Below are 142,723 nucleotides of genomic sequence, written 5' to 3'. Positions count from 1 at the left end.
ATTAAATAGTTACTACTACACGTTTTCGTCACACTTTCAGAACTCTTAATTATTTTCTCATTGAATAAAGACAAAATATTGACACTTTTTATTTTTTTACTAATTTTTATTTATATTTCTTGCTAGAGCAATGCATTATTTGGAAGAAATACAATTTTAAATAAGTATTTTAGTAAAAATATAAGTTTCACGTACAACGCATTACAGAAATAATAAAAAAATGCTAAGTAGAACAAACAACAAGATAAACCAAAAAAAAAACTAGAATATTTGAATAAAAGTTAAATAACCATTGTAAAGCTTCATAGTCCATGATGGAATTAACTTTGAAGGCTGAAAATTGTTGCGTTTACAGAAAATGCTGCTCAATTTTCATATCGCCAGAACTTAACTTTCGAGAGATCTTACAGCGCATAGACACAAGTTTGTATTATTTATCAAAAATGCTCTAATTTTAAAACGTGGTTGTTCTTGGGTGTTTAACTAATATGTAGTCTATTTTAGTATTTCTCATTAAATTTTCAGATCAAAATGATGTAGTTGGAGATTCAATTGAAATATTTCACATTGAAAGAAAATTATATAAAATAACTTATTTTTAAAGTGGATAAATATGCGGTATAAAAAAAAAACTTTGAAGTATTTCACGTCTTTTTACGTTTTATATTTATGTCACTAAAGAATGTTGAAACATAAAATTCAAAAATTCAAAAATTCAAAAAAAATATTTATTTCAAAAAAATACAGAGTACAAAGGGTATGGCTTATAGGTTACATCCTATTTCTTCCAGCTTACCCAAAAAATACACATTATATTACATAACCCAACAATTGCATGTTAACAAATGTATATAAATAAAAAATAAAAATCAGAAATTAAAAACAGAAGTATCTAATTTATGTAAGGTATTCACTTAAGGTGTAGTGACATTTGTTCAAAATAAATGTTTTTTGTAATGATTTAAATTTGAGTATGTCGGTTATTTGTTTGATTCTGAGGTTGTTATATACTTTAATGGGTATGTAGTGTGGTCCTCTTTGAAATATAGTTTTGTTTGCTTTTGGGAAAATAAGTTTTCCGTGAACCTTGTAGCGTGTTTATGTGTTGAGTTTTTTGTGTGAACTTTTCTGAAGATGATCGAACTAACAGGCATAAATCCATTATATATATATGTCCGTCACTATCAGAAGTATAATAAAACCAGCTGACGTATACACCATCGCAAACTTTTCTGTAGGTCTTTTAAAATATACAATTCCGAAGTTTATTATTTTGATGTATCTCATGAGGTTTAGCCAGCGTTGGTAATGTAGTACCCGAAAATATATTTTTACAACTTGATTATAAAACATGGACTTTATTTATATTAAATTTACTATTAAATTTTCAATAAGAGATTCGTAGGTAAATCACCATATTAAAATATAACTGAAAATACTTGATTTACGTATCTGGGCAGATATTAGTTTTTTTTTGCATACTTAAAACAGGTGCTTGAAAATATCTTCAAAGATAAAGAAAAACGGTAATTTAATATGAGAAAATTTCCATAGGTGGACAAATCACACTTATCAATATAATATATTATTATTAATATCGATTATAAATATTTTAATTTGAAGTAGGAACGAGTAGGTATTGTGATACAGATAAGGATTAAATTAAATCACATTATTTTAAAATCAATTGAAGTATTTACAGAAGTCACAAAACTGATTCATAAAGGAACATAATCTTTCGTGAAAGATTTGAAAAAATAAAACAAACATCTCAATGTTAAAAAAAAACTTTGGTGCCACCAGAACTTGGATTTTTTTTTAAATGTGACTGTTGCACGAGAGTTCCAGCGGTAATATACTAAATAAATATAAATGGTTATGAGGAACGTGCTTGACTTTCTTTAACAAGTGATTTACGACATAATTTGAAGTAAAACAGTTTAAATGGTATTTTGGTCTCCGGTGACATTTTTGTTGTTGTTTTTTTTCAAATACAAACAAAATATATATTTTTTTAAATTTTTTCATGTCGTCACTGGTCACTCTGCCAGAAACACACTGCAAAAACTCTACCCCAACCCTATTTGTTCAATACCTAACTATTTTTTTTGTTTTTAGTTGAAAAAAAAAGTCACCGGTCACCGGAGACCAAAGTGTCATCACACATTTTTTGCTTCAAATAACCTGAGGGGATATCAGGACGTGTTTTCTAGCGATCTTAGGTTAATTTGAAGAAAAACATACATTGAAATTTTAGTTTCCAGTGACATCAATTTTTAAAAATATTTAAACAAATGAAAAAAAATACTATAAACAATTATTACGATCCCGAAAGACCCATACAAATTGAAAAAATCTCCAGAGAAAAAATAAATGCCGCCGACGGGTCTTGAACCCGCGGCCTTCTGATTACCGGTCAGCTACTCTACCAATTAAGCTACGTCGGATTACTACAAACCCTTTTTTTCATATTTTCGATTTGTATGGATGTTTCAGGGTAATAATTATTGCTTATAATAATGTGTTATACTTTGTGCTATGCATATAAACCCTTTCTTACTAAATTAGTTTATAATTTAAAAATAATAATATTTTGAAAGACAAAAATAATTCATCAATATGGATGCGGGTTCAATTCCAATCGGCGACAATTTTTTTTAAATTTTTTGATTTTGTATGGGTGTTTCAAGCTAATAATTAGTGCTTAAATAATTTGTTATAATTTGTGCTAAACACATTGTCTTGTTTCATTTTTATTAAGATTTATTTAAATCACCTGAGAGCAAAATGCCGTCGACAATTTTCATTCTAAATAAACCCAGGAATCGCTGCCCGTCAGGTACATTCTGTATATGTACGTATGTATATTTCAAATTGTATTATAAATTGTTTTGTAAATAAATAAAGTATTTGTAGGCAAAACCCACGCCACATAAATAAACTCTATTTGATGGCAACATATCAACTATTAATAATATTAATTGATGACGACAAATAATTGCTTTTCTAATAACACTGGCATAAATTAATATTATATTGCGAAATGGTCTGGTAAAAATCTATTGGGAGAGTTTTGCAAATGTTTATAGTAATAGATAATTGTATATCAATATAATGAATGCGTTTATGTAAATAAAACGAAAGTTACGAGTTTTAAGAAAATAATGTGAATTTCTTCGGCTGGTATTCAAAACATTTTTTTTTTTTTTTTTAAAGAAAGACAAACATTCCCGGGTTACGAATAACGTGAAAATATTTGAAAATCTCCTACTACCACCACAGTAAGCTGAAAATGTTGCTTGTGTTGTGATGGAGGACTTAGCCAGCCGAGGAATTGAACACACTACGCCTGGGTGGGACCCAAACGCGATGTCAACTCGTCCACCGACCGGTCAAAATAATATTACTAATTATAAATTAAATATATTACCGATTTTTTTTAAATTTCGATCGAACTCTCTAAAACAAATCTTTGAACACTTCTGGGAAATATATTTGTATTTTTTAAACGTTCTCAAATACGCCAATTGTTATTTTAAGATCGATAAAGCAAAGTTGCATGTTAATAAATGTGATATTTTTGATAAAATCGTTGATTTGAGGATGCTTTGTTTTTTTTGAGATCTCGTTGATATTGACCCTTTAGGAGGGATCATTGTTTTTTTGTAGTTTCATAAGAAGTGCCAATACATGGAAAAATAAAGTTATAATATTTGACAAATTTGCATTTTTAATTATTTTTTTACTAGCTAAATACCAAATTTAAAAAAAAAAACATTTTCAACGTCGAACGAGCATGTATTACCAATTTTATGACCAAGTTTGCGAGACATGTTCTTTGGCCAGGACTATAAATACCGGAATGTAGCACTTAAGAGGCATAAAGTGTCATGCCGATTTATCGGCATACCGCACCTAAATGGTTAAATCAATTCCACAAAAAATACTAATTAGAAATACTAATATGAGCATGTTATTAATAACTTTTCCCTATGTACAGTTTTAACAGTCACTAATATTTGACTGACTTATTGTGAAGAACGACATCAAATGAACAAACGCCTATTGTCAGGCAATTTGCATAACCGTCAAACGAATAATAATCTTAAAGTCTATGAAAATATAAGTATGCAATTCATTTATATAAAATAAGGTTTGTATTATGGAACATTGATTTCAAGGTATTGTTGCCGCTTTTAAGGTATTTTTCTTTCCTTTTCAATAGCTAAAATTAACTGGGTAATATAATTTATGCGCAAACAATAGTGTCAGTGTGAAATAATTTGTGGAAATATGCTCTAATTTCAACAAGTCAGAATATTATACAACCCAAAATAAGTATAGTAACAATTCCATTAATATATACATGTTGATCTTGGAATTGTAATATATATTATATTAGTATTAGAATAAACAGTTAACAATACGGAAACAATGGTAAAACAAGTTTTAAAAAGACGCTAACTCTGAGCTCCGGCGTTTTGAAAATAAGACAGCTTTTTCTGAATGATAGTTTAAGTAAAATACAACTATTTGTAGTAAAAAAATAACTTACTTGATCTGTTTTTTGAAAAATTGAAAACATGAAATAAATTGAGTTTGTATTGAAAATGATTAACATTTTGATTCTTTTACTAAGGCTTTTTTTAAAAGAGTAAAACGCTTTAAAACATTTTACCGTAAGATAGGTTAGGCAGGTAATATAACAAAACAAAAAATCTGACGTCAGTTAAAATAAATTACTAACCAAACCAAAAGTTGGTTTTAACAAATACCAACGATTTCAAATCCACCGATTTAAATTTTCACTGTGTAAATTGTAACCAAATGTTAATTTATTTTTAGTTATTTTAATAATTATTCAACAATACCAGCTTCACTCTAAATTTAAGCTATTCAATGAACCATCAACAATATAATAAACAGTTTATTCTATGAATTAAAATACTCACGTTTTAAAAGCTTGAAAACTGAAGTAATTAATTAATTATAAATATTTAAACAAATGTGTTTCAACCGGTGAACTTTCTCACACTGATTTACGACTGCAATTAAAATACTCCAAATCAATGTCGGAGTTATAAAACGTTTGAGTTGCATTGTAATTATATGCGGATAGGTTTATCTTATCACATAACCTCAGATGGGCACTCGTACAAGTGATATAGCATCATTATTATTCATGTTAATATTATATTATATTTCTAACCCTGCTGAGATCGGAAATCAGTATTATTTATTCAACAAATTATATACACGCGTAATCAATGTCGTTCGTTATTGTAATAATAAACAGGATAAAATATGGGTGTGCTTTCGTATTTACATCGCTTCCAAGTGAAGGGTCAATTAACTTTAAAATATGAATGATTTTAATGTATCTGTTTCGCTTCGCTTGCAAGCAAATTTTGAAATTGGAATGATTGTAACGTATTTGTTTCGCTTTGCTAGTAAGCAAATTTCGAAATAAGAATAATTTCAACGTATTTGTTTTGCTTTGATTTTTAGCAAATTTCGAAAAAGGAATGATTTAATTATTTCTTTTGCTTTGCTAGTAAGCAAATTTGAATTGTGAATTATTTTAATTATATTATGCAAGTTAGGCTTTAATTGTTAGCAAATTTTAAACATGAATGCATTTAATTAATCTGTTCCGTTTTCTTTGTAAGCAAACTTGAACATGAATTATTTGCACTGCATTTGAGTGAGGTGCAATTATATATGAAATAAAAATTAGCTTAATGCATTTTTATGTGAAAAAAAATGTAAAAGAATTCTGATAAGTTAAATTAAAGTAGGATTAAAAAATATATTTTATCATACCTATACGTATTTTCGCCAGTTTTGATATTATTTTAGGAAATATTATGAGCATATTGTTACAGAGCAAATCTAGCTTTTTTGCTGGAAAATTTGTACAAATCTCTTGGATTACTTTAAAAAATGAATAAATTTAATTGATATTTTACGCTTCCTTTGTAAGCAATCCTGACAAGGGAAACTAATACGTTGGTGTGATGTGTAAGTTTCCCTTGAAATATGAATTTTTGACAAGTCTAAGGACGGGTTGTTTCGGAGAATCTGAACAATTCATCAAATTTCAACTTTCATTTTCAAGTTCTGTGAAAGATTTTTTCAAGTTCTGTTTTTATTTCAATTTTGTCAAGTAACTAGCCTACAATGATATAAAAACATAACTTGAATAAGTCTTTCAGAGAACCCGAAAATGAACGTTGAAATTTGATGAATTGTTCAGATTCTCCGAAACAACCCGTCCTTATAAATCCTTTACATTACGTGTTTTTCCTAGCTATGCTATTCTTTGCCGGCAGATTAAAATTTTTGGTTCCTTTTTGCTATTCGTTATTTTTTACATTTCGTCTATAATTATTATTAAAAGTTATTTTAAATTTTTATCACATCACATATTTGATATTCTTTTTATTTGATATTGATTGCTAATATTTATCAAATAGATTCAATCATTTTCAATGTAATGTATTATCAATTTAATTATTGAAATGCGCATTTTAAAAACAGAAGCGTAAATAATATATAAAAAAATTGAACTCCGACGGAAATTAATATTGAATATCTGTTCCAGAAAGAATTTCGATATTTGAAAAAGTTTGAACAATTTCACCTGAAGTAAGGTAAAGTTGACCTTAATTCACTTCTATCGATTGATCTGTTCGATGTGTTCTGTTTGAATTGCTGTGTTTTTCTTATAGTATAAAACAATGATTGTGTAATTTTATGAAGTACTCACTTGAAATATTAGATCTATCTTTAGAGGACCTCGAACCGGAGAATGGACAGTTACATCTTGGGGTAAGAACAACCTAGTCGAATTTAATGTTTCAAAGACCCAATCATGTCTGATTACGTATAAAATGGAACGAAATAAAAATCAGGTCTCCTTCAATGGAAGCAATCTTCCCAAGAGACCTTCCAGTGATATGCTTGGTGTAACCCTAAGGACCGGTTGTTTCAGAGAATTTGAAAAATTCTTCGAATTTCAAAGCTAATTTTCAAGTTCTGTTATTATTTCAGTTCTCTCAAGTAACTAGCCTATAAAGATATAATAACAGAACTTGAATGGGACTTTTAAGAGCCCGAAAATTAACGTTGAAATATGATCAATTGAAATGTTAAAATTTTACGAAACAATCCATTCAAAGTCACCAGCTCAAGTACGGCGGCTCCATTGAAGCAGAGAGCTAAGTGAGCCTCATTGTTGAATATGGCAGCCAGCTCTGTTCTGGAGTCCCAAAATACCTGAAAAAACCCTCGACTCTGTGCAGAAACGGGTCCATTTGATAGATTTTCCTGTCTTAACAAACGGATTTCAATTTTTAGAGCACAGGCGTCGGGTGGGAATGCTATCATTGTTTTATGGAAGATGCTCCGTGAAACTAGCGTCATTAATTCCTGTCCTTGTGTCGGGAAAAACGCCGAACAACTCAAGAACAGATCATTTGTACGACTCGTTCTTTGGTTCAACAGCTCGGCTGCAGAACGATTTGCCAGCCTCTGTGTTTTCTTCCCTCCTACAACATGGACCTCTTCAATATCCAGGTTCACTCCTTCCTTTCCATAAAAAAAACCTCCACACGGCGTCCTCGAAGATGACTTAGGCCCTGAGGAAAATTATTTACCTCAGAGCCTCCTGTAAAAAAAACCCGCAGCGATGTGAAAAAACATTATTTAAAGTGAGTGTCAACACGAATCATTATTTTTTTGGTAAACTAATGTTTAAGTCAAGATTTTTTATGCATAGCACAAAGGGTAACAATTATTTTACAAGCAATAATTATTAGCCTGAAACACTCATCCACATTGAAAAATCTCCTGATAAAAGATACATGACGCCAACGGGACATGAACCCGTGTCCTTTCGATTTCCGGTCGACAGCTCTGACCACTGAGCTATGGCGGCTTATCTCTTATCCGCGAAATAATTCAATAAATCCTAGTGTTTCATTCAACAATTACTGCTTGTTACATTTTTTCACCTGAAAACAAACAATTTTATTTTATATGAGAAAGGCATTGTAAGTGCTAACTCTCTCACTAGATGGCGTCGAGACAAATTGTCTACATTTTTTGGTGAAGATACTAGAACTTGTCAAATATTAATTATTATTTTTTGGTAAACTAATGTTTAAGACAAGATTTTTTATGCATAGCACAAAGGGTAACAATTATTTTACAAGCAATAATTATTAGCCTGAAACACTCATCCACATTGAAAAATCATGTCCCGTTGGCGTTATGTATCTTTTATCAGGAGATTTTTCAATGTGGATGAGTGTTTCAGGCTAATAATTATTGCTTGTAAAATAATTGTCAACACGAATCTTTGACATTCAGAGGTCACAGGTAATTAATAAATTAATATAAATTGTCAGCATGATATAGTTCTGACGTCACTTTGTCGTCACAATACATTTTTTAGATTAGGTACTTATTAGGTACAATATTTGGAGGGGGGACGGTGGTTTAAAATTTACCAACACGTGTTGAATTGAGTTAGATAAGATTAAGTATTAGATTCTCGCAGTAGATTCTTGAATCTCACAAAAGATGATATTATTACATACAATATCATTGATCGTTGATTGAATGATATGAAAAATAGTGTAAATTTTACAACAAAGGAATTCCCAATTGTGTGACAAATCAGGTGTAAAAACCAGAGATTTTTATTTTTAAATATCGTTTAATGTTTTCGAACACACTGGTTTTACTTCCTCAATACAAAGAATCTAAACTATTCTGTCTCTGTAAACTATTTATTTTGAAAACTATGAAATAAATCTTTAAAAAAATAAAAAAATGAAAACAGAATCAACATTAGAAATAATAATGTATTTTATACTCCCCAAACAAACACAAAACAAATGCAAACACACTGCAGTTTCATTGGACCTCGTACTTTCAATCTTTTACCGAAAAATATTCATTGATCACTAAACTTCCTCAATATTTACAGGGGTTAAAATTATGGCTTTTCGATACAGCAGTTGAAACTTTTTTTGTTTAATTTGTATCAATTTATGTGTCTCATAAAATATTAACCATTTATTACACCAAACACTTATAACTTCACTATACACTTTTGTAAACACTTTTTATACAAACTGCTTAGACAAAATGTTATCTTGTTTTTGTTTTATATGCCCACAAAAAGAATGCTATACACATAAATGTAATAAATCACCATTTTATAATAATTCAATTTATTTTATATAATAATAACTAATTAATCACCTAACATTATTTTTTTTTTCTATGTGTACTTATATGTCTATACTTGTTTATTTTTAAATTCTTCATTTTAACATGATGATTATTATTGATTAAAAGTGGTGTATTCACAAATTAATTTCATAAATCATTGGTTTTATGTTTTTAATTTATTAAATGATAAATAAATTTTATGTTACCCCCTGAAGTCATTTCACGGTTAACTGGTATTTTGTTATCTATCTAGAAGACAAGTTACTCTGCCCAGTAGTACGTAGTATACTCGGAAAAACTTACATGAAAATTAAAATTTATTATTATTTCATAATAATGGAGGTGACAGAATACGATAAACGCATCAAAGCGATTTATACAACTCCATATCGCTCTCAGATATACCTGACAGATTGTGTGTTATAAGTGTGGGCGTGGCGACAATGATGCACCAGACGACTATATTTGAAAACTATGCGAGGAGGAGGAGGGGATCAGATCATTTTACGCAGCCCCGTGATCACGCGGCTGACATCTGTCAAGGTGACAGATCCCATACAAAGAAATGATATTTCGCGGCAGTTCCCCAGTTGATTTGATCCCCTCTCCTGGGGATTATTGTAGCTTAGTGTGACACTGCAGGCCGGCCAAATTATGCTTTATGCGTATGCGTAAAGTGTCTTAGGTTTAAAGCTTTCGAAGCCGCGACATAAAAATACAGGGATTTTGTATTTGTGTAGTGAAAAATTAAAGATGTCCACTATCTCGATATAATTGTTTCCCTCAATTATTATTCTAGGCAAAGATGAATATAAATGGTAGTTAGTCCCAGAATTTCTGCACTGAAATAAATCCCGACTCCTAGTATTACGTGGTGGAATCCAAAAGCTTATCAATGCAAGCAATTCTGGAATATCAAATCAATCATTTAGAATTTGATATAAAAATACCAAGTAAGTGAAAATACGTTATTTTGTTTTTATTTAAGAAAAATTCAAATCATAAAAGATCGTTCGTTATACAGGGTTTTCTAATAAGAGGTGTTATTTTGAATAGCCCGCTATTTTGGTAGATTTTACTTTTGAAACTGTCATTTTTTAACATTTAACAAGTAGAAACTACGTTATTAATAAAAATGGAACAATACACGCTTCAACAACGCATTAAAATTATTAAAATTCACTTGAGTGAATCAAATGCAAATCATCTTGAGTGATGAGGCCCATTTCCACCTCGGTGGCTTCGTCAAAAACAAAATTGTCTCATCTGGGGCTCGGAAAACCCAAGAATTATTGTTGAAAAGCCTCTCTATCCTCAACGTGTGACTGTTTGGTGCGGTTTATGGTTATTGGACCTTACTTTTTTGAAAATGAGGCTGGATCAACAGTTACGGTGAATGAATTGCTATCGAGAGATAATTAATGTTTTTTATGGCCGGAATTGGATGGTATTGATCTAGACAACGTTTACTTTCAACAAGACGGCGCTACGTGCTACACAAGCAACGAAACCATTGATCTTTTACTATTGAATATCAAAATAACACCTCTTATTGGAAAACCATGTTGTTCAACAAAATTGCTGGGATACCCATTTTAAAACTTAGAAATCGTAAGAATTTATGTTGTATTCTTTCAATAGCTTATACATGTATATTGTAGTGTGGTTCCATAAGGGAGAATTTTACTCAAGTGGACTTCTAACGAAGGCAAACTGTAGCAGTTTAACATACTTAATATTGTTGAAATTCCCAGTTAACCTAATAAATTCCAACATGTTAGAGAATTCCGTCATTTGGTTAATAAATGAAAGATTTGATTAAAAAGTAATGCCTAATTCTTTAATTTGTGTCAATTTCAAAATTGGTCTAAAAGGGATCGAAATGACAATCTTGTCTTCTTTAACGGAAACAATCTTCCCAACATGCATTCCATTGACATGCTTGGTGTAATTCTAAGTGACCAGCTCAGGCACGGGGACTCCATCGAAGCCAGAGTCAAGTTAGCCTCTCGCTTAATTATTATCATTTTTTTAATATTACCGCGCTCCCTCTAACATTCGTATTCATATATCTCCCTTTCAAACCATCTTTGAACGTTTATTACGGGGCCTTAATGCTTGATGCTCGCTCGCACTTTTGACGACACTTTCGAAGACTCTTCGACGAATCTCCGAGGATTCTTCGACGAATCTCCGACGAATCTTCGACAAATCTCCGACGATTCTTCGATGAATCTCCGACTAATCTTCAACGAATCTCCGACGATTCTTCGACGGTTATTCGACAAATTTTCAACAAACTGTTCACGACCGAATCAAATTCACCGAATTCCCAAGAATCAAACATTCTCAGATCAATAATTTTCATCCGTCTCGTTTTTGAAAATTAACAGTTTTTATTTATTTTCGGCTAATATTTATCATTTACAAACAGTAATAATTTATATTTCGGAAACACGATCGGTTCAATGTAAAGGATTTACGCATAAATAAACAATACGTTTCCTCCATGAAAAGTAAGGATATCCACAAGGTGGCGCAAAAGTCCTCACTCGATTTCCTAAGGCAGTAACTGTGTTTGTAAATAAAAATTAATTAGTATTCCACATCCAAAGGAAGGAGAGGAATAAATATTAATATGCAGGTGTACCCAAAAGGAGAAAATGAGTATTACTTGTATATTAAGAATCTCTTCAAATTTGTAATCCGGTTAAAACAACAAATGGAAGTTTAGCTTGATAATAATTCATGACGAAATGCGAAAATATTCGGATTCTCAAAACGTGTTCCAACGTCGTGATAGCAAAATATATTCGTAATTTACTAAAAGTTTATAAGGAAACATGTCAATTCGTTCGTTAGGCCTGCAATCCCGTTTTTAACCAGATTACCAATAATTTAAAGAGATTTTTAATGCATTGGCAATATTCATTTTTCTCCGTGCACAAGTCATATATAAAAATTACGAATAACCTGAGAATATTTGATTTTCCCTACTCCCATTATAAATAAACTGAAATTGTTGTTTGTGACATGATGGAGGAATTAGCTTTCATAGGATTGGCGTAGTATAGTGCGATCTCGACGCTTTGGACCACTCGGCTACAAACTACAAGTTGATCATATCTTCTGGAATTTATATCTATTTTATTATGATTCTGATAGCCAACTAAATTAATCATGAAAATGATACGCAGTTTTATAATTTTAAGTTTGAAAATATGTTATCTGAGAATAAAATTCTGAGAACAGTAGGTAGAGGTTGACGTATATTATGATGTGTAGTATTTAGGCACTGCGCTGATATTACCGAAGTTAAAAAAAATATTAAGTTCATATCACAATTTTTATAAGGCAGAATAATAAAATAGGCCTGAGTTAATTTAACAAATTATTATAAGCAATAATTAGACGCCTGAAATATCTATACAAATTGAAAATATCTCCCGAGTAAAAATAAATGCCGCCTACAGGAATTGGACCCACACCTTCTGATGTCCGGTCAGGTGCTCTGGACCATTGAGCTACGTCGGCTTATTTCCAACACGCCAAATAATTCAATATGTACTAGTACATACTTCAATCAATAATTACTGCTTATTATATTTTTTCAGCTGTAAACAACCAACTTAATTTTTGTAGGAAAGGCTTTGTTAGTGCTAAATTTCCCACTAGATGGCGTCGAGACATATTATATCTACATTTGTTGGTGAAATATTTTGACTTGTCAAATATTATTATATTTTTTTAATGATAAACTAATGTTTATAAGATAAGGTTTTTTCAATTTGTTATCCTTTGTGCTATGCGAAAGCATCTAATTAATTTTTGAAAAATAAGACAGCGCGCAATATTTGTAAATTCTGTTTAGTAAAAAATTAAATTAAAATAACTCAATTATTTTTTTTTATGATAAACTAATGTTTATTTACTAACGGACATCGTCCAAATTACAAAATAATAACACGAATAAAGTAAAATGAAAAATACAGGAGTAGACAAAGGTACATGAAAGCAAAGACATATGGTAGAATATAAGAAAATAAAGTGACAAGTCGAATCAAGTCAAGAATACGCCGTGGGTCAGGACCACAGGACACTTATAATATTCCGTCACTTGTTAAGCGACTGGCAAAAATCATTCAGACTTATCCCAAAAAATTAAGGTTTTGACTTGAGTTGACCAGTCTACACATTCTGGACAGTGGTGAATAATATCCATAATTTGTCGAATGATGGTTGAGGAAGAGCAGTTCATTATTTCTGAGTCTTTGCGAGGGGATATTGAAGGGAATGAGTTGCAGTAGAGTAGGTGAATCAATAATACCATTTATAATTTTGAAGAAGCAAATGAGGTCATTTATTTCCCGACGGACTTCCAAAGGAGGTTTAGAGTTAGTTCAATTTCATCATATGAGTATTTGCCTTTTTCTAAACCTAGCCTCCTAGCAATCCCTCTTAAGAACCGATGTTGAACAGATTCAATGCGTCGAATGTGGACAGCATAAAAAGGAAACCAGATAACACAAGCATATTCAAGATGGGGGCGAACCAAGGGGCAGTAAAGAGTTCTAAGGGTATTTATGTTTTTGAAGTCCGAAGTGATTCTAGTGATGAAACTTATTAACAATTGCAGTTATGTGATCCCGAAAAGAAAGCTTGCTATCAAGAGAGACATCAAGGTCTTTAATAGATGTAACAGTTGTCAAGCAAATATTATTAAGTTTGTATTCGAAGACAATCGGGTTTTTTGATCTATAGAAGGACATAATTTTGCATTTATCGACATTTAGTTTCAAACAATTAATTTTACACCAATCATTGAAAGAATCGATATCCGATTGGAAAAGAAGGCAGTCATCATGATTTTTTATTATTTTTAGAATCTTATTGTCGTCCGCAAAAAGGCAAAAGCGAGTATGAGAAAAAATACTAATAATGTCGTTTATAAACAAGTAAAAAAAGCGGTGTTAGATGGGCTCCTTGAGGTACGCCGGACGTTACTTCAATAATAGTAGACACAAAGTTGTTTAATTTAACTCTTTGTTTTAATAAGACAAAGTTTTTTCAACTGTTATTCTTTGTGCTATGCATATAGCGTTATCATTCATTCGATATCGGCTTCATCTGGGGTGTAAATTAACCAATATTTCAATAAATATTTGGGGTTTCCATAAAATATTTTGGATTTACATCAACGTAATCATTATTTTGTTTCTAATAATTTTTTTTCTGACTCACTGAATAATATATTTCAACATCCAAAGCATAATTTATCTTCTTCTATATATATATTAAAATGAATGTTTCTTTGTTGTTACACTATTGACTCTGGATTAATTTCGCCTAAATTTCAAAGTTTGATCTTATTAGTGCCAGAAGTGTTAAGAGAGTGGTATAAATGAGGAACACTCATTATCTCCGCACCGTAATGAAATACGGAGTCGATTTAAAGACTATATAATATTTAATAGTATCTAACAAGGTAGAGGATGGCAGAAAAAATCGGGGACCACCGAGGAAGACTAAACGCATTATATCTGCACTGGAACGAGATACGGAGTCGAATTGAAGTCAATATAATGTGGTTTTTTTTACAACAACGTGGATTTCATAATACTACGTGAAGTGAATAGTAGAAAAAGTCCGGGACGCCGGAGAAAGACATGAATCAAATAATTAATTAACTAAATAACCATCACGCCGTTTCTCCGCAGGGGTAGGCAGAGAGGACGGATTGCCAAACAACTCGGTCTTGGCACACACTCCTTGCCTCATTCACATTCATACACCATCTCATACATACTCTTTTATCATTCTGACTCTTGACACGGCCCGACTCGAGTATCTGATTCACTTGATCGTGCCATGTCTTCCTCGGGCGTCCCCGACTTCTGCTCCTTATACTCCTTTTTTCGCTCGTTTGCTATACATGCCCAAACCATCTAATCGTCCCTTTCTTGATCATACTCATTTAGCTTACATCAGCCTTGCACTCTTTGCGGATCTCAACATTTCTCACACGATCATACATGGTTTTACCACACATACCCCTCAGGGATCTCATTTCTACATTTTCTCTGCTAGTTCCATGCCTCACTCCATTGTAGACTGCTAGCTTCGCTTCTTTGGACATTTTTTTGTTAGCGCCAACTGCGTTCAGTCCTCTATTAATGGAGCTACCTGCATTTACCCTTCGTTCAATATAAATAATCATGTAAGGAGAATGTACGACTTAGAAGTAAATGGTTGAACAATTCGAGGACGCCCGAGGAAGAAGTGATACGATCAACTGAAACAAATACTAAAATGTACAATAATATTATCTCCATCTTAAAAATGCAACCAGTGTTGTCATCAGGTATAACTAGAATTCATCATCTCAAAACCATTCATAATTCCCCGGGCAACGATGGGTACACGTCAGCTATTATAAAATAAAGGTGTGTAAAATGTCGTGATTTATGTAGAAGAACTAAATGGATGTTTCATTAGTCAATATTGAAGAATCAGCGTTTTGCTTTTCCTTGAACTTTATCAAAGGAAAACTATTCGAGAGCTCTACGCAGAATAGATAAATATGCATCCTCTATTTTGTGTAAATAACCTAACATGTTCAGTAATGTAGATAAACCTAGAAAAGGTACTTATTTTAAAAATCATGGGCTTAGTTTTCGTTCTTAAGGCGATGCACTACGTCGTGTAATATTTTAAATCGAGCCGCTATCAATAACACCCCTTACGTAGATGGCGATAAGGTTTAATTAACACCATCCGCCTGTTTTGATTTACGCAAGAAAAAAACATGGCCAAAAAATGCCTTTTATTTTATTTTGTAGATTTTCAGGCATAAATATTTAAATGTTTTCCGATCATTTTATAAATAACTTAATTTGCCACATTATACGTACAATGAAATAATAACCGAAAATGGGTTCGTAAGTAGGAGATTTTTAACATTAAAACAGTTTTCATAGGACTCATACATTATTTTTTCTGGGCTTATAAAAAGACTTATCTAAAAAATACTCGATTATTTCAAAGGCCAAGATGTATTCTACTAGCAGTATTTAATTAAAGCATCATCTGAAAAATTTCTAGGCGACCAAATTTTCAAACCAAAAACACATGATTTTGCATAACTACTTAGTGCATCGCCTTAATGCCCCGTAGTAAGCGTTCAAAGATGGTTTGAAAGGGAGATATATAAAAACGATAATAATTAGGCGAAAATGGTGAAAATATTTAATAAAACACTACTCGTTTAAAATAGAGCAAAAATCTTTCGACAAATGCTTTAGTTGCATTTAGAGATATAATGCGATTTTTTTCATTCCTATAACATAATAACAGAACAAAACGTGTTTTAAATAATTTTCGGAGTTTAGGTACTTTGCGATTCTTTTATATCGAGGGAGTTTCATATAATTAACGTTTCAGCATAAAAAATGTATAGATATTATCTTCAAAAATAGAAATATATTTTTTTATTGAATTTTTAAGATTTAACGAGAAACTTGTTATGAATCGGTAGAAATTGGGTAGGCGGTAGCTTGATTTTCGTTTGATAATTTAATCGCCTTATGTTTTATCTGGCTTTTTTTGACCGAGTCCAGTGAAGTTCTGTTTTAACGCGACTATTTGTCTGTAAATTTGTTTGTACCTTCCGTTTGCGTTTTTGAAAATTCTGCCGAATCCACTTTATTGTTCAAACTTTGACTAGGTGGCTAACTTTGACTTGAAAATTTGCGTTTTCGAAAATCTGCTGCATCCATTTTATTATTCAAGCAAGCCCTTACTTTGACTAGATTGCTAACTTTGACTGAGCTTGACGATACTATGACACCTGCCTGACAAAAGTAAACATTTTACATGTCTGTTAATTTGTTTGTACGTTCCTTTCGCATTTTTCAAATTCTACTGCATCCACTTTATTATTCAAGCAAGCCTTACTTTGACTAGGTGGCTATTTTGACTTGATATTTGATTGATTTGCGTTCTCTAAAAATATGCTGCAAGCATTTTATATTTTTAAATTTCAGCAAGTAAACGGATGTTGTAAGAACAATAAATATATTATTTTCTAGTGGCGGTTCTTCACGGGGACAATTGGGATAATCCCCACCAGATATTCCTGAAGTTTACAAAAAGAAAAAAATAGTCGATGCTTTGTCATCACCAAAATAAATAAATTATTTAAAGAGTATTCAATTAGAATTTGCAGAAATATAATAATAAAAATCATGCTGCACTTTTGGTGAAATACCAGGACGACAGGAGACCACTGCTTTCTTTCAAAGTAATGTTTTTTAATTTTTTTAATAATAATAAAGCACGCGGAAAAGAGATGTTCTCCAATATACTATCTTGGAATGTAGTAATGATGGCCTTGAAAAAGAAGAGTACATAACGTCTATCTTATTGCGTCAACAGATAATACCTTTGAGATTATCTCGAGATAAAGCAAACACTTGTCATTTAAATATTTCCTTTATAAATGCACTCACAAATACCTAGTAAAGTAAGTAATATTTCTATATTGCACTCGTCTACAAGTACCTGAACCTACTGCATATTATAATATTTACGTAATGATATTAACATTATTATAGAAATTATTAAATAATCTATATAGGTATACTCTGTAATATAGGGTTTTCCAACAAGAGGTGTTATTTTGATATTCAAAGAAAAATGCCATTTTTTAATATAAATGATCGAATGTTTATTTCATTATAAAGAAGAAGGTATGCCGTTAATAGTGAATAATAACAACAGTCAAATGGCCACCACGACCACGCCTACAGGACCATATCCTTTTCATGAAATTTTCCATAACCAAATCGCAAAGTGGCTGCCTTATGTCCTCGATAGCCTCACGAATTCCATCTTTGAGGTCTTGAATTGACGCTGGGCTGTTGGCGTAGACCTTCTCTTTCACGTGCCCTCAAAGGAAGAAGTCGCAAGGTGTTAAATCACAAGATCTCGGTGGCCAATTGTGATCACTTCTTCGAGAGATAACACGGTCCGGAAACTTTTCCCGTAAAAGATCAATGGTGTCGTTGCTTGTGTGGCACGTAGCGCCATCTTGTTGAAAGTAAACGTTGTTCAGATCAATACCATGCAATTCCGGCCATAAAAAATCATTAATTCCTTAATTAATATTCAAAATAACACCTCTTATTGGAAAACCCTGTACAAGGTCGAAGATATGAGATGACGGAATCAATATGTTTAACCCATATAGAATATATACATGGTTTAACTCTTATACCCTTTAAAAACCTTTAAAAATTACTGACATACCTTATTTCAAATCCAATACAGATTTTAGCATAAACTCGTTGAAAAGCATGTCAGTTGCGGTCTTTAGCATGCCAGTGGCATCTGCATTACTGGTAACTTTCGTGCTAGTATCTCGTTTGCATTCAATCGCACGGGCGTATGCTTTTTCAACGCAGTGTGAGGTTGGGAGTGGTAGAAGATGCGCAGTAAGTCTGAACGCACTATACCAGTAGTTAGCAGAGATGAGTTGTGAAGTTTCTGAACTTCATTATGCACTTATGTAATAGTTTTGTTTCTTTACAAAAATAAAACTTGCAGTTCGTTTCTTATTTCATTTGAGTCAAATACGAGATATGAGTAATTAGCAAGCCTGAATCTATCGTGTGTATTCTGACCTACAAGCATGCCCGATAATCATGCTTTAAACATGCTTTTTTACTGGCATGTGTATCCGCGACATAATGCTTTCTTTAAAGGAAATTTTGAAAATCGAATCAGATAAACTATACTAAAGTGAAGTGTCAATTTCTGAAATAATTTTCCTAGTGATTCACATTTCATTTCTAACTTATCTTGAAACTTGCATTTCGATGGGCACTTGATATTTTTTAAACGGCGCCGTGGTTATTATGGAATATAGGTGAAGTTTTCAGATTTGAAAGTATATCTTGAATAATATGACGTTATAAAATAACGACTAAGGTATGTAGTTTCACAGATTTATTTTATTTAAATGCTTATAAAGCACAATGAAGTTCTGATACCAACCCTGAATTATAGTTTTGATGAATAAAAAAATATTTAAGGTTCATTCCTTATTCTACTATCGTATATTTTCATAGAAGAATATCACTTTTTTAAAATTTTGTTTTGTATGATATAGGTGTACCTATATCAGATGTACCTATATAGAATAATGTATTATTCGTTTTCGAGTAAATCGAATCCGAAGTTGAAATTTTTCAGGCCAAATTTTCAGACAAAATCAGTAGCGTATGGGTTGATATCAGCTGTTTAATGCTGGCTGTGGGGTTAATCAGCTGTTTAAAGGGTTACAATCAGATGTTTAATGTGGACTGTGGGTTTAATCAGCTGTTTAGTGGGTTAATATCAGCTGTTTCATGTGGGGTGTGGGTTTAATCAGTTATTTAGTGGTTTAATATTAGCTTTATAATGTGGGCTGTTGGTTGAATCAGCTGTTTAGTGGGTTAATATCAGCTGTTTAATGATGGTTGTAGGGTTAATCAGCTATTTAGTGGGTTAATATCAGCTGTTTCATTGTGGGTTTTACAGGAAAAACTTAACCCTTCCACACACTTTTCCACAAATGATCATCTAGTCAATCCACATTATGCAAGTGCATTATATAAGTAAAATAAATACAAAACAATATAAGAACAACATGTCAAATCACTAGAGTTCAAATGGGAAAATAATTCACCGACTCCAGATATTTTCATATCAGAGGGTTCGGCTGGGTAGAACTTCTAATTGGGCCTATAAATCCTACTGATCCCTCAATATAAATATTTAAAAAATCTTTCGTAATCCTACATGTATTTAAAATGACTGATTTTTTTTATTTTTAAAAGTTTAATTTACTATATTTACATCTTCATTTATAAAGATAGATTCGCAGTATTTTTATACCATCTTAACCAACGGCTTTTAGTATGAGCTTTATGCCGCATTGTACATAATAGTATTATTTCAGAGACGACCTTTTATTGAAAGTAATAAATGAATACAAGCATTTCTGTAAAGATAATATCAGTAACAATAAATTGAGAATATAGTATATCGTGTAATCTGTTATTCTGGCACAAGTGGTAAGTGTCTTAACCGGGATAATACGAGTGGACCTTATCGTAGTTCTGATACCCCTGACATTCATGTCTTGTAACTGATTGCAGTTACATAAGTACTTAAGAAAATACGATCTAGCCCTTAGACACTATGCGTCTCTGGTAGATAACAATGTAAAAGTGACGTTGATACAATCAGATATTAATATGTGACAATAAAGCACGAGCTCACTTGTAATATATACAAGGACTAATCGTACCAAAACGTTTAAAATAAATTTGGACAAATAATGCTGGACTACATGATACCCATATACTTGCTGAAATTTTAAAATGTACAAATGTAAAACCGAATATGTTAAACACTTCACTTACAGAAAGAAATGGTTTTTTAGATAATTATAAATTAACAAATAATTATAAGCAATAATTGGTCGCCTGAAATATCAATACAAATAGAAAATATCTTCTGAGTAAAAATAAATGCCGCCAACGGGAATTGAACCGTATCTTCTGATGTCCGGTCAGGTGCTCTGAACCACTGAGTTATGTCGACTTATTTCCAACCCGCCAAATAATTTAATATGTACTAGTACCTCAATCAACAATTACTGCTTATTTTATATTTTTTCACCTGTAAACCACCAATTTTATTTTTGTAGGAAAAGCTTTGTTAGTGCTAAATTTCCCACTAGATGGCGTCGAGACCATAATATATCTAGGTACATTTGTTGGTGAAATATTTTGAATTGTCAAATATTATTATTTTTTAATGATAAAATAATGTTTGTAAGATAAGGTTTTATTCATAGCAAAAAGGATAACAAATAATTTGAAGCAATAATTAGTCTTTAGAATTATTTGGCGGGTTGGAAATAAGCCGACATAGCTCAGTGGTTCAGAGCACCTGACCGGACATCAGAAGGTACGTGTTCAATTCCCGTTGGCGGCATTTATTTTTTCACGTAAGATTTTTTAAATTTATATTTGAGATTCAGGCGTTAATTATTGCTCATAACAATTTGTTAATTTTTTTATATAGAACGTAGCCAAACTATTAATATTGGTGAAAATTTTCCAAACAATTCACAAACCGGCAAACCAAATTCCAGTATTTTAACGTATCCAAACAAAATATACAAACGCTTGTTTGTACTTTCAGGAATCCAGCTGAAATGTTTGTTGTAATTTGTCAACGGATGTTTACAATACATCTCACGAAATAATGTTTCTGCCCTACTATACTAATCTAATTTATTAGTTTAGTTATATAATAATATTTATACTATAAAGTAGGCCAAAGAGATACATGAAAGACCTATAAATTAACAACACAATGTATTGCTGCTAAAGATATATCTAGCTATATACGAGTATGTAGCTTTTTATGGTTGATTTCTGGTTTTAAGAAATTTACGTAGAATTTTCTGTCTGGAATTTCTAGATTATATCAACTATTCTTGCATTGCTACATCATTAGAATCGGGAGTTATGAAGCTTTAAAGTAAAACAAAGGATAATATATTATTATAAGCAATAATTAGTCACCTGTAATATCAATACAAATTGAAAATATCTTCTGAGTAAAAATAAATGCCGTCGACAGGAAGATACTCCGGAGATAATGTCAATTTGTATTGATATTACAGGCGACCAATTATTGCTTATAATAATTTGTTATCTGCCCAGTCAATGAAGGGAAAAAAAGACCCAATGTCGGAACTAATTCCCCGGAAGCTGAATTTTTCATAGATGTTAGAAGACCTTTAGACATGTATTTTTACAAAAGTCCCCGACTTTCCCCCTTGTGCTTCCTTCCCCACCCCCTCTTGAATATATTTTTCAAAGCCTTTCGGAATACGCTAATATCTCCTTAATGGTTTTATTAAATCAGATTATTTATTTTTTGTTTAGTTTCTAATTAGTTACTATAAAAAATTGTATTCTCTAATTTTTGCGAGAAAAGCTATACAATCTCTACAATTTATTAGTAAAAGAAAAATATCAGTTTTTAAAATAGTATTTCAGAATATATTTGCACATAACTTTTTTCTGAGCCTGTTAACGAAAAAAAATAAATCAATAAAACTTGTAGAAAATATTTTTAGCTATAAAATAATGTATATAATAATGGGTTTTGATTTATAATAAGGCACGTAGCGGCGCGGCTCGAACGCGCAGCGGTTCGCGGCGCAGCGAGAAGTTACAAAAACTTAAGGAAAGTAATGATTAATTCATGTGTTTGCTTTATTTTTATAACAAATTCATCTAACGTTGAAGAGTTTTATTGTTATTTACCAGTTATAGTTCGGAGGGGTGGGGGGGAATATAAATATTTTCCCCTGCCCAATGAAGCGCTTTCATTATCCACCAACCGCCGTGCCCCGGTCTGGCTAAACAGTCATATTATGTTGTATGATTGTTTGTAACTTATTATTTAAATAAAGGTATGTGGGAAATTTATGGGAATCAGTTTACGCGTCCTCAACAGTAACCCACATGCTCCATGGACATGAATATTCTCGGGCAAACAGAGCCTACACTTTAACAGCAGCGTCTCTTGTCCACGTAATGAGAGAAGAATACTGAGATATTGATGGGAAATTAAGACAAATAGAAAATATGTATCAAGATTTAGTTACGTGGAAAAAAGATATGGAGGAGGTTAATAATGATGACAATCTAAAAGAGACGATTCCATATACTGAAGCAAGTGAAGACAGGATTAAGGAATCTTTGAGTAGGACTGCCAAGTTGTGGCTTTACCTTCTACATTGCATCGACCTCATGCTTAGATTTATATTTGCAGAGAAGTCCGGGAATCGGAAAATGCACTTAAATACTATTGTTGATATGCTTTCATTTTTCCACCCGGCAGGACATTTACCATACGAAAAATCAGCACATATGTATGTTCAAAGTATCTTGCAACTCGAATCAAGAATAACTAAAGAAGAATATAAACTATTCACTGAAAATGGGTACTTTACCATAAGAAGAAGCGACAGATATTGGTCCGGTACGTGGACGGACATGATCATCAAGCAGTGTCTCATGCGACCAATGAAGTCAGTAGGAGGTTTGACACATGGGCGCGGAATCACTGAAAGCGCTTTGTCAAAGTGGAAACTTGGAACCATTTACTGGGTGAAAGTGCAAGAGAGCATTGAAGAATTTCATTTTACTGAACAGCATGTTGAGCTGCGCGAATCACAGAAGAAAAGGGATGAGCTAGATATAGGAAAATATACATCATGGCTAAGACACCTCAGCCCGTTCACCAAGCTCTCAGGGGAGCTGATGTCCTTTATCTTCAGGGTTTGTTTCAGATAATAATGTCAATTGTGATAACGCTTATGAGGTGGGCCTGGCAGCTATGCAAAAAATGAAAGGATGTAATTTTGGAGATATACGACTGAAAAGGAAATACATGGTGACTACCCAGCAAGATTCAAATCCGCAACTGTTAGGACGAGACAAGTTGCAGTAAACCACCAGCAGCTATTTAACAGAATACTGTGCATTAGTGATAGTCCTAGCATGCTTTAGACTTACTTAGGATATGAATTGGCTTCAAGACCCCTCCTATTTTTGATGAAGTCTCCCTTCGTAAAGGAACAAAATCATGAATGGCGAAAGTATTTAGCGAAAGTATTCTTGATGAAGTTGATTTGGAAAGTGCTGCAATAGTCATCGATGGGGGATACCTCCTATACTCTGTTGTTTGGCAAACTGAAACTACTTACGGAGACATCATTAACACCTCGACTCCGGTGATGGGTCTGATTTGACCCAGTGTTTTTTAAATAAAAGATTTTGCCGCAAATATCTCGTTTAGGCTTATTTCCTTTTGTCTATTCTTTCATCAAATATTTACCCACATTTCAACTCAAAAATGATTAAAATCGGACACGTTTTAAAAAAGTTATTAGAATAATTGAGTATAAAAACACGCAAAAATTCCATTTCTTCTCAGTTGAATTCGAGCAGCCGACGAAACAGCATATCTCTTGCTCTGTCCTTCCGTCTTTGTCTCTCACAGTCCCGCGCAGATGTTGTCAACCATTCGGGCACATTTCTAGTATTGTGATTTTTGTTTGTGACTTTGTTTAAAAAGCCTTTTAATTTCATCATTTCAGCCGGGTCAATCTGGACCCACCATCGCCGCATGTGTTTTATTTTGAACCTCCGGGTATTACGTGTTAAATCATACTCACGTTTCGTCCATACTAAATTTGGCAAACATTCTATTGTCGTTTTCGATGGATACCTTGAAGAACCAACTATAAAATATGAAGAGTAAATACGTATGTCGGCTAAAAACTCATCGTGTAATATTGAATTAAACTTCACTACACGTTGTTTGACTAAGAAGGAAGCTTTCTTATCTAATAAGAATAACAACAAAAATAATGATGGAAGCACTGTGACATGAATTTAGTGAATCTGGTTTGAAAACTGTCACGGCCGCAGGTGACGCCGATATTGACATTGTACTAACCGGCATCGAACAACTCAACATCTTCTCACAAGTGATTGTTGTTGGCAAGGATAGTGATCTTTTGGTATTACTTGTAAGTCTTTCTCCTGAAGGAAAATCTATTTTTTTCTGTAAAGATGTTGGTGGAAAGGCCCCTTCAAGAACTTTTTACATCATAGAGAAACCTATAATGTTACATAAAGATATTCTAAAACACATGCTATTTACCCATGCCATTACGGGCTGTGATACGACCTCATCTTTATATGGTGTACGGGACGTGTTTGCCTGCACAAGAAAAAACTGTAAAATTATAAGCACCGGCACACATTTACCTTTGTCCTGTGTAACGATTCAAATAAAGCACTTGAGGTATTTCATTTGAACCATTACAGAGTTATTTAAAATATCATAAAAATGCAGGGAATATCGACTCTTGTAATATGTTTGCCTCAATGAATGCGTCTTGAGAAAGACGATATATTCGACATTTGTAATTTGCATATTGAAAAGAACGCTTTTATAAAAGCGGTTGGTTTTTATTGCGGATAAAACTCCTTGTATTCGTCCAAGGTCAGTCAGTAACGGCTCTGTGACATCGGGGCCAGTGAGCAGGACCGCACGCTGGAGGAAAGGCTCTCCGGGACTGGCTGGCAGGCGGGCTGGCAGGCGGGCTGGCAGGCGGGCTGGCAGGCGGGCTGGCAGGCGGGCTGGCAGGCGGGCTGGCTCAGTCGGCAACGTTCAGTCCCCTCGATCCAGGGAATATCGACTCTTGTATGTTTGCATAAATGAATGCGTCTTGAGAAAGACGATATATTCGACATTTGTAATTTGCATATTGAAAAGAACGCTTTTATAAAAGCGGTTGGTTTTTATTGCGGGCGCAACTTCTTGTATCCCTCCAGGCTCAGTCGGTAACGGCTCTGCGGGGCGCTGGCTGGTTCAGTAGGCAATGGCAGATCCTCTCTCCGAGGCTGGCTGTTGGGAAGGCTCAGTGAAGCCCGAGGCAGAGGCGCCGCGACGTCGGGGCGTCGTTGGCTTGTCGGTGAGCAGCGAGCTCAGCAGCAGGCAGTTGCAGTAGACAGCGGAAGTGGAGCGGGGGGGGGAACCGGGTTGAAATCAAACACAGCGTGTTGCTCTCAGGTAGCGAAGCGGGTCAGGCAGAGCGGACAGCGGTAGGTGTTGCTCGGTCCAGGGCTTATGGCGGAATGGAGAAGGGACCGGTTTTTGCGGCGCCTTTATAAGATTCTATAGGACCGCGCCTCCGACCCTTGATTGTATTATGAAATTCCCGTAACGAGCTTGCTTTTTTCCTGCTATGAAGCTCGCCACGTTTGTAGGATTAAATCTGTTTATCTCAGAAATATAGGAATATTTTATAATATTAGACCTTATCTGCCTCTGTCGCCCTGCCAAAACCACATCGTCGCAATATTGTTTATTTAGTTATAATAAGACATATTCTACAAGATAAGTGGTCAAATCTCTGTAACATTTTCAGAGTTTCGCTGATTACATAATTATCTTACGTGTAACATATTTTATTTCTATTCGAGCTTATTTAATTAACATATAAGTATCTTTGTATATAATTATTTAGTTAACATTGTTTCCTATTATTACAGGAAGGGCTTGCAAATTTGTATTTTTTTACAAATCTCTTGGATACACGTGAGTCGCTCAAGCAGGTTTTGTGCTTAGCCAATCAGCGGCTGCCTAGCCAGAGTAAGATGGTTGCTTGAGTTGAAGCGAGACAACTGCCTTTTAGGTCCGAGCGATAAAATTTACCGTTAAACGGCAGGGCAGGTTTTTAAACATGAGTTACCTATATGTAAGGCAGGTTTATCAACATTAGTTTTATGGAAGGTTTTACATAGTTTTCGACAGTGGTAAATATGATGGCATTTTGTTGTGTTTTTTTATAATTGATGTACATTTTATATTGATGATGCTGATGACGTTCGATACATATGGGTTAGGAAAAAAAAGCTGTTGATATGATGAAAAACAATCCCGAAGCAAAACGCGCAGCTGGGCATTTCTGGAAAAAGATGCAAACGAAGAAAACCTGTTGCAAAATGGAGAAAAATTCGCTCTCGCCATGTATGGTCTTGGTAGCTACTCTAATTGAAACGAAGCTCGATACTATAAGTTTACCAGACTAACGACAAAATCAGCTTTTAAATCTAAATTTGACTTGGCAAAACTACCACCGACTTCAGAATCGTGTCATCAACATTTGTTGAAAGTTTATTTGCAAGTACAGTTTTGGTTAGGAAGCAAACTAAACCCTATAAACTGGGGATGGAAGTATGAAAATGTAAATGAAAATGGTGGAAAGAAGAAATTTTTAAAACCATTTGCTCCTGATGACCTTCTTTCTCTGGTGTCCTGTTCCTGCAAGTCTGGATGTGCAAATTACTGTGGCTGCAGAAAATCTGGATTTACCTGCTCTGCCACGTGCTACAACCGTAACGGATTATCATGTCTGAACACACCCAAGTATGACGAAGAAATGGAAGACTCTCTTGACTAGAAAATTATTTGAATATTTGCCTAATTTTGTCATAGATAATATTGATAAGTATATAATATAATTTACAAACCGTTTTGTCATTATAATATATTTTTAAGGTATATTTTACGAAGCTTGTTTGAAAGTAAGCAATTTTAGATCTATGCTCTATTTTAAGTGATTTGTTGTTTCGGTATTTTATTGTTGATAGGTGCACATAATAAAAAAGTGAGAATTACCACGAAAGATTTTTTAGAACTTCGCCATAACATAAGGTCTGCAATATTTTAATGTGGTGAAAGGGTAGTCCCACGCTATCGTAGGTATTTTTGGCTTATTTCACATAACTTCATTTAAATAATAAGTTACAAACAATCATACAACATAATATGACTGTTTAGCCAGACCGGGGCACGGCGGTTGGTGGATAATGAAAGCGCTTCATTGGGCAGGGGAAAATATTTATATTCCCCCCCACCCCTCCGAACTATAACTGGTAAATAACAATAAAACTCTTCAACGTTAGATGAATTTGTTATAAAAATAAAGCAAACACATGAATTAATCATTACTTTCCTTAAGTTTTTGTAACTTCTCGCTGCGCCGCGAACCGCTGCGCGTTCGAGCCGCGCCGCTACGTGCCTTATTATAAATCAAAACCCATTATTATATACATTATTTTATAGCTAAAAATATTTTCTACAAGTTTTATTGATTTATTTTTTTTCGTTAACAGGCTCAGAAAAAAGTTATGTGCAAATATATTCTGAAATACTATTTTAAAAACTGATATTTTTCTTTTACTAATAAATTGTAGAGATTGTATAGCTTTTCTCGCAAAAATTAGAGAATACAATTTTTTATAGTAACTAATTAGAAACTAAACAAAAAATAAATAATCTGATTTAATAAAACCATTAAGGAGATATTAGCGTATTCCGAAAGGCTTTGAAAAATATATTCAAGAGGGGGTGGGGAAGGAAGCACAAGGGGGAAAGTCGGGGACTTTTGTAAAAATACATGTCTAAAGGTCTTCTAACATCTGTGAAAAATTCAGCTTCCGGGGAATTAGTTCCGACACAAAACCTTCATTGACTGGGCTATTTTGTGCTATGCATAAAAACATTGCCTTATGAACATTAGTTTAAAAAATAATTAAAATAAAACAGAGTGTTGTGGTCATCGATATGGTTGTGGTACTATTTGAGCCATACTTTTCAGAAAGAATAGTTCGAACTTAGTGTTGTAACGCCAATAAGTAACTGCTAATTATTCACAAATAACAAATAATTATAAGCAATAATTAGTCATCCGAAATACTAATACAAATTGAAAATATCTCCCGAGTAAAAACAAATGCCGCAAACGGGAATTCAACCCGTGCCTTCTGATGTCCAGTCAGGTGCTCTGAAACCACTGAGCTATGTCAGCTACAGAGTCGGACATAGCTCAGTGGTTTCAGAGCACCTGACCGGACATCAGAAGGCACGGGTTCAATTCCCGTTGGCGGCATTTTTTTTACTCGGGAGATATTTTCAATTTGTATTGGTATTTCGGATGAATAATTATTGCTTATAATTATTTGTTATCCTTTATGCTATGCATAAAACCTTGTTTTATAAACGTTAGTTTATCATTAAAAAAATATCCACAAATAGTTATTGTTTTATTTTAATGTTATTAATTTGTCCCCAACTCATTATTTTCAGATGCTAGGACGATTGCCTGCTACAAGGCGTTCTCTCAATGTACTGAAATAATGCAACAAGTTTTGAAATTTTCGCGGCTAAAAGTATTATAGTGATTTGATTTTGGGGTATTATACCGTGTTACGCTTTCTCCTTATTTAGCCAACGTTTCGGACAGCATTGCAGTGTCCATCGTCAGGGCAGATGTGTAACACAAGGAGGTAGCGCAAAACGGCATGAATACCCCAAAAACTATTCACAATAGCAATAAAAGGTGTACAACTTTTTATGTGAGTTCCAATTGTCCGGGGTCGGTGGTATTGTGGCAAGATCATTTGGGATACATTGTGGGGCTGAAAGCAAATGAAGAAGGTATGTAGTTTGAGAGGGGAAGGTTTAGAAGTATTTGGCTATTCTGATCTGGTCATCAAATACAGTTTAACCCATTTCAGATCTCTGTGAACGAGAGGTAGCAAGCTGGAGTTCAAATCCCGGCATGCGCAAATAAATTTTATTTGATCAATTTGTGTTATTTCATAAATTACTCACTAAAAATAATTTATAAAATATTTTCGGCACGTTCCAGAATGGAAGATACTTTTATTATCGCCCTGATGTAATACCACCATTCAGAATTGAAAGGTTGCTTTAAATGGCTTTGGTGACCACATCTGAATAACTTTATCTTCTCAGTCTCCCTCTCCTCTCCATTAATGTCAGCCTCACAACATATCCCAATTGGGAATGGCATAGTCTCACTGGCTCCAGACGGTTGGGAGCATTTGGAACTCTTGTGCGGTATTCATACAAAAGAAACAAAATTTCTACTCAGAATGGTGGTCCTTCACCGGGGCGTTAATGAGAGTATCTACTTAAGTAAAATTAGGTATAGGAACAGGTGACACGAAGATAGAAGATGGAGACCCTGCAGAAAGAGTCCACCGCGTCCACCAACAGTTCCAGCATGATGTTCGTCATCCATCCAAGTATGTGTCTGCTGCTAATTAAGCGACAATTAATCGACAAAATATCCTCACATAGATGATATTAAAAAAATAAAATATATAATAATATAAGAGATACGATCCACGAGGTTGTCAATCGTCATTACTGTATCATAGGTGTACATCCAATTACGTAGAACAGTATTAATAAAATTACTTGTAGCTGTAACATTGAGGTGTAATTTAAATGTTGGCACCGTAATGGCCGCCGGGAATATCCGTTCTATTTTCAAAGCGAATTTGCATTTGCGCGGGAAATTCATTCGGATGCAAATGTCAACAATAACAGAGGTGTGACTTGTGTTAGACATTTTCCTATTATTCCAATAAGGAATATCAATAAATGGTTCAATAACAAACTTCCGCGGACATAAAAGCAATATTGATAAGGCATCATAATATTTTTACTTCGTAAATTAAAAGTAAGTATCATTCAATTTCATTAATAACGCATTTCCAATTAAATTAATATAGTTAGTTACCCAGTGCCAACTTATGTGTAGTCTATTTAAGAAAATACCCCTTTTCCAGCATTTTTTTAAGTAAACCTTTGAAGACAATTTATACCTGTTTCTCCTGCAAAGTTTATAAATGAAAATAAAAATATGTAATCATACGAGGTATATAAATCACTATTTGAAGTCCCGGATGTTGCCCGGGATTTATGAAGAGTGTTTCGAAACCAAATTTACACAGTATTTTTCATCTTAAGTGTGCAAAATTTCATAAAGATGTATGAAAATCCTGCTTCAAAGGGTGGGGAAAGGGGAGGAGGGTTGTTTAACGAAATCTCGTGAAAGTTACCTTACTCTTTTTTTTAAGGTCTTGTTTAGATTTGGTAAACAAAACAATGCCTCTCCGCCCGCCAAAGACACACGATAGAAGATATTCGAACTAAGGTTTTTTGGAAACACCTTGAAAACCGCTGGATTGACAATAGACCGAATTGCCAATAGACTGATGGACGCTGGATTGACAATAGACTGATTTACAATAGACCGAATCTACAACACTGAAAAGATCTGAGGGAGACTTGTATGTACTTGTATTAGACTTGTGTACTAGATAATAATATATTATGTACACAAATGTGTACGTCAGAAGAAATAAAGATAGAAGACAAAAGACATGATAGAAAACAAAATACATAATAGAAGACTTATGAAGGCAGAGGTACATTTAGGTATGCACATTTTATGAAGTCGATATCAATATCTAAATGAGTTTCAAAACACCTTTGCCAAATAGTAGAAATGTGGCGCTGGTCTGTCTCTGGCTGCCGCTATTGAGACGTACTGACTGGCTGACTGGGGGTAATGTGTGTGTGTTTGAGAGTGTGTAGTGGTATACATAGAATGGAGAAGATCACGCGGTATAGCAGCAACATAGCGGAAGTCCTAATTTATAGAACGATCTTATTTTTATACAGTGACCAATTGAATGTCCACGTGCGAGGAATGAGGTAATTGCGAAACAGGGCAGCATCACATATTAGATGTGTTTTATTTTTGAAAATACATAAATAGATGGCAGCACTTCTGTTTGGAGCTGAACGTGGAGCGAGTGCGTACGGCAGACGTTAGCGTAATAATATTATACATAGTAAATAAGAGGAACGGCAGCGGACCTATTTCATGCAAAACTTACGTTTAGATTTGAGACCAACACACCTAACCAAAATGTATAGGAGATATCTAGTACGGATATGGGCTACTTTATTTAATTGTCTTTGAAGTTGAAAAATATAGGCCATTAAATTAATTAAATATCATGAAATATATACTAATAACTCCTTTATACTAGCTTTGAACAGTTAGTACATCTCGCGTCCAAAAAAATGTTTATAATTTTCTGTTATTTGAATCAAAAAAATCGAAAAATCCTATCAAGTCATAAATTTTTTAAATATAGTGATTTGGCAGTTCGTAATAGAAATCAACATCATGCGAACTCTGGCGGGATTAAAATGAATTCCACTCGAGAGTCCCAACTGCTCACCACCGTCTGGAGTCATGGTGAAAGTGAGACTTCGGCATTCCCAATTGGGGTATTTTGTGAGGCTTCATGTCGACCTGGTCACCAAACAAGACTAAAGCCATTTCAAATGACTTTTCAATGAATTCAACGCAACGACCAACGAATTCAATTAAAGAAATGACCAACCTGAAAGGTGGTCTTATTACCAGGGCGATACTGAGAGGATCTTCCACTCTCGTATATGCCGCAAGTATACAATTTATTATTTTATTTTCTGAAACAGCACTAATTAATCACATAAACTTTACATAGACATTCGAGGATCCCACCACTTACTCGCCCCGGTATAGGTAACTTATGGTTACCCCTTCAGGGCTCTTGCAAGGACGCTAATTTTTTGTTAAGAACGACTCTACATTTAATAAGAACGAAGCTAAACCTTGAATGTCCCCGCATACGTTGTTAGGGAAGCAGTCTGCGAGTGCTTACTGTGTACAATGTTAGTTTGTTAGTAGAGTACTTGCCTCTGTTTCTATGTAAGTAGAAGGGGAGAAAAATAAATACAAAAATAAAAACACTGGTGTAGACTGTTTGTCTACATAGTATGTGCATAGTAATTTAAAGAAAACGAAAAACATCTGGTGCTGGTCCGGAGAGGAATAATCCACATTCTTCTCGGCGGTCCCAAGGCGAGTCAGTTGGTGATTGGGTTGATCGGTTACGAAGTCAGGGGACCGCTCCCCTTAGCCGATTTCTCGGTGGTGCCCTGAAGAAAGAAACTTTACATAGACAGACGGGTGAATTGGTAAATGGTTGAGTTAAAACAGGACTCAAATACAATTTTTTTACGCAAATTCTTTTTACTACAAGGCTTCGCCAGAGAAAAGTCGCTTAAAATGGGTAATCGTGTTCACGTTAAGATGTGTATTGCCAAGTACTTCCCAACCACCCTCTTTCCCATCGCTTTCTCCACTCATTCCAACCTCAAAAGCTACCCCATTAGGTGTAGGTAGCCAAACGGCGTTTTGCGCGAGTTAAATTTTGGCGCCCCTTATCAAAATCAGTGGTAGGTAATCAATAACATTCGGATGGTTTGTATTTTTGTTTAGCGCCGTTTTTGTGAAAAATAATCTCAAGGGTGGTGTGTTAGGACACTTAGATATACATATAAAATCATATAAATATGTGATTATTTTTTTTATTATATATAAATATGTGATTTGATAATTTTCACCAACCAAACAATTAATTGCAAGTATGAAGGGTTATATTTTCGAATGATTATTTTATGAAATAAAAATGAAATTTTGTTTTCGTCTGACACCAAATTAGAAAATTTATAATACCGAATTTTGGTTAATATAACAATGTAGTTATACTCGGTGTCTGGAAACTAGTGTTATAAGCGGGAAACGTCACATAACCCACCAATATTACTTTTTATATTATGTGAGCATTTCAATTATTTTGTAGGGTAACTTATAGGGAGTTCACATCTCCCGAAAATAACAATAATATTTACAATTCCCTACATTCACGTGCGACTTTTTTTTATTTTTTTATAATTAATACCTCACAAGAGTCCCAACTGCTCCCGTCTGGAGCCAGTGAGACTATGGCATCCCCAATTGGGGGATGTTGTGAGGCTGAAGGTAAGTGGGGAAGGGAAAGGGGAAGGTGGGGAAGTACCTGGCTATTCAGATCTAGTCACTAAATACGGCTAAAGCCATTTGGAGCAACGTTTCAATTATGAATGGTGGTCTTACACCAGGGCGATACTGGTAGTATCTTCCACTCTGGAACGTGCCGCAAATATACTATATATTATTTTAATAAATTAATTGTGAAATAACACAAATTAATCAAATAAAATTTATTTGCGCACGCCGGGTTCGAACCCGCGACCTTCGGAATGGCAGTCCAATGCGTTACCACTGGACTATGCCGGCCGTCGAAACTGGTAACATTACAGCCTCGCGCGCGATGCCTCACGCGGAAGTAATTTCATTCTCTCTCCAGTGGTCTCAGCCGGTTTAGCCCTAAATCCCCTCTAACGTATGCGATCTGTTGCGATCCGCGATCTCTGAATATTCGTGCATCTTAAGACAGTCACAAGTTACGTACAATGTCGATTGCCAAAATAAATTTGGAGCTATTAGTGTCAGCAATGCCATTTGCTATTTGGCCACATTGACGGATAGAATGTCGTTTATATCTTTTAATTTAGATGATACAGATTGTCAATGGACGTACTCGACAACGATTCCCGACATCATTTGGAGTAAAAAAAATATAAACATAGAAAATTAATAAGTATTGGACAGCTAGAGTCGATGTGAAGGCTTGGGGCGGTTATTCGGCTGTGTGACCAGTGATGAAATAAAGATGAAAAAAAAAATGTTTAAAAAAAAAACGTTCTTTAAAATCCTTTATTCCGTACGATTAACCCGCTCCTACCATAAATCGAGTGCTGTAAGAAAGCTCAATACCGAGAGCGGTCGTTCCAAATATTTTAATTGACGCCCGTACACGAGTCGGGGTGGCACGGGAGCTGTATTGCAAACTTCCAGGATACAGGTAAGCGGTACGTGGTTTCGATAGTTTCTCGATATTATCGCTTCAATGCAGACTTAAGGTGGCTCTACCATGGCCAGTAAGGAATCGAAATAAACCAAGTTTTGTAAAACCCTGCATTTTCAATAGTGAACAGCTGTTGACCCTACACAAATCTCAAGTATGTCCAATAATTGTATTTGGACGCCACCTCTGGGCTGGAACCCCACAATACTTGATTCTGTACAAAGGAGGGCGGTCCGCCCGATTGTCACCTCTAATTCATCGACGCATGTGGGCATGCTGAGTCTGTTCTTCGGGTATTTTAATGGAGCCTGCTCCAAGGCGCTAGCAGCATTGATCCCCGGTGCATCGGTGCACGTGCGTGAAACTCATCGTACACGAGCGGAACACCCATTCACGGTTGACGTTGTTCATGAGAACGGGCCGCTTCTTCGACTTGTTTTTCGTTGGTATGTGGAACGAGGTACCGGCATCTGTTTTTCCTTCTTCATATAATCCGGGCATCTACAAGACCCGCGTTAATAAATCCCTTCCTACAGCCCCTACCCTTAACCCGACAAAAACAACAAACCCGAAATTGGTCAAATAAACAGTAACAATAATTTCGCGTTCTTCAGGTATGCATCGCTTCATTTCCCGTTGTTAACTCATTCTCTATCTGTCTACAGCATAAATGTCAAAACACAATGAAATTTGACGGCATTTGCAAAAATTATGGCACATACACATTATGACATTACTTTTGCCTCATCCTTAAACAGTGATTGTATTTTTTTCTGGAAACTCCCTTTCGGTTCACGAGGAAGCCTCCTAACTATTCATTAAAATTTCTCCAGTTAAAAAACACAATATTTATCAGGCACATTTAATGTCATAAAAGCATTGTGAATAAATTTAATATAAAATTCCACAGCCTGGTTATCGACTCACACTGCTAAATTCGAGATAGTAAAACAATAATCTGCAATACCGACAGTTTATTTGCCACAAACACACTGAGATCTGCGGACCCGTGTGCAAGTCCATTACCTTTTACCCACAATTTCCAGAATTTTTGCTGCACGCAAAAATTGTTGATTTCATACCGACCCGTGAGGGAGTCACCTAAGGCCGAGGAAAATCCCAGAAGACAGCAGGACAGGGGGTGAAGGGTGAGTGGTAGTCGATAGCAGGGGGACGGGGGGAAGGAATTCGATTTCTAAAATTGTAAATAACAACCTCAAAAAATATTAGGCATACTATTTGATAAATTAAATGATTCCATCTATTTTATTTCAATATTTGTAAAGATTTATTTATTAACAAAGTAATTGAATCATTTAATATAAAAAAGGTATATAATAGTCCCAAAGAGAGCTCGTACGCATGTCATCGATAATCTCCCTTCTCCTTCTCCCACGTCTTGTATGGAAACAAAAAAAGACAGAAGATAGTAAAAAGATGACGTCACGCATGACCTGTCTCTGGGACTAGTATACTATACAATTAGAAATTCATCATAAGATTTAATAAGTCTCAAAATCAGTAAATAATGATTTATAATGAATGGCATATACACAAGGTATCCTGGGTAAAGTGGACTAATTTCAGGGGGTGATTCTACACGATAGTACAAGTAAAAAAGATAAATAACTTTCAATTTTTAAATTTTCATGTAAAAAGTTGAATTATTGGAAAAATAATTTTCCATGGAAAAATAGTTTGTAGACAGGGATGGAAAAGAACAACGGAAATTGGAAAAAATAAACATGTCTTATTTCTATCATCATGCAGAAACACCTCCTGTAGTAACTGCAGTGGGGAGACGAAGGTGTTATATTATTAAAAATAAAATAAAATAAATTTACAAGTACCTTGCTTCTCCATAGGAAATTTCTTCAAAAAATCATATTCTTATGACAAGCAATGCAATCTAAAAACTATTCATTTAGTTATTCCTAATATAATATTATTTGTGTTTTTCTCTTCAATGTAACAGAAAAAAAACAAAATTTATTTCAAATTTTAATAAAAATCAATAACAGTAAAGTCTGAGAATTCGTTACAAGCGTAGACCGGCATTCCGATACCAGTAAAGTCTGAGAATTAAACACCATCACAGTAATGGCATTCCAATACTAGTAAAGTCTAGGAATTTTACACCATCATAGTCTGGCATTCCAATACCAGTAAAGTAAGAGATTTTTTTTTACTTGGTACAATATTTTTTTACATTTCAAAGTTTTCCAGTAATGTTGGCCTCACTGGGTGGCTTGCCCGTGCTGAGGCCTCCATTTTATAATATGAAAATATAATCTAAATACAATCTACAATATAAGATAAAATAATACATTTAATATATAATCTTGTGTGTTTGTGAGTGATGTGTGTTTATATTGGTTTTGTGTTACGTGTAGGTTTTATTTTATTCTATGACATTTTGGTAATATTGTCTTTTTTGTTCTTTAATCCATTTTGTAATTTTGTCTGTGAATTTATTTTTACTTTCCTCAATTTTAATTTCAATTTTTACACTGTTGAAAGCTTTTATAGCATGGTATTGGTAGTGTCTAGGTCCAAAGCTTGAATTTACTGTCGGAGTTTTTATGTTCTCTTTGTACGCTTGTCTAACTGGTCTGTTAGTGTTATTTTGTGTATGTTGAAATTTTTTTTTTGTCAAAAATGTAGTTTAGTAGTGTTTAAACGTATAATTGGCGTATATCTAGTAGGTACTTCACATCTGTTGAATATTTGGTCTGTATCAGTCAGTCTATGTTTCTTTAGTATTACCTTTAAGATCGTTTTCTGTTCGGTTTCTATGTAATTGATAGCCGAGTTTGTTCCTCCTCCCCAAGCAATAATTGCATATTCTATTATTGATTGGCAGAGTGCAAAATATAATGTTTTCAATTGTTTTATTTTATATATGTTTCTTATGTTTAGGAAAAATATGTTATGAAAATATTTAGAAACATAACAATTATAATTAGGTACTAATTATTATTTTGATTTTTGTCTATGGTTATTTTGACAGCCATAAATCGACACAAAATAACGGGAAGAGGTTATTCTTGCAAGGTTCCACACTTTCCAACGGAGCCCAGTTGGGCGAGGACTCAGTTGAAACGTCAAGTGCCAAGTTTATATGGAGCAATTTAAAACAACCGTTCGGAGCAAGTACGCGACGAATCTTAAAAGTAAAATCAGGATCCGATCCTGAGATACGCGGAGTAATGGTTAAATGTAAAAAAAACCCGCGCCGAAATACGCGCAATGTCGGTCGACAATTTTAAAACCCGCGTGAATTAAACGAGTGCCACAGTGCACCGGGCCGTGTGTTCCGTTTGGGATGTAATCCACGTTTAAAGAGACAATCCTCTCTCGCTTCGTACATGCAAACCTTGAGTACGCTGAGGAATACTAGATCGTTCGGATGAGTATTGTATTTGGGTGCGTGAACGCCGCCTACCGCCATTCACACGCGCGCCTTGAAAGGATCCGCAATAATCGGGTGGATGGACATCGGAGACTGGTTTCCTGGCTGGAGACTGGAAGAGAGACGGAGCTGGTGGGCCGGTCGCCCGTGCCGAAGCAGACGTACCCCTGGGAGGAAAGCATCTCCACTCATCCGCGTTTAGATAGTTAGATAGGATAGAATCGGTCTGATAGGGGGTAAGTCTATTAAAATCCCTTGCTTAATGTTTACCCTGTTATCATGAAATAGAGTTCAACTTATATGTACGGAAACTTGTCTTTTACTCTGATTTACTTGTGAATAAGCCCCATATGCCACCACCCTGAGAAGGGTTCTTATGTCTCACCGCAGAGCTCGGCATATCTTGCCCCCGGCAAGATTTGGCGTCCAAAGGTTCCGGATCGGAACCAAAGCCGACCACTGTGATGATGACCAATCCTTATATGCACCCATTTAACAAGAGGTGTTGACCGGCTACTACTCCTAGCCTCACAAAGTAGGTACAACCCTACATACCAGCATATCAAATATATTATTTATTTAACAACATTATAGTCTGGCATTCAAATACCAGCATGGTCTGGCATTCCTATGCCAGAAAAAAATATTTATTTTAAAAAACATTGTGCAGTAATCCAAGACTAGATTTCTACAGCATAGTTAGAGAACTCAATCAAAACACAATCAAATGCACAGAACCTACGTAGAACATTATGCTATGGAGGGTGTTTGTTTTAAAAGGATTTACTTCATCACCGGAGATGCTGTTTGGAGGGTCATTTTAAGGAAAGGAAGTTATTAATAGGAAAATGGTTTGAGAAGTGGTTAGGAACTTGAGGGTCAGTGTATCCAGGAGTGACGTATGTACGAATGCATCCTTTCCACTGTCGTGCAAGGCGATGGATCGAGAAGAGTCCAACTGGAGAGGTCAAAAAGTCTCCCTCGACTGGGCTCACTGATTCGGCCCGCCACGCAGCTAGTGGGCAGAGGCATCCAATAAAATTAAACCAGACAACCCTGATAAGTCACCAAACGTAGCAAACCACGGTTAGTTATCCAAAAAATGTTTCCTGGGGAAGTGGTTCACATATCCACCAATCAAATTGCTTCCATCCTTGACTATATAATATAATATCTAATGCTTTCTCATCTTAACTACAGCCATTTAATATTTGTAACATTAAACCGATAATCCATTAAATTATTATTCAATGCCCATCTTTACACTTATCAATACTATTTTCACTCTGACCAGATTCCGATATTGACAATACAGATATAAACGAGTTTATAGTTGCATTTGTAGAAAAATCATCAAATTAACGAGCACTATGTCAGACTTGGTTTCAGATTTAAAAAACCATTTTTTTAGGCTCTATGAAACCAAACAGGCTTAGGAATCGTGATAAGATCATGGTCTGAACCAAAATCAGTCACAAAATCTGCATTAAGTTGCATTTCTGGAAAAAGTATGATTCATATTGGCGCTCATTTGAGACATGGGTTCGATCTTTAAAATCCATATTTCAGGCTCTATAATACCAAACAGGCTGAAATTTAAAGTCCCTGATAAGAATCACAGTCTCAAGAGAAACCAGTAAAGAAATCTGCATAAAGTTACATTTGTAGATTAATCATTGCTTTAACGGGCACTATTAAATGACTTAGGTTCGAATCAATAAAGCCTCTTTTTTAAGCTCTATGAAATCAAGCGGGCTGAAATTTAGAAATCGTGTCCAGAATCATGGTCCAAACCGAAATCAGTCACAAAAACTTTATAATGTTGCATTTCTGGAAAAATCATAATTCTTATGGGCGCTAACTTGAGACTTGGGTTCGGACTTTAAAAGCCATTTTTTCACGCTCAATAGTACCAAACGGGCTGAAATTTGAAAATCGTGGTCAGAATCATGGTACAAACCGAAATCAGTCACAAAACCGTTATAATTTTGCATTTCTGGAAAAATCATTATTCGTATGAGCGTTAATCTAAAACTTGGGTTCGGACTAAAAAAATCATTTTTTCATGTTCTATGGTACCTAACGTGCTGAAATTTTGGAATCATGGTCAGAATCATGGTCCAAACGGAAATCAGTCACAAAATCGTTATAGTGTTGCATTTCTGGAAGAATCATTATTTTTATGGGCGCTAATTTGAGACTTGGGTTAGGACTAAGAAATTCATTTTTTCAGGCTCTATAGTACCAAACGGCCTGAAATTTGGAGATCGTGATCAGAATCATGGTCCAAACAAAAATTAGTAAAAAAATTGTTAAAATGTTGCATTTCTGAAAAAATCATAATTTTTATGGACGCTAATTTGAGTCTTGGGTTCTGACTAAGAAAATAATTTTTTCAGGCTCTGTAGTACCAAACGGCCTGAAATTTGGAAATCGTGATCAGAATCATGGTCCCAACCGAAATCTTTATAATGTTGCATTTCTGGAAAAATCATAATTCTTATGGGTGCTAATTTGAGAGTTGGGTTCGGACTTAAATCCATTTTTTCAGGCTCTATGGTACCTAACGGGCTGAAATTTGGAAATCGAGGTTAGAATCTTGGTCCAAACCTAAATCAGTCACAAAATCTGTATTAAGTTTTATTTCCTGAAAAATCATTATTCTTATGATCGCTAATTTGAGACTTGGGGTCGGACTTTAAAAGCCGTTTTTTCACGATCAATCGTACCAAACGGGCTGAAATTTTGAAAAAAGGGTCAGAATCAATGTGAAAAACGACATTAGTTACATAATCTGAATCAAGTTGATTTGCTGGAAAAATCATTATTCTAATATGCGCTAATTTGAGACTTGGGTTCGGACTTTAAAAGCAAATTTTTCAGGTTCAATCGTACCAAACGGGCTGAAATTCGGAAATCGAAGAATCAGAATCTTGGTCCAAACGGAAATCAGTAACAAAATCGTTAAAATGTTGAATTTCTGGAAAAATCATTATTTTTATGGGCGCTAATTTAAGACTTGGGTTCAGACTAAAAAAATAATTTTTTCAGGCTCTATAGTACCAAACGGGCTGAAATTTAAAAATCGTGGTCAGAATCATGGTCCCAACCGAAATCAGTCACAAAATGTTTATAATGTTGCATTTCTGGAAAAGTCATATTCTTATGAATCTTCAGAATCATGTTCCCAATCGAAATTAATACCAAAATCGGTATAATTTTGCGTTTCTGGAAAAATCGTTATTCTTATGGGCGCTAATTTGAGACTTGGTTCGGACTTTAAAAGCCATTTTTTCACGCTCAATCGTACCAAAAGGGCTGAAATTTCGAAAAAAGGGTCAGAATCAATGTCCAAAACGACATCAGTTACATAATCTGAATTAAGTTGATTTTCTGGAAAAATCATAATTCTTATGCGCGCTTATTTGAGATTTGGGTTCGGAATTTAAAAGCCATTTGTTCACGCTCAAAAACTGGTAAAACGGGCTGAAATTTGGAAAAAAGGGTCAGAATCAATGTCCAAAACGACATCAGTTACAAAATCTGAATTAAGTTGATTTTCTGGAAAAATCATAATTCTTATGCGCGCTAATTTGAGATTTGGGTTTGGAATATAAAAGCCATTATTTCACGCTATATCGTACCAAACGGGCTGAAATTTAAAAATCGTGGTCAGAATCATGGTCCAAACCGAAATCAGTCACAAAATCTTTATAATGTTGCATTTCTAGAAAAATCTTTATTCTTATGGGCGCAAATTTGACATTTGGGTTCGGACTAAAATACTCATTTTTTCAGGCTTTATGGTTCCAATCGGGCTGAAATTTGGAAATCGTTGTCAGAATCATGGTCCAAACCGAAATAAGTCTTCTGTGCGCTAATTTGAGACTTGGGTTCGGACTTAAAATGTCATTTTTTCAGGCTCTAACTGGAAGAAATTTGGAATTCGTTGTCAGAATCATGGTCCAAAACTAAATCAGTCATAAAATCTTCATAATGTTGCACTTCTGGAAAAATCGTAATCCTTATGGGCGCTAATTTGAGACTTGGGTTCGGAATTCAAAAGCCATTTTTTCAGGCTCTATGGTACCAAATGGTATGAAATTTGTTAATCGTAGTTAGAATCATGGTTTTTCACCGAAATCAGTCATAAAATCTTTATCAAGTTGCGTTTCTGGAAAAATCATCACTCTTATGGGCGCTAATTTGAGATTTGGGTTCGAAATTTAAAATCCATTTTTGTTCCCTCTATATGGTACCAAACGGGCTGAAATTTGGGAATCGTCATAACAGTAATGGTCTCAACTGAAATCTGTTTAAAATATGAAATATGTTTGGCCACATTGTTCCCGAGAAAACGGCTTTCAAAGTTCGAACCGTAGTCCTATCTTTACATATAACCGTTAAAATCGTTAACTATCCACAAATGGAACTTTTTAGGGTTTTATTGTTGATTCCTCTTAAGACCATAATGCTGAGCACGAACTCTTAATTTCATTCCGTTGTGCCACTTACCTCCCGATAAAACGGCTTTCAAAATTCGTTCCCTAGGCTTACATTTATGACCGTATAAACTGTAAATTATCCACAAATGCCACTTAAGGAGATTTTGTTGTTGATACCACTTCAGACCATATGCTTAGCACGAATTTTTAATTTCATTCAGTTTGATCATATAGTTCCCGTGAAAACGGTTTCAAAATTTAGAACCCAAGTCTTACATTTATGCCCAAGAACTGGACTCCAAAACAGAAGTGCCACCAAGATATTGTTAACTTGGCTTAGACTTGAGACTTAGACCTCCATGGTCGAGTGGTTAAAATCCTCGACTATGAATCCAGAGAGCCCGTTCAAATCAATAACTAACTATCTAACCACCACGCTTTATTCTCCGCAGGGGTCGGCAGAGAGTAAGGACCGCCAAACACATAGGTCTTGGCACATACTTCTAGCCTCATTCACATTCATACATCGTCTCATACATATTCTTTTCTGACTCTTGACATGGCCCGACTCGAGTATGTGTTTCACTTTATCGTGCCATGTCTTCCTCGGGCGTCCCCGACTTCTGCTACCAATCGCATTTTAATCATATATCCTCCTTACACTCTTTTCTTTGCTCATTCGCTCTACATGCCCAAACCATCTAAGCGTCCCTTTCTTAATATTTCTCACTATGCTTACATCAGCCTTACACTCTTTGCGGATCTTGACATTCCTCACTCGATCATACGTGGTTTTACCACACATACGCCACAGGGATCTCATTTCAACAGCATTCAGTCTACTTTCCTCCTTTCTCTGCCAGTTCCATGCCTCACTTCCATACATCAAGGTAGGTACCAGCACTCCATTGTGGGCTGCTATCTTTGCTCTTTGGACAATTTTTTGCTAGCGGCAACTGCGTTCAGTCCTCCATTAATGGAGTTACCTGCATTTAACCTACTTTCAATATCTCTGTCAGCCTTCCCATCTCCCGTAAACATACTTCCTAAATACACAAACTCATCCACCTTCTCCGAGTATTCCTTATTCACAACTATATTGCACACTGTTTTCGTACTCTCTATCTTTTAAACACCATTACTTTAGACTTACTTACATTCATCATTAACTCATTCTTCATGCATACTTCGTTCATTCTAGAAACTAGAGAATGTAGATCATCCATACAATTAGCATTTAGCACCGCATCATCAGCATACAACAGGTAACATACTTTCAGATCACTCAAATTCGCGCCCAATCAAACCTCCTTCAATTCTTGCATACAATTATCCATGTATATATTGAATAACCACTGTGACACGCCGCCTTGTTTAACACCTTTTGTTATATGAAACCACCCCGTGAAACCACAGTTTACCCTAACACATGCAACGCTTCCCTCATACAGAGACGCAATTGCCTGAGTCAGATTTGTATTCACTCCGTACTTGGACAACACCTTCCATAGCTTTCTCTTGCCGACTCGGTCGTAAGCTCTTTGTAGATCTACAAAGGCACAGAAAAGTTTCTGATTTTTTCCAGAAACTTCTATTGAACATATGCAATGAGAAGATCTGGTCCATGCACCCCCTTCCACTCGTAAAAGCACCTTTCAAATCCCATATATTATCTTTTGTTTCCTTTCTTACTCATTCAATCAAAATTCTACCATACAGCTTGCCAACTGAACTTAGCAGGTAATAGCCCTATGATTTCCACATTCCGTACGTGATCCTTTACCTTTGTGTAATGGCATGATCACAGCCCTTATCCAATCTAAAGGCGTGTAACCCTTCTTTAAACATTGGTTAAAAGATTGCACAACATTTTGATATTAAAATATTCAGCAGCAATATTGTCGAAACCGACAGCCTTACCATTCTTCATACATTTAATCGATTTTTCTATATCATCCATGCTAATTTCGGTAACATTTCATCATTGTTCATATCTGATTCGCCGCTGGAATCACTGACACTCAGGTGATCCATCTCTCTTTTATTTTTTCCTCATAAGTCAACATTTTTCCATCTGTCGATTTTATCACTTTCATATTTCCTTTTTCTGGACCACTCTGGGACCTTTTGACTTCCTTCCAAAACAACTTAACGTTTTCTTGGAAATGGTTTGTCATTTTGATTCCTTCTTCCTCTTCCAGGCGTTTATTTCGTTCTTTCACTCCAACTCTTACTTTTTTCTTTTATTCCTTATATACGTCTTTCGCTCGATTCCTGTCTTCACTGGAAGCACTGCCAGCCGCAATCAGACATAACCATGCTTTCTTCTTCTCTGAGACCAGTGCTTTAATATCATCATCCCACCATGCATTACCTTTACCTTTCGTCTTACCTTGCGTACTTATTCCACAAACCTCTCTAGCAGATTCACAAAGACTCACGTTCCATGTTTCGTCTATGCTTAGACCGTCCATTTCCTTCTCATTCAATCTCATCTGTGCATAATTCACATACTTACTTCTCACATTATTGTTTTGCAGTTTTTCTATTTCGACTCTTGTTGGGGTTAGTAAATCAAATCCTTCGAATCCCGATATGCGCAAGTAGATTTTTATTTAACTAATACATATAATATATGTGAATTCACAACTAATTGATGCAGTACATCAATTTGCCGCATGTTCCAGAGTACATAATCTCAGTATCGCCCTGGTGAAAACCACCATTTAGAAGAAAAATAATACTTTATATAGCTTCGGTGTTTGCTGACTAGAATTTAAAAGCCCGTTTTTTTTTTAAATAACCTCTCCACCATCCCCTTCGTTTCAGTGTCACAACATATCTTATGAGGTTGTCTCCTACAGTGAAATTTCATGTTATTTACAAGTAATCATATTAATTAGAGAAAATTATTATTTTAAATTTTGCATAAAGATTTAAAATGTGCCATTTTCGATTTGCCGCCAAAATGATTTTTTTTTTTAATTCAGCGGCTTTGATGTTACGCCGGGCGGCGTGACATCACTGACATCAACGTCTTACCAGACATTGTCATAATGATGTTGTAACCAGTTGGAACAGTTTTAGAATGTGGAGTTTTACGCCGTTTTTAAAATCAATAATAATTATGAATGAATGTATTACAATTGCACAATTGTACAATACAACTATTTAAATCTTCTACACATTTTTAACGGTATTCAAAGTGAGTGAAAATACCCGATTGCACACATTTTACCAATTTTTACATTAGGAGCTCATAACTTCTGAATTTTATTGTCGTAACTCTTTATAAATTATATAACTGGGGGTTTAGCTAGAAGGGCCCATCAGTTTTTAGAAATTTCATTTTAAAGATAATGTAAAAATTTGGATCAAAAATAAGAATAGGGCCTTCACCGGTGCATTCACCCAAATTCGCAGTTATTGAAGTCACCACATTATTGAGTGAATACACCTTAATACAAGTATAGGTATGTTCAAAGGTATTAGGAACTAACACGAAAAATTCTGCCTCAACACAGGCTAGCCTAGTGAGGCGGTATTTGAGAAACCTCAACTAACTGCACTTTTATTTTCTTTTTACCTTTATAATATTATGTTTGTATTTTTCTGTTAATTTTATAACCTTAAAAATAAAAGTTACAAATCAATTTACACCATAATATGTATTTATAGTTCTAATGTGCAGGAAGAACAACATTAAACCCGTTATTGAAGGCACAGAAATCTATTTTACGTGTTATTATGAAGAAACCTTTCAGATATCCGAGTGACGCTCTCTTCGAGGAATTTAATGTACTAGATGTCCGACAGTGCTATATAAAAAAAATTGTAATCCATGTTCATAAAAATAAAAACAAAATGAAAACAGCCGAACACAAATATCAAACCATAAGTACCTAAGGGACGGAATGAGCATTCCTTTCCAACAAGCAACAGAGCGGCTTATCAAAAAATATTCTCATATCTCGGTCCTAAAATATATAATAAAATCCCCTCCCTGCTGAAACTGTGTGTATTGTCATCCTTCGGTCCAAGAGTGACAAAATGGTTGTTGGATCTAGGCAGGACTGATTCCGAAATGATACTAAAAAATGTAATTTGAAATCACGAACGCCTCCATGTATCTTTATTTTATGTATATTTTTATGTACATTTTTATGTATCTTCGTTTTAACAAACTTATTTTAGCTAGTCTTAAATCCTGTATTCGTCTAAGATAACTTGAAACTTGTAAATTTGACTGTCCTGAAACGGGAATCCTTCCTAGTTGGACAGTCAAAATCATAAAATGTAATCAATATTATAAAAAATAAATAAATAAAATAAAAATAAATCTGTAAACTTTCCTAAATAAAGATATTATTATTATTATAGTTACCAGAAAGTATTCCAAAACGTACCTTATTTGAATGCTATGAATACTTTTGGTATACCAGGGACTCATAATGTAGAAATCTAAATATATTTTCAGCATTTTTTACGTAAGCAATCTTCATTCCTGAGCTATTCACAAATTGGACCTAGACAGTTCTAGCATTAAGCCGCAGATATATGAATACATTTTCACCAAAATATATTTTTTCATTGTTAATACTGCACAAGTGTCCCAATTGCTCCCAACCGTCTGGAGCCAGTGAGACTATGGCATCCCCAATTGGGGTATGTTGTGAGGCTGAAGGAACTGGTGAGGGGACGGAGAAAGGCAAGAGGAAGATAAGGGAGTACCTGGCTACTCAGATCTGGTCACCAAACACGGCTAAAGCCATTTCTAGCAACATTTCAATTAAATCAACGCAACGATCAACAAAAGGTGGTATTACACCAGGGCGACACTAAGAGTACTTTCCACTCTGGAACTTGTCGCAAGAATACAATATATTATATTAAATTAATAAATAATAAAATAACACTACTCATCAAATAAAGTTTACTTGTGCAAGCGGGATTTGAGCCCGAGACTTTCAAATTGATAGCCTTACCCCTCAACCATGGAGACCGTCAAGGCCAAATCAGAAGAAAACCTCATTATTGCTAATAATTCCATTGTCTCGGGGCAGTTGGGACTTCTGTGCGGTAATCCAATTACTTTTAATTAAAAATAAATATGTATACATCTTATGGTCGCAAAATGTCATTAAACCTGGTATCTATGAGAGGATATTGTGTCAGTGCACTATAAGCAGCAGACACATACCTGGCCGGATGACGAACCTCGTGCTGGCACTGTTGGTGGACGCGGTGCACTCTATCGCTGCAGCAGCTGGTCCAGTTTCCTCACCACCTAGGATTCTTGCTGCAGAGTCTCCATCTTCGTGTTGCCTGTTTCTGTACTTCATCACCTGTTCTTGTACTTCATTTTATTTTACTTAATTTCAATTTATTTTTGTAATATTTATATTTTTTTGTAATACCTGCATCAACTGTAAAGCGCCCATGATATCTCACAAAAGCGGCGCTATACAAATTGTCCAATAAATAATTAAACAGAAAAAAATATTTGTAGTTTGGGACAAACAGTAAAAGGGTGGGTAAAAATCAAAGTAAATAATTATAAAAAATAATTTATTAAAAAAAAAAAACAACAACATTGCATTATTATTTTGTTCTTAGCATTACAAATTTCACAAAAATTATATTACTAAAATTATATCATTATTCATACAGATCCTATTGCAGTAATTTTCGCACATGAAAAATAATTATAAATGGCTAAGTGTTGTGGGTGAAAAATTTCATTTAGATAATTAAATATAAGATTGTTAAATAAATTAAATATATTGTATAACCTTTCATTTAAAAGACACTGATAAATATTTTCACAAAACATAACATTTAACAGATGCACAAAAATATAATTGTAAGATTTATATCTGAGACAGGATGCGAGGTTAATATAATCTAATGCACAAGATTTAAGGTATGATTCGTAGTCGGCGGCAGACTTAATATATGACATGATAATAATAATTAAAACATTTAGTATTAAGTCTGCGGTCTGCAACTGCAGCTTGCCGTCTGCCGCTGACCTAGGAATCGTACCTTTAGACAGAAACGCCGGAGATGGTTTGTACACTTACAGTGATTGGACGGAGAAATCAGTGTCAGGATAATATATTATGACACTCAAATGAATGGAGGAAGAAGTTGGAGGCATTCCAGGAATACATGGCATGATCAATTGATTGAAATGCTTGAATCATGTCTTGCATAGTTGGAATAAGTACCGGAACAAAGTTGCAAAGCATTCTATCATCTCTGTTGGCGAAACTTCTGTTGTGAATAGAATTTTAATTGACTGATACAATTAATCTGTCGAGTTATTCCTCGAATCAAGTATGATGTAAGCCAACCTTCGATTAGAGGGCACTATGAAAAGAGAATTATAAAACATTTAACAGTATGTTTATGAAAACATTTAACTGTACTCACTTTTAAAAGGTTATAAATAAATATGAATTATTCTTTCGTTTGTCGGCAATGCAAAACTACTACGATCAAACCACTTGAATAGATAAAAGATACTAAAAATTACAGTTAAATGTAAATTACGTGACTATTTCTAAAAATCGTTTGACAAGTTTTGTACATGGCTTATATTTCAGATTATTTTCAGACTAGATTTGTTCATTTTATTATAACAGTTGTTGTTGAAACACGGGAAATCAATTTAAAACACAGTGTAACCTTTATAACAGAATCATTCACATATATTTTGTTTGCAAACTCGCGATTCCTTTCCAGCATTTTTGCAAACAGCAGAGTTTTAAACCACAAATTAAATGAATAACGTGTTTTGTCAATAGATGGAACTGAATACCAAAAATTCAATGCTAGATCAAAATTGAGTAGATTCAACTCAGGGGAGGTAAAAATCGGATAGAAAATTGGAACTGTGAATATTATGACGTCATATTGTTGCCTAACTATATCCACCAATGAAAAACTCTGAAATTCTATGGAATAAACTTTCAGAAATCTTCATCGGTGTATAGTATAATATGTAGGCTCCGAATGAGAATTTTACTGTCTATATATCGGCTTATCTATGGTATTTTTAGGACCAATTCGTTACATACAAAAAGCCCGACTATGTTTTATTTATGATTCAAATGTTCAAAACACGAGAACGATGTCAATAATTTTATAATATTATTGACTAAAAATTGTAACATTTTGGTTGTACTCGCATGCTCTTTATAGATGATATTATGCTAACATTACAAAAGTTACACTATTATTTAATTGTATAACCTGTTCAATCGATACATTATATCAAATAAACAAATTATTCGCTTTCATGAATAACATTAAATTCACTATCCCTACATAATATGAAAATTTAAAGAATGTCAAAATTAGAGTCAATTATTGTAAAAAATTCAGGCTTATCTTCTTTCAAGCTTAACCCAAGCTTTTTAAATAGCCGGTGCTCATTAGTTAAACATAGATTATTAAAATTAAGATTACAACTATTTTCAAATTCATATAAACCCTACATTGGCTAAACAGTATTCAGCTAGCTAAACATTCTTCCGTTCATAATCACATAAAGCATATTTTCATAGATAACTCACTGTTTTCAAAAAGGAACATGATACAATCTATAGTAGGTTTGTAGGCTGCACAACAATTACTAGCTGCCAATTAAAACTAATATAAAAAAGTAAGATAAAACGTTATTGCTAATAAAAATTATTATACTAGATTCTAAGACTAAATTCATCTAAAAATATCAATCGAAACGTGTCAAGACATTGATTGTAAGCTCTCTATTAAAACAATGTTCAGACGTGTAGCTTTTCGAAGCGCAGCGACACTTGATATGAGACAACACTAAATGGTACAAGTAGTATTAAACATAAAGATTACACAAACTGAGCATTACTATTGAATTGAACCAACGAAACTCATAAAACTATTACTCTACAACTGATACAACTTTAGAAGACCAATAAATAAATTAATTACAGTCCAGGTTTTCTCGTTCATTTTCTTCCGGCAAGTTCAGCTTGAATCTGAGCGGCCGTCTTGCCTTTAGTTTCCGGGATAACAAAGAATACGAAGATCGTGGACGCCACCATGAATCCGGCAAACACCCAGAACGTGTTGTGCATGCCGATGCTTTTCACCATGGTTGGGAAGACTTTGGTGACTAAGAAAACGAGGCACCAGTTCAACATGACTGCAATACCGCTGGCAACTCCCTTGCACTCGGAAGAGAAGAGTTCTCCCATCATCATCCAGGGGATGGGGCCGAATCCGAGAGAGAATGTGATGATGAAGATAACCATAGCGGCGAGCGGCAACCATCCGATGTTGGAAACGTCGTTTCCATCAACTTGCAACTTAAAGTACACTCCGAGAGCGGTCAGGCAAGCGCCCATCATGATGCAACTCTGTAAAAGCAGGGGTCTCCTTCCAGCCTTGTCAATCAACAATGAAGAAATCACGGTGAAGACAGTCTGGACGATACCGACAATGATTGTGGCAATTGTTGGGTCAATGTCTGAACCGGCAGACTTGAAGATGGGCATCGTGTAGAAGATAACTGCGTTGATACCGCTGAACTGCTGGAAGAACATGAGACCAAGACTGCAGATCAAAGCTTTCCTGTTTGCCGGGACGGTAACCAAATCCATCAGAGAAGCTTTGTTTTGCGACGCCGCATCTACATCTTTCTGGATCTCCTCGATTTCTTGAGAGATATCGTAGTTAGGTCCACGCAGCCAAGCCAAAGAACGCTCAGCTTCTTTCAGCTTGTTCTTCTTCAGGAGATATTGCGGAGTTTCCGGTACAAAGAAGAAGGCCAGTCCAAAGACAATGGGGATTACAGCAGAGATGATGGACAGGGTTCTCCAGTCTGTGAAGCCGCCCACGACGTATGTGAAGAGGATGCCGACAGTCAGGAAGAGTTGAAAGAATGATCCAAGAGCACCCCGAATGGCAGGCTCGGCAATCTCACCAATGTACATGGGAGCCGTCACGCAAATACCACCTGGAAATAGAAAAGATATCGTTAATACAGGAATTCTATCAATGAAAAATTGAAATCATTGATCACGAGACATAAATATCTGTTTTTAATTGGAATGACTACCTGACTCAATTAATATAGGTTGGGTACAGCAATCTGTCTAATGATAGATAATTCTTTTCATCAAAATAGCGCTTTATGTAAAATTTTAATATTGTAGTACAAGAGGAAAATTCGTTAACATGCACATATAATTGTTTCATTCATTCTACAAATTCTGCGAAGATACAATAATACAGAATGTTGACTTTGTTTGTTTCTGAGCTTACAAATGATGAAAATAGATTTGGACGTTTGTCAGAAATTTTGCATGTTTTTTACAGAAACAAAGAAGTTGGCAAGACAACGAGAATACTTTACTAAACAAAATAATACTCTCTAACTACGCTTTTAGCAAAATGAGTGAGAAAATTAACAAAAACATTACAAATTGGAAAATAGTTCATCATAAATCAAAGATTATCACACCATTTCTTCGCAGGGGTAGGCAGAGAGGATAAATACTACATAGCTCTGTCTTGGCACACACTTCATGATCATACTTTATCTCACACCAACTCTTCTGTTATACCAAATCCTAACTTTTGACATGACCCAATACATTGCCAGATTTTTAAGGACCCACCTATGCATTGTGGGGGCACAACGGCTGTGGAAGCACCTATTGATAGAGGACCCGAATTTACGAAGCAGTGAGAACACAGGCTGTCTCTCGGTCAGGAATGAGATGGGCATTTCTCACATTGGTCGTTTTCCAGTCAAGTTATTTGTGCAGACAGACCTAACAGAAGGAGTCTCTCTCCTATTATAATTATTATTATAGTTTAATTTACCTGTAGCAACTCCAGCGAAGAATCTGGCAGCGTACATCATGCCAACGTTGGTGGCGAACACAATCAGCAGCCAGTTGAGCAGGAAGGGGATGACGAGCGACAGAATGGCGATCTTTCTGCCTACCGCCTCAGCGAGCATACCCACTGGGATGGCGAGGAGCAGGGCTCCGATAGCCAGGATGGAGCTGATCCAGGATCCTGGAAAGAGGACGAAATTAAGTTTAATATAGTTTACATGGGAGCAATTTATTGTACTGTTGGAGGACTAGAATTAGGATTAAATGGTTTCAATTCCAAAACAAAGGGCGACTTGCACCAACTATCGCAAATTTTATCTTAAATTGTATTTAACTAAACGTATTTAAGACCCTAAATACATTTAACTTAAATGCGTTTAGTTGCGTCCTGCACCACGCAGTTCGGTGGCAATTTTAGTTAAACGTGTTTAACGCGTCGGTAAAACAGTTACCGCGTGGTTACCGCCATTAACGCGTAAATAAAACAGCTACGATGTTTCATTTTACTTGAAGTGTCAAAATATTTTGTGATTGTGTGTGTGGTTTAATAGTGTGTTCATTTATTTTGAAGAAAAAGTTAAAGCAAATAGACATAATGATGAAATAAGACAAAAAGAGCTTCTGTTGTTGGAATTAAAAATAAAACAATTATCCGAGTAATTTTGTTTTTTATTTCTTTTACATATTATATTGTTTTAAAGTATTATAAGAATGCTGTAGGTATGATTAGAAGTTTACAACCTTGCAAAGTACTCCTCGATAAGGAGTGTTAGCTTCAAGTTACGAGCACCTCGCTGATGTTTTTATTGGTGTTGAATTTTAACTGAGGTTTAATTTCTTGCACTATGATGTCGTTTTTTTACAGAGACGAAATCTTCTTTGAAACTTCTTGGCACTGAGTGTTTCAAATAAATTTGTTCTTGTGTTTACTTCTCTGACTATAAACGGTCTACTTATAAACTCTATAATTTCTTCATCATCGTCAGAATACAAATCCCAAATGTTCATTGTGAATACAAATTAAAATGATATAGATTTTAACCACAATCAAAAATCTAAGGGATAACCTAAACAATTTTTGACAGTACTGCTTTATGAGTCGGGCTAAACGCGTTTAACTCGGTTAAACAGCCCATTTTGGGTATTTAACTTTGACAGTTCTTTAAACGCATTTAACGACTTAAATTTTGTGGTGCAAGACGCCAAGTCGACTTAAATCAAATAATGTGTTTAAAATTATATTTAAATCAAATTTAACTTATGGTGCAAGCCGCCCCAAGTCTCACCCATCTTTTAAAGATCCAAAAATCTTAGAAACTCAAATCGATCGATCCTTTTTTCAACGGTTTCTGTGTTCTTCTGTACTGGTTCAAATATTGGGCATCAAATTTGAAGCAATTCCACTTCGTACCAAACATTTTAATCATGATTTACATTTCAAATATTTGGAGATGGTTTATCGCCTCTTGCATCCTACACCAGGATTGAACTTACGCTTGACATTGCTTCTCATTGGTTTGAAATAATTTGGAACACCCGACCGCAGTCCCCAATTAACCCGCAGTAGTCCTATGATACAGTACACGACTACACAAGCAAGAATTTCTTTAATGATACTACTGTACATGAATTTGTGACTATTTGGTTGTTTATTTGCAGACGGTCTTTGGCATGTGAAAATGTTTAGTTACTTATTTACCTATTTTTGCCAAATGTAAAAATCTTCCCTAAATAGTAGGATTTGTTGACTTTTCTTGAGATATCCACTTTCTTATTTGGACAAAGGACTTGAGGAATTTTTCTAGCTTTTAACAGTCTTCAAAATAAAATTTGTAAAAATTGCCACATATCAAAAATATTTCTTTCAGTTGTGTCTGTCCTGCGTAACTTAGGTTCAATGAACTCTAGAATGCGGATTAGCTTTGACATTGAGTGTTTCAAATTTTAACTGTGTTTCTTTGAGAATTGATTAAAGCTATAAATTACCTACCTACAATATAATATTTTGAACATAAAATTATTTCAATTGTCATTTTTAAAATTGGAACTGATTTGCAAAGAATTCAGCCAATCTGTAATTTTTCATGGGACTGCTGTAGTTATTTGTAAGTGTGGCGAAGTGGTACCGCATTATTAATATTTATTGATATAAATGTTTCAAATGTGTGTTTTTATTGTAGACCTTAGAAATTTTATGTGTTTTTAATACCGTAAACGGGTGTTTCAATAACACGTTCAAATTGCAAAAGTCCTTTCAGTCTCATAGTTGCTTCTTGTTCCCAGTTAAGGTTTTGTAATAATACTAATAATATAAAGAAATATCAGCTAGACATACCTTCTTCATCAGTAACGGGCAGGGTGGAGTTGGCATTTTGAATTTGTGGCAGAACAGGAGAGGTCCAAGCCAGAATGGTTCCTGCTGTCACTGCTCCAAGTCCGGCTGGGGAAAGAAGAAAACAAACACTTAATAATTTGAAAATATATTAAGCTTTAGCATTAGAAATCAGGATAATCTGTGTATAATACATAAAGAAGAGTGTCCGTGACAGTTTTATTCCGAGATTGATGTAATTTTGCACACTTGGCCCTCTTTTTTTTATTTTTATAGTGAATACCTCACAAGAGTCCCAACTGCTCCCGTCTGGAGCCAGTGAGACTATGGCATCCCCAATTGGGGATGTTGTGAGGCTGAAGGTAAGTGGGGAAGGGAAAGAGGAAGGTCTGGAAGTACCTGGCTATTCAGATCTAATCACTAAACACGGCTAAAGCCATTTGGAGCAACGTTTCAATTCTGAATGGTGGTCTTACACCAGGGCGATACTGGTAGTATCTTCCACTCTCTCAAAACAAAAGAAAGGTAACTGTCTACATACATAATATTTTGGGTTCCATGATAACTCAACACAGTGACAATTCAACACACTTTTAAAAAGTGATATAAAGCCATTAGAAACGATGAAAAAAAATAATTTAACCTAACCTACTTAACCCAGTTAATAAAGTTTTTGTTTCATCACTTTCCATTTTTTTATTTTTTTTTATTTATTGAATAAATAGTTAATAGGTACATAATATCAACAAACAAGTCCTGCTAAGCCGATTGAATTGGCTTGTCAACAGGTGCTTAAAGTTAGTTTCAAATAAATTTTTTAAAGTTATAATTTACATCTTATATCTACAGAATTAACAATTTTTTCATACAATTTTTCATACATATTAAAATAAATATTTTTTTCCGATAGCCAATTTTTCACCATATATTTAACCTTATTCATAGATTTACATTGTGTCATATAACAGATTTTAGGCGCAAAGACCCTACAGTTGCCAACTTGAGTAGCGGGAATTATCAGGCTAGTTGCTGGGTCAAACGTAACGCGCAAAAGATCCGCTACAGTTCCCCCCACCCCCGGCGACCGAGCTCCTCGTTCCTCCTTCTTACGCGCCGACCTCTGACCTAGCTGGACGTGTGTTCGTTTCGGCGCCCGCGTTCCAATTCGCACCGCTCGGTCGAGAAGCCAAATGTACGACAATGTCGCGCTTTGAACATCGACAGGCTGGCACCGTTTGTTTGAAACACGGCGCACAGTCCTGCAATCAACAGGATACCCCGACAACACCACGCTGTGAGTCTCTTACATTTCCTATTACCCTTGAATGTGTCCGCTAATAACCTAAATTCGTCCACGCTGCCTGTCGGTCTAGAGAGAGAGCTGTTAATTATTTCCCAGAGAGAGATTAGGGAACCCTTTGATGATAATTCTAGTTAGGATGTAACAACCTGTATTCTATTGTCATTCACCCATGTAATGTCCATTTTGCCGCTCAAATACAATGTTGATTTATAAAAACCTAACCTCTTTCATTTGGGGATAGCGGTTGTATGGGAGTGTTTTGTGTAGACGGTGGGATATGGATTCTTGAGCCTCGCGCTGACCCCGAACCCTGACTATGAGAGAGACGTCTCATGCCCCCGCATCTGAGCTGGCCGAGGGAAAGTCAGGGCCCCCCCCAGGTCCGACGCGCGACACTGGCGACCAACTTAGGGCAGAATTTTTTTTTAAACATATCCTTCCCGACTGCACAGAATTGCCTTTACGATTGCCCCCAATTTGAAAGCATGTACTATGCAATTTTGTTGCCAAGCGCATTTTCGCCGCGAGAACTTTTGTTTGTTGTCAAGCGCATTTTGCCGCGAAAAAATAACGGTAGGAATCCTCTCGAACGAATAAAAGAGACGCACGAAATTCCCGCCAAAACGCTGTGATAACGAAAGTTTGAACATAATGTTTCTTCAACAACATAGATTCTGTGTTCTTTGTTTAAACAAAACAAACCCACTGTTTTAATTTCGGCATAAATTGCACCGTAATAATAACAGTCAGGATTTAGAACTGTGAAGCCAATTTTTACACCGGAAGTGATTTTTTTTTTAAAAAAAAAGCACAATACACCCAACGGCCCATCGAAGCTGATTTCTAAAAGTATATCAGCTACAACCTGTAAAACACAAATAATTCTTTATCCCGATTAATTATATAGGTACGGTGTTTGTCCATATTCTTTTTTCAGCATTGACTGTTATAAAAGTGATTTTAAGTGAATTGTTTCAAATTAACTTCAGAAGTGCAGTGTTTTTTTTTTTTTTTTTTTTTTGCAAAGAAGTGCTTTCTCGACGCAATAATAAGAACGTGTGTTCAATCTCACAATTTAGTGCCAGTAAATGAAGCAAATATAAAATCTTTCCATCAAAAGTGTTTTTTTCGCTTCTAAAGTGCTGTTTTTGTGCCTTTTTTCGTGCCTTTCCTCGAGTGCAGTGAATATAAGTGCGAATAGTGCCCACAAAATTAAATAATGCAAATCCTAAAGTGTCCCCCTGGCCAAATTTTCTTCAAAAAGACTTAGAAGAATTTCGGAGTTTTTTTTTCCCTTTTTAAACCATTTTTTAACAATGAATTCCAATCAAATGGCTACATCTTTGGACATGGGTGTCATTCCCAATGTACACAACTTATCCAAAGTGCACCTACAAGCCGTCTTAAAAGACAGAGGAATATCACCACTAAACAAATCAAAGTCAGCATTGAAAGCATACGCTTTGTTATTCAACAAGAAGTTCATCAGGAAAATAAACCTATCCGTTGCAAGTGAAGACAAGGCACCCAATACCCCAGTTTTGGAAATCCCCGTTTCTAACAAAGAAACCAGGACACATGTTACAGTAAAACAAGACAATGCACCCATCACGGCACAAGAAAAAACATACGATCTCACTCCTTGGAAGATCAAATATAACGGTGTTTCTGATGTACTGGATTTCATTGACCGAATCGAAGAAACGGCCTCAATTAAAAATGTTCCATTTGACGTGCTGCAGAAAAACTTTATAGAACTAATATCTCCAGAATTAATCCCGTGGCACCGAATACAAAAATCAAAATGCAAGGACTGGAATAAACTCAGATCAGCCCTGATCACTAGCTTCGGCAAATCAGAGGCCCAACACAGAATTAAATTATCGTTACTATCCATTAAACAATTAGTAAACGAAACTGTGGCAACATTCATAGAGAGGGCCGAATCCATCAACATCAAACTTTCCCACCCTGTCTCGGAAGCCGAATTATTACCAGTTATAACTGATGGCCTCCTACAAAGATATGAAAACATTATCACCTCACAGAAAATTGTGTCGTTGGCCCATTTAAACGAAGTTTGCCTCATTTTGGAATCCCACCAAGACAGGAAAAACAACAAAACCACCACGGACAATATCACTGTACCAAGCCGTCCTTCTGGATTAAAACCAGAATTTGACAACAAAAAAGTTTGCTCCTTTTGCAAAAAAGTAGGTCACCTAGCAACCACTTGTTTCAAGCAGGCCAAATTTCTGGAAGCTAAAGAACACAGAACCTTAAAGAGACATCGCTCCAGGGATCGTTCTCCTCCACGCGACGAACTGCGTGAAATTTTCAAAAAATCAAGAAATAACATGGAAAGGTTGCAAGACCCTCACTTTGTTAAACCTCAAGTGGATTTCTCTAAACCCCCACCGAATTTTCATGCAAGAAAACCAAAAAACTAAATAATAACCTCTCAGGTATTCATTCTGTACCAAGGTCTAAGGAATGGACTGATTGGTTATCACACATTAAATATTTTAACCAGACCTTAAATGTTTCTTCGGTTTGTTGCAAACAAGCTAAAGATGGAAGACCTTATGCCCTTTTCTCCGTTAACAATGTCCCCTTCTCTGGACTACTAGATAGTGGTGCATCTGTTAGTTGCCTTGGCAACAATGCCCACCTGCCTTTTGTTAACAACGGTTTTAAAGTTTTTTCCAAACCTACACTCGTGACAACTGCGGACAATGCTCCCCAGACAGTCATCGGTACTCTGCAATTACCAATTAAATGTAACAATAACACAGTTACAATTAACTTTGTCTACTGAAGCCGAAGAAGCTTTTACGACTTTAAAAACTGCTCTTCAAACAGCCCCTGTCCTGAATTGTCCTAATTTTGAACTACCTTTTACCCTCCATACGGATGCTTCTAACGTAGGGATCGGTGGAGTCCTAACTCAGGAATTCCCCGATGGCGAACACCCGGTAGCCTACTTTTCCCGCACCTTGAATAAACACGAGAAAAATTACGGAATCACCGAAAAAGAGTTACTGGCAGTATTGGATTCTGTTCACCATTTTCGCGGTTACATAGACGGTAGCAAATTTACTGTAGTCACAGACCATAGTAGTTTGAAATGGTTGATCTCTCTAAGTAATCCCTCCGGCAGACTCGCTCGCTGGGCTTCTCGTTTGTCCCAATACACTTTCGATGTCATCCACCGTAAAGGTGCGGACAATATTGTCCCAGATGCCCTGTCAAGAATTGAACTTGCCACATTAAACATCGATACAATTGCCTCTACCCCATCCACAAAAGATGAATGGTATCTCAAAATCTATGAAGGATGCAAAAACAATCAACAAAAGTTTCCCAATTTTATTATAAAAGAAGGACAACTATATCGCAATTGTAAGGCCCCACTGTCCATCCTTGAAGATTACTCTTGGAAACTCGTTGTGCCCCTCGAAAAGAGAAAACAAGTAATCATCAACAATCATAGTGCCCCCGACTCTATACACCCAGGAACCTTCAAGACGTATAAAAAGATTTCCTTGAAGTATTACTGGCCTGGTCTTTTCAAGCAAGTTCGCAACTACATCTCCAAATGTGAAACATGTAAAGCTTACAAACATAGTACGGCACCCCCTGCCGGCCTAGTGGGAAAACCCAAACGTGCTGATAGACCCCTCCAATCGTTATCTATGGACCTCGTCGGACCTTTTCCCAGGAGTTATTCTGGACACATGCATATACTCAGCATTGTGGATATCTTTACCAAATTTTGTTGGATCTTCCCCTTAAAAAGAGCCAACGCCGCCGCCATTGTCAAACTTGTGGAAAAACACATTTTCATACCCTACGGAACACCCAAAACCGTAATAGTTGACAACGGAAAACAGTTTATAGCACAAGAATTTAAAGATTTCCTTGCTAAATACGGGATTAAAGATATTTATTATAATACCTTGTACACTCCCCAAAATAACACTGTCGAAAGGTATAACCAGACTATTAACACAGCTCTGGCCATTTTGGTTGACAAAGACCAACGTAATTGGTGTAAGAATTTAGATAAAATTCAAGCTGCCATGAATAACACTGTTAACCTAACCACTGGTTACACCCCCTTCTTTTTAAAACACGGTATGGAACAGGTGGTACATGGTTCATTGCACTGGAACACGAATTTCCCCACGTCAACCACCTCCACAAGCAATCCTGCCGTTGATTACGCTCATCGTTTGGAAGAACTTACTGCCATTTATAGTGAAGTTACTGATGCCCTATTGCTGGCCCACCAAAAAAGTGCGGACAGATATAACCTACGTAGGAAACACATCACTTTTAATGTAGGCGATGTTGTCTGGAGAAGGAATAACACCCTCTCTCAAGGAGCCCTGTACTTCTCTGCCAAGCTGGCACCCCGTTTTGTCAAGGCCAAGGTTGTAAGAAAAATATCGGACTTAGTTTACTACCTGTCCGACTCCTCTGGCAAACATACTGGTAATTACCATATTAAGGACATTGTAAAGTCTGGAAGTGAGGAGACAGTTGAAACTGCCCCACCACCCCAGCAACTTTAAACTAACCCATTGTGTATTATCACAAACTATTGTAAGCTTATGAAGTCTTACCATAATTAGGCGTGTAAAGTGTCAACTACATGTCAACCTATTCGTCAAAAACGAGTTTAACCTACCTTTGTAAATAAATGTATATTAACATATTATGACCATGAAGTATTATTCCTGTAATAACGTTCTTTCCCTCACGACAATCGTTTTCTCTCTTTTTACGTTTTATTTTCTCACCTGTTCTGAAACTGATCATTTTAGAATAGAGACACGTTTTCGAGTTACAATCGCCGGGAAGTCGCGAACCCGCTTTTGCTTCTCAACTTCTACACTATGCAATGTTTATGTCATGTCACCCCATTTTCGTTTCATTTTGTTCCCTTCGTCGTGTTAGAAAGAACCACCCCACTTTTGTTTTTGTTCCTTGTAAAATAACGATTGGTAATCACTCATAAGAGTGCCATCCAAAAGAGTTCGGATTTTGTAAATTCCAAAGTGTTAAATACCGACCCTTTTTTTTAAAAAAAAAAAGAAAACCTGTCAAGTACAGCCATTAATTCTTTCTTGTCCAATTCAACGTTACCTTGAGTATGTAAAACCCTATAGTGGTCTCAAAGGCAAGAACCAAGTAGCAATTAATCACATAATTGTCTTCTTTGTATGTATATAATTTTTTTTCATTTTTTTCAATTTTTTCCTTTCAAAAATTGATGGCGTCCTACCCAAGCTCACATTTACCAAAAATCGGATTTTGACACATCCATTTTGGGAAATTGTATTTATAAAAGAAAACCAAATGTCGGTCCTATAAAACCACATACCATAACTGGATTCGCTTCAACTAAAAGTATGTAAAACCCATTAAGGTCTTTTATTGTATGACGAGATCTCGATTTCTTTTCTCTACTGTTACGTCACGTATGTCTCGTACCTCACGTTTCAACTCTACGGGACAGGTTAGTAAAACCTTACGGTTATCCTGATCTTCGAACGCAAATAATTATATCACAACGTAAATCAACAGGACTTTGTTCGATCATCGTTGCATAATATAAACACCCAACCTTTGTCTCACCATTTAACCAAGTGTTTGCAACCCAATTGCACGCTACAATGAACAGTATGTAAAGCCATTATGGGCCTGTTCTCACCCATCGCACGATGTAAGTAGAAATACCTCCTACCATCATCTTGCACCTTGTAACAAATGAAGTAACATTGAAATTGTTTATCTTCTCTATTGTTCCATCGTACGCCTCTCCAGGCTACGGAGTTAGTCAATCTAACAAATCTTTGCAAACAGTATCAAATGATACTGCTAGCTTTTGTTGAATTATATTTAAATGTAAAAATTGTCACGCGATAGGAGAGATCCTTAAAAAATCCACCACTACACGAGAAGTTCGTTACAATTACTTAATACTTATAACCATGTGTTATAATTTGGTCGTGTGACATTAACTTGCCATGAGTACCGCCTTTATGTATAATTTGGTCGTGTGACATTAACTTGCCATGAGTACCGCCTTTGTGTATAATTTGGTCGTGTGACATTAACTTGCCATGAGTACCGCCTTTGTGTATAATTTGGTCGTGTGACATTAACTTGCCATGAGTACCGCCTTTGTGTATAATTTGGTCGTGTGACATTAACTTGCCATGAGTACCGCCCTTGTGTATAATCTGGTCGTGTGTCATTAACATGTCATGAGAACCGCCTTTGTGTATAATTGTGTACAACCCTGTACACGAGACGTGGAGACGTAATAATAATACTTACCGTGATTCGTGTGAACGACATAATATCGACATCGTCATCTCCTTTAAGGAACTGTTTTTTACACTCTTTGACTTCTGTCTATAATTGAGTTGTACCTTGCATATACTGCATACTCGTACACTATACGTGAAGACGTTACAATACTCACCATGAATCGTGCGAACGAAATAATATCAAACCTTTATATGTGAACTACGTAAGTATTTCACAGAAACCTCTTTGTTCAACGCCAATGCCCGTGGACTTCCTGTTTTTGCTGCTTTCCAAAAAGAAAAGAAGCCCAGGAATATCTACTATCCCAAAAGGACTAGTTTTCAGCTTCACTGTCAATTATGGGGCATAGTGCCGCAGGAGTTAATCGATGGGCACAAAACCACTAAACTCGTCGTCTGGGAAACGAATAAGAAGAATCCCAGGTTTGTGAAATTGGAACTAGGGTCTGTCTTTTCTCACAATCATGTAGAAGCTTAAAACGACCCCTAATCTTTTGCCAAATACACGCAAAAGATTAGCCTCTTTAGTACAATGTGTATTCAAATACTGTTTAAAATTAATCCACTTTATTAAAATGTAAAGAGTCAGGAAATCTGCTGGTTGAATATGTTTCACTCTCACATAGAGGTTGAATTGGAAATTAGTCCAGTCTCTAGCAAATTTCGTAACTCAATTCCCGTCCTTTTTCCTCCCACTCCCTACCCCCATGCCCTCAGGCATATATATGAAGTGGAAAATCTGTTGTCGACCATATTTCGCCCTCACTTCGAGTTCGAATCGGTAATTGTTCCGGTCACCAACAGGCTTCCTACCTCACCTTTCACGTATGTTGTCATTTTTTTTCTCTCCTCAACAAAACACATTCATGAATTTTGAATATGTATGATACGCACTTGGCGCATCGTCTGTCTTTTCTGACAACCTTTATTCATGAATTAGTTTCCCTGCTGTTGCCGTGACTCGTTCACGAATTTTTTTGTCTTGTTCTTTGAAATCCTACGAAAATGTTACCACCTGTATGTTAACATAGGCCAAAGAAGGCCGGTTGTTTTTTCAACCAAGACAGTTTGTCATTCGGCAAACGCCAAGTCATCCTAATAAAGGATAATGTTTATGTAATCAAAACTAGTTAGGAATCTCTCTACCTCTCTCTCACACTCTTCGTCACTCTCTGGACCGGCAGTTAAACCTCGTTTGTTTATTTTTTCTGGACACATTTTGTTTCTCTCCAAACTTTTCTTCATTGGTCCCTAGGCAGGTAAACTTCAAGAAATTTGCTTTAATAATAATTCCCCCCGGATTTAAAAAGAAGCCCAGGCGGATGCCATCTCCAACAGCCAAGCTGAGCCTCACCTCCTAGCAGCCTGCGCTGTGGTTACAAAGGCCCCTCGACTACTACTCGCTACACACTTGTTCCATCTTGTTCCTGAAAGCACAGACAATACCACTCATATGTATGACGTTTGTCGCACCACTGCAAGCCGAGTTGTCCCACTATACTTTATGACACTCTGAACTACCTTTCGGACACGCTAGTCCCGGAGTTCAAATTTCTTGCCCTCAATGCCAATGCCAGTTATACCGTCTCTTGCTCTGTCATGCAGTGACACATACCAGGTCATGGGTGAAACATAATTACCCTTTGCCCCTCCAGTAAACACAAACTGCGCATCTCTAAAAAGTTATCCTGAGCTACATTATGCTCCGATAACCAACACATACGATCCGTGCCCACCATAATAGCACATAGGACTCGTACTGGCATAACTACGGAACCTGGACTACTCTCTCCAATGACCACTGTAACCATAGCCGCAGCCCCGCAAACCACAGCCCCACTTCGCAAACATCAACGCCCACAACGAAGCAAAGTGTTCTTTCCAAGGCCTAAGTGTACTCCTGAGTGTTATCTCAATGGGTCAGATTACAGTGATAATGTAATCTTTTAGAGTCAGTGAAATCTCGTTTCCTTCGCAACTCTTCGAAACCAAAAAACCAACGCAACGCAAACTTAGCTTCCAGACCAATGAAACCCTAGAATCACACCTTAACATTCCGTCTTTTGTTTTTTTCAATTGTATAATGTTGTCTATTGTTTTTTCAATTGCATAACCATGCCCTTTTGTCTTTCAATTGTATAATTTTGTCTTTTGTCTTTCAATTGCATAACCATGTCTTTTGTTTTCTAATTGCATAATTTTACTTGTTGTTTCCACACCTGCTCTCTCCCCAAAATTATTTGCTCCAAACATGCTATGTACCCTTCCTCATTTCTCCCCACAAATATTGTTACCTAGCCTATGGCATAAGCTAGTCATTATGTTTTAGCTAGGCATCTCTCTGGCCATCCAAGTCTCTCAAACTAAGGGCAACTCTTGTTTTGTCAAAAAAAACCCCAAGGGAGGCACATAGAGGATCTTTTAACCCTGATGCTCCATTACCACGTCGCCCTTTTTACGAGCGCGGGGGGAGGTGTCATATAACAGATTTTAGGCGCAAAGACCCTACAGTTGCCAACTTGAGTAGCGGGAATTATCAGGCTAGTTGCTGGGTCAAACGTAACGCGCAAAAGATCCGCTACAGTTCCCCCCACCCCCGGCGACCGAGCTCCTCGTTCCTCCTTCTTACGCGCCGACCTCTGACCTAGCTGGACGTGTGTTCGTTTCGGCGCCCGCGTTCCAATTCGCACCGCTCGGTCGAGAAGCCAAATGTACGACAATGTCGCGCTTTGAACATCGACAGGCTGGCACCGTTTGTTTGAAACACGGCGCACAGTCCTGCAATCAACAGGATACCCCGACAACACCACGCTGTGAGTCTCTTACATTTCCTATTACCCTTGAATGTGTCCGCTAATAACCTAAATTCGTCCACGCTGCCTGTCGGTCTAGAGAGAGAGCTGTTAATTATTTCCCAGAGAGAGATTAGGGAACCCTTTGATGATAATTCTAGTTAGGATGTAACAACCTGTATTCTATTGTCATTCACCCATGTAATGTCCATTTTGCCGCTCAAATACAATGTTGATTTATAAAAACCTAACCTCTTTCATTTGGGGATAGCGGTTGTATGGGAGTGTTTTGTGTAGACGGTGGGATATGGATTCTTGAGCCTCGCGCTGACCCCGAACCCTGACTATGAGAGAGACGTCTCATGCCCCCGCATCTGAGCTGGCCGAGGGAAAGTCAGGGCCCCCCCCAGGTCCGACGCGCGACAATTGCTTTATAGTGTCAGGTAATAAATTAAATATCTTCGGTATGTTGTATTCAAACGTTCTCTGTCCGTATTTATTATTAAATTTCGGAACTATTAACCCGTCATTGCGCGTGAATCTAGTACTGTATTTATGTTCTAATTTTTCTTTATGCTGCGGGGTAAATATATACTGAATTATGATTTTTTGCCATAGTATAGCCTTAACAGGTAAAATTTTGGCACTCTGAAACAGCAACGGTGAATTATGTCTCTGTTTAAAAATATTAGGGACGACTAGTAATTTTACAATTGCGTTTTGTACAACTTGGACTTGTTTCAGATTGGTTATAATTGGTTATGATTGGTTATTACTTTTTTAAAGATGTGATGAATTATCACTGTGATGATTTATCCGGTCACCAATATTTTGAAAACACTTTTTAGAAGAATTTTTACAATTTTTGATGAAATTTTGCACACTTCGAAAAACTCTGCACAAATCCCGGGCAATTCCGGAAACTTCAGTAACCTATATAATAATTAATCAACAATTTAATTTAAGGTATATCAAGTAGTTTCACTCCCTTTTCTCCTTTCTCAGGTTAGGTACGAAAAACTTGACAATATTTAAAGAACTAATACTACCATCACTTAAGCAGAAATATTGCTTGTGCAATGATGGAGAACTTAACTAGCAGAGGCATTGAACTCTCGACGCTAGGGTGGGAACGAGACGCCCTTGTAAACTCAGCTACTATTCCATCGAATCAAAATGTTCTTGGTAAGCCACGCTCTCCCCTTTCTTACTCCCTATTCTCCTTGTGTTACTGTGATGTAATTAGGTAATTAGGTTGAGTAGTTAATCGGTAGATGGCGGTAGACATAAAGCCTACGCCAGGGCCCGCCAGATGACGCTAGTGTTATAGCAGGTACTAGTGATAGATATTATCGGCAAGGCAAGCATCTGCGAGCTCAGAGATTTACCTACCCTTGGGTAACGAACAGTTGTAGCTAGCCAAACAGGTTATTGTAACGTAAATAAACAGTATTATATTAAGGACCTCTTCGCCGGATCAAATATTTATAATAATTACACAATGTTGCATTAATAGTTACCGATACAACAGGCTAATACAGTTTTTTTGTGCGAACGTCTAATTAACCTCATTGAACCATGACCTCATAGATTTTTAAATACGTATACAGAGATAAACGGTTAGGCTACATTAATATGTCAAATTATTTCGGGTAAATATTTACCTACGACTACCGTTTTTACCACTACAAAAAATTGCCCCTTTAATAACGCCTGCTCGCGTCCCCTTTAGAGTTATATCCCAGTTTTCAAGTAGTTTGTGGGCTACGCTAGGTTTGTATAGACTGGTTTGTGATTTAATTCTACCTAATCCAACCTAACCTAACATGTACGGAATATTTTCTCAAACGGTAGTCGTAGGTAAATAATTACCTTATTTCGCTCTGTCAGCTTTGTCAATTGACACGATTCATTTATTTATTTTTGAATTTAAATTGTACAAAATACTGTAGAATATAATAACTCCAACTTCTGACATTTCACAAACATGGCAGTTTATCACATAAGCGCCCCCTATCGGCATGAAATTGTGAGGCTTGTTATATTCTACGTGTTCATAGATGGCGTTAATTTATTTATTTTATTAAAATACACCTTTTACAAGGTATTCTTTACAATAGGGAGACAAATTATTTATTTGCGCGCGTACAAACGCAATATGAATAAATAATTTTGACTGTAAAAAAAACTCAATTCTTTCAAGAAAGGCATACAAATACAATATTGGATCGAATCACCTATAAAATTTATCATTTGTATGCCTTTCTTGAAAGAATTCAGATTTCATTCGGACAAACTACAGGGTTTTCTAATAAGAGGTGTTATTTTGAATAGCCCGCTATTTTGGTAGATGTTACTTTTGAAGCTGTCATTTTTTGACATTTGACAAATAGAAACTACGCCATTAATAAAAATGTAACGATACACGCTTCAACAACGCACTGAAATTATTAAAATTCACTTGAGTGAATCAAATGCAAATCATCTTGAGTGATGAGGCCCATTTCCACCTCGGTGGCTTCGTCAACAAGCAAAATTGTCGCATCTGGGGCTCAGAAAACCCAAGAGTTATTGTTGAAAAGTCTCTATATCCTCAACGTATGACTGTTTGGTGCGGTTTATGGTCCGGCGGAGTCATTTGACCTTACTTTTTCTAAAATGAGGCTGGAGCAACAGTTACGGTGAATGGATTGCGCTATCGAGAGATGATTAATGATTTTTTATGGCCGGAATTGGATGGTATTAATCTGGACAACGTGTACTTTCAACAAGACGGCGCTACGTGCCACACAAGCAACGAAACCATTGATCTTTTACGATTGAATATCAAAATAACACCTCTTATTGGAAAACTCTGTATTTATTCATATTCATATTGCGAACGTACAGACGCAAACAAATAATATGTCTTAATAACACACGTAGAATTTAATAAGCGTCTAGGGTCGAGTCAGGATGGAAATATTGACTAAAAAAGACGCTGGGAGCATTTTACTCACGATATCAACAAGGCGATTCTATGAAATTGTTTTGAAACAAAATAAGTGGATATACTATACAAGGAGGTTTATTGCAGGACATGTGATTATAATAAATCACATTTATTTACCGACCAATACGACCGCATTTGCTCGGTGGACAAGAATTGAATGATTGTCATTGCTTAAGTGCGAAATGGGTTGGTAATAATCCCCCGCCCCCACTTATCAACCTTTAAATGGTGTTTGGAAACCCGTGTTGCAAATTTTATTGTAAAACTGTAATTGAATGATCAAAAAGACAAAGGATAAAATCCAAAGGCCTTCAATTTAATCAAAGGTATAATAAGTAATAAAAATAATGTAATTATAATATAATTATTATTAATATTTGAAAATCTGTTTCTGAAAAAATAAGAAAATACACAGATTTACGAAATTAAAGAATTTATACATAAGAATGCAAAAATCAGTAATTTTAAATACATGTAGGATTACGAAAGATTTTTTAAATATTTATATTTATTATTTATTTATTTCACGCCTATTAAGACTTTTATATACATATATACAAAAAAATTTACGAAATTATACATGAAAATAGTGCAGGAAACGACTATTTAAAACAATTGCAGAAAAATAAATATAAAGTCAAAATATCACTGAACTTAATCTACACAGCAAGCCGGCACAAAACATAAAAAATCCAAAATATTTTTTTCTTTTTCAGTTGACAAAATTATTATGTGTTAGTCAAATCAAATTAAATACCTTTATTAAAATATTCCACTACTTGATGAAAAAAACTTCAATAGGGTATGCTTATTTATTGAAATTGATGTACTAAATATATCAACAACATCGTAGTATTTATTTCCTATATTTAATTTTTTATTTTTTATTGAGGGATCAGTAGGATTTATAGGCCCTGTTAGGAGCTCTACCGAGCCGAACCCTCTGATATGAAAATATTTTGAGTCGGTGAATTATTTTCCCATTTGATCTCTGGTGAGTTGACGTGTTGTTCCTGTATTGTTTTGTATTTATTTTGCTTATATAATGCACTTGCATAAAGTGGATTGACTAGATCAAGGCTGCCCAACCTTTTTAACAGTTGGGCGAAATTGACGATTTTGAATCACTGGCGGGCCACTGAATACCTGGCGGTTCCTATTTCCATGGGGGGGGGGTTGTTTGAGTAGCCTAAATAGCGATAAATCGCCTTCGTTGGCAACACTGGTGACCGCGGGGCCCGCGACACTTTTTCAAATTGGCGGATTGGCGGGTTTTTTGAAAATGGTTCACACGCGGGCCACTTATAAAGTCGGAAACACATTATTAAAACCCGACGCGACCCGATGAAACGCGATGCGTGTTGAGTCGAATCAAATGTATTGTTTTCTTATGACCAGAATCACACTATGAACACCCGACATGGCGTCGCGTCGGATGTTCATAGTGTGATTCTGGTCATAAGAAAACAATACATTTGATTCGACTCAACACGCATCGCGTTTCATCGGGTCGCGTCGGGTTTTAATAATGTGTTTCCACCTTAATTCGTTCGCGGGCCACATTGTGGCCCGTGGGCCTGGGGTTGGGCAGCCTTGGACTAGATGATCATTTGTGGAAAAGTGTGTGGAAGGGTTTAGTTTTTCCTGTGAGGAAGATTTAACCAAAGAAAATATATTAAAAAACCCCAAGTTCTAGGAGGTTAAAATATTGATGACATAGTTTTCGCTTGAATTCGAATACTAGTTGGTCGTAAAGAGTTCAATCTAAAATTTCTAACCAAGACCCCTGAATTCTGCTTACCGTATAGATAGAATATATTCGAATACTGTCCACACAGCGTATTATGCGCCCAAGGCAAAAACAAATAAAGCAAAAAAAGACGTAAAAGCAAGTAGGTATGCTCCAATTAAGCGTACTAAAAGTGGGTGTTGAAGAAATTACGAAAAATACCGGTCCGTTATTAGCACAATTTTTGGGCAGCGGTTTCACTCAGCCTTGAATACTAATAACCACTTTATAAGAATTTTTATTACGATTTATATATACTGTGTGTACTGTTCAGATCCCACAATTTGTGTGGGGCATATAAAAATGGGTACGCATTTAATAAATGTTTGATACAAAACACTATATATATATCTATTAATAATAATTTTAAAAAACATCTGTGACCTGTTATGCTGCTTATATACAATGTTATCTCTCGAAGAGGTGATCACAATTGGCCACCGAGATCTTGTGATTTAACACCTTTCGACTTCTTCCTTTGGGGCCACGTGAAAGATAAAGGTCTACGCCAACAGCCCAGCGTCGATTCAAGACCTCAAAGATGGAATTCGTGAGGCTATCAAGGACATAAGGCAGCCACTTTGCGATTTGGTTATGGAAAATTTCATGGAAAGGATATGGTCCTGTAGGCGTGGTCGTGGTGGTCATTTGACTGATGTTATTTTTCACTATTAACGGCATACCTTCCTCTTTATAATGAAATAAATATTCGATCATTTATATTAAAAAATGGCATTTTTCTTTGAATATCAAAATAACACCTCTTATTGGAAAACCATTTGTTTGCGAGCCGAAACGCGAGCCGATACTCGGATTATGGAATTAAAATTAAAATTTGTTGTTGCTTCGTTCTTTTCCCATAATTTGAGGTTTGGCTCGCAAATGTATTCGCGCCATTATGTGCGGAGTGGATTTGATTTGTATACAAATCTACAGATTTATTAACTACTGCAATCATACTACGACTATGAAAAATACATACAACTATGTACAGTCCTTTAATAGATAAAAAATAATTAAGAGTTGTTTGTTATAAAATCTATTTATGCTACATCCATTAAAAACATTGATTATTAATCATATTATGAACAAAATGAACCGTTACAGACGATACTGATATCAAATAATAAATAAACACGGTTTCAGAGAAAATGATGTCACAAAAATAATAACATCTAAACATAATCCACTGTGCAATAATGTTTTCGAGTGCAAAATCTTTTTTTTATTTTTATATATTTACTCCACACAGGAGGCCTTGAAGAAACTAATTTCCCTCAGGGCCTATGTCATCTTTGGGGATGCTGTGTGGAGGATCTTTTTGTGGAGAGGAAGGAGTGAACATGGGTCTTGAAGAGTCCCATGTTGTAGGAGGGAGGAAACACAGAGGCCGGCAGTTCGTTCCACAGCCGAGCTGTTGAACTTAAGAACGAATCGTAGAAGCGACCCGTTCTCATGTGACAAGTGTCAACTGTGTACCGACATGTTGTGTCGGTAGACACATTAACATAATACAGCGGATAACGCGATAAATGTCCTTGAAGATGTTGATTTAGAATAGTGTTGACTATTTTTAATTGTATGAGAAAGTAGGTGCTTGCTTGGTCAGTTTTTTTTATAAGTTGGCATTTGTATTCACTGATTAAAACCTGCTCTAAATTATAATCAGTCCTGTATGTTATGTATTAAAAAAAATAAAGTCAAAATTTGTTAATTTTGACCAGTCAACAAAGAAGCTCTTCAATTATCACTCTACATTTCGGTATCCGGTCAACTCACGCAACAATGGCAATTCAATTGACCCGGCAACAATGGCAATTCAACACGGTCTTGAAAAGTGATATAAAGTCATGAAAAGTGGTATAAAGTCATGAAAAGTGATATAAAGTCATGAAAAGTGATATAAAGTCATGAAAAGTGATATAAAGTCATGAAAAGTGATTAAAAACTAGGTTAAGGGTAAACACAACGTAACGTTATATTATATGCGTACATAATTGGCGTAAATTTAATTATTTTATGAAAATACATTTTTTGCAAGTTATGCTTTAAAATATTAAGACCAATTATTTGTTTGCGCATGTATACACGGAATATGAATATGAATAAATAGTTTTGTCCGAATAAAATCTGAATTCTTTCGAGAAAGGCATACAAATACAAAATTATATAGGTGATTCAATCCAATATTGAATAATTATGCCTTTCTTGAAAGAGTTGAGTTTTTAATAATTTTAATAATAATAATTTTAATAATAATAATTTTTTATTGGTATAATAATTTTTATGAGGTTAGTATAATCCCACACGTCCCATATTTTTTTGTACAATAGATAAAGTTAGGTTAAGTTTACAGGCCTTTTTTCATTACTTTTAATGACTTTATATAACTTTTCAAAAGCGTGTTGAATTGCCACTGTACTGAGTTGCCATGGAAACCTATTTTTTAAATATATTTTATTGATACGATACGCTTTTTGAAAGAGCCTAGAGAAGTTATGTTTTGACCATTTGGCGTTTCATCTGTCTAAAAATTTGTTTGTTACGGTCCGATTTCGGTTCAAGATTAGGTGAACGTATTGGATACTACATTTTTTTTTTTGACATTAATAATAATATTTATTTATATGTTAGACAGATAATATGTACATAATAATTCAGTAGAACAGTAATCAAAAGTAAAATTTTAATTTTTAATTATATAGAACCCGTGCAGAAGAATAGTTTTATCGTAACCTTATTTTTTATTATTACTGAGGTATATTTTATTTTATTTATTTATTTATTTTATTTAACAATATTTTTTTATATAAGATAATGTGTCCTTACTGGGGTACCCCATTCTAAGGACACATTGTACATGGTTGTGTGTTTGAAAAAGTATAAGTACATATGTTAAAATACTATATAGAAAATTAAAAAACAATATTTAGAGAACAATAAAACATAATACAAGCTTTAGTCCTTGTTGGGTTGCAAAATTATATCTATATTCATCCTTCCCTTATCCATTTCTTGATGTTTCTTTTGAAGTCAGTTATTTTTTTAATGTTTTTTATTTCAAAAGGGAGGACATTAAATAATTTTATAGAATAATACTGAATATTTCTTTGTCCAAAAGTTGTTTTAGTTGTAGGTTGGTGTAACATGTGTTGTAATGTGGATCTTGTAAGTCTGTCTGAGTTTGTCTGTGTAAAGTTGTCCTGGTTTTATCCCGCCAGATTTCAAATGATCGTGGTTCCTACTTAGAGCAGTCAAATCGGAATAATCAGTAGTATGCAGAGATGTGCTTTATTTCAAATAAATCCATTTCAAATGGAAATGCAAAATGGGTATTTTCCATTTTGCATTTTAAATGCTTTTCTAAAAACCATTTTGCATTTTGCATTTTAAATGCTTTTCTCAATGCATTTTCCATTTTAAATGCTTTTTTGCAACATTCTTCCTACTATCTCCACTCATCTTTTTTCATAAGCCCCAAATATCAGTCGCTCCTCAACCTCGCTATGAGAGATAATTTACATTTGTCAAGCTGCTCCCTGGTAGGAGCCCTGGCAATTGGGTGATACCATTACAAAAAATACTGATTCAAATACTGAACATGGGGCCATGACGCTATAATATTAAATGTTAGATAGCAGTTTCTATGTTTTTACGTTGGCAACATTAGTCACGCGCAAATTTTTTGTGGTTTCATAATCTGTAGTTGTGGTGTTTTTGGATTTACCATAATTTAATATGTTTGTTCTACATTGATGTCCATTATTAAATGACAAAATTGTTTAAAAATTCTATAATTATTTTGATTGTTTCACCTGAGAAACCATTTTGCATTTTCAATGCATTTTGAAAATAGGTATTTTGCATTTTACATTTGAAATGCTTTTCTAAAAACCATTTTGCATTTTGCATTTTCAAATGGAAAAGTTTTGACCCATTTCCATTTTGCATTTCAAATGGTTTTGGGTACCCATTTTGCACATCTCTGGTAGTATGGTGCCTACCGGAGAAAACAAAGTTTGAAAAAAGAATTCGGACAAAAAATAAATAATTCCTTATTTTATATTCCGTTATGATTTCAGATGAAATTGTGGTTTTCGTTAATTAAATAAGAGAAAATTAAAAACTTACTCTCAATTTGTGGTAATTATCAAAATCAAATTTTAAATACATATTACAAAAACAAAAACATTATTTGATTAATGCCACCAGCCATGAAAAAACTTGCGCGCAATCAGATTCATATAGCGCAGATATTCTTTACCCGGTCACTGGTCACTGGTCATAGTGGTCATTGGTCGCGGGGTTAGTGTTAGCACAGATTGGACAATTTGATCATAATATGTACCTAACACCAATTGAGATAATATAGGCACACGTGTAAGAACATAATATAACATATACACCCGGGGGACTTAATAGTCAATTTCCACCACAACGTATCATAATACAGGGTTTTCCAATAAGAGGTGTTATTTTGATATTCAAAGAAACTTTTCCTGTAAAAGATCAATGGTTTCGTTGCTTGTGTGGCACGTAGCGCCGTCTTGTTGAAATTAAACGTTGTCCAGATCAATACCATCCAATTCCGGCCATAAAAAATCATTAATCATCTCTCGATAGCGCAATCCATTCACCGTAACTGTTGCTCCAGCCTCATTTTCGAAAAAGTAAGGTCCAATGACTCCGCCGGACCATAAACCGCACCAAACAGTCACACGTTGAGGATAGAGAGGCTTTTCAAGCAAAACTCTTGGGTTTTCCGAGCCCCAGATGCGACAATTTTGCTTGTGGACGAAGCCACCGAGGTGGAAATGGGCCTCATCACTCAAGATGATTTGCATTTGATTCACTCGAGTGAATTTTAATAATTTCAATGCGTTGTTGAAGGGTGTATCGTTCCATTTTTATTAATGACGTAGTTTCTACTTGTCAAATATAAAAAAATGATAACTTCAAAAATAACATCTACCGAAATAGCGAGCTATTCAAAATAACACCTCTTATTGGAAAACCCTATATATTATCATTTATTATCATTCCCAGATTGTTCTGCTTATCAAATAAGTATTGTATTAAAAATCTAGAAATTTGGTGATGTCAATAATTTAAAAAATATTATCAATCGTACTTAATTTTGAAGTGCCTAATTATTCGTTTACGTAACAACAATGTTTATTAAAAAACACCGATGTATCCTTAAACCAATCTCATTCTCTTATAACCCACATTGCGAAATCCCCATAAACACACAACTTGATACGTTATCAAGCCATTAATGTCAAATTATTTTTCATAATTATTATAAATTGATTATTAGAATAATATGATACAGATCTTTGAGATATAGGTAAGTCCTTTGAGAAGGCGTGAATTCGAATTATAATAATCTGAACGCAATGTGTATTTTATCTAATTTATTATCCGTGAAATATCATAAAAAAATTAATTAAAATTTTATTTCTACAGAAGCACATATCAAAAATAGTAAAAAATCGTTGGTTGAATAAATACATGGTGTCCAGAAACTAGTAGTACAAGCAAAAAATTGGTGAAGCTACATCAAATTTGCAATCGTTCTGTGGTATACCCTTTCCTGATATACGGATTTGAAAAGATTATCATAATAAATTTTTAACACATGCGTTCCAATTTAAGGCGATGCACTACGTCGTGTAATATTTTGAATCGAGCCGCTACCAATAACACACCTTACGTAGATGGCGATAAGGCTTAAATTCCCGCTTCACACCATCCACCTGTTTTGATTTATGCAAGAAAAAAACATGGCCAAAAAGTGTGTTTTATTTTATTTTGTGGATGTTCAGGCACAAATATTTAAATGTTTTTCGATTATTTTATATATAACATAATTTCCCACATTATACAATAAAACCATAACCGAAAATGGGTTCGTAAGTAGGAGATTTCGAACTTTAAAGCAGTTTTCATAGGCCTACACATTATTTTTTCTGGGTTTATAAAAAGACTTACTTATCTAAAAAATACTCGATTATTTCAAAGGCCATGATGTATTCTACTGGCAGTATTTAATTAAAGCATTGAAACATTTCTAGGCGATCAAATTTTCAAACCAAAAACACATGATTTTAAATTACTACGTAGTGCATCGCCTTAAAATACATTTGTGCGCCAAGGAAATTATATTGTTTAATAACAGCAGAGTAGCGTTCATTTTATAAACGGATATTAATTATTGCTTGGTTGAGATCCAAACGGGAAATTCCTACAAAATGAGATAATTTATGAAAATACAACGAATGTGAAAATGTGTTTTGGCCATCAGTTAATTGGTTAAGGGAACTTATGAAATGAGTCTCAAAATCAATTTTAAGTAATTGGTAAATTAAATGATGTATGGATACAAAAAATATTAAATTAAACAAAGTGGTTTCTCCACGTTTGGTGACGGTGGGGTACCCAGGTTCATGGGGTTGGGTTTGTTTGAATGGAATTCGTCTGCCCGCCTACCGCGTGGCGGGCCAAATCGGGAGAGGCCGGTTGAAGGAGACCCTTTGAACTCTCCAGCCAGACTCTCTCGATCCATCGAAGTTCACTTCTGGACACACTTACCCCCAGATTACTATCCACCCCTCATACCTTTTTCCTTCCCAGCTCTCCTCTCTTTCCTTAAAAAACACCCTCCACACAGCACCCTCAAAGATTATATAGGCCCTGAGGGAAATTATTTTCGTCAGAGCTTACTGTGTAGAGTTAATGTAAAATAATAAAACATTTCTCCAATTCAGTCGGCTAAGATATTCCATTTTCTTTCCAAGATATTTAGCGAACACAAATGAGAAAAAAACATGGATTATTATTTTACATGTTTATTTACACTAAACAAAAATAGAGGGACTTGTCTGAATCCTTGATGAATTACAAAAATAATCTGTTAAAAATATTACATCCAAGTTATACATATTAGCTACTTTATCGCTTTATTCACTCAATCAGTTCCAATTTTTATTTGAACCAGATTTTACGCAGGACTTAGATTCTTAGATTGCGTAATTATTTTACGTGAATTAATTCGCAAAAACCTTATATATTTTTAAGTTTGTCTGTAAAAAAAATCATATCTGTAACACGAAAAAACGCTGGCGCTAGTCACGTAAAGGTAATTATACTTTTTTACATGAGTTCGTTTGACGTAAGAACAAACCGTTAGAGATTCTCTATTGAAAGATTACGAGCATTGTAATAATACCAATGTCATAAGTTATGCATATTTGAGTTCCAACTATTTGGGGCAAATTTCGTTTGGTGTATTTTAAACCTTGTTAGCTCCGACTCGATGTTAGTGAAGTCATTGTCATTACGTAAGAACTGGTAACTCGTTTTACCGAACTGTTTTTGGCATCAGTATTATTAGACGGTTTAGTGTTCGATAGAACTGGCTTATTATGAAACTGAGAGTAAAACATAATATTATATTAATTGATAATGTAAACAGAATGCTAAAAGTTAAGTTTTCTAGCAGTAAAGTACTGTAACATTTGTTGGAACAGGTTACGAAAACTATTATTTAAAAAAATACTGGCCCCGCGTTGACCGGGCTTTACACAGACTTGTTCTAAATATCTTGCAGACAGAGACGTTCCTCTTGTTTTGAAGGTCAAGTGTGCAAAATGTTATCAATCTCAGAATAAAGCTGTAGATTTGTACAAAAATCAAAACCACGTTCCCGCCACGGACTTGTTATATAAATAAAAGGATTTAATTTAGAGCATGTAAACTCGGCCACCCTGACAAATCGGCATCTGCCGAGCATTTAATTGAAACCGGACATTACTTTGGATTTGTTCCTGGAGTCCTGGGGAGACCCAAAACATATAGAGCACGACTAATCACGGAGGCAATTAAAATTCGTAAATATTAATAGAGACGATGGAGCTAAGCTCAGTAGTTCTTGATATCCGGTAATTGATGGCTACACCAAAACTAAACGCAGAAAACCATTTTAAAATTATATGTTAATGTCAGCTCTTAGATGGTTGGGGCTGGCAACACGGTATTGCAACTTCATACATAAGCATAAACTTATTAATGTAACATAAATTCAGTCAATTAAATACAACCATCAGATGGTGATAGTAATAAGGCTAATCAGCCGCAGTACTAGTTAGTTAGAAACATGAAGGGTATTGTTATAAGCCCTAGCTAGTTAGAGGATTACGAAAGAATCCATAAAATCAAAAAAAAAAAAACAACATGAAATATTTACATTCAGTAAATCACAAAGGTAAAACGGAGTAAAAAGTTAAGAACTTATTGTTTTTCTTTTCCTTGCCATTTGTATGAGGTTTTTTATCCAGTTAAGAATTTTTCCTCATAAAACTCATTAATGTAACATAAAATGAGTCAATTAAATACAACCATCAGATGGTAATAGTAATAAGGCCAAATGAGCCGCAGTACTAGTCAGCTAGAAACATGAAAGGGTATTGCTATAAGCCCTAGCTAGTTAGAGGATTACGAAAGAATCCATAAAATCAAAAAAAAAAAAACTTTGATTACACTTCTGCCCTGATGATGGCCACAGCAATGATGTCCGGAATGTTGGCTAAAGAAGGAGGTAGCGCAACACGGCATAATACCCCAAAAACAAATCACTATAGTACTTTTGGCCGTCTCGTGTAGTACAAACACCAGCTCAAGTAAATACATTCCTGTTATATAATTTCAACATTTATCAGAATCGTAATTGCACCGGGGCGGAAAATCAAATAATATTTTGACTAATTATACAGTAAACATTTATTTTCATATAGCCTTAAAGTAATATAGATGAATTATTCAATCAAGGAAGTACCAGCAATTATGACTATCGCCGCTCTGGCCTTATCATTTCCGGCAAATGTAATTATTTTACATCCAACTATTATAATCAGATTGTTTTTAGGATGTGAAAGAAGGAATGTTTAGGATGCATTGATTGTGCGTGTTTACGAACAAGGGTAACTGTAAGTCCGTGTAATATTATTATAAATACAAATCATTCGTAATTTTACACTAATATTCAGAATAATTTTTCTTATATAGATAATGATAATGAAATAGAAAGTAGTACAGTAAATAATTTAGAAGATTGGATAAAAAAACAAAACATAAATTCGTCTGATAATCTTGTTTGTATTCAATTAAATATTAGATCTATACAAAAATATTGGGATGTATTGCATATATATTTAATTAATTGTTTGAAGCATATTGACATTCTGATGCTATGTGAAACATCTATTCAAACTGAAAGTATGTGTATTTACAATATTCCTGGATATAATGCATTTAACTACTGCAGGACTGATAAGTCAGGAGGAGGAATTATATTGTATATAAGAAACAAATTTGAATTTAGACTAAAAACATTAAAATCAATACATTTTGAAAATATATCAGGAAAGCTCATACTCCAGGACAAAACTAAAGTCAATATAATAGCTATCTATAGACCTCCTAATTTCAGTAAATCTTCATTTCTGACGGAATTATCATCATATCTTGAGACAATTAATAGTAAGGAAAATATTATCTTACTTGGAGATATAAATCTTAATTTGCTTGATGAACAAGATAATATTGTAACTTCGTATGAAAACTTACTTACTAACCATTATTTAACTAAATGCATCAATGTAGTAACCAGAGAAGCTGTATCAAATGGACAAATTACTCGCACGTGTATTGACCATATATTTGTCAAATTTAGAGGCAAGAAAATAACAGCTTGCGTCTGTGAAAATAATATTGCCGATCATTTTATCACTGCTATTAATATAAAATGTCATAAACGTCAGGTAGACTTTGCAAATAAGTATATTCAAATCATCTCACAAAAGGATATTGATAGACATATCAGAGATTATAACTGGAGTAAACTTATAGAGGATAAGGATTGTATTTCATTATATGAAAAAATAAAATCTTTATTTAATAAATTTTACAAGAGTAGTTCTAAAACGATAGTGCAAAACCCGAAAACACGACCTTATGCAATAAATGAATGGGTAAGCAGTGAATTATTATGTCAAATAAATAAAAGGGATAAACAATATAAAAAATGGAAAAGTACACCAACAAACAAAACATATGAAACAGAATACAAAAAATCACGAAACCTTGTCAATAAAATTATAAATAAAGATAAAACTAACTACTATAATAATAAATTTAAAAACTGTTTTAATGATACAAAAAAAACTTGGGATGTGATAAATAATATTTTAGGACGTAAACCCAAAAACGATTGTGATGAAACAATAACACGATATATGTTAAAAGATAGAACTGAGGATTCTGTGTCAAATGATTTTGTGAATTACTTCTCGGATAGCATCAGCAACATGTTACATAAATGCAATCACAAAGCTACTAATATTGTACTGGAAGAACTGCCTCACAGTTTATTTATACCAAGAGCTACTATAACTGATATTGAAAACATTGTTAAAAAAATGAAAAACTCTAAAAGCACAGGTATTGACAATATAAGAATGTTTGATTTAAAAAGAAATATAAAAACTCTTGGGCCAATAATTACTCATTTAATCAATACGATAATAAAGCAAGCAAAAATTCCACAAGAATTTAAATGTAGCATTACTAGACCAATATTTAAAGGTGGAAAACACATTGAACTGGGAAATTATAGGCCTATTAGTATACTACCTGCGTTAGAAAAAATTCTCGAAAAATTTTTATCAAATAAATTAAATAATTACATAGAAAAATTCGCTATCATAGATCCAAATCAATATGGCTTTCAAAGAAAAAAAAATACTGAAAAATTACTGCAAGATTTTTCCAATTACATAAATAATCAATTAAATAATAAATTACATGTTATTGTGTTATTTATCGATAACTCTAAAGCTTTTGACACAATTAACTCTAAAAAACTGCTAGAAACCTTAGAAAAAATTGGAATAAGAGGAAATGTGTTAAATTTATTTAAAGATTATCTTAGAAATAGAAAAATATGTACCAAAATAAATAATACTTTTAGTAAAACAAAGAATGTATCTGCAGGAGTTCCACAAGGTTCCATATTGGGACCTACACTATATATAATTTATGTAACTATAATGAAAAAACTTTTCTCTTTTGTTAAACATTTTGTATTTGCAGATGATACGGCATTGGTCATATCACATAAAGATCTAAAAATTGCAATTGAACTCATGCAAATTGACTTTAATCAACTTTGTAAATGGTCACATGATGCAGGACTATTAATAAATGCTAACAAAACCAAAGTTATGCATATAAGATCACCTAATGCCAGATTTCAATTCAATCCTAATATTATTTCTCATAGTTTTAATTGCATCCATAAAAATATCCCGACTAATTGTAAATGTGAAAGCTTAAAATTAGTTACAGAATATGTCTATCTTGGTGTTACAGTAGATTGCTTTTTCAAATGGGACAAACATATTAAAAAAACCTGTAAAAGACTCAGATCAATTGCTGGCAGAATGTACACATTAAATTTTTTCCTATCAATTGAAACACTTAAAATAATTTATATGTCAATGGCAGAATCTATTATAAGATATGGATTAACCATATGGGGAAATACTAGTACAACCAATCTGAAACAAGTCCAAGTTGTACAAAACGCAATTGTAAAATTACTAGTCGTCCCTAATATTTTTAAACAGAGACATAATACACCGTTGCTGTTTCAGAGTGCCAAAATTTTACCTGTTAAGGCTATACTATGGCAAAAAATCATAATTCAGTATATATTTACCCCGCAGCATAAAGAAAAATTAGAACATAAATACAGTACTAGATTCACGCGCAATGACGGGTTAATAGTTCCGAAATTTAATAATAAATACGGACAGAGAACGTTTGAATACAACATACCGAAGATATTTAATTTATTACCTGACACTATAAAGCAATGTAAATCTATGAATAAGGTTAAATATATGGTGAAAAATTGGCTATCGGAAAAAAATATTTATTTTAATATGTATGAAATATTGTATGAAAAAATTGTTAATTCTGTAGATATAAGATGTAAATTATAACTTTAAAAAATGTATTTGAAACTAACTTTAAGCACCTGTTGACAAGCCAATTCAATCGGCTTAGCAGGACTTGTTTTTTGATATTATGTATTAACTATTTATTCAATAAAAAAAAAAAAAAAAAAAAAACTAGTTTAAGGCAAGTTTAATTTCTGAATTATGTTTTTTTTTTTGAAAGTTAGCCTTTGAGAATATCTACCGCTCTGGATTTCTGGAACATGGTGGAAATACATCTATATAATGAATTAAGCAGTGTTTGATGACTGGGTGTGAATAGCCAGGTACTTCCTAACCATTCTTTTCCAAACTATTTCCCTTCCCACTCCCAGCCTCAATAAAAATTACATAAAATTATTGGGGACGTCATAGGAATCAATTATTGGATAACCAACACCTATGCCATGTGTCACGACAAGTGTTTGTTAACTTAGCAGGGGTGTACAGGTTCATGGGGTGAGGTTTGTCAAGGTCTTGGCAGCGGATCTCAACACATCGCCTTCACCGTAGTGGGGGGGATAGATTTATACGTCTGTCACTTCTGGACACACTGACCTCGGATTCCTACCCACCCCTCAAACCTTTTTCTTCCAAGAACTTCCCCTATTTCCTTTCCTTAAAAAGTCCTTCCAAAGATGACATAGAAGCTAGAAGGAAATTATTTTCCTCGAGGACTCCAAAAAGCTCGCTTTAAGCGATGCCATACGTAGTAATGCAAAATCACGTGTTTTTGGTTTGAAAATTTGGTCGCCTAGAAATGTTTCAGATGCTTTAATTAAATACTGCGAGTAGAATACATCTTGGCCTTTGAAATAATATTATTACTTACGAACCCATTTCGGTTATGAATTTATTGTTTAATGTGGCAAATTAAGTTATTTATAAAAAAAACGAAACGAAAATTAAATTTTTATGTCTGAACATCCACAAAATTAAATAAAAGGCACTTTTGGCCATGTTTTTTTCTTGCATAAATCAAAACAGGCGGATGGTGTTAAGCGGGAATTTAAACCTTATCGCCATCTACGTAAGGGTTGTTATTGATAGCGGTTCAATTTAAAATATTACACGACGTAATTTTTCACAAAAACTCAGCTATACAAATTATCCAATTATTATTGATAGGTATTGTATTTAAATTTACAATGAAAAGGTGGGGTGGTTTGAAAGGGGGCTACCCGGGGGCTTGAGGTACGCCACTAGTACGCAGCATCATTAAAACCAGAATTATCCCTGTATCCACACTCCTTCAGAAACTGATAAATTTATATTACTTAACCTTTCTTCCAACGGGTAAATCGAACGGATCGAAAAACGGATCGTTAACAGATCAGCATCCACAATTGTGTTGGATTTGTTGTGAGGATGAAGGGATTGGGAGGAGAAGGAGATGGGGATGAGGTAGGTTAAGTTACCTGGCTACTCAAACATGGTCTCCAAACACGGCTATTGCCATACCAAATGAAAATAATTTTTTTCAAAATGATCAAAACTGGGCTTTTGTTGCTTATGATTCTGACTTCCTCAGGGAGTTGATCAAAGATATTAGAAGAACGAGATATGCTATGTTGGCCGCCGGACCGTAGCCGGAGTACTACCTAATTAGGGTACTTTGAACGGTATCGGGACGTGTACGCACAGAAATCTGTTCTATGTATTAGTGCGGATACCTTAGCGCAAGCGAAGGTGTGCAGTAGTATTGGTGAACAAAACCGGCGACACTCGGCAAAACAATTCCACTCAGTACGAACTGCGCATAGCACATCTCGTTCTTCTAATATCTTTGGAGTTGATTGAACAAATTTCTTCCTTGGTATGTATAGTAATTTTGTGCAAAAGAAGTGTTTAATTTTGGACATGGAAAAATGTATTTAAGTCGAGTGCGGTTTTTAGTTAGAAATTGGTACTTTTTTTTCTTTTATGATTTGAATTAATGAATTTTTAATGTACAGATCTTTAAAAGGAGGTACTTGAAATTCTTCGAATAAGCAATACCATCAATGCAATGTTTCGATTCTGAAGAGTAGCCTTTCACCAGGGCGATAATGAGAGTATTTTCCACTCTGAAAAGTGCCGCAAATATATTTTATAATATTAATAAAATGTGAAATAACACACAATTCATTTTCATACGCCAGGATTTGAATCGGCGACCTCTGGATTTGTAGTCGAGGATCGCAGCTGCTCTATAACAGAGGTTGTCATATTTATATATGAATGCAAATTTATGAAGTTTAGATTGATCAAATCTTGATATTCCTCGCAATTTATAATATATTGAACGATCCTAAATTTGATCTTCAAATCTAATAGCTTTAATTTAATGATAAAAATCTTCTTGACGTATTTTGTAATATTGAAAAGGATAAAATATTGATTTGATATCTTGATTGAATCAAAATCGATTTAATGATAAAAACTGTAATCTCATAGGATAAACAAGAGAATTAATTAGGTAATCAATTATTTTTATTATTAAATGAAACAATATTACTTTGTTTAATTCAGTATATTTTTAAAAATTACTTACAGCCCCATCTTAGATATTATGTTCAGATTCCCAGTCCGTTTTATCTCTTACCCCACTCTTCATTAATGCCTAGTCACGCCTCTACCCCTATTTCAACCCCTTATACATGTTCAACCATTATTTTGAAATATTAAGTTAGTATATATTTGCCCAGAGGATGGAACGGATGTTCCGAAACCGGACACCAAATGACAATAATATTAACTTCCGATAACTCTAGAAAATGGACCGTATGTTTCCGTTATATGGGCATTTAAATCAATAAAGTCAGGACTATTCAAATAAGGGCCGCGGCCTATCTTATATTTTTCTTCCGGTACCCATTCCTATTTCCTATAGAAGGTTGGCTATTCCCGTGGCGATAAGATTCGACGCTTTGACGTTCGTCTTCCGGTGTTCTCTTTATTGGAGGTTGGTTATCATCAAGTCAATCGTTTCCCTGTAGACTACAGCCCGGAAGAACGCAGCGGAACTACACGTAAATTTCGAAGCCAATAGTTTATTATTATTTCACATTTAATAAATAATACTGTAGGTACGTACACGGTATATAATTCGTTCCTTCTGCTCTCCATGTCTGTACCATTTAAACATCCCTTTCTTATTCTTAATGTTACATCTAAAATGCACTTACGGATTGTAAAAAAATGTGTTATATCGTTTGCTTTGGAGTAAATATTTTGAATTGCAAGATTATTGATTGCAATTAAATGAATTTATTTATAAATCATTACTGACCTGATTTCGGTGTGTTCAAAGAACAGATCAATTGCTTTTCAATACCCGTAGAAAATATATATATATTTTTTTAAACTATTTATTGTGGGAAAACCAGGAATTACATGTCAATTAATTAATGACATGCTGTGCAAAATAAGTATTTATTTGTTTATGTGAACACCGTACAGTCCCAACTGTTGGGAGGAGAAGGAGATAGGGAGGAGGAAGGTTGTGAGAAGTACATGGCTATTAAGATCTAGCTACTGAACACGACTGAATCCATTTTAATTGATGCAGATCTTTCATCAGGGTGATACTAGAGTATGTACATATTGTACATCTCTAGTTCTATAACGCGCCGCAATTATACTATTAAATGTAAAATAACATCCTATCTGCCTACCCCTACCGATAATGGTGTGATTATGTTTGTTAGTAAGCAGTGAAATGCATTATTGTTGCAAGCGAATAATACATATAAATATTTACAAATACAAACAAACACAACTATAAAAATACCATCTGCATTACGTGCAAGATGCAATGCGCTGCATCTAAATCTGAAGTAACATATGAATTAAGCACGCAATGCTCTGGCCAAATATGTCACGTGAACCATAAATCATTGACGACGTGACGACATAATCCAACGTATATGTCATTCCGCATACAGGTGTAATTATGTTATGATGAACTTTGGAACTTGGAGGTGTGTCATGTAGTGATGACTAACAGAAAAAATATGCGAAATCTGATAATGGCATTGTTAAATAATCTGACACGGTTTAAGAAACCGAATAACAATATATATCTGGAGTCGGTGAATTATTTTCCCATTTGATCTCTGGTGATTTGACGTGTTGTTCTTGTATTGTTTTGTATTTATTTTGCTTATATAATGCACTTGCATAATGTTGATTGACTAGATGATCATTTGTGGAAAAGTTGTTAGTTTTCCCTATGGGGAAGATTTAACCTGGACATAAAATCGGAAAAGATAATTAAAGGAAATGAGATAAAAAGAATTTGGCATTCTCAGACTATAAAAATATTACCATTTTTTGTTTTTAATGAGTTTTTATTATTCACAATGTACATTTGTTACGTATAATTTTTTTTATAAAATTAGCGACCGGTTTCGACACGTCCGTGTCATTAACTAGCTATTTTAAAACTAAATTTTTAAGTGCAGAAATATGGAGTTTTATTTAGTTTGGTTCTTTGATGGGAGGGATTTGAGGGAGGGGGAGGGGGTTGAGAGGGAAACGGAGGGAGGAGTCAACATAACGGGGAACATTGTCAATAGAGGTGATTTGCAAGGTGCTATTATTTTATTTACTATATTAATGTTTGAATTAATTTTTTTGTTGATTTCTAATGTTTCTAATGCGCACAAATTAAAATATTTATTAATGTTAGAATGTTTAAACTTAGTTTTATCCCGGTTGAAGCTATGGCCTGTCTCTATCAAATGATTAGCAAACTCGGAGAAATTATTATTTTTTAAACATAGTTCGTGTTCCCTAATTCTGGTTTTGAAATTTCTTGTAGTCATACCTACATACTGCGAGTTACAATCATTACACTCTAAAGTGTATATCCCATTTTTATCTAATTTATTTGAAACATCCTTGTTATTAATTAAGTTTTTTATTTTAGAATTAGTGTAAAAAGCTGTCGAAATATTAACTGGTAACATGCGGGATATTTTTAAGGATAAGTCGCCTGTATAAAGAAGTTTTTTATATATTAGATTTTTACTAGATTGAGTGTTATTATCTCCACTATAAATGTACTTTTTAGAAAATATTTTGGTTTGTTTCTTATTAACTAAACGATTAATTATGTCAGGTTTATATCCGTTGTTTAGAGCTATTTGTTTTATAATGTTAATTTCATTATTGAAATTCTCCATATTTAAAGGGACATTAATGGCTCGATGTATCATTGAGTTGAAGGAGGCGAGTTTATGGGACAAAGGATGAATTGAAGTAGAAGGTATAACACAGTCAGTGTGTGTAGGTTTTCTATAGATGTTAAAAACACACTTATTATTATCTAAGCTGATGTTTAAGTCTAAAAAATTTAAATTGTTATTATCGTTATGTTCCAGTGTGAATTTTATACTTTGGTGAATGTTATTAATAAAAGTGAGAAAATTGTCTAATTGTCTGTTGCTACCTGTCCAAATTACAAAAATGTCATCAACATATCGGATAACGGATATATAAGATAAGATATAAGACATAAGATATAAGATATAAGATATAATAGATATAATATAAGATATAAGATATAAGATAAGATAAGATATAAGACATAACGGATATAAACCTGACATAATTAATCGTTTAGTTAATAAGAAACAAACCAAAATATTTTCTAAAAAGTACATTTATAGTGGAGATAATAACACTCAATCTAGTAAAAATCTAATATATAAAAAACTTCTTTATACAGGCGACTTATCCTTAAAAATATCCCGCATGTTACCAGTTAATATTTCGACAGCTTTTTACACTAATTCTAAAATAAAAAACTTAATTAATAACAAGGATGTTTCAAATAAATTAGATAAAAATGGGATATACACTTTAGAGTGTAATGATTGTAACTCGCAGTATGTAGGTATGACTACAAGAAATTTCAAAACCAGAATTAGGGAACACGAACTATGTTTAAAAAATAATAATTTCTCCGAGTTTGCTAATCATTTGATAGAGACAGGCCATAGCTTCAACCGGGATAAAACTAAGTTTAAACATTCTAACATTAATAAATATTTTAATTTGTGCGCATTAGAAACATTAGAAATCAACAAAAAAATTAATTCAAACATTAATATAGTAAATAAAATAATAGCACCTTGCAAATCACCTCTATTGGCAATGTTCCCCGTTATGTTGACTCCTCCCTCCGTTTCCCTCTCAACCCCCTCCCCCTCCCTCAAATCCCTCCCATCAAAGAACCAAACTAAATAAAACTCCATATTTCTGCACTTAAAAATTTAGTTTTAAAATAGCTAGTTAATGACACGGACGTGTCGAAACCGGTCGCTAATTTTATAAAAAAATTTATACGTAACAAATGTACATTGTGAATAATAAAAACTCATTAAAAACAAAAAATGTCTAGAAATTGTTACATAGTGAATGCCAAAGAAATACAAAAAATATTACCATTTGTTATTTCGGCTACTGGCATTATACCTAGCTCTCTCATTAAAAATTTAGGCGTATTAGATCTATCAAAAAAATTATATATAAAAATGCAAAAATCACTCATTTTAAATACATGCAGGATTACGCAAGATTTTTTCAAATATTTATGTTGAGGGATCAGTAGGATTTATAGGCCCTGTTAAAAGTTTTACCGAGCCGAAGCTCTGATATGAAAATATCTGGAGTCGGTGAATTATTTTCCCATTTGATCTCTGGTGAGTTGACGTGTTGGTCTTGTATTGTTTTGTATTTATTATGGTTATATAATGCACTTGCATAATGTGGATTGACTAGATGATCATTTTTGGAAAAGTGTGTGGAAGGGTTTAGTTTTTCCTATGGGGAAGGTTTAACCAGGACATAAAGTCGGAAATTTATAAAAAGAAGGATGATTTATATAGCGCCGTTTTGGTGCAAAATCACCTCAAGGGCGCAGGAAATAATACCGCGCAAGATTCGTACTATCTGCTCCCAACTCTCCTGAGACAACTGAGAAACCTAACAAATCCTTCATATTCCGTTTTAAAACGGGACTGCAGGCCGTTAACGAATGAATTGACAGGTTTCCTGACAAACTATCAGTAAAACACGAATGTGTTGTAGGATGTCGGAACACGTGCTCATAAAAATTCTAATATTTTCGCATTTCATCATTATATTTATTTGGAACGCAGCTGCACGTGTTCCGATATATTCTTAATTTACTAAAAGTTTGTTAGAAAATGGCCTGCCATCACGTTTTTAACAGGATTTTAGCAAATCATCAACTCATTTTTCTCCATACGGCATCCCCAATCGGGGTATGTGGTGAGGCTAAAATAAATGGGGAGGGTAAAGAGATAAGAATATTCTTACCTGGATATTCAGATCTGGCCAATTAACAGGGCTAATTCCTTTTAAAGCAACGTTTCAAGACAATAAAAAAAATGTGTGATAGAGTTAAACAAAATCAACACAAACTCTATAAACAGTAAACAAATTCATATTAATTGACTGGGCGTAGCGAAGTAGTGTTTTAACTCGACTACTTTGCATTGTCTGTAAATTTTTTTGTGTGTCCTGTCAAGATGGCAGTCGTGTTTGATAGCAGGTAACTTTATCCGCCAGAGTGCATGAGCGTTGCGAGCCGTAGAAGCGGAATAATCACGATTACGCGCAGTCTGTTTTTCTTAGAACTACTAGTTTACTTTGTACACTAGAAGTAGTAGGTATGTAGAGGAAAAAATTCCATATGCATTAAAAATAAAAGAATTCTAATTAAATATGACAACGCTTTATTGTTTGACTATCATTTCGAAAATCGAGATAAGAATATGCTTCCTGTTTTTCAAGATAAAAAGATCCGAATGTAATATTTCTCCATTTTTGGGTCATATGGAATTCGTAGTAAGCCGCATATTTCATTGAGAAAGGAGAATACAAGATGGGGCAAAAGTAATCTCATAATGTGAATGTGTCGTAATGTTTGCGTTGTGCTTTGATATTTAAATTGTAGACAGATAGAGAATTAGTTGACAACAAGTAACGGAGCGATATACACCTGAAGAACGCGGAATTATTGTTACTGCTTGTTTGACCAATTTCCGGTCTGTTGTTTTAACGCAGGTAGGGCAAGAGTAATGTAATGATGTGAATTGGCTGCCATTTTGAGAGAAATGAAACAAATGTGCTCCTATTCACGGAAATTTTATTTGAAGGTTTGCACGAGACACTCAGCTAAACGCTTAAGGCGAAGCTTAATTAATGCTAAATCACTATTTTGATTAATCTTTATAAAGAATTGGTGTACATTATGATTACTAAAAAATATACTATAGATAAATTGAAGGTTTTTCCTATCGTTTCGCTTGATTAGAATACAAGTAAAATAATGAATTACTCAATAAAAATATAAATGTAAACAACTAAAAAAAAAAGCGTAAAGGAAACAACTTAAAAAAATACAGTATTATAGTTAAGATTATTTGCGACAGTTTCACTTGGTTAACTTTTTTGCTTTCTTATAAAATTATTTACAAAATAAATAAAAACCAGTTTTGTGGTTGAAATCGAACGTTTCTAGACTCCGTTTGTCAGGCGATTTTAATGCCTATTACCTACAGTATAAGGTATACCAAAAATATACACATTTTTGGCTTGTAGCTTCCTCTTAATTGTGCGAGGAAAACCGCTGCGTAAAACAACAGACCGGAAATTGGTCAAATAAGCCGTAACAATAATTCCGCGTTCTTTAAGTGTGTATCGCTCCATTGATTGTTGTCTATCTCTATCTGTCTACAACATAAAACATAATGACATTGGACGCCATTTGCAAAAATTATGGTGCATTCACATTTTGACATTACTTTTACCCCATTTCGCATTACAATCACTGATAATTTATTCGTGAATTAGAAAATCCTTTTTTACGTTAGACTAACGTCCAAACGCCAAAATAAATTGTTATTAAAAACATAGGTTATTCATTAATTATGTCAGTTTGATGAATCAATTGCATCTAATAACACTGTCTGACAGGAGAATTATTTCAGACCTGGTTGTGTTACACAGAGTCATTAATAACTTAATTGATAGTCCTGCCATCCTTGCCACTATTAAACTACATGTGCCGACTAGGAATACAAGGCAAAATATAACATTCTTCTGTAATACATACTCGACCAACTATCAGACACACTCACTGACCAATAGGATGCATGATCTGGGCAACAAGTATGGGGGTGTAATTGATTTATTTATTGACTCCATACATAGAATTAAGCATAATCTACATCAACACTTTGTTGAATCCTACAAATTAGAGTAGCTTTGGTAAATTAGTTTTAATGATTTGTTTTATATGTAATGTTGTTGTAATTTCTTTTTTACTTTATGTTATTTTTTTCCTTCCTTAATATGGATTACATCTATTTACTGTCAATATCTCCTGTATAATACATATTCTCTTATTGTACTGCATCATGTATCACTTCTATGTAAAAGCCTTTTTAGGCGTATATATATAAATAAATAAATAGGTAAAACTGTTAAAACATTTCATTCACTCGATGAGAATCCTTGAAATACCCTTCAAATCCCAGATGACTAAAATACTACGTCTCACTTGCCCTCAGAACCTTAAAGGTCATCAAGGTTACGACCTTGCGTGGGAAGGAAAGAGAACACATCGAGGGGGGCGAAGAAGAAACAATAATATACGCCTGCGCGCGCATTCAATTTATTTCCCCCCGTTCGAACTTTGACCCTTCGAAATTCGAATCATAGAAGAGCACGTATGCTCCAAAATAATTGATAATGTTACATACCATTGAAGAATAAGATACTACTAACAAATCTAAACGAATCATGAAACAGAACAAGACAAATAAAATAAAAGATAACGTTCACAACTAGGAATCGAACCCAGGATTATAGGATAGTCTTACCGGAACATTTATTATGTTATCTTGTATAGTGTTCGTGCTTTTGTGACATTTTTATAAATGTTGAGCTCGTATGTAGTACTCCATTTTGTATTATGTAGATTAAAAGGAATATGTAATATTCGTACAATTTTCTAATTTTCATTTCTGTCTTGATTTTTATCTAATAGTGATGGAAACGTTGCTTGAGATGGCTTTAGTCGTGTTTGGTGACTAGATTTGAATAGCCAAGTATTTCCCGACCTTCCTCTCCCCAACTCCTTCCATTCCGCATCCATCAGCATCACAACAAACCCCAATGAGGTATGCCATAGTCCCAATCGTTCCGAACAGTTAGAACTCTTAGAGGGTTACATCATAATGAACAATGAGCTCTGACGTCTTTTTGAACGTCTTTGTATGCCTGAAATTGGCAGAGACTTTATAGTTTCCGGCAGCGCAATATAATATTTCACCTCTTTACCATCAAAGATGCCGTTAATATGTGTTACAAATTATTTTTAAAAAATCAATAAGAAAAAAGCATTAAAACTCGGGAGGAAATAGCTAGGCCATACAAAAAATTATGAAGAGGCAACTGGCAAACGTCTTAAACTTATATATTTTGTTGTGTGTCACCAAATACAAATAATCATTAATTAATTCAGAGAAGCGATTCTACCCAATTCAAAGGCAATTAAACATTAAATGTTAATGCGTAGGACAGCCAAATTAGAAAAATTTAGTATGGTTCTGTTAACTCTCCCGCAGCCAGGTGGGGGAGTAGGTTTTACCCAAAATTACTATTCTCCTTATATCAGCTTAAATACTTGACATATAAATTTAGTATTTAACGTATTTCTGCGCAAATACATAAGTTACCATTAATAATTGACTGAATGATTGGGATTTCTATAGGTATGATTTGAGATTTTCACGGCCAAAAGTATTATAGAGATTTGCTTTTGGGGTATTATGCCGTGTCGCGCTACCTCCTTCTTTAGCCAACGTTTCGGACAGCATTGCAGTCTCAATTTGCAAATTGCATTCAAATTTAAAATTGCATTTAAATTACACATTTGCCCTGATGATGGACACTGCAATGCTGTCCAAAATGTTGGCTAAAAAAGGAGGTAGTGCGACATGGCATAATAACCCAAAAACAAATCACTATAAAGGATTTCTATAGTTTAATAAAAGCCCATAAGACAGACAAATGCATGGGGTCGTCGGAAGACCCACTTGGTTCCGGACCACGTTGGCTTTTGAAGGTGAGAGGAAGGTTATAGAGCGGTTTAGGGAAGTAGGATGTGATAATATTAATTGCTTCTATAATAAAATTTAGAAAATATATTTCCTGTTGTTTGGGTATATATAAAACGTTTTTATTGTATAATTAGTTGAATAACTAATCGAGTAAAAGCTTAAAAAATTGTAATGTATAATCGTTGAAGATAATATTAAGGCGATGCCATACGTAGTAATGCAAAATCATGTGTTTTTGGTTTGAAAATTTGGTCGCCTAGAAATGTTTCAGATGCTTTAATTAAATACTGCGAGTAGAATACATCTTGGCCTTTGAAATAATCGAGTATTTTTAGATAAGTCTTTTTATAAGCCCAGAAAAAAAATAATGTATAAGGCCTATGAAAACTGCTTTAAAGTTCAAAATCTCCTACTTACGAACCCATTTTCGGTTATGATTTTATTGTATAATGTGGCAAATTGAGTTATTTATAAAATGATCGAAAAAAATTTAATTTATGCCTGAACATCCACAAAATAAAATAAAAGGCACTTTTTGGCCTTTTTTTTCTGGCATAAATCAAAACAGGCGGATGGTGTTAAGCGGGAATTTAAACCTTTTCGCCATCTACGTAAGGGTTGATATTGATAGCGGCTCAATTTAAAATATTACACGACGTAGTGCATCGCCGTAATGGCATGACCGAGGTCCTTGGTTTAATTCCTAAATGCGAACAATTTTTTTTTATGATCCTTCTGTTACACATTTTTCGTTTGATGAGAGTTGTTCATATTGTCCGCAATTATTAAAAAAGTACATATAATTGATTAGAATAACGAAAAAAGGAAAGGAATAAATATTTTTTTTCATTTTATGCCTTATAAGTAAGGAATCAGTAGGATTGTCATTGAGTGACACAAATTTTAGCACACGTTATGATGCTAAAGGAAGAGGGTAAGGGAGTGAAGTACTTGGATTATTAGATCTGGGATCACTAAACATAGCTATAGCCATTTAAAGAAACTTTTCGTTTATGAATGATTAAATTCAGGGTGATGGGTACTGGGGAATCATGCATTTTGGAGACGGTGTGTAGATTTACCGAAATTCGAACCAGCATGAATTCAATGGCATTATTAAAATACACAAGGTAAGTTATTTTCATAATAATCTAACAAAAAATGTAAGAATGCTTATGAATAGGATGGCTATTAAAAGATTTCTTCTGTATGAATGAAATAGCTATATGAACGACCTGTTAAAGTAGGTCCACTAAAGTCAGTTCAGTGAAACAGCGCGCGTTGTCTCAGTAACGTATCTCAGCATAAATTGAACACATTTTTATTTGCTTTCGTCGAGATCTGAAATCTGCTTTCTTTGGTCGTTAATGTATCAATAGAGCGATGACTCATTGAAGCGAATGGACTGATTATATTCGGTTGAACTTATTTACGTTCATAATCTTTAAATACTATAAAACAAAGCCGCTTTCCGCTACACATCGGATTTTGATTAGGTTTTCACTATCATTTAAAGAATTTCTTCTGGAAGGTTTATATACATATAATGGTTCCATGATAACTCAACACAGTGACAATTCAACACACTTTTAAAAAGTGATATAAAGTCATTAGAAACGATGAAAAACTTATTTTTTTTACCTAACCCAACCTAACCTAACCTACATAACCCAGTTAATATATTTTTTTTCATCACTTTCCATGACTTTATATAACTTTTTAAAGACGTGACGAATTATCATTTTGATGATTTATCCGGTCACCGCATGTATAATATGTTAATAACCCAGTTAATAAAGTTTTTGTTTCATCACTTTCCATGACTTTATATAACTTTTTAAAGATGTGACGAATTATCATTTTGATGATTTATCCGGTCACCGCATGTATTATATGTTAATAACCCAGTTAATAAAGTTTTTGTTTCATCACTTTCCATGACTTTATATAACTTTTTAAAGATGTGACGAATTATATTTTGATGATTTATCCGGTCACCGCATGTATTATATGTTAATAACCCAGTTAATAAAGTTTTTGTTTCATCACTTTCCATGACTTTATATAACTTTTTAAAGATGTGACGAATTATCATTTTGATGATTTATCCGGTCACCGCATGTATTATATGTTAATAACCCAGTTAAAAAAGTTTTTGTTTCATCACTTTCCATGACTTTATATAACTTTTTAAAGATGTAGGTAATGAATTATCATTGTGATGATTTATCCGGTTACAACATATAATACATGCGGTGACCGGATAAATCAACAAAATGATAATTCATCACATCTTTAAAAAGTTATATAAAGTCATGGAAAGTGATGAAAAAAAACATATTAACTGGGTTATGTAGGTTAGGTTAGGTTAGGTTAGGTTTAAATTTTATTGTTTTTCATCGTTTCTAATGACACTGTATTGAGTTATCATGGAACCAATACATGCATATTATATGTGAAATAATTTGGTGATTTACCAGTAGTGCCCGGGATCATTGAGTGAGGTGTGTTTGGGATGCGTTTGCCTATCAGCTGCCTGGCGTGCCGGATCGGGAAAGGCTGGTTTGGGGAGACCCTTTCACCTCTCCGAATGGTCTCTCTCGACCCGTCGCCTTGGGACGCAGCGGGAGGGAAAGATCATTCGACACACTGATCCTTAGAATCCTACAAACCCCTCATAACATTTTCAGAACTTGCCCTCCTTAAATCTTACACAGAATCCTCAAAGATGACATGACTCGCACTTCTGTGTGAGGTTATTGTTAAAAAAAAATCCGCGAAGTCAAACCATAGCTTTATCTTTATTTTTTATCGGTCAAAAATAATGGCGAAGGTGTGTCGCAAGCGTGCACTACCAGTTTTGTATGCTTAAGGTATTATAGTGCGTAATAAAATGTAAGTACCTGTAACGTGTAATTCTACGTAAATTAGAATCTGTTCCACTCGCGAGTTTATAATCAAATAAATAAAACAGAGGTGCACGAGATACCATTTTTATTACCGAGATAATATGTGTACAAAACCTACGCGAAAATGTTGAAATAGAAGACTTCCACAAGTATGTTCATAACTCAGCACATTTTTGAGTTTTCCTTTTTTTTCCACAGAATGTTACTCTCGTCCAGTGACTAGCCACCATAAAACAGATATAGGATAGTCTCACTTGAACCACTATAATACAAAATAAATTCTGAACGTTCATAATATTTATTCATATTTTTGTAATATTAATTTAAGTCATGATAATATAAAGGTTTTTCCAATAAGAGGAGTTATTTTGATATTCAATCGTAAAGATCAATGGTTTCGTTGCTTGTGTGGCACGTAGCGCCGTCTTGTTGAAAGTTAACGTTGTCCAAATCAATACCATTAAAAATCATTAATCATCTCTCGATAGCGCAATACATTCACCGTAACTTTTTTGTTGTTTGTTTTTGGGGTGTTATGCCGTGTTGCGCTAACTCCTTCTTTAGCCGACGTTTCGGACAGCGTTGCAGTGTCCATCATCAGGGCAGATCCGGTAGATCCGAAGATGTGTACCGGATCTGCCCTGATGATGGACACTGCAATGCTGTCCAAAACGTCGGCTAAAGAAGGAGTTAGCGCAACACGACATAACACCCCAAAAACAAACAACAAAAATGCTTTTGGCCGTGAGAATCTAAAAAATTCACCGTAACTGTTGCTCCAGCCTCATTTTCGAAAAAGTAAGGTCCAATGACTCCGCCGGACCATAAACCGCACCAAACAATCACACGTTGAGGAAAGAAAGGCTTTTCAACAATAACTCTTGGGTTTTCCGAGCCCCAGATGCGACAATTTTGCTTGTTGACGAAGCCACCGAGGTGGAAATGGGCCTCATCACTCAAGATGATTTGCATTTGATTCACTCAAGTGAATTTTAATAATTTCAATGCGTTTTTGAAGCGTGTATCGTTCCATTTTTATAATGGCGTCGTTTCTACTTGTCAAATGTCAAAAAATGACAGCTTCAAAAGTAACATCTAATAAGAGGTGTTATTTTGAATAGCCCGCTATTTCGGTAGATGTTACTTTTAACCTTACCGGTGAAAAATCACGTGTAGTGTGAATTCTTAACAAATCTGTTTTAATTTTGAAAATGGCAATTATCCTTAAAAATATTGTAGGTAGGTTATTTAAACATTTCCAATTTTGAAGATGACGATGACACTTGTTCTAGAGTTAATGGAACCGAGGTTACAGACATACAAAGACAACAAATACACCACACAATGATAGTAGATAGAGACCGGTCGGTGGCTGAGTTGACATCGCGTTTGGGTCCCACCCAGGCGTAGTGTGTTCAATTCATCAGCTGGCTAAGTCCTCTATCACGACACAAGCAACATTTTCCGCTTACTGTGGTGGTAAAAGGAGATTTTTAAATATTGTCAGGTTATTCGTAACCTGTGAAGTTTGTCAAATAAATAAAAAAAATGATAATTTATAATTCAATGCATATATTTGTACAGCGCCCTTGAGGTGATTTTTCACGATAACGGCGCTATATAAATCAGTTAAATTTTATTATTATTATATGTATTAGAATTGTAAAGGTCGTCCGGTAGTCGTGCTACATGTCTAGTATAGTCCCACTTGAGTGTGGAGATTGAGTCAGTAACGTCGACAATCTTTATCTTGCTTCTAATTCAATCATTAGTATTTATATCTCGTAAGGAGAAACCGCGGATTGCATAGATTACAATTTCAGTGAAATTCCATAAGTGCGATAAATGTAAGGAAGAAGTCTTGATGAAAACACTACGAAAAGAAATTCGGAGCACGCGAAATAATCACGAAAAGGATTATGGAATTTCTCCCAATAGCCGCTCGGAACCAGTTATGCAAGCATACGTTTTATTGATCTTTATTTCGAAACGTTAAGTAAACAATACACGCAACCGAGCAAAAAAGCTTGTAACATGCAAGGCTTTAAAAAAATCTACAATAATTTTAAAAAGACCTTTAGATAGAGTGCAACCACTGTTCGCATTTTTAGTTAGACATATTTTAATCCTTGATAAGACACTTAAATGAATCGGTTCAACATATAAGCAGACACTTCATAAAAAAGATTTCTTCGCTTCTTAGAAAGTTTAATGTAAAACCGCACCTTTTTGCCAATTCGTTACCATTTTATTTGCATTATTTCGATGCGATAAGAATTCTTAGTCTTCCCGGTACTGATCGCTGATTGGACGAGACGGCGGGTGTGTCGTGACGTAGTGTCTAGCCATTGGCTTAGCGAGCTACTTCCATACAGGGTGTTGCGAAACATTTTTTGCGATAAAATTTTTATGATAACTATTATAATAATAGATGTAGCATAATGATGATTGATGGATGTGTATTTCAGGTAAGCTGGTTTGTTGTGTTTACAAGTAGAATGTGGCCAAATAAAAGAGTAGGTATTAAATATATGACCGGTAGTTGGCAGAGTTGTCATCGCGTTTGGGTCCCACTTAGGCGTAGTGTGTTCAATTCCTTGGCTGCCTAAATCCTCCATCACAACACAAAGCAACATTTTCCGCTTACTGTGGTGGTAGTACGAGATTTTTAAATATTGTCAGGTTATTCGTAACCCGGGAATCTTTGTATTTCTTTAAAAATAAAAAATAGGTCAGTCGTGTGAAACATATTGCTACAGTATTTTTTGATATTTTAAAGTACATATATACAAATAATAAAATAACAGCATCTAGTAAATATTAAAAAAAACATTTAAATTAAGTGGGCTAAAATTGGACTTTTTTCATGGATTTTTATTTCCATTTAAATTGATAGATTTAATGCTGTTTGAGGTGCAAAAATATGATTTAAAAGATATAAAATAGATAGAAGTATGTTGATTTTTAATCAGAAACCAAAAAAAAATCTTAAGAAAATGATTATTTATTTACAACATCCTGACCGACATTCAGCAAACTTTTCACTTTTTACGTTCGTTTTTTTTAATATTTAATACCGTATAAGTTTAAACAGCGCATGTTGTTGAATTTTTAATGTCAAATACGCAAGTAGCGGCAATAAAAACTACAAGTTGCGTCAGTAAGTTGTTTGGACAGATGCGAGTGTTCTTATTACCAGGCCAGAGTGGGCACGGCTAATAAGTTCCTTGAACAACTTTACTGAGAAGAAGTATTATTGTGCTACTAATAAAACGACTACTAGGTATTGTTTTAATACCTATGACATCACCTCCACGAACAACGTTTATAACAATACTCAATCCAGTCTCAAATGATTTAAATGGAATACCTTTGCCAGATAAAACATAAATAAAAATATCACATTAATTTTAACTGATTGATTAAAATGATATTGCGAATGAACCAGCTGCCAGACTATGACAATATGGTAGGTATTTGTTTTGCATTTCAATGCCCTCATTCGCAGCAATAAAATATGGGGAAAAAAATTGTCATTAGTAATTCTGTAAACAGTAGACATAAGTATGTTTATAATTTTCTTTTTTGGATTTTGTTAAACTATATATATTTAGTAACATTTCTTAAAATGTCAATTAAGGAATTATATAATTTTTACAAAGAAGCTCCCACTATCTCAATGAAAAATCTTTTTTCAAACTTTCTTCATAATATTGATTATTCCGTTTTGACAGGTCTTCTCAAAAGATCCACGTTCATGCTAACTGAAGGGATAAAAAGGCAGTATCCAACACGGCCACCATCTTGAAATATAAACGGAATGTACAAACAAATTTACAAACAGAAGAAATGCAAAAATGGTATAGTGAAAACAGTATCCAATTTTATTGGATAGCTACCATGCCTACAAGAACAGTCTTTTGATTTGATTGAGTTTTTTTGCAAAACAATTGCAAACACACTACGGAAAAAATACTTGCTAGAGGTTTTAAAGTACCTTTTCCATGCAGGCAAGTGAGTGCAAAAGTAAACATTAAAATAGAGGAAAAACGAGGGTTTGGAGAAAATATTGCAATTTTTATTGAAGGTCTAAAGTTCCCTGTGATTATTCATGACTCTTGTTTTGTACTAACCATTTAACTACAGGAGGTAATGTCGTCATCGTCAGTTCTAGAGGACTATTACCATTCGGTAAGTAAAAATAAGATAAATGCCTCAATGTAAATGTATTTGTATAACTCCACGTGTATGGTGGAAAACAGTGGACATTAAACACTGAACACAGGCCCTGCAATTAGCGACGATAACTGGCAAAGTGCTAAACAAACAAGATTCAGTCTAACATCACTACTCCACCAATACGCCTTCCAGTCGTAAAATTACACTTTGTGCAGCCTTTGGACGTTGGACAAACAAACTCCAACGAAAGTAGGAGTAATTATACCCCACTTTGGCTGTGAATAAAAGTAGAAAAATTATAGGGAACGTTGAAAAACTGCACCCATAAGATGACTTAATGGTTTTTATTGCTGGAAATTGACTTTCCGCAAACTGTGACTACTTCGTCCAATTCGTAATATTACAGTAAGTGAATATTTTCGACGTTGGACAGACAAATTTCAACGAAAGTAGGAGTAATTATACCCCACCTGTGCTAAGAATAAACATAGGAAAATTTTAGGGAGCGTTGAAAAATTTATCCATAAGATGAATTAATGATTTTTACTACTGAAAACCGACTTTTAGAAAAGTAAAAAGTTTTTTTATGTAATTATGGAAATTTTCTTGCATTTTGCGTTTGATGTTTGTAAGGCTGATTGATAGCGTAGGGGAAGAAACGAAGATAGGAAAAATGAAGATTAAGTCATCATTATTCAGGCCTGGTTATTAAATTTTATTTTCAAATGTATATTTGTTACTTAAATTTTGTTTACTTTGCCACCGGTTTCGACACAACCGTGACATTAACTAGCAATCTTAAAACTAAACTAAAAATTATACAAGTACAGAAAGTTTAGATTTTATTAGGAGGGAGGGGGGTGATTTGGGGGGGGAGGGTGCGAGAAAGGTGGGAGGAGTCAACAAAACAGGGAAACATTGTCAATATAGGTGACTTATAGGATGCTACTATTTTGTTTATTATTTTTTTTTTTTAATTTCTTAAGTTTCTAAAGTGCATAAATTGAAATATGTATTACCATTTAAATGTTTAAATTTAGTTTTTTCTTTGTTAACAAAGAAAAAACTAAATTATTAAATAAATTAAAGCTATGGCCTGTCTCTATTAATCCCCCCCCCCCCAAATCTCCCCAACCACCCAATAAAATCTAATCTTTCTGTACTTGTCTAATTTTTAAGTTAGTTTTAAGAATGTTAGTTAATGAAACGGTTGTGTCGAAACCGGTAGCAAATCAAACAGAATTTAATTAACAAAAAATGTACATTTGAAAATAAAACAAAAATATCTAGAAATTGTTACATAGTTAATAATGCCCAAGAAATACAAAAAACTGGTTATTAAACAGGGCAATGCCACCTCAAGAAATTATTTGCATTTTGGGACGAGTTGAAAATACCCATTTTTAATTTATTTCGATGTTTAATAATGTAAAACATAATTATGTTCAAAATAATAATATTATCCAAAAATTCCCCTGTTCCAGGATTAGAAATCTCGACCTTCAGACTCCGAGCCTCTGCCAGTAAGATAATAATAAAAAAATAGAGATATCATCTGTCTAATACCTATATGAACTTCTAAAAATAAACAGAAAGCAAGAACTTGCACAAGATAAGAGGTTTAACTTAACGCATTTGCAGATTAGCTTAAAAAAATAATCATAAAAGATTATAATTTCAATATTAATATCGCGTTGATTATAAAAGAGGTTTTGATCTTTAAACTTTGCACAGAAGATGTGACAATATGTCATTGTAAAATTAAAAATAAATATTGCGGATACCTCCATATTCTTGTTCATTTTTGATTGGCCTTCTTACCAAATAATAAATGTTTGTAGTAGATATATAATCATTTTAATTTGAATACTACACTAGAATGAGCCGGTCTTAAAACATTGTAGAATTTACATTATTTAATAGCTAAGATGTTTTATAAGGTAGCAAATATAAATAAAACAATGGATATAGATAGAAAAATGTTTTCATGTTAGAGGAGCAGAGCTGCATTTTCGATTATTTGACGATTTAAGTCTTGAATATTGTACTGAAACATAAAATTTGAAACACTTTCGTGGAAATTCGATCGTAAGTGTGCCGAGAGAATCCACAACTTTCACGAACCCTTTTGAGGACGAGGTGGGTTTCTCTATAGGTTTTCACGTTAAGACTATACTTTAAAAAAGCTACTATTAAGCCCCCGACTGTCCTTACACGGCACAACATACATTTATAGATACCAAAAACGTTTAAGTGTTAAGGCAGCCGTTCATGTTATTGAAGCTTATAGATAGAAAGTGGAACATACATCAGAAAGGAAAGGAAAATTCAACCACGGTACACATGGCAGCGAACAACACGAGAACATCTTCAGCTTGTACACTACAGGCAGTCCCGACGAGAGACGATGAGCAGAGGAATGGGAAGGTGGTCATTCGAACCCTTCACAGTATTCACACCGTCCCCGGCAGCACAGTGGCCAGAAGTGACCTCTATGAAGACGTTGGGTAGTGGAGAGTCCTGGGGCTTAAGTAACTCACTCCAAAAGACACTCGCTGAACTGGAGATCACGGTCGAAAGGAACCCTCCCTTTCACTGTACGTCAGGGTTGTAAAGAATATATAGTAAAGGGAAGGTGTCACAGTACAGACAAAGAAGCACAAACAGTGCAAGTAGGGATTAATCAAACGTATTGTTGATTCCAAGGGAAACCCAGACCAAAGATCACGATATGAACGAAGAAAATTGAAGCAATGTTTGAACAAGACCTTTAATGTGACCAAGCGTGTTTGCATTATGTACGACCATTGTTTGACTTTCTTTGCAAATAGAAGACGACTGGCTTCCAGTCTTTATAGCTGATTAAAATTGTCGTAAAGTAGAGAAGTATGCTGGAAAAACGTATAAAAGAAAATAATATGTAGGCGTCCACTTTTACCTACAGGAGGACTGAAGGAATGTTTTAGTTTCAGAGAGCAATGCCAAGAAAATTATTTAAAAAATAAATTCATCGCTTATCCTACACCATCTTCGAAAATTTCGAGAATTTACACAAATAAATATTAAAATTATCTTCACTTAAGACATGATTATCCTACCTGCATTTTTTAGTTCAAAGTCAACATTTGTTATCTTCACCTTTGATTTAAATTGACTTGATGAAGACATTTCGTTACTTCACTGACTAGACAAATTCTGTATACATTTGACAATCCATTGGGTTCGAACGTTCGAAGTCCAACTACCAACACTTCAAAATGTGTGGCGAAATTGTTTGTGTGAGCGGTTTTTCTAGCCAAATGCAAATAAATTGTAATTTCAATTTGATTACCTAAACGTTTTTATTGTTTCTGGGAAAGAAGGATGGAAAGACATTTAATTTTGGGACATATACCTATATTTTTTTTATTTCGAAAAAGTGTTTTCAAAATTTATTCTTTTAAAATAGGCATAATATTAGTTAAAAAAAAAAAAGTGAATGGCATAAGAACAAAATAATGAAAAAATATGTTTTTTAGTATTTCTACACCAATGAAGAGAACTAGCACTTGATTTTGGTGTAGGAGTAAAAAGTAATATCATAGAGTGTATGATAGTACAGGATGTGATAACGTTATACAATATAAATATGGTTTGAAATGAAGTTACTGCATTTTGTTTAGAGGCATGTTGATGTTTTGATTGTTTCAATGTACTATCATTGAATACTTGTAATATTAAGTCTTTTTATGGATGTCTACAATTTTTGGCACTTTTAAAATTTTGAACAATGTTGCTGAAGAGAATGTAGGTTATTTTTTTCAAAATATTTATTAATTAGTGTTTGTACCACCTTTACAGAGTTAAAAATTTTGTCATATGCACCTTCCCATTCAATAATTCCATACTGAATTAATGACTGAACTAAAGAATATTTGTAAATCTATTAAAATATATCTAAATTATTAAAAAAATTGCCAAAAAAATCTCACTGTTGGGAAGAATAAGAAGATTCCTTAACACAGTTTCCAGTAAAAATGAGTACAACGCAATTATTGTACCACACATAAATTACTGTAGCAGCATTCTATTCTTATCCAACGACGGTTTAATGAAACAAATGACAATTCTACAAAATAGAGCAATGAGAACCATATTGAAGAAAAATAGATACACAAAAATTAAGAACATGTTGAAGGAGTCATCTTGTCATTTAAACAAATTATTTACTTTAATACCATATTTTTAATCTACAAGATAATCAATGGCCATACGTCTAGTGAATTCCTAAGAAAAATTGATAAACTGCAGAACAAACACACACATGAGACAAGGAAAATAAATGAATTGAGACTCCCCTTCAGGAAAAAAACACAGAGTCAAAAGTCATTGATGTACGGAGCGTTGAAGATATTTGGAGAGCTACCAGAAGAAATAAAATCAGAAGAAAACATAAAAACATTTAAAATTAAATTAAGAAAATATGTGATTGATTCATTTTAAATGTGTTACCATAATTATATGTATATTTATATGTATATAAGGATTGTATTAGGACATAGATAACTATGTACCTACTTAAAATACCACAATAAACAATAAACAATAATCTAATAAATATATAAATACATTTCCTAATGCGCTTAACAAGTTCACAAATGTCTTTGTTCCATTTCATATATTATATCCTTGGAATATATTGGGGGGCAACTTTGGGAGATTTTTTTCACAGACAAGAAAAAATCGTAGAGTCCTTTTGAAAGATAGATCCTTGCCTAACACGGTCTCAAAAAAGTTATCTCATTTAGTATTAAGGTGAAAAATATGATTTAAACCGTGTTAGAAAGAGAGAAAACGGCGCTTTCAGTTTGCTTCAAAATGTTACCATAAGATAAGATTAAAAAAAACATTGGATTAGATAGGTACTAGGTAGTTCCTAGAAGGCTTTAATAATGTACTTTAATAACACGGCCCAAGAAAAGTATACGGTTAAAAAATGTCAAGAACGTCATTTGTGATTTTAAGTGTCAAAACATAAGATTATGGCTCTGGCATAGTTAAATTTGCCGTCAGTAATAGTAGTAGTCCCTCTTTGCTAATAATTATTTTTACATCAATGCAGCACAAAATGTTTTAGGGAGAGAGAGAAACAATACCTAGTGATTTGTAAATTTGAAAGCAGAACTTGCATTTAATTTACATGAAATTCGAAAACGGATTTTCGTGTTTATATAATTGAAATACTTACCTATGCAGACAACCAAAAGAGGAACTAACGAATATCATTTTTTTTCATCCATAAACAGAGTTTTCCAATAAGAGGTGTCATTTTGAATAGCCCGCTATTTCGGTAGATGTTACTTTTGAAGCTGTCATTTTTTGACATTTGACAAGTAGAAACTACGCCATCAATAAAAATGGAACGATACACGCTTCAACAACGAATTGAAATTATTAACATTCACTTGAGTGAATCAAATGCAAATCATCTTGAGTGATGGGGCCCATTTCCACCTCGGTGGCTTCGTCAACAATTGTGGCATTGTCGCATCTGGGGCTCGGAAAACCCAAGAGTTATTGTTGAAAAGCCTCTTTATCCTCAACGTGTGACTGTTTGGTGCGGTTTATAGTCCGGCGGAGTCATTGGACCTTACTTTTTCAAAAATGAGGCTGGAGCAACAGTTACGGTGAATGGATTGCGCTATCGAGAGATGATTAATGATTTTTTATGGCCGGAATTGGATGATATTGATCTGGACAACGTTCATTTTCAACAAGGCGGCGCTACGTGCCACACAAGCAACGAAACCATTGATCTTTTACGATTGAATATCAAAATAACACCTCTTATTGGAAAACCCTGTATATTTTTCGTATTCACCGTAGCGACAGCACAGATAACTAACTAATTTTGACTTCCACATCCACACATGAATAATTTCAAAGTTAAGTAGGTGTTGTTTTTTGTTAAGGAAATCAAAGAGTTCGGTAGCAACATAACAAAAATACAATAATAACTGAATATATAGTGTTGTTTATGCAATTTTAATTTCCGTCTTGGTGTACCTATTGTAACCTTGAATATATATAATTTATAATATCAATTACAACTATCAATATAAAGAAAATAATGTTTTGAAACAAAGTACGACAAAAAATTACTATATTAAATAAATTAACATGTTAAAAATGGGAGTTCAAAGACTAAGGATGACCTTCTACTGTAAGATTATATTTCAGACCGGTATGAATTAATACCTATTGCAGGAAGAAAGATAATGGTATGAATGAATACATATACAAATTAATTGTAGTATAAAAAGGCCCCCATATCATGCCTTGTAAAAATAATTGAAAACATTTTTTTGACTAAGTTAGAGGAAAAATACTACACATTAGTATTGCAGTGGTGAAAGTTGAGTATTATGAAATCTTGCGTTAGTTGTAATCTTTTAATACTCTAAGGACGGGTTGTGTCGGAGAATTTGAACAATTCATCAAATTTCAACGTTCATTTTCAAGTTCTGTGAAAGACTTATTCAAGTTCTATTTTTATATCACTGTAGGCTAGTTGCTTGACAAAACTGAAATAAAAACAGAACTTGAAAAAATCTTTCACAGAACTTGAAAATGAACGTTGAAATTTGATGAATTGTTCAGATTCTCCGAAACAACCCGTCCTTAGTATTGTCCTGGTGAGAGACCATCATTCAAAATTGAAATGACTCAGCTTCACCACAATGTCAAGTACACAAATAAATAACTTATTTTTAATGATGAATTAATGTTTATTTTTATGGGTATTTCAGGCTCATGAATAAATAGAACGAGGTGGAACTAATAAATAAAATTTAAAAAATCCTTATAACGATATGATAATGTATCACAAAAATCAAATAAAGAACGTGGTTGAACTAACAACTGGAATATTTTCAACTGTTCAAATTCAAATAAAGAAAAAACGTGGAGCTAACCACGCGGCCTTACTCAGCCAAATGACGTCACATACGTCGACCAATGGGCGGCCGCGTACGGGAGGCTCGGCGCGCACACCTCTAACGTGGAACAATTTCATCACGTTGTTATCGCTAGCGGTATTGTGTCTAGGGATGGTTAGACGATTGCGATCGATATTGCTAGCGGAAGAAAAATGTGTTTTTAAGACAAAAAAACGAAGATTTTTTGCAATCAAGTTAGGTACCTAACTAAAAGAATACGTGGTTGTGTGGGTGGGTAAAAAATGAATGGTTTAATTTATTTAATAAAAATCAACAATTGATATTAAAACATCATTAAAAAAGTGTGTTTTAAACGATCGTACATAAATATCATAGCGTTACTTTTTTTTAATTTAACCCGTCCGAAGATGCCTGTTGCAGGGTAAAACCGGTCATAAAAAAAGTAGTGGAAATAACTTTTTTATGTTTTTCAAAATCATAAATTTACATTATTTTGAAGTTGAAGAATAAATAAAAATGGTGATTATTTTTGCCATAAATTACGAAAATCACGTTAAATAAAAGAAACAAAAGGATCGTCATTTTTTACTATAATTTAAATGAAATGCGATTTTTATTGTTGTGCAACTTTTTTGCTAGAGTAATTTCCAGTTTCTTAGCCTGTTGTAGGGCGAAACAGTTGTCAAGCATAAATCATTTTATATTACTAGAGAAAGTTTCTGTTTATTTTTTTTACGACATTTAAATTTTTTTCTACGTTCTGGATATTTTTCGCACTCACGTTATAGATATGTTATATCGCTCACATTTGGTGGGCAATCACCGATTTAAATCGATATTTGGTTACATCCTTTTTATCCACATCAGTAGCTACCTGGAAAATAATATTATTATTATGACTGCTCGAGCGATACGGACAATGCGAAGTAAACCACAACACGTTGTAAATTAATACACTTTGTATGAGTCTTTGACATATTAATGGTTCAACGTTCTCTTCTGAGGTTAGTACATCAAAATATGTATGATCTACTTTCAGTTTCAATTACCTGCATATATAAGTAAGTAACACAAATCAAATGTACGGACTTGTGGATTGAGTATATTGTCGAGATCTTTGTATAGTATATTAAGAGATTGTGTAAATTTATGCTGCTGTGAAAGTATCCAGTTATTTTCATTTAATTTGATTGAGAACTTGATGGAGCCCTGTTTGTACACGATAAGTAGTGATGCATGTAATATAAATATTTTAAAAAAAATGTTTTTTTTTATGAAATTACCTACTAACGAACGAACTAAAGAGTTCATAGACGGTCTAAGCCACAAACAAATCAAAAATCTACTCAATAGAGATGGAAACTTACAGAAAGAGTTACTTAGTAGGACTATTAATTGATCAGACACTGTCACCTTAGGAGACACATACAGCTGTTGGAAGTGAAAAAAAAACAATAGCTGTAGAAAAAGTGAAGAGGATTAAGAAAATTACAGTCATTTAATATTATGAAAAAGTCTCGTTTTGACGGAAGAAGACTTAGCCCGGGTTGTTTCGGAGAATTTGAATAATTCATCAAATTTCATTGTTCATTTTCTAGTTCTGTGAAAGATTTTTTCAAGTTCTGTTTTTATTTCAGTTTTGCCAAGCAACTAGCCTATAATGATATAATAACAGAACTTGAATAGGACTTTCACAGAACCCGAAAATGAACATGGAAATTTGATGAATTGTTCAAATTCTCCGAAACAACCCGTCCTTAATCTTAACATTAACGACATTTTCGTGGCCATCAGAAAGATTAATAATTTTAAGGTTAAGGACAAATCCTTATCTTTAAGTAGAACCGGAATCTTCCCACAGAAGACGTGGTTACTCATTGACCAACCTGGTAAACTTTATTAAGGCGATGCAATACGTAGTAATTCAAAATCATGTGTTTTTGGTTTGAAAATTTGGTCGCCTAGAAATGTTTCAGATGCTTTAATTAAATACAGCGAGTAGAATACATCTTGACCTTTGAAATAATCGAGAATTTTTTAGATACGTCTTTTTATAAGCCCAGAAAAAAATTATGTAAAGGTCTATGAAAACTGCTTTAAAGTTCAAAATCTCCTACTTACGAACCAATTTTCAGTTATGATTTTATTGTATAATGTGAAAAATTAAGTTATTTATAAAATGATCGAAAAAAAATCAATATTTATGCCTGAACATCCACAAAATAAAATAAAAGGCAATTTTTGGCCATGTTTTTTTCTTGCATAAATCAAAACAGGTGGATTTTGTTAAGCGGGAATTTAAACCTTATCGCCATCTACGTAAGGGTTGTTATTGATAGCGGCTCAATTTAAAATATTACACGACGTAGTGCATCGCCTTAAGGAACGAATCTACTGTCACAGGAGAGGGATGACACATGGGAAATAGCCATAGACAAAAAAATGATAGACTAGCCCGTCAGGGAAAGGGGAACAAACCAAGTTGCACGTAGCGCGGAGGGGGCGTGACCGTCCCCCTTTCTGTACTTTATCAACAAATTAATGTTATATGTAATATGACCATTTAGTCCGCGAAAATAAAATCTGCTTACTTATTGAGAATCTTCTTTACAATGGGGCGCAAATTGATGGCTGCATAATAGTAAACTTAACTACTAAAGTTCGGGCTTATTTCAAAAACTAAATATTTTGTTACACTATTTAGTTAGACACTTTTACAAATGTGTCTTAATTTACCCACCTCACTCATTTTTGGCTTCGCTACGAAACCCGATATGAAAGTGGTTCGGTTTTTCATTACAACCTTCAACCTTAACATTCCTATCCTGCGTAGAAAAGTCCCGCAATGGACTGCACTGCAAACCTTTGCTTTAACTTCAGCGAACTTTACTTTTATGCACAGGGTCTAGTTATGTCTGTGTGGGCTCTTCGGCGTTCAACGTTATGATTGATGTCGTGGTTTATTCAAAGAATTCTCGAATCCTCCTGGTATCAAAAATATGGTTACGTGGTTTGCCTTCAGCTTGTCGAAATGTTAGCCGGAATTCATGACGGGCCAAGTCTACCAATTTGGATGTCTAAGGAAAAAGCACACTGAACTGAGTGCTTACGGAGCTACGTAGATCATGTCTTTTTGTCAATAAATAAATAAATAGGGAAAAGGCAGACATTTCAGACATCGGTTACTATTGACATCACACGTTAACGATGGTGTGTCATGAATAAAAAAGCATAAATGTTGTATTAAAACAATAAATTTATCACTCAGAAATCTTAAAATAAACGTGAACTCTGTCACATGGTTAATAAATTAACCCTATAAAAATAAAACTTCACTTAAATGATAAGATTTCCAATCAATTAAAGGTATTTTTCGGTCGTTAAAAGAATTACTCAAGGGTCACCAATGGGACCTTTCTAATTTAACAATTGTAATTTTATTGGTTCAGATTAGATAAATTAAAGGACCTTGCATATTATAGACAATAAAAATGAAAGGGACATTAATTTCAATTGTTTTAATGCGGGAGCCCTATGATTCGTGATTTTGAAGGGTTCATTAATGTACTTGAACCGACGATGTTTGAATCAGAAATGATTTAATGGGGGGCAGAGATCAAGAATCCATGATCGTGTATCCTTTACTTTTGTTAATATTTATAATTTTTGACAATGAATAACTATTATTGATAATTATCAGCCTTACTAATAAACATGTTTTAAATTTTGCACAACATTTATGTATCGTAAACGGTTTTTTATCAGTTGTGTAAAGTTTAAGAACTATTTATTAGTAAGTATGTATATGCAAATACATACGGTAAGGTTTCCTTTTATTAATCAAATAATAACTGAGGGAGTTAAGTCTCTGAGTAAAAATATGGCGCTTCGGTGTCGCCAAGGTTTCGGTGACTGAGCACATTCGAAGCGCTTGGGAATGTATTAACCTCAGCTATTTGTTGAATCGGGGAATTCTGACGACTGAAAAAACTATTATTGATAACTTGTGAAATTATTTCTATGATAAGTCATGGATCTGTTAAACATACATGAATACGTTAGTGTTAAAAACAAGACAACACGTAATATATATTTTGATCCATGTTGATGATCTGATCAGATAACAAACAAATGATTCGGGTGTTAGATTCGAATTTTAAACCCCGCGGAGATATTTTTTTGAAGAATTGACTTATAGTATGTGCCATCAATAAATATTAGCGTTTATCATTGAAATGTTAGAGAATATGAGACCATAAAAGAAGTATATTCAATATACAAGAAATATTTACATAAGTAACAGCAGTATTTTCAAATGAAATCTTGAATAGCCAGATCGAAAAGATTTGGCAAATAATGTGTTGTCCTTGCTTCGATATATCGATACTGTTGACATATAAACTGGTAAAATAACCTTTGGCTTTAAAAACAAGAACCGGTGCCCCGACGTCACATAATTTAAGCAGAATGCATTATTCATGAGTACCGCTGCAGACAGAGTACAATAACCAAACAGATTCGATCGGCGGTGAAATAATAAATTTATTCACAAATTCGACGTTCGCAATGTATGCAAATTTCGCAATTCTCTTAAGCCGCGGAGTTACACTTAGTTTAGACTATAACCATGGAATAGATATTTTTACATTCAGTTGTGCCACCAGTATGTCCGTGGTTCTTTAGGTTTCGGTAATGAGAAAATATAACACACGCGATAACATTTGTAGGAATGCACGCATATAAGGATTTCGCAAGGAATTTAAAAGGTAAGGGAACTTACAAATCGGATTATTGCACGGATACTTACTGATATAGTTAATTTATTAAAAATCTGGTCAAATTATTCGTTTTCCTGTCAAAAACGGGACTGGAGGCCTTTAACGAATGAATTGACAAATTTCATAACAAACTGTCAGTAAAGCACGAATATGTTATGAGGAAGTCAAAACACGTGTTTTTAAAAATTATATTTTTTTCGCATCTCGTCACACGTGTTCCAATATATTCTCAATTACTAATATTTAATTAGTAAATGGTCATCCATACACATTTTAAAAGTATTTGGATTTTTAAAAAGCCGTTCTCATTTTTCTCTGTGTGGAAAATACATTTTGTGGCACCCTGTTTTTTTAAATTTCTAAACATTTCTAGTGGAACTTTCGCTTTTTAAATTAAGCCTAATATTAGACAAGTAATTGAAAGTTACCAATAATAATAACGTATGTTTACAACTGACAAGTGGGAGTTTTTAAAATCCACACCTAAATAAATCCGACGGTTTTTGGTGTTAAGAAGTTATCTGAAGGAGATCTGTTTTTGTTGAGGGAGAAAATTATGAATAGAGAGGCCCGCGATATCCACCAATCCCTTGAACTAAACTAAAACTGCTAAACAACATTTGACCCAGAATCAGCGAGAATTTTCTATTTAAACCCATTAGCCTTTAGGGTTATTAACATGTTATTACTAAACTCGTTAGACAGTGTAGAATGAAGTATCTCATTTCAAAAGCGCGCGGTGGTTTTATTTTAACAAGTAAAACGCTTTGCCCACTTCTCAGCCTAGTCTAGGACCAAGTGGTCGGTGTGGGAGCCGATTTAAATTCAACATTCAAACAGTTATCCAATCAGCCGTTAACTTATTAGGAATTTGCTTCCTGTTACACGACCACCGCATGCAGTTAGAATAATATCAGCACAAATTTAGGCACGGAATGCAGTTACCTTCGTGAAACATAAAATTCCAGTTGATAATTAATCGAATTAAAGGAATGGCATGCTGTGGGAAATAAACTGGGTGAAGTCTGATAAAGACTTAGAAAAAAACGTTGCATTGCATGTTTCTTTGTGTAGGAATAATGGCTTCTCGTATTTCATTGATAAACGGTAACCTGAAGTCAACTTATTATGATATCATACATTATTATACGAGGAAAATAATACCATCGCTTGACTGACGCATTCACAGACAAAAAAAGTCAAGTAACAAATAAGCTTTGACGGCCGGCATAGTCCAGTGGTAAAGCATTGGACTGCCATTCCGAAGGTCGCGGGTTCGAACCCGGCGTGCGCAAATAAATTTTATTTGATTAATTTGTGTTATTTCACAATTAATTAATTAAAATAATATATAGTATATAGTATATTTGCGGCACGTTCCAGAGTGGAAGATACTACCAGTATCGCCCTGGTGTAAGACCACCATTCAGAATTGAAACGTTGCTCCAAATGGCTTTAGCCGTGTTTAGTGACTAGATCTGAATAGCCAGGTACTTTCCCACCTTCCTATTTCCCTTCCCCACTTACCTTCAGCCTGACAACATCCCCCAATTGGGGATGCCATAGTCTCACTGGCTCCAGACGGGAGCAGTTGGGACTCTTGTGAGGTATTCACTATAAAAAAAAAAAAAAAAAAGCTCCGGAATTCGTTGGATATATAATTAAATTTTATTATTACGCAAGAGTTCCGACTATACGCGATGGGTATGATGGCAGCAAAAATATGATAGGGACATTTTGTAAGGTGGGGAGGGAAAAGATAGTGGGTGTAGGAATGTTCGAAAAACCCTCTGTTCTCATCCGGAAACTAAACATTAGTCGAGTCATTTCATCAGGGCGATTGCTGAAAGAATCTTCATCTTAAGCGAAATTATAAAGCATACATGCAAACTTTACTAATTTAGTCACTAATCCCAGCTCCGTCTTCTGGAAATGTATGGGAATCCCTGCTTTGAAAGGTTGTTTAATGTCAATACAATCGTCTAAAACAAATATTGATACTTTTTTTAAATCAGGTACCAAGTGGGATCCTTGTGGGAATCCCGATGTCATCGAGAGTTTTTGTTTTTGCTTTTGCTTGTTACAGTTTAAAACCTAAATAAATTTCTGCTGGCGTAAAATAGGCGTATTATTTACAGAATAATTCCCGTAGTAAGTGAACAAACAAAGCTGTTTTTATTAAAGCCGTATTATTTACCGCATGCATTATCTAAATAAGCAAAATAGTGTGTACAAAGGCATTGAATACAAGGGGATATTTGCAATATAAGTGAAATATTAATGCTTCCACTTTGCGCTGGGCGTTTATTGATAATAGTAGAGAGTTTACATAGGGGCCAATGCCAACACAAATACCACATATTTTTTCAAGAGCAAAATTTTGAATTTAAAACGTATGATAAAAAGACAACATCTTCTATATAAAATAATATCATGCATACGTTTATATTGTATTTTAAACCTTGTTGTATTTTACGGGACTGGTATATGATGCCAAATAAAGTTATGGACGTAATAGAGGAGTCACATTCAAGCAAAGAAAATTTCATTGCAACAAAATGGAAATTATTTAACGATTTAAAATATTAAAAAATTTAATAAATAAAATTTCGAAATCAGCTAGATAAGGGAACAATCCACCCACATCGCTGTAGAATAGCTATGTCGGGGGCAGGGTCTTCAAACGATACTGGTCCGTGGAGTGAGTAAAAGGGTCCTTTTTATCAAACAATATACATACCTTTAATGGGTTAAAATTGTTTGTGTAAATAACAGGAAAAACATATTCGAAGTCCGCAAGATGCCAGTAGGTACAGTAGCTATAAAAATAAAACATGGAAATATAAGAATCCCCTGAAAACTAAAAGGAAAACAACAACACATCGCAAAAAAGAAACAAAAGAAAAAGTTTTGAATAACTCGTATTTTTTACCAGATGAGTTGGAAGTATATGCCTGCAGACAAAAAAGCTATAAAAACGAACAACGAAATACCATTGAGATATTTAAGTCTCTAAGACTAAAACAAACGTTTTAATAAAATGAACACATGTCGTCAAATAATTCGAAAGTAAAAATGCACGAATTTGAATCACACCAGACCGGTTCTCCATTAGAACATCAAACAAAAATTAACGACTGTCGTATTTATTCAAAGTTCAATGATAGTCCGGATTGACTTTAATTTGCTTTCATTGTCAAGAAGGTTCTCGATGATGGATCGATCGATCGTAAGTAAAGTGTATTTAATTGCAAATCGAGTACGATTCAACTTATCAGTAGTCAAAGGGCGCCGACGTTTTAAAGGTCAATTGAACATTGGCATATGATTATTGATAATTTATCATAGTATGAATGATGGGAATATATTTGTAGGGCACAGTTGGGGGAATTATGCCTAGTGGAATTTTACTAACTTCCACGGTTATTATGGTGGAATCAATTTGTAAGGATGGAATTGGTACCACCGGCCCGGGATTCATTTATTGGATAGCCAACACCTCTGCCATAAGTCTCGCCGATTGGTTCGACATAGCAGGGGTGCCCGGCTTCATGGGGTGAGGTTTGTCCAGATCTTGCTGGCGGATGCGGATGCCCACCAGAGACGTGGACGATGGATTCATATGTCCCTCACTCCTGGACATACTGACCCCCATATTCCTAAAAATCCTCATTCCTTTTTTTCATCGCAGAACTTCTTTCCACCTCCTTCCTTTCCTTAAAAAGATGCTCGAATAGCGTCCCCAAAAATGACATGGGATTTTCCGGCGTACGCGTGCGCATGCTAGTAATAGTTGTTATCAGAGTAATTGCTGCAATACATTGTTTTTTGAGGGGAATAACTAAGAGGGTACTCGGTACATACTGGTAACTACTTGGATTCCAGGGTTCATTGAACAGTACAGAATGGGTCGATTATACATGTATGGGGTGATTCAGAAGGGGGTCTAATGTCTAATGGCAATTCAAGGAAGTTTTGATTCGTTATAATTTCTGTGTCTTGTGAAATGTGTTCAAACCATTATTTTAGAGAGAGAACTCATTTCGGATCAATATTTGGTTAACAAAAAATGTACAATATATAAATAAATTTCGAAGACGTTTTATACAATGGTTTACTGTCGTCTAGAGTTGACCATTTGTAAAAATGAATGTCTTTTAAAAATCTGATTATTACTGGTGGCTTTGGAAGATTATTAAAAAATATATCTTTCGGAGGGGCACAGACATAGGAATTAATAGACTAGAAGATAATGGCGAGGGGTAAAATCAACTGTTGAAGAACGAAGGGGGTTAAGCTGACTGTGATTCGTCAATAAATCAATCTGACAGTAAATAGGCATCTCGCATTATAATATCACCATTTAGTTCTTAAAAGTAAAATCTGCTTTTGAATGAATAGACATTTTTACATGGGAGCGCAAATTACTCGCCACGTTATGAACTAATTTGCGAAGTCCAAATTCGGCAAAGTAAATTTATTCTGTTTGCAGAGTCGTAGTTAGTTTCAGAGTATTTAGTTAAGACACTTTTACAAATGTTTCATAATTTACTTACCCCAGTAAACAACGATGAGCACACTTGATAATCGCTACATTGTGATGTGATAGTATATGTTTCTAAAACTGATCCATATAATACGGTGTAAATAAGCTTAAAATAAAGTAAAATAATGCTTACTTATGGAATGTAATACGACAATTAGGTTTATTCTCTTTTTCACATCTATTTTTACAAGTTTTTATATCACAAGTCAACATTTTGCCGTGTTATTTCGTAAAATGAACCGATGATGCCTCGACCATAGTTCGCACAAGAATGATGACGTCACGTTTTCAAATTTCACTTGAGGCCATACGCGAGCCCAGCCGGCTCCAATGGAACCGGTATGGGGAGTGGGGATAATACGCTTTTAATCACTTAGGGCAGGTCTACTAATATTCATATGTCTATGCGGAGGGGTGATTTTTATTTGTGTTAACATTGAAATTACCATTAATTCCTGCTTTCTTTATATGCATGAAAAGAGTAAACTTTTGTTTAAAAAAAGCGGTTAAGAAAAACGAATGTACTTTTTAAAATACTCAATATTGTTGCACGACGTCTCTAATTTCCAAAATACTTTCTTTACAAGGTAACGATAGAGGTACGTAAATCGAATTAACCATTATTTGACATTTGACCTGTAATTTCCAACTTTTTAAGTTTTTTGGAAAGATTATTTTTACTGTAAAGGAATTTGTATACAGCTAAAACATGAGTGCAGTCCCAAGGTTAAGGCGATGCACTACGTCGTGTTATATTTTAAATCGAGCCGCTATCAATAACAACCCTTACGTAGATGGCGATAAGGTTTAAATTCCCGCTTAACACCATCCGCCTGTTTTGATTTATGCAAGAAAAAAACATGGCCAAAAAGTACCTTTTATTTTATTTTGAGGATTTTCAGGCATATATATATATTTTTTTCGATCATTTTATAACTTCATTTGCCACATAAAGCAATAAAATCATAACCGAAAATGGATTCGTAAGTAGGAGATTTTGAACTTTAAAGCAGTTTTCATAGGCCTTATACATTATTTTTTTCTGGGCTTATAAAAAGACTTATCTAAAAAATACTCGATTATTTCAAAGGTCAAAATGTATTCTACCAGCAATATTTAATTAAAGCATCTCAAACATTTGTAGGCGAACAAATTTTCAAACCAAAAACACGTGATTTTGCAATACGACGTATGGCATCGCCTTAACGCAGAAAAAGGGTATAAAAAAACAAATCTGCATTTAATTAATGCTCACGTTAGAAAATGTAGCAAGAAAATGTCAACAATTAGCGTAGATAGCCAAGTGTTATTTTCTCGTGTTAATTTGCAATTAACCTTCAAATCTACTAAGACAAAGAGTCATTAAACAAGTTTAATCGTATTACAAAAGTTATTTATGTAAACAAAACAGTTTGTGCTAATGTAGAAAACATTGACATTTCCTGACAATAGAAACGAACACTGACGCCAAGATACGACCAAACTGTACGGACTATAGAAGCGGCTATGCAATCAAGTGAGAGTAGACATAAAACCGGGGTGCCACTGGGCGTGGATGCAATTTGCATTAGTATGTATTAACGATGTGGCGACACTTGCGCTTGGTTTCATACTAATAATGACTAATAATTCATGGCCAATCTCCCGTATTTAGACTATCTACAAAAATAATTTTAAAATGCTGACGAATAGTTGTTGGGCGCAATTAAAAAAAAATTTAAAAAATTATTTTGTCAATAATGATAAAAAATTAGGACAGTGTTGACAGGGCAAAAATAGATATTTAAACACATTGTTTGTTGTTCACATGTTTTTAAACAAATTATGCTTATTAGGTTAAACAGCAGACGCAATTTTAATGCTGGTATGACCTGACTAAGTGTCATCAACCCGCTTTGTTGAATAGCTACAACTTAAATGTTTTAATGAGTTAACATCGTAGGTGACATTAACTGGGTTTTTAAATTGAATGAAATATGAAATACATTGATTAAAACACTATTTTTTTAATTTTATTTGAAACCAAACAAAAATCCCAATTGTTCCCAACCGTTTGGTGCCAGTGCGATTCTTCCACAATTGGGGTATGTTGTGAGGCTGAAGGTAGTGGGGAGAGGAAGGACCTGGCTATTCAGTTCTGGTCATCAAACAAGGCTAACGCCATTGTGGCTGTAATTCTCTTTGGGTGTAATTACGTCAATGTGTAATTCCATCCGTGTGTAATTCAGGGAGTGTAATATTTGTACGCGAAATTCACGCTTGTATAATTTCGTTCTAACATCGAAAAATACTATCAAAAAATTGTTATAAAACCATTTTACAACGACAAAAGATAATACCTGACATTTAAATCTAAGAACGGGTTGTTTCAGAGAATTTGTCAATTATCAGTTAGTTGTCTAGTTCTGTGAAAGATTTTTTCAAGTTCTGTTATTATTTCAGTTCTATCAAGCAACTAGCCTACAGTGATATAATAACAGAACTTGAATAGGATTTTCACAGAACTCAAAAATGAACGTTGAAAATTGATGAATTAAAACAACCAATACTTGATAAAAAAATTTACTCACTCTTGTGAAAATAATATTAATAAATACAGCTAAAATACGATGAATAACGAATGTTTTTAAATATTTCTGAATAGAAACATTAGAAAATTTTCCACAATCAATTATGTTACGTCATTGAAGAAGAAATGCTTCTTTGACTTGGTATTTTCCTTGTACATTGTAAGAGCGCGCGTTTGTTTGCAATCAACACTGTACACTCAACTTCAGTAAACAAACAATCTCACTCAACAAACCATCCAGCAATCCCCGCATTGACCTCTTTGAGTGTTATAAGTAATAATATTATCTGATGACGTTAGATTCAATCTGCACCGGACGCGAACTGTCAATTGTTAGACAGGGTGGACGTGACCCGATCATTTCGGCAAATCGTTTTACTGTGATTTATTTGCGATGCATAAAAAAATACGTTAAGGCGAAGCTTAATGCCAAATCACTATTTTGATTAATTTTTATAACGAATTGGTATACATTATGAATATCAAAAAAAATACTTTAGATAAATTTAAGGTTTTCCTATCGTTTCGCTTGAGTAGAATACAAATAAAAAATAAATTACTCAATAAAAAATATAAATGTAAACTAATAAAAAAAATATTTTTTAAATAGAAATTTATGAACGCATAAAGGAAACAACTTTTAAAAAATACAGTATTGTAGCTAAGATTATTTGTGACAGTTTCACTTGATCAACTTTTTTATAAAATTATTTACAAAATAAATAAAAACCAGTTTTGTGCTTGAAATCGAACGTTTCTGGACTCCGTTTGTCAAGCGATTTTAATGCTTATAACCTACAATATAAGGTATACCAAGAATATACACATTTTTGGCTTGTAGCTTCCTCTTAATCGGGGTGACTTGTCCCGGCCATTTTGGAAAATTGATATATTATGTGGTTCCACTTCATATTTTCAACAAAAATATGATAATAATAGAATGGTGAGTTATGAAACCTGAACGCCATACGTTATGAAACTTACACAGTTTATTTTCATCTGGAATTTGTTAGCAAATGAAACTAAATTTAACTAGGCAATTTTTATCATGAACCATGTGGTCTACTAGGGTGTAAATTCAACCGTCAAGACGCCACCTTGTCCGAAGAAAGTGTGTCGGAACCGGGCAGCATCTACTAGTACAGGGTTTTCCAATAAGAGGTATTATTTTCATATTAAATCATAAAATATCAATGGTTTCGTTGCTTGTGTGGCACGTAGCGCCGTCTTGTTGAAAGTAAACGTTGTCCAGATCAATACCATCGAATTCCGGCACCGGCACAATCCATTCACCGTAACTGTTGCTCCAGCCTCATTTTCGAAAAATTAAGGTCCAATGACTCCGCCGGACCATAAACCGCACCAAACAGTCACATGTTGAGGATAGGGAGGGTTTTCAACAACAACTCTTGGGTTTTCCGAGCCCCAGGTGCGACAATTTTGCTTGTTGACGAAGCCACCGAGATGGAAATGGGCCTCATCACTCAAGATGATTTGCATTTGATTCACTAGTCTCAAGTGAACTTTAATAATTTCAATGCGTTGTTGAAGCGTGTATCGTTCCATTTTTATTGATAGCGTAGTTTTTACTTGTCAAATGTCAAAAAATGACAGCTTCAAAAGTAACATCTACCGAAATAGCGGGCTATTCAAAATAACACCTCTTATTGGAAAAACTCTGTATTTACGTGTGAGTAATATGCAATACGAAAAAAAATAATAAATCTTTGGAATTTATTTATTGAATATCAACGGTATAAATATACCATCCCATATATATTCATGTCACAGAATAACAATTAACTGTTGCAGTTGTTCATAAAATCACGACAGAAAGTATAAAATTAATACGAAAAGGAGATACAAGTACGTACTAAATATTATCAACAAGTATGAGTAGACTTACGTTATATTAGTAATGATTTAGAAGATATGATAGTAAAGCCTTCAAGTACCTAGCTTCTGTGCAGTTAAACAGATCCGTTACATCTGCGTACCTATTACTAACTTCATGTAATCTAGGTACAAGCGAGTGTTTGAAATGTTCAGTCGTTCAGTCTCAATTTTTACAATTAAACAGGGTTTTAGAACGAGTAACTCTAATGGGTACATGAAATTCAATGAGGTTAATTAAATCAAGGCTGTCTACACTACCATTTACAATTTTGAACATAAATATAAAGTCGGATATAATTCTTCGAATTAAGGTAATCAATTACCACGTAATTTATTTTTAGATGTCTGACATGATAGACAATTCATATTTAGGTAGTGACAACTCACAGATATACCAATATCATGGACTCCTTTACAATGTCAAAAAGTTTTTTTTTTAATATATTGTGCATGTGTACAAATCATGCATGATAATATATATCTGAACATGGGTAACGTTATCGATTTTACAGATAATAATTTTAAAATGTCAGCTAGAAATATGATTTTTGTCGACAGAAAGGTAATTATTTTAGAAAAGAAAACACGTTTTTTACCGAACGAGTTTTTGTATATAGACATAACTGAACTGTGTTTAAAAATTCAGAACAAGCATTGAATTTAAGTATATAACCATAGACACATGAATATTAGTAGACCTGCCCTAAGTGATTAAAAGCGTATTATCCCCACTCCCCATACCGATTCCATTGAGCCGGCTGGGCTCGCATATGGCCTCAAGTGAAATTTGAAAACATGACGTCATCATTCTTGTGCGAACTATGGTCGAGGCATCATCGGTTCATTTTACGAAATAACACGGCAAAATGTTGACTTGTACTATGAAAACTTGTAAAAATAGATGTGAAAAAGAGAATAAACCCAATTGTCGTATTACATTCCATATATAAGCATTATTTTACTTTATTTTAAGCATATTCACATCGTATAATATGAATCAGTTGTTACTATCACATCGAGAAACGTCTGGACGCGAAACACAAAGCTGGTGGGTTGCTGGGAAGTAAATTATGAACATTTATAAAAGTGTCTTAACTAAATACTCTGAAACTAACTACGACTCTGCAAACAGAAGAAATTTACTTTGCCGAATTTGGACTTCGCAAATTAGTTCATAACGTGGCGAGTAATTTGCGCTCCCATGTAAAAATGTCTATTCATTCAAAGGCAGATTTTACTTTTAAGAACTAAATGGTGATATTATAATGCGAGATGCCTATTTACTGTCAGATTGATTTATTGACGAATCACAGTCAGCTTAACCCCCTTCGTTCTTCAACAGTTGATTTTACCCCTAGCCATTATCTTCTCGTCTATTAATTCCTATGTCTGTGTATATAACTCGATTTTGTATCTAAATAAGCCCTTTTCCAGGTTTAAGTAAATAGTAAAATGATATGAAAAATAGTGCATGTTATTCATGTTCATCTCTCTCTCTCTCTCTCTCTCTTCGCACGTAAATTCTATCGATAATAAAGTCTATTTATAAATATAATTTATTTTATATAATAATTTTATTTTATATAATAATAATTTTTTATTTATATACGATAATAAAGTCTATTTATAAAAGGTGTCCGGGGGTAAAGTGCGCTAACACTGGGGGTGATTCTAAATTGTTTTTAGAAGTAAAAAAAATAAATAACTTTTTTCGAAATTCTAACGTTTTAAGGTAGTTTTTAGGTAAAAAGGATGAATTGTTTGTATTGGAAAATGAACTTTGGAATTTCGAAAAATGTTATGTATCTTTTTTATTTCTACCATCATATAGAATCACCTCCTGAAGGTAGCGCATTTTACCCCCGGACACCCTGTATATACATTTATAACGTGCTAAGACTAAACTAAACCAAAATTTCTTCTGAAATCATAAGATTTGTATGAAGGTACTTAATGAAAAATAATAAAATTTAAAAAAGGAATTATACAATTTGTCCTAAGAAATGTCACCATCTTAATGACGATTCTTTTTCAAGCATTTTTCAGGCCGGTATCGGTATGGCCATGATCCGATTTGACAGTTCCTAGTAGGAACCACGATCATGCGAACAAAATGCGGGATAAAAATGTACTATCTAACACGGCCACCATCTTGAACCGGCATCGGAAAGTAACAAACAAATTTAGAGACAGATGAATTCCCATATGATTAATTAGAAGAAATAGAAGACAATCATTGACCTACAGAGGAAACCTTGAACCGAATTTCCTAAATTATGGCTGTAAATAAAAAGTAACTATCAACAGAATGAACGAGAGAACGAGTTTTAAATTCACCCCACTGTTTTCCACTTACCATTTGTTGCTTTCAGAATAATAAGAATTTAAAGATCTTTAAACCAATTGAAAAGGTCGACGATTAATCAACGCGGTCCGATATAAGACAATTGAAAAATTGTTTTCGAACTTGTCCTACTTATTACAGGATAATATTATTTTAGAGGATGATACGCAACATACTGTGCAAATAGATGACTCACGTTCAAATTTTATTTTAAAAACATCTAAGAAATATTTTTTATATGCAATATAGAGTGAATTCAGCACAGATCTTTTGCGTACATAAATACTGTCTGACATGAGAATTATGTCAGACCTGATTGTATATAATAACTTAATTGACAGCCCTGCCATCGTCGCCGCTATTAAATTCCAAGTAGCGACTAGAAACGCAAGACAAAATTTAAGATTCTTCTGTTATACATACACAACCAAATATAAGACACACTCACTAACCAACAAGATTTATGATCTAGACAACAAGTTTGGGGGTACTATTGATATATTTGACACCATTTATAGAATTAAGTGTAATCTATAGCAGCGCTTTGTTGAATGAATGTAGTTTTAGTGATTTGTCTTTCATGTAGAATTGTTCCAGTTTGTATTTTCTTTTGTGTTACTGTTACGTTTTACTAATATTGTTTAATAATTAGTGTTTTTGTTTTAAATTATTTTTCATCATATTCTTATTATACTTGTAATCACAATTTTACATTTGTGTATTCAAATATCTATTTTGTACGTACTTATAATGGATAACATCTATATACTGTTATTATTTCCTATATATTCTCCTATGCATCACTTTTATGTAAAAGCCTTTTTAGGCGTACAAAAAAATACATTTCTTTAGTATATTTTTATAGTATTTTCGTTTGAGCTCTAGCTCAATAATTAGTTCATACGAATTCATAGTTTATATTAAAAACTGACTGCTTGATGTTGACCATTTGGCGTTTCATCCGACTTTAAATTTGTTTGTTGCGTTCCGGTTTCAAGATGGTAGCCATTTTAACTTGTCTCGTGCCGCAGTAGCCGATTAAAATAATCATTTCGCTGAGTGGTAGTATTTTGGAGAACATACTCACGGTAGCTTTTATACTTTTTATGCTTATTTAAAGTCGGCACTCGGCGGGTTAGTGGTTCACTAAAGATTATTTTTTTAAATTAAATGTGAAATCGTCGTGTTTATTAATTAAGTAGGTAGGTATTTAAGTATCTACGTACGAATCTTATGATATAAGAGGAAATTTTAGTTTTGATTTTGTGATGTATGGTAATAAGGTTGAGTAATTAATCGATAGATGGCGGTAGACATAAAGCTTACACCAGGGCCCAGCCAGATGTCGCTAGTATAGCAGGTACTTGCGAGAGATATTATCGGACAGTGCGAGCGTCTGGAGGCTCGGAGATTTACCTACCCTCGGGTAACGAACAGTGTAGTTGAGCCATCCAGGTTATTGTAACGTAAATAAATGCAAATATATTAAGAACCTTTTACTATTTTAAGAGTTCCCAACATCCGAAGTCTGCATAAGTAAAAGCAGATACAATTCAGATTTAAAATAGGAGAAAATTATAAACATACTTTTTTGAACTACTACTTACGATGTTCCATTTTCTAGAGCTGGTCCAAAATATTTAGCATTTAAAGACATTAAATTGTGGTTTATATGGAGAGCCACCACGCCTCGCAACTGTTACCTTTTGGTCTATCATCTAACACCTTCATTATTGTTTCTCACCCTCTGAAATTTATTAATCATCAGCCATTCTCGTGATGAAGATGGCGACAGACTTTTAAGAAGACCATTCCGTCAATTCGCATGCAAAGTTCATCGCCCAATAACAATCATGACTCCAAATGACGTCATAGTTGGGAGGAAGACATCCTTTTCATCTTCGTTGGACTGAACAAGCACTTAAATACAGTACCTACGTGCTACATGCAACGTGCAACGAAACGAATCATCATCATCACCACTACTTTAAATAATTTCCTGTGTCTGCGGTTTCAAATTTCTTTCCACTTACAATGTATTGACGTCTGAACACGTAAGCCATGATGCACGTAACATCTGAACTAAATTATTATAGAGTCACGTGGGGTAACCGTGCGTAATTTTTACATTGGGATTTTTGTATTAAAAAGCTTTATGTATTTTACTCAATTTTTTTGTTTATTAATATGATCGATTATTAGGGCATCTCAAACAACCATAAAAACCTCATATGGTTCATAAATCAAACAGTTATATAAAAAAGTTTACATGCATGTCGATTGCGTACACTTACCCCGTATGCGGGGTAAGTATACGCATACCGTAGGGTAAGTGTTCGCACCGCGAAGAGTTACCCCCCATTGCAATTATCACACTTAAATTTCCCCTTATCGTAGTCTGTGCAGTTCTCATGCCACCATGCTTTACACACAATACATTCTATCCAATCTTCTTTTGGTGGATCTCGATATTTCTCCTTGCATTGTAGGCAAAAATAGTCCATAGAAGCCTGTTTTTGTGTTCTCTCTAAACAGTTATGCACGCTGGAATCTCCCGCCTTACGCTTTGTGGTGATTCTTTGTGGTGCGACTTTCTTGAAAAGAGGTGGTCGTCCGATTTCCATGGTTTTAATTATTGCTTTTCGGACCATTTTTGCATCTGCATCTCTCTGTTTCTGTTGAAGTTTCTTTTTATGGGGACTTGAGGTAATTATTTCAGACTTGCAAGCATTTTTTCGTCGTTTTTGTGTATGTGTTGCTTTTGACAGAGGACTTATAACAAATATTGGGACGTGAAGGACTGATGTTGCATCTTGTGGTGGGGAGCTGGCCTGAACTTCAATTACATCTTCAATCGGAGTAGTAAGAAGCTGACGAATAATATTTTTATCAGGTCTGACAGACGTTTGTGGGTTGCTCGGTGCCGCATGTATTTCGGCATAGCAAGAGATCTGAGTGTTCAGAATATCTGTGCTAATTATTGATCCTATGTCACTTTGATTTTGATTAGCTAATGAAGAGATAATGGATATGTCAGGTTGGGGCTCGAACATATCAGTAACAGAAGCAGCTGCAAAATCAGTTTCGGTGAAGAATTCATTGTCTAAAGGATGTATTCCGCTTACTTTAAAACCTGATACCGCATTCCCCACAATTGCAACTTTCTTGAAGGCTTTATCGAAAATCGAGATAACTTGGTATTGGTTGATTGCTCTCCCAGGATGCTGACCCATCCATCTTTTGCATTCCACTGCATATTGACCTTTAAAAGGACTTAAAAATGCCCTGTCTAGTAGCTGCATTTTATGGCTACTATGAGGCGGTAATGTCAGGACTACTATTCCGTGGTCCCTACAAAATGTGATTGCTTCAAAACTGATATGAGATAAATGGTTATCAATAATCAAAAGGTCAGGGTTGTTGGGACTTGCCCCTACATTGTCTTTAAAATGCATATTTCACTGTAAAAAAATAACGAGAGTTGAAATATTATGCTATAAAATCAATTTCACCAATCGGGGTAAGTGTTCGCACTCGTCCAACTGCGAACGCTTACCCCAGCACACTTACCCCATCACACCAAAATTCAATAAATTTTAAAAATCAGATTAGTGGTTATCTTTATTAGAATTATCACTTTGCACCCGTCTAACTAACAATATTTCACTAAAAATTATCGTAGACCACGTTGCTCTGACACAGCTGGTTACATAATAGCACACATCGGTAACGGAGATGAAAATTTTAAGAAAAGCACGAAAAAAAGTAATTTACGTACCATTTTTTATTGACAAATCAGCATCCACTGTATACATGTCCTGCTTCGGCGCGATCCAGAACGCTAATGAATTAAGGAACGCGCGGGCGCTTAACAGGCACAATCTTGTCGGAAACATCACTGCGAACACTTACACTCCGCGTACGGTTACCCCACGTGACTCTACATATTATTTACTTATTTACCCTTGAAGAGATTTAAAAAAAAAAAAAACAAAGTATTATTTGCTTTTTTAATTAATAAATTATCAATTTTTACCATTTTCAAGTTCTTCTTCTGGTGCACTTGTCTACCGGGGGTGACCATGACTACCATCATGATAAACCTGCAACAACACAGCAGAACTGCGCAGTCATGTAGATATCGATGCCTTAAAATACGTTTTTAAAATCCAAGACATTACTTTTCAAGGCGTACAATGATATTTTATCACACTAGCCAAGTTGAAGGTGTGTTTTTATATAAGTATATATTCACATAATAGACGATTCATTGCCTTAGCTATGATATTATATCCATTTCATATCCATTTAAGAGATGACATGTTATCATAGTTTATTGAAAAATCACGGCTCAGTAACAACCATTCTATCAGGTAATAAGTGCAGGCTGAAATGTTGCGGTGCGGTGGTCGGTGTGATGTGCACTTACTGCCAATTGTCAACGTGTCAACGGTCGCAGTAGCGAGACATAATGCAGCTATTCGTGTAAATCACCGGAACACACCCGTTTATAAGGGTTAATTTACAAAATACTAGTTTTCCTGTTACAAAAACATCCTTTTGACTGTGTTAAGATATGATGTCATTGAATTATCAACGTTGTTTTCGGGACAAGAAACATCAAAAACATCAACCCTTTTCCACGATGAAGATAGCATTATTTAGCTACACTTGTAGGTACATATTGTAGGTATAATAAAATGGTGAGGACAAAGAAATCAAGAGGATGATTTGGAAGATACTGCCTATTCATCTCAGGTCAGTATTAATTTGTACAAAGGTTTGACTTATTTATGAGAGTCAAATGGATATTTAAAAGCTAAGAAATTCTCGACAGAAGAAGCTGTGAAACTATCGATACATATTACCTACTTATAGATTATTTTCTTTACTTCAGGAAAAAAATTGTGTTTATTTAAACTACCCGACAAAGCAAGACAATTAAATGAAATTAAAAACCAAACCTAGCCACGCAAAAAACTTGTTTTTTTTTTTAAATATACGCACCTTTACGACTTTCTACCTGGGTACCTATTAGAGATAGAAGAACATTGTTTTAACAAAAGTTGTAGGTAATTTTATTTTCCATTATACTTGTTAAGCTACTTTAGCCGAAATTTGCATTGGAACTGAGATATTTAGGAAAAACTAGATTTTTGCACGATTTCGGCCGTTTTTTCAAAATGGCGGCGCGAGCACAAGTGCGGCAAGGTCGGAAACTCAGATTTTACATCAGGGGATTAGTTTATAAAACATATAAAAAAAATTGGGACTGCCGGAATAATTACGATCGCGACCCCCTTTTTGGCGCTAATTGCACTGGCCTATATGGATATTCAATAAAAGTCGTGCAATAACCAGTTAAGTTAACCAAGTCTAGCGAATTTCGTGTAAAATTATTGTACGTTGGACTATGAGTAATGTTGTAACTTTTATTAAATAAATGACTTTATAGGAACTCATATGAGTATATCTGTTATAGTTATATAGTAAACCATAGACGGTGTGTCAATTAAATTTGCTAATTACAGTATCGCCTAGTGAGGTATGTTATATCCAACTCAAATATATATATATTTTAAAAATAAATAAATAATAATTTTTTATTTTTTTTTATTTGGTACATAATACCTATAGACTGAATGCGTAATTTTTTAGGTTTCTAAAATTCAGTGGAAAAGTGGATAGGTAGGTAGGTACCTACACCAAATATTTTTGTAGACTTTTAATTAAGAGAAAAAAAATTATTATTCAAAACATTCAATAAAAAAGATTTTCTGTAGGTAGGTTTTAGGTAGGTAGGTATATGTATATTATTTCATGCGTAATAGATAAATCATACTAGAGATACGAAACAGATGTTCTGTAGGCATTGTTATCTCGTAAAAAAAATCACGATATAATCTAAAGATAAAAAATATATACATCTGCGTCACTGCATAACGCAGTGATTTATTATTTTTGACGTAAATCGACATTGTATTATTGAGATAGAATCTTCAGATAACGATCTTAAAATGATGATATAATTTTTTTAACATTGAAATATTTTCTTTATCTTACTTTGTAGATTTTTTAAACGTCTTATTTAGTTGTCATGTAGGTTACAGTGATAAAGATAATTTCAGTGACATATTTTATAAGATTATGATTTAGTAATATAAAATTACCCGCTAAAAGTTACTTGGAATTCCAATTACGTGTTTCGTAAGACAGTTTTTTGCGGTCACCAAAAAACAGACATATTTTATAAAATACCTATGACCATCTAAAATTAAATAGGCAACAATTGCGTCCCGGCATCAAAAAGTTAGTTATTTTTTTAACCCCATACAGGAGACCCTGAAGAAAATAATTTGCCTCTTTGTCATATTTTGGGGTGCTGTGTGGAGGGTATTTTTTAAGGAAAGGAAAGAGAGGAAGTTCTGGGAAGGTGAACGAGGCTTGGGTTGGAAGCTTGGTTATTGAAAAACGTGATTAACCTTTAATGATGAATGCATCTTAAAAACGGATTTATTTATATGATATAATTATCTCACAAATATTAGCATTGTAGAGTAGATAGTGCGTAGTAATAATTAATAATCCTATTATATCATAATCGATATATTTTTCAAATTGATTGGGTTCATCGGTAATTAAAAATCATCCGCAGTAATTAATTGCTTTTAGCTCAAAAATATATCAGTCATACTTAGATTCTAGATTAAACATGATTACCGTATAATATTCATTGTCTTCAGTCATCTCAATTACATTGATTCTTTTACACGAAGAACACTTACTGATATGAAATACTATTAATTTATTAAAAATCTGGTCAAATTATTAGTTTTCCTGTTAAAAATGGGACTGCGGGTCTATAACAACTGAATTGAAAGAGTTCCAAACAAAGTGTCAGGTAAAAGCAAATGTTTTATGCGGATTGTGGAACAAGTGTTCATAATACTTATATCGATACTGACATACGTATATTGGAGCATTCCTTCATGAAATCTGTTAGAAAAAAGAACACGTGTTCTCGATATATATTCGGAATTACTGCATGCTGTCACTTTTTTAACAGGATCATTTTCTCCGTGTTTGACGAATACCTATTCTAAAATCTGTGATCCATTTTTTTTTTGTAAATTTTTATTCCAGATCTCGGGGAGGGTGGTGCAATCCCACGAGCTCCATATTATACATAAAATATATATAAAGTAAATATAAAGAAATATTGTAAGATAATACATACACAATAAACGAAAACAAAAGACCATAATAATAATGCAAAAAAAAAACATAATCAGATTAAAGTATTTTTTTTTTTTTAAAGAATATTGTGTTTAAATATTTTGGAAATTGTCTGGATTACGGACAGATGAGTTTTTCAAAATATATTTTTTCATTATTCAGCAATTTATTGTAGCTTACTTATAAAATTATATTATGAAATTTTTCGAAATATAAATTAGTCATTTACAATTAATCGCCACGATCGTAAACGTTGATCAATAAAATTTTTATATTAAACTAGCTGACGTGTACCCGACTAATTTTCTGTAGGCCTTTTTAAGAAATAAATTTCCGTAGTACATCATTTTGATATATCTGATAAGGTATAGCCAGCGTTAGCTATGTAAGCGCCCGAAAATATATTTTTACGACTTGATTACAAAACATCAACTTTTCTCTACTTTCTAAAAATATATTATGCATGTATTATATATGTAAACTTTCCGGAAGAAATTCTCTAAATGATAGTGAAAACCTTATCAAAATCCGTTGCGTAGTTTAGAAGAACTAAGCACAAACAGGCGGACGCAGAAAGCGACATTATTTTAAACTATTTACAGATTAGATATTTTGAAGTTAACCGCAATGCAGAACCAAAAACATAGATAAGTACATGGTGTCAGGAAATGAGCGTTACAAGCGGGAAACTAGTGAATCTACATTACATTTAGAGTCGATTTTGTGGAGCAATTTTTTTTAATTGATCTTTCGTTTTCGTTTTCGAAGTTGGATTTTTTAGTTAAAATTTTTAATAAATTATTAAACCCAAACTAAGAACCTGATTCAGGATCATAGTTTGGTATTTTTTTTATTTTCAAATTCAAATTAATTTTTTTTTAAAAACATTTGTTGCACAAAACTACGGAGTACAAAGGGTATAGCTTATAGATTACATCCTATTTTTTCCAGCTAACCCAACAAATACACATTATATTATATAACCAAACAATTACAAGTTAACAAATGTATGTAAAGAAATTTTTTTTATGTATGGTATTCATTTAAGGATTTTAAGGTGTAGTGACTTTTGTTTAAAATAAATGTTTTTAGTGATGATTTAAATTTGAGTATATCGGCTATTTGTTTGATGCTACGTGGAAGGTTGTTTTATACTTTAATGGCCATGTAGTGTGGTCCTTTTTGAAATATAGTTTTGTTTGTTTTTGGGATTAATAAGTTTTCTGTGAACCTTGCAGCGTGTTTTTTGTGGGAACTTTTCTGGAGATGATCGAACTAACAGGCATAACTCCATCATATCCGTCCTCCTCCATCGTCCGTCACTGTCAGAAGTTTGAGATTTTTAAAAAATTGGTCTACATGAATCCCGGCGATCAGAGTTTGTAATTTTTCATAGGCACCTCTTTTGGATGATAAAAACATCTTTGGCGTTTAAATAAGAGAAGAAAAAAAACTAAACTTTACCATCAATAGCTATGGCCGCTAGGTGAACAATCGACTTTAATGTTAACGAAATAACTATTAGAATGCATTATTTTCCACTTCAGAAACTAAAAAATGTTTATTTTCTGCATATTTACTCAAAGTTTTTTTGGTTTCTCTATGTGGTGTAGATTTTTAAATGCATTCGTTTCCCGACACCGTGTACAACTGTCCTTCGATAAATATTATATTTAGCTTCAAGGTTTCTGCGTGGAAATGTATATATTTAATTTAGTTACATAATCTGACTATTATGAATAACGTTCCCAAAACAAATAATTATAATACGTATTCATTGAATTATTATTTATAATAAATTTGAATTTTTACTGTCACTATGGGTAGATTAAAAAAAAGGTCAGAAGGGGTTAATTTGATAACCTTTTACGTACAATAATAATAATATTATATATTATATTATATACCTTCCATATTTAACATTATGTTGGTACTACAATGTCATATGTGACCATTGGTATCAAAACTGGTCAACTCCACTTTAGGTGAATTTTCAGGAAACACCAAAACAAGTGCTGGATTTGACTATTTTTCATACCACAGCCGCCTTTTAAACCGGTTTCTCTTACAAAATATGCGGATATGACTGCTTTTGAAAAATAAGAACTGTTCTTTTGTTAATAATGAACACAGTTCAATACTTAGTTTATTTTTTTTTTTATTTTGGATCTGACCAGTTTTGATACCAAACAACTCATATGAGTGAGAAAAATAATAACATTTCAAATCGAACGTATAACAGATTTTGAAAATTCAAAAATCGTACCCTTTGCTTTGACCAAATTTATTAGATAACAATAATGTGATAGCAGACAAGAGTTCAACTGTCTGGAGCTATCAAACACTAATTTCGGTTGTCTGTGTTGTGCGTTAGTCCTGCGTAAAATTTGGTTCAATATACTCAAATTTTCATTTAACTTAAGTGTCATTTTTTAAAATTGGAACTAATTATGTGAAGAATTCAGACAAGTGATAAAGTAACATATCTCTAATCTCTAAATAGTATAAAAAAAGTCGCTATCTACGTCTGTCTGTTTGTGTGTTTATTCTTCTAAACTACGCAACGGATTTTTATAGGTTTTTCACTATCATTTAGAGAATTTATTTCGGAAGGTTTATGTATATAATACATGCATACTTAATTTATTGAAAGTAAATAAAGTAGATGTTTTGGAATCAAGTCGCAAAAAAATATTTTTGGGCGCTTACATTGGTAACGCTGGCTAAACCTTATGAGATACATCAAAATAATGTACTACGGAATTGTATTTCTTAAAAAGGTCTCGCAAACTAAAAACCTTACCCCGAGCTACGTCGGGTACACGTCAACTAGTAATATTATATTTTAAAAGAAAACTATTTTGAAATGTAATTTTAAAAATTAGAAGCGAATTTCCAAGAATACAGACTATATCTTGGTCTGAGGCAGTCAACTCTCAGATCAGCAACATCATCAGCTGTAGGCAGACTGATGGAACCTAATCGCAAGCCAAATACTAAGTTTGATGATCGCGCTTTCGGAGTATCTGGGCCGAAGGCTTGGAATAAACTCCCTCCGGAACTAAGAATCATAACAAGTCCAACAAAATTCAGGTCTAAACTAAAAACTTACGTGTTTAAGCTGTTATACCCTTAAATTAAATATAGCATTCCTGAGAGAAAGTCCAGTTATATCCAATTTTCTAATTATGTCCTAAATCCTGTATCTAAATTTCGCTAATAAACAATTAGATAATTTTAATTAAGTGTTTATCTCAAGTGACATACCAGGTAAGTATTGTACTGCATATTATCTCCATAAATAGTTAAGTAATAACATAGATCACTGTAGAAATGTATTATAAATTTGTACAGCGCCCTTGAGGTGATTTTGCACAAAAACGGCGTTATACAAGTCATCCAATTATTATTATTATTATATCATGTGATTTTGAAGGGGCTGCGCTAGTCTCTAAATAGTATGAAACAAAGTCACTATCCGCGTCTGTCTTTCTGTGCGCTTAGTTCTTCTAAACTATGCAACGGAGTTTGATAGGGTTTTCACCATCATTTAGAGAATTTCTTCTGGAAGGTATATATAATACATGGATATTATATTTATTGAAAGTAGAGCAACTCCGGGTATATGTCAGCCAGTTTATAATAATAAAATCATTAAATGGCATTGTTTATATGCGAATAATATATGTTTTTGAAAGCAAAACGCAGACTCTGGAACATGCTATCATCTAACCAAGATAGTGTGACATACGAGAGCAAGTAATCGTCAATAATAATAAAAAATATAATAACAAATATTACAAATGTTCTTGTATCAATCAGAAAGCAAGTACTAGTTATATTGACATATTTTCCCCATAACACGGAGGAAAATGAGTACGGATGATTTAACAAAATACTGTTCAAAATGTGACTGCATGGACATTTTCTAGTCTTTCAGAATATATATGAACACGTGCTCAAGCAGGCAGCCTTGTCCTAATTAATATAATGGACGAAATGTGAAAACATTATAAATTTTAAGAACACGTGTTCTGATGACCTCATAACATATTCGTGCTTTATAGAATGTTATAAAATCTATCAGTTCATTTGTTATAGGCCTGCAGTCCTTTTTTTACAGGAAAACGAATAAATCGTATAGATTTTTAATAAATTAATGGCTGTTTTTGTGCAAAATCACCTCAAGGGCGCTGTAAAAGTATATAATACATTTCTACAATGATATATGTTATTACCAACTATATTTGGAGATAACATACAGTACAATACTTACCTGGTAGGTCACTTGAGATTAACACTTAATTAACATTAACTAATTGTTTATTAGCGAAATTTAGACACAGGATTTAGGAAATAATTGGATATAACTGGACTTTCTCTCAGGAATGGTATATTTAATTTAAGGGTATGATAGCTTAAAAAGGTAAGTTTTTAGTTTAGACCTGAATTCTGTTGGACTTGTTATGGATCTTAGTTCTGGAGGAAGTTTATTCCAAGCCTTCGGCCCAGATACTCCGAAAGCGCGATCACCAAACTTAGTATTTGGCTTGTGCTTAGGTTCCATCAGTCTGCCTACAGCTGATGATGTTGCTGATCTAAGAGTTGACTGCCTCAGACCAGTGTTTTCCGGGACGCATAGTTCAGAGATGTAGGGTGGGGCCATTTCATTGATGAATTTAAACACCATCCAGCACAATTTGTACTGAATTATTTCAGGGCACTTGAGCCAGTGAAGGTTACGAAGGTGTTCAGAAATGTGAATATTTTAAGCAAAAACAACGAAACACGTGTTTTGTATAACATTTAATTGACTTATTTCATCTAGAAGTGGATAGCACATTCATTTTGTTGATTTACTTTTTATAATTAACCGGAAATATTCTTATAAATTGAATTTTAAAATTGCAATTAACACACGCGTGCGCTAGGCCATCGACAACTATGGTGCAAGGATTTTCTATTGATATTATAACAAACTAAGATTTCGCAATAATATTGCAACTAATGAATAATTAATGAGAATATTCAATTAATAATGCATACATTGGTTAGAATTGATTCATTTGTAGAAAAATGTAGACGATGACAGAATAATACTAATATGTTGTCAACAACGAAATGAAATCATTATGAAATAGAACTTGTTATTCTTTATGCACTTCCAATAGTTGTCTACTGAATTTATATTATTTTATTTCATAGTATACCTATCATCAAATCGTCGTCTTGTTAACCATTTTCCTAAAATTTACTCTGTTTAAATAGTGACCGGATAAATCATCACAATGATAATTCATCACATCTTTAAAAAGTTATATGAAGTCATGGAAAGTGATGAAACAAAAACTTTATTAACTGGGTTAAGTAGGTTAGGTTAGGTTTAAATTTTTTTCTTCGTTTCTAATGACTTTATATCACTTTTTAAAAGTGTGTTGAATTGTCACTGTGTTGAGTTATAATGGAACCGTTTGAATATGAGTTTTGCTTTCGCGATTGAAAGAATGCAAATCTTGGATGTGGAAATTAACCCACTTCCTGACATCTGATCGAACTGTAACTCGGCAGAGAGACTCGTTGTCGATGATAATGCATACTAGGCAATCACAGCAGTTAATATACGAAATAGATGTAGGTCCTACCCAAGTCTGGATTTGGCTAAGTTGTTAGCTCGGTTGACTCCAGTCTATGTGTGTCTAGGTCTATATAAATTAATACGTTTAATCGAATGAATTGATTCATTCAACGTTATATATGATAAATGAAAGCGCGGAATATGTTCGTGGCTTGGCCTATCTCAGCTATTGGTAGTGTATGGCGAACGATATGCTGAAATAGGCCAATCCATGATGGGCCTAGGGTAATGGGTCGCCTACGTGAACCAGTGTTCAAACAGCAGTATTAAATTTCTCACTAACCACAATTCAATACTGTAATATGTACGCGTACATTATTTCCTGTATTAGATAACTAGAAAACTGCAAAGACAGTGTGATTCGTAAAGCTGAAACCTATAAATAAATTATACCGAACAAAAGGCAAAAATGTCCGAAGCCAATGGGATTATGACATAAAAAATTGGAATATGTTACGAGGCAGAAAGGGTTGGGTAGAAAACATTAACTGTTTTAACTTCTTATAACTTACTAGTGGAGCCTGCAATGCTTCGCTATGGCTAAGAACTTACTAGTGGAGCCCGCAATGCTTCGCTATTGCTAATAACTTACCGGTGGAGCCCGCAATGCTTCGCTATGGCTAATAACTTACTAGTGGAGCCCGCAATGCTTCGCTATGGCTAAGAACTTACTAGTGGAGCCCGCAATGCTTCGGTATGGCTAATAACTTACTAGTGGAGCCCGCAATGCTTCGCTATGGCTAATAACTTACTAGTGGAGCCCGCAATGCTTCGCTATGGCTAAGAACTTACTAGTGGAGCCCGCAATGCTTCGGTATGGCTAATAACTTACTAGTGGAGCCCGCAATGCTTCGCTATGGCTAATAACTTACTAGTGGAGCCCGCAATGCTTCGCTATGGCTAAGAACTTACTAGTGGAGCCCGCAATGCTTCGCTATTGCTAATAACTTACCGGTGGAGCCCGCAATGCTTCGCTATTGCTAATAACTTACTAGTGGAGCCCGCAATGCTTCGCTATTGCTAATAACTTACTAGTGGAGCTCGCTATTGCTAACATATTTCTCGTGCGTCTACTGCCGTTCACTACAGTATACCACAATGTTACTGTTTAAAAACTACATTACATCGACTTTAATTCCACTCCGTATCTCACTCCAGTGCAGAGCTATTGCGTTAGGTATTCCTCGGGCATCCCTGACTGCTTCTACCATTCAAACCACACTCTAAACACTACTGGCACTAATAAGAACAAACTTTGAAATTTTCATTGGTCATTTCATCGATATCGGTCGACTAATTTTCGAGTTTTACGCAGGCTGATTTTTTTCATATACCAATATTTACTGTACATATTATAGCGGTTAGTAATCAGGACTTATCCAAAAAGTCCAGTAAAAAACCACATTATTTTTCTATCTAATCATTGATTAGTATAATTAGACAAATAATATTTTTTTGATAAAAATGCTAACCATAACAGGAAGGTCTGTTAATGGAGAAATACCAAAAACACACAAATCAATAAAACAATATTTTCCTGCATAATTCGATTCTGGGTAAACTACTAAATAGTACTTTCTCAATAATTGCAAATTCACTTTAAGGCGTAATTTTAAATTAAATAATTTGGTGATTTAGCAGGAAAGCCCAGGTTCATCGGGTGAGATGTGTTCAGGGTGCGTCTGCCCATCATTAGAGGCTAGTTTGGGGAGACCCTTTCACCTCTCCAACTGATCTCTCGACCCATCTCCTTGTTCCGCAGTGTGAGGGATATACTCATGTGTCCCTTTACCTTCCCAGAACTTCCTCTCCTTCCTTTCCTTAAATAAATACCCTCCACACCGCATCCCAAAACATGAAATAGTCCCTGAAGGAAATTATTACCCGATTCAATGCTGTTGAAATGAGATCCCTAGGCCTATGTGTGGTAAATCCATGTATGATCGTGTGAGGAATGTGGCAAGGCTGATGTAAGCGTAATGAGTAATGAGTAAGATCAAGAAAGGGACGCTTAGATGGTTTGGGCATGTAGAGCGAATGAGCGAAGAAAGGAGTGTAAGGAGAATATACGATGCAAATGTGAATTGTAGCAGAATTCGGGGACGCCCGAGGAAGACATGACACGACCAAGTGAATTAGATACTTGAGTCGGGCCATGTCAAGGGTCAGAATAATAGAGGAGTGTATGCCAAGACCGAGTCGTTTGGCGGTCCGTCCTCTCTGCCTAACCCTGCGGAGAAACGCCGTTAGTTAGTTAGTTACAACCATAAGGTTGTGTTGTTAGCATTATTTCTAATTGCAGGACCAACGAAATGTGCTCCATAAATCATAGCATTTTTAAACGTGTTGACTAAATAAACATTTGAATAAACTCGTAGTACAATAAAGTGTTTTTTTTTTGTTTGTTTAGGGTGACCTACAAATAAATTATTATTGGGACTCTTTGCTGAATTATCGCCCTGTCAATTCCGTTGTTTCTAGAATCAATAAACGCCAGCTGTTGATTCGGGTGTGCGTTTCAGCAAACGGGACACAATTATTAACAATTGCTATGTTTATTTGTTGATCAAAACATGTGGGGATTGTCATTGAGAATCTTAGTGCCGAAACGGACGCAGAATGCAGACATTGATAGGTTCGGCTAACCAACAAAAAAAACTCATGAAAAACAACTTATCTCGAAAGTTTGTTCTATAGTCCAAAGTACTCACAATTGAAAAGCGTATATTATCAAATTATAACTATCATTTACGTGGTTATTTGGCGATATAAGACGCGACAGATCAATAAGATCACTGATTTTAAGTTCGAAGTTAAAATGGGAGATCTCATTATCGCTTTGGCGAAAGACCAAGGAGAGAACCCACCATTCAGAAAATAAACGTCGCTTGAAAAGTTTTAGTCGTGTTTCGAGACCAGATCTGAATAGCCAGGTACTTCCCAACCTTTATTTTTACCATCTCCTTCCCTTCGGCCTCACAACTTACCCTCATGGTGTATTGTATAAACCTTCACATATACGAATTATAAACATTTTTTTAATTCTTTAAAAAGAAATACAAACAGTTCCAGGTTACGAATAACCTCACAATATTTGAAAATCTCCTACTTCCTTCACAATAAGAGACAATATTGCTTGTGTCGCGATGGAGGACTTAAACTAGTCGAGGAATTGAGCTCACAACGCCTGGGTGGGAATCATACGCGATGCCAACACAGCCACTGACCGGTCAAATAATTAATAACTGTGTTACAGTTATAATTAATAATAGTGTTACAGTTATAATTACTAACTGTGTTACAGTTATAATTACTAACTGTGTTACAGTTATAATTAATAACAATGTTACAGTTATAATTACTAACTGTGTTACAGTTATAATTAATAACAATGTTACAGTTATAATTACTAACTGTGTTACAGTTATAATTAATAACTGTGTTAATCTCAAGTAACCTACCAGGTAAGTATGGTACTGTATATTATCTCCACATATAGTTAGTAATAACATAGATATGATTGTAGAATTGTATAATTTGTAAAGCGCCCTTGAAGTGATGTTGCACAAAAACGGCGCTATACTAATCATCCAAATATTATTATTATTATTATTATACATTTACAGCCTGTTAGGCTACCTAAAAAGATTGAATCGGAGAAATCACAACACTAAAAACACATTCGGACGTTGGTAAACAAAAAAAATCTTACCTGCAACTGCGGCCAGGTACTGGGTGATCTGTTTTGACTTCCCCGTGGGTTTCTGACCCACCGACAACATGTGCTGCGTTGTTTCTCCCATCGTATAATCTCTTCTTCAAGCCTCTGCAACAACCAACAAAAACAAAAAAACCATAAACACAACGAAATTTTTTTTACTCAACTTAATTTATACTACTTCAAAAATTGTACACATTGTTGCTAATCCACAATAAAAACTCTGAAAGTAAAATTTCTTAGAAATCAAACTTCGCGATATAAATATATTAATAAAATTTAACACAGTAATTTTTTACACCACAATTTATGACATAATTCTTGATAAATAAATATAATACTTTTCTATCAATTCTTATCTATACTCGGCTCAAATTTCTATGAACAAACCAGATGTAACGATTTACGTATGGTCAAATATTGGATTTCATGAAAAATGAGGTGCCATAAATCTAAACGTGTTCATATTTGCAATATTGAATTATCTTAGTTCAAATGTAATTCCGATTGGAATAAATAAATTCTAATAAATAGTAATGTAAAAACCAGTTACGGCGTTGTATTGTATTTTATTACTGCGGTCTATTATTTAAAAAAAATAACATTAAAATATATAATTTCACACTTTGACAATTTTTATAATATTGAGTATAAAACAAAACACTGTAACTAATAGCATTATTATAGATTTTTAAAAAACAGCATGCTGAACGGTTTAGGAATTAAGTCACGGCTACCCCCGAAATTAAGTACGAATTGTCTTCTTCTAAAATCATCTAAATCTTCTAAAAGTACTGGCTTTTAAAGAAATTATAGCGAAACCTCATTGCACACACGATTCACATTCTTAAAAATTGACACTGCAAATACACATTTGAAATACATACTTCAAATAATATTAAAAGTGTTAATTTCCAAAGAATTTAGTTAACAACATGTCCTGATGAAGCTAGAATCATGTTATTAAAAAAGTTACACTTCAAATATACATTTGTAATACTTCAAACAATATTATTAAAATCACTTATTTCCAAAGACTTTAGATAACAGTACGGTTCAAAGCATTAAAAAGTAACACCTCAAATATACGTTTGTAATACTTCTATAAATAATATTAAAAGTACTAATTCAAAAGCATTTAGTTGACCTGATTAAGCCTGAATCATAGCAAAACTTCTAAAACAATGTAACTACGTTTCATATTATTAATAAAATAAATTACACTTGAAATATATATGTTTAGTACTAACAAGTTAGTGCGCTAACAAGAAGCCAAAGTTACACTTCAAATATACAATTTAAATAATATTAAAAAGATATATTTTACTTTTTTAAAATGAAATATAAATTCCGGTATGATAACGCGTATTAATTGCGTAAGTTGAACTCGGCGTATCGAAAGACAAGAGACTACCGCTCTGTTGAACGTCGCGTAACGTACTGAAACGTAGAGAGTCGCGGGACGTTGACGAAGCTCGAAGCTCGAAGCAACGAACGGTAAGGCGTCACGTAGTATTTTAAAACGACGCCGACGCGCGACGCCAAGACGAGAAGAGTGGGGAGAGTCGTACTTTAATTCATAACGTGAGGTTTTTGAATAATGCGAAATGGCCACCATCTCGAAACAGAACGAACTCAAAAATTTACAAACAGATGAAATGCAAAACAGCCGAGTTAAAACAGGGCTTCGCTACGCTTATTTAATTATTTTTTTTAATTATTAGAAAGAATATTAGCGATTCTTGAACGAAAATTTGAAACAGAAACATCAGAAAAAGATACGGTCCTAGATGTGACCGTATCAAATTCCGTTTCAAATTTTCGTTTAAGGCGTTGCACTACGCCGTGTAATATTTTAAATTGAGCCGCTATCAATAACAACCCTTACGTAGATGGCGATAAGGTTTAAATTCCCGCTTAACACCATCCGCCTGTTTTGATTTATGCAAGAAAAAACATGGCCAAAAAGAGCCTTTTATTTTATTTTGTGGATGTTCAGGCATTAATATTTAATTTTTACCGATCATTTTATAAATAACTTCATTTGCCACATTATACAATAAAATCATAACCGAAAATGGGTTCGTAAGTAGGAGATTTTGAACTTTAAAGCAGTTTTCATAGGCCTTATACATTATTTTTTTCTGGGCTTATAAAAAGACTTATCTAAAAAATACTCGATTATTTCAAAGGCTAAGATGTATTCTACTTGCAGTATTTCATTAAAGCATCTGAAACATTTCTAGGCGACCAAATTTTCAAACCAAAAACACATGATTTTGCATTACTACGTATGTCATCGCCTTAAGAATCGCTAATATTGCCTCCAATAATTAAATATTCCGATTTGAAGTTTTACTCATGAAGTTATTAAAAAATATCTTTTAACATAATGTTATTGTGAATTTACTAAAAGTTTATCAGGAAACAGCAATCCAGTTTTTAACGGGATTACCAATAATTTGAAGAGATTTTTAATAAATTAGCAATACTATTTTTTCCTCCGTGTACCTCTATAACGTGTGACGTTATAGAGGTACACGGATATTGACTTATTGACTGCATATACACGTTATTGACTGCACGTGCTTTTATATTTTTTATGATACCTAAGAAAAAAACTTATGTTTTGAAAACTGGTCAACTTGTGTAATACTCGTATGGTATTCTCATAGACATACAAATTAATAGACTTGCCCTAAAATGAAATCTGTGAAACACTTCGATGAGCTAAATGCAAACGACTTCATCATATTTTTGGCAATAGAAGGGTTCTAAAACGCTTTTAACAATCTAAGACATCAGTCGTACATTGACCACCGAAGAGCACACATATTGAAATTATCAGACCATGCGCAGAGACGTAAATATCTAAAGTAAGGTAAAGAATTTGCCGTGCTGT

The 142,723-nt window shown here is 34.3% G+C and overlaps 1 protein-coding gene across 1 annotated transcript; it reads right to left on the bottom strand.

Moving 5' to 3' along the window:
- Positions 1-47,988: 47,988 nt before the first annotated feature.
- Positions 47,989-141,291, bottom strand: LOC149411657 (facilitated trehalose transporter Tret1-like). Its single transcript, XM_089646986.1, has 5 exons — positions 141,149-141,291; positions 139,816-139,929; positions 54,660-54,764; positions 52,308-52,505; positions 47,989-51,435 (listed from the first exon to the last, which is right to left on the bottom strand). The coding sequence occupies exons 2-5, from the start codon at positions 139,904-139,906 to the stop codon at positions 50,426-50,428; spliced, it is 1,404 nt and encodes a 467-aa protein (XP_089503112.1). The 5' UTR covers positions 139,907-139,929; positions 141,149-141,291; the 3' UTR covers positions 47,989-50,425.
- Positions 141,292-142,723: the final 1,432 nt, after the last annotated feature.

This window comes from Hesperophylax consimilis, chromosome 25, assembly GCF_061612785.1.
Source record: "Hesperophylax consimilis isolate HC1 chromosome 25, BYU_Hcon_1.0, whole genome shotgun sequence".
Classification (NCBI taxonomy): Eukaryota; Metazoa; Arthropoda; class Insecta; order Trichoptera; family Limnephilidae; genus Hesperophylax; species Hesperophylax consimilis.
The sequence above is the reverse complement of the archived record's forward strand: the minus strand, read 5'-3'. Positions and strand labels throughout refer to the sequence as shown.

Excerpts from the sequence above, each read along its gene's own strand:
- LOC149411657 (XM_089646986.1), bottom strand. The coding sequence starts at position 139,906 with ATGGGAGAAACAACGCAGCACATGTTGTCGGTGGGTCAGAAACCCACG. Across the intron at positions 54,765-139,815 it reads GTACCTGGCCGCAGTTGCAG|CCGGACTTGGAGCAGTGACA; the intron begins GTAAGATTTTTT and ends TTCTTTCCCCAG. Across the intron at positions 51,436-52,307 it reads CTTCGCTGGAGTTGCTACAG|GTGGTATTTGCGTGACGGCT; the intron begins GTAAATTAAACT and ends TTCTATTTCCAG.